This window comes from Mauremys mutica, chromosome 10 (assembly GCF_020497125.1).
Source record: "Mauremys mutica isolate MM-2020 ecotype Southern chromosome 10, ASM2049712v1, whole genome shotgun sequence".
In the NCBI taxonomy this organism is placed as follows: Eukaryota; Metazoa; Chordata; order Testudines; family Geoemydidae; genus Mauremys; species Mauremys mutica.
This window is the reverse complement of record NC_059081.1, coordinates 48,907,683-49,051,861: the sequence shown is the minus strand read 5'-3', so window position 1 is coordinate 49,051,861 and position 144,179 is coordinate 48,907,683. Positions and strand designations below refer to the sequence as shown.

General features: G+C 41.0%; 1 long non-coding RNA gene across 1 annotated transcript; it reads left to right on the top strand.

Annotated features, from left to right (window-relative positions):
- Nucleotides 1–62,172: 62,172 nt before the first annotated feature.
- On the top strand, nt 62,173–123,629 carry LOC123378830. The gene is made up of 4 exons (XR_006582752.1): nt 62,173–62,391; nt 65,571–65,679; nt 119,899–119,980; nt 123,106–123,629. It is a non-coding gene; the product is annotated as an uncharacterized LOC123378830 (long non-coding RNA).
- Nucleotides 123,630–144,179: the final 20,550 nt, after the last annotated feature.

The window sequence follows — 144,179 nt, the reverse complement described above, 5'->3', positions numbered from 1 at the left end:
TGGTGCAACTAAAAGAATATTGCTGAATCAGGATGCTGCTTGAGGAAGTTGAATATTTTATGTACATCCTCAATGCCATGGGACAAATTTGATGCAGATAATGTCTTTCTTTTGTTCGCTGGTGTAAGCATCTCCACTCTGAAATGCAAAGAGTGACAGAGGCCTTTAGGCACTAACAGGTGCCTGCTAAAATCAAATTAACATTGATTTGCTTGATAAATAATTATATATTGCAAAACCCTACAGCAATATTCAATACATATTAGATATTCCTGCTGTACCATGATGCATGTACATGAGGAACTCCCATTGAAGTCTTTTGGAGTTGTAGGCATTCATTTCCTTTATGAGGAGTAAAAGACTGTAAAATGTGTGTACTTGAATTGGACTGGCTCACCAAACACTAGCTTGTTTTCTGCTTTCAGAGGTTGTGTTAAAATGTTGACGCAACAGGTATCTAGTTCCTACTACTTGCTGCAACTCAATATGTTAAAAAAAATAGTGCCTATGAAACAGAAGTGAATTAGAGGTTAGTGGAGTCCTGGGCAAGAGCAAGTGCGGGCCCCACCCCTCCCTTTCCACCTTCAATCCCCCCCCCCAATCCCCAGCGCTCCTGCCGGGGAGCAGGCTCGGGGTGTGTGGGGCTTCCACAGGAGCGCTGGGTGGAAACAGCAGGTCAGGAGGCTGAGGTGCCCATTTTTCAGGGGGGGGAGGGGCAATTGGCCAGGGATCCTGTGCAGGGGCCCCGTTGGCCCAGTGGCTAATCTGCCACTGCTATGAAAGGTATGCCGCATGACAGCACTAGAGATTGAAGTGCCAAATTCATCAATGGAGTTGTCTATGTGGTGCGGCAAAGTGCACCAGAGTAGCGTGATTTGTAGAGTGTTCTAACATGTTGCTCTCTAACTTCCCTGTGTAGACTCTGTTGGTTTGTTCCAAAAAGTACCTAGTTTGTGTTAACGTAGTCCAGTCTGAAACGTTAACACAAAGTAGATACCTTTTAAGAGAATGCCACCAGTGTCTGTCTGTGACAGTTAGAGTGCAACATGTTGGAACACTCTACAAATCACATTCTTCTGGCAGACTTTGCTGGCACTGCGTAGACAAGCCCAATATAACAGATCCAACACAGCCAATGGCCCTAAAAGCAGCCCCTCTCCCTGCACAAATGTGCTTCAACTCTAAGCTGCAAGGAACATTTCTAAAGTCCACATGAGAGGGCACTCTATATGCCCATTCAGCTTTGTTTCTCTCTGCTCAGACAGCCAGCAAGGAGGAATATCCAATTGATTCCACCCACACTGATGGTTTCTGTGATGTGCACACACATTTCTAGTGTTTGTGTCTAGACTGAGAGCATCCAGCCTACCTCACAGAGGCTATCGAACACTCATCTGTGATTATTATAGCATTTAGCCGCTACTGACCTAGGCTGAAGCTGAATTAATGACGTAGAGATAAAAGGCTTTTTATCCTATTATCCATGTGTTGATCTATCAGTGATTTAGTTTTCTTTAATCTCTGATCTTTTATTTATTTTAATAAAGAAAATATATTAGGTCTGATGTCTAGTACATCAAGGTAGTTCCATTCACTTTGTGCTTGTTTATAATTGTTAAAACCATTATATATTTTCTTGTTTTATCAGCTCTCTTTAAGCTAAAAGTCTCATCTTACCAGCCGGGTGCTGTAGGCTATGACTCTTTATAAAATACAGAACTGCACTTACCTGCATTTCAGTGCTATGTAGTTACACTGCACAATGCACATCCGTGGTTAGGCATGGAACTTCTAGGATGTATAAACTGTATCATGTAAAATCAGACCTTTTTGAGGTAGCAGGAGGGCTGGTTTCATTGATGAAATATGCTTTCTATGAGCATTCCCCATGCTCAAGTATATAGGTGGCACATCAAAAATGATAACATAATTTTGTGAAAAAACCATTGCGCTAGTCACTTCATATGGATCTGTACAAAGCATTGAGAACAGATTTTGGGAACAATCCTTTTTGTGGCAGAAAGTTGGAAAACATTGTTGGTAGGTCCTATCAGTCTCTAAAGATGTGAGTCAGGAAGTTATGGACTAACATGGTCAGAAAAAAGGATTCTTTTTAAATTTTTTGGCTGAGACCCGAGCTGGCAGGAGCTGGCTGCCAAAACCCCAGAACAGCGGCGGGCTGGAGGCAGAAGCTTGGTCCTGCTGGCAGCCAAGCTCCCACCTCCCCAGCTTCTTCCCCCAGCGTGCTGCTTTTCTGCCCCTCCTCCTCTCCTTCCCTGCGCCGATTAGCTGATGGCCCTTGCGAGGGGGAGGGGGAGAAGCAGAGCCGCAGCGTGCTCGCTGCTCCAGGGAGGAGGCAGAGAAGAGGTGGATGGGGCCTTGGGGAAAGGGGTGGGGATGGGGCATATCCCCTCCAGCCCCCTGCCGTGAGCCACGAGCCAAGCACCCCAGCCCTCTGCCCTGACCCCTGAACCCTTCCACACACCCAGCCCTCTGCCCTGACCCCTGCATCCCCCACAACTCCAGCCCTGACTTCTGCACCCTCCACACATACCCAGCCATCCCACACCCTGACTCCTGCACCCCCTCACACACCTCCAGCCTCTGTTCTGACTCCTGCACCCCCACAAATACCCAGCCCCCCCCACACACCCCATGCCCTGACTCTTACACCCCCTCCACATTCCCACCCCCACCCTGAGCACCAAACGGGAGCTCCTGCACCCCCACTCCAAATTCCCACCTGCACCCCTCACAACAAATGGGAGCTGTCCCAGGTAAGCACTCCACACCCAAACTTCCTGCCCCAATCCTGAGCCCCCTCCCTCATTCTAGCTCCTGGCCAGACCCTGCACTCCACCCCCCAGCCTACTCCTTCACCCCCAACACTGTGCTCAGTGCACTCCCTCCCTCAGCTCAGTGCAGAGAGAGGAAGAGAATGGGCCAGAACCAGGGAGAAGGTAGGTACCCACTCTGTGTGGGCAGGGCTGGGACCCCAGACCGGCAGCGGGCTGAGCCAGGCCAGGAGCCTGGCTGGCAGGAGTCGGCGGACAGAACCCCAGATTGGCAGTGGGCTGAGACACTCAGCTCACTGCTGGTCAGGGGTTCCGGCTGCTGGCCCCACTCAGCCAGCTGCCAGTCTGGGGTCCCAGTTCCGGCCTCTTGCCAACCGGGGTCCCACAGGCCCCGCTCAGCCCACTGCTGAACTAGGTGAACGGACCCCAGGCCGGCAGCGGGCTGAGTGGGCCGGTAGCATAAGATCAGCATTTTAATTTAATTTTAAATGAAGCTTCTTAAACATTTTGAAAACCTTGTTTACTTTACATACAATAATAATACGTATAGAGAGAAACCGTCTAAAAAAACGTTAAAATGTATTACCAGCACACGAAACTTTAACTTAAAGTGAATAAGTGAAGACTCGGCACACCACTTCCGAAAGGTTGCCGACACCTGGGTTAGGTTTTCCAAACTTTTTTATTATTTTGCTTGTTCTCCTCTGGACTCTCTCCAATTTGTCCATATGTTTCCCAAAGTTTGGTGTCCAGAATCGACACAGTTACTCCAGCTGAGGCCTCACCAGTATGGAATAGGATGAGACAATTAATTCACATGTCGTACATACAACACTCCCATTAATACACCCCAGAATGATATTAGCCTGTTTTGCAACAGCATCACATTGTGGTGCATATTCAATTTGTGATCCAGTATAACTCCCTTTTAATAGTACTGATTAGCCAGTTATTCCCCATGTTGTAGTTGTGCATTTGATTTTTTTCCTTTGAACTACTTTGTACTTGTCTTTACTGAATTTCATCTCGTTGATTTCAGACCAATTCTCCACTTTGGTTAAGGTCATTTTGAATTCTAATCTTTCCCTCCAAAATGCTGGCCCCCTTCCAGCACAGTGTCATCTGAAAACTTTATAAGCACACTCTCCACTCCACTATCCAATAATATTGAAAATATTGAAGAATACTGGACCTTGGACAGACCCTGAAGGACTGCACAAGATATGTCTTCCCAGTTGACAGTGAACCATTGATAACTATTCTTTGAATACAGTTTTTCAAAGATCAGAGGGGTAGCCGTGTTAGTCTGGTTCTGTAAAAGCAGCAAAGAATCCTGTGGCACCTTATAGACTAACAGACGTTTTGCAGCATGAGCTTTCGTGGGTGAATACCCACTTCTTCGGATGCAAGTGGTGGAAATTTCCTGGGGCAGGTATATATAAGCAAGCAAGAAGCAAGCTAGAGATAACGAGGTTAGATCAATCAGGGAGGATGAGGCCCTGTTCTAGCAGTTGAAGTGTGAAAACCAAGGGAGGAGAAACTGGTTCTGTAATTGGCAAGCCATTCACAGTCTTTGTTTAGTACTGAGCTGATGGTGTCAAATTTGCAGATGAACTGGAGCTCAGCAGTTTCTCTTTGAAGTCTGGTCCTAAAGTTTTTTTGCTGTAGGATGGCCACCTTAAGATCTGCTATTGTGTGGCCAGGTTTGTTGCATGGATTGGTTCCTGAGCTAGAGTTACTATGGTGCGGTGTGCAGTTGCTGGTGAGAATATGCTTCAGGTTGGCAGGTTGTCTGTGGGCGAGGACTGGTCTGCCACCCAAGGCCTGTGAAAGTGTGGGATCATTGTCCAGGATGGGTTGTAGATCCCTGATGATGCGTTGTAGGGGTTTTAGCTGGGGACTGTATGTGATGGCCAGTGGAGTCCTGTTGGTTTCTTTCTTGGGTTTGTCTTCCAGTAGGAGGCTTCTGGGTACACGTCTGGCTCTGTTGATCTGTTTCCTTATTTCCTTGTGTGGGTACTGTAGTCTTGAGAATGCTTGGTGGAGATTTTCTAGGTGTTGGTCTCTGGCTGCAGGGTTAGAGCAGATACGGTTGTACCTCAGTGCTTGGCTGTAGACAATGGATCTTGTGGTGTGTCCGGGATGGAAGCTGGAGGCATGAAGGTAGGCATAGCGGTCGGTAGGTTTTCGGTATAGGGTGGTGTTGATGTGACCATCACTTATTTGCACCGTGGTGTCTAGGAAGTGGACCTCCTGTGTAGATTGGTCCAGGCTGAGGTTGATGGAGGGGTGGAAGCTGTTGAAATCGTGGTGGAATTTTTCCAGAGTCTCCTTCCCATGGGTCCATACGGAATTCCACCACGATTTCAACAGCTTCCACCCCTCCATCAACCTCAGCCTACCCACCTCTGTCATTAGAGAACCATATAACTCTTTGCAAGAATAGAGTTGAAACTCTCTGCTGTGTCCTGTGGAGGCCAAGAATTAATTAATAAAGGTTTGAAGGGATCTTAATGTATGTTAGCTAATTAGCAGAAGTTAAGATGTGACCTGTATTCTATACGATATCTGGTACAGAGTGAATTGTGTGAAGAGTCGTTACGACCTTGTGAATTGCAGTCTTGTTTTCTGTTCTAGTATTGCAGACAAATAAGATAACGAATAGGCTTATGTATAAACAAATGCAAATGTTTACTTCTACTGTCTCCAGGTTTGCTAGCCACTGTCTGTTAAGAGAGATCTGTCTGTTGAGAGAGATCCGCCCAGGACAAGGGGCAACCCAGTTCCTGACACTCTCTCCCTCTTGTGTTCACTAGAGTATTTAATAAAGTATTTTGATTTTGCTGCACCCAAACAAAAAGCGAGAACTGAGTTTTTCTTCAACAGTCCTAACCATATTGCAGAATGAGTAATTACGTTCTTCAGCCTATCCAATATTTTCCTTGTAGTTCAAACTGGGTAAAGTATTAACCAGGTGCTAAACCCCAGAGGTGTCTGTATTAGTGTTAGCAAGTTACAGCTAGAACCTTAGGCATGAGTTTACCTCAGGGTTATTATATAATTTTGATTTTTATCACCTGCTAGCTTCCCCACTCTAACCATGCCCATACCTCCTTCTCATCACTGTTTGGCTCTGCTGGTGGTGTAGATCAGTTACTACAGCTGGCCTTGTTTTCTTTGCTTTGCCTGACACATGGGAATTGACCAGATGGGCATTTGTACAGTGCCAAAAGAGGAAGCTACCAGAAGACCATTTAAGTGGTCACCATTAAAAAATCAGCATTTGCTGACAGCACATAGTGATATCCTAGAGTAGGACAGTTTCCCTGCACTTAGAATAGGACTGATCCATGGTAATAACTGGCAAATGTTTACTTTTAATTAGCAATACTGTATGTGTTAAACAGACTTCTTTCCTAATTGATGCTTAGCTTTCTGTCTCTAGCAGAATAGGAAATACTGATGGCTGAAAGGAGTGAAATTAAAACACAGATTGGTAGAGTGTGTGTCTCATACCACTTCATAGATCATTTGCATAGATAAAATGTGAGCTTTTCAAAAAAGGGAACGTTTACAGATGTCAAATTTGATTGAAGTCAAGGCTGTTTTTCTGTTCTCACTGATTTAAATGAGAATGGAATCAGAGCTTTGTTTTCCTACTGCGTGTAAAATTCCATCAATGTTACACAAATAATGGGTCAGATTCTCATCTGGTATAAGCCATATGGCTGCACTGACTTCAGTGAAGTTGAGTGCCTGGCCCATATGTGATAGATGAACTGATTCCAACGTGTGATTTTGAAAATCAGCTTGTACATTTTGCAAAGTTTATAAAATCTTAGCAATCCTTCCATATGGAAAGAGAAATGTATATGTAAGTCATTATCATAGACATTGTCTCTTAACAGCAGACAGTTGTGTGTCACAGAAAACAAATAACTTGTTAGGTCAGTGCAATGTGTGCAACAAATTAGAGATGATGAAATTCTTGTTTGGTTGAGAACTGTCCCCCGTGAAAGAAAAATAACTTTTTTTTTCCATCTGAAGGTAATTTTGATATCTATTTGTTTTTGATTACTTCCTGTCTCATAATACTGATATCACACACTCAGAAAACACCCATTAACTATGATTCATGCTACAGTAACTGAAGTTAAATCATGTCTGCCCTCCGAATTTTACCTTCACTCTGCCTCCAACAACTTATTATCGCTTGCACTTCGATCTAAGAACAACAGTCTAAACTCACAGTTAAATTCCCTTGTTTTCATATCCCTGGTGATTGGTGACTGAATCTCAATAGACTATAAATTCTGACAATTGTCTTGTATAACAAGAAAAATAACTCAAAGAATAGAGTGTTCTAAGATGATGAGTAAATTATTTTCTATTTATAATGTTTATAATGGATTTGTAAACATACTTGACAAATGTCAACACTGGCAAGTCTCAATACCTGAAATTGCTCCTTTCAGCTTCAGAATCCTTACCTCCAGCCACAACTGTTGCCTGCTGTTCACCCTTCAGTACTGATCAATATAGCTGAGCGAAATTTGGAATTTCCATGAGAGAGCCTTCCCTCTTATTCCATGAATATTTTCTTTGCTAAGGAACCTTTTGTAAGGGACCTAGTCAAAGACTTTTTGGAATTACCTTTTCATGCCCATCTCTATTAATAAACATTGCTGTTGATATCAGGGTAATCTAATTTTTTCCTAGATATTTTATTATAAAACCTTTTTCCAGAAAAATACCTACACACCTATTTAACTTTAAGCATATGGCTAGTTCCATTAAACCCCATTTGCTAGTTAAGGCTGAAATGAGGTATTTTGGGATATGAAACCTGTTTAAGGTGCTTTGTTAAAGTTATGTTTTAAGGTTATTTTGATAATTTTTCTATCTCAGATTTTTTGTTTCAGAGCTGTGAATTTTTGTCTAGCGTATTCAAGTGGGATTGTAGTAGAGCGACTGCCCCCACTCCCTGAGAGTGTGGGCTGCAGCAGGCCAGTGCACCTGCACAGACAGGCAGCCAATTAGAGAATGGCTCCCAATAAGCCTATCGGGGCCCAGATTGGAGACAGCCAATCAGGGCCAGGGTCAGCCCTATAAAAGGCTGCTCAGGGAGAGGAGAGTCAGTCTGTCCCAGACCTTTGACAGGGGAATGTCTGTGTCCAGAGCAGGGAGACTAGTACTGTTGACAGCGCAGTGCTGGCTGGGCTCAGGGAGCAGAAGGGAGCTCTAGCCCGCAGGCTCTGAAGGGAAGGACCTAGCCGGTGCAAGGGGCCATAGGGGAAGCAGCCCAGGGAAGTGGACAGATGAAGAGAGAGAAGGAGGACAGCGAGGCTGCCACCAGAGGGTCCCTGGGCCAGGACCCATAGTAAGAGGTGGGCCTGGGTCCCCCCCTTGCAATAAACCCCTCCATTGGCTGTGGGGAGTGGCCATCATAGACTGCGCCAGATCCCTGACAGGAGGGAGTAGACTTTGGGGGCATAGTTGGACATGGTGGCTGGGCGCAGAGAGACTGCTGATCAACAACCCCCGGAAGGGGGTGTGGATGGACCAAGGGGCACTGCCAGAGGGCAGTGGTCCTGAAGAGGATGCCACGAGCTGGGGAGCGATGTGGACTCAGACGCCAACCAAGGGCGAGACAAAGGGGGGGACACCACCAGGAGGGGGTGCTCAACTGGACTGAGCTAATTCCCGGAGACAATCAGTAGGAGGCACTGCGGTGGTGAGTCACAACCTTGTCACAGGGATATATTCTGGATCTTAATAATATTTTGTTATATAGTTTTAGATATCCTGAATTTTTAATGGGGTTAATTTTCCAGTAGGATGCAAGTCTTTGGGACTCCACAGCTCAACATTTTCTGAAGGAACTAACAAATCTATCTAGTGTTTGTTGGGAAGAATAGAGAGAGGCCAATATGGCCCCAGCAGGAGCTCTTTAAAGGCCTAAAAATTGAGAGAATCCTATAAATAGTGGAAACATGGACAAAATCCTAAGGATGAATACAAAAGAATAGTACAAGCATGTAGTGACAAAATCAGAAAGGCTAAGGCAGAAAATGAGTTACACATATTGAGGGACATAGAAGGTAATAATAAGAGGTTCCAGAAATGCATTAGGAGCAAGAGAAAGGTGAAGAAAAGTGAAGGTCCACTACTTTACAGGGTAGGAGAGCTAATAACAGGTGACATCAAGAAGGCTCAGGTGTTTAATGCTTATTTTGCTTCAGCCTTCACTAAAAATAGGTTGGTTGTGATTAGATACTTAATACAAGGAACAGAACAAGGAAAGAACAGGTTAAAGAATATTTAGATAAATTACATATGTTCAAGTCATCAGTACCTGATTAAATTAATTGTAGGGTACTTAAGGAATCTAGCTGAAGCAATTCCAAACTGTTAGCAATTATCTCTGAGAAATCATGGAGGATGGGTGAGGTCCCTGTAGCCTATAAGTATTTCCTAGGTAAGGCATAGGCATAAGTTAAGGCAGTAAAGTAATCCTACATGCCTCAGTCTTAGCTAAATAAGATATTAGGCCCCAGTTAACTAGGAGACCCCCTAGATCATAAGATATCATGAGACAGAATGCTGTAATGACTAAACTGCTGACAGATAACCACAAGATGCTAGTTTATACCAGCTTGGGATATTTTAAGTTAGGAATGTCAGCAGATACTTGACCAAAAGTGTCCCATGATTACTAATTGACATGCATGCTAATAAACTTGAGGTAAATGGATTAGAAACTTATGCAAGAAGGGTACCCCAACATTACTAGGGTGGGGAAGTATAAATAAGGAAAAGAGGATGAAACACTGAATATATATTAGGCATAGTGGTGTCAGCATAATACATTATACAAGTTGTGTCTTGGCTTGTGTGACTAACATTTTTGGGTCCTTTTTCAAGGGATGGTGAGAGTATATGGATGCTCAGACTTTGTTAGGAAAAATCTTCTATATTTGTCATAGTTTTATTAAGTGTTAGTGTTACAACCATGCACATTGGGGTTCCCAACTGAACAGTAATTTTAATAATACTGGGTCTGATCTTGGAAGAAGAAATCTAGGTGTGTTAAGAATTCTCCTTTAAGTAATCTATATAATTAATACACAATCAATAGATCAGGCAACATCCCACAGAACTGGAGAAGGGCAAATAGTATCAATTGTAAAAAAGGGAACAAAAAGGACCTGCAGAATTATAGACCAGTTAGCCTAACTTATAGCTGACAAGCTGGGAGTGAGGGATAGATCAGTAGTTTGAGCATTGGCCTGCTAAACCTAGGGTTGTGAGTTCAATCTTTGATGGGGCCACTTAGGGATCTGGGGCAAAATCAGCACTTGGCCCTGCTAGTAAAAGCAGGAGGCTGGCCTCAATGACCTTTCAGGGTCCCTTCCAGTTCTATGAGATAGGTATACCTCCATATTTTTTTTTATATTCTTATTTGATACTGGAATAAATTATTAAAAGTCAATTTGTAAGCACCTAGATGAAGATGATAGAGTAGTAAGTAATAGCCAGTACGGATTTGTCAAGAACAAGTCATGCCAAGCGCAAGCGACCTAATTTTCTTCTTTACCAGGGTTACTGGCCTAGTGCATGGGGGAAAGCTGAAGAATTGGAGAGAATCTAAAGGAGAGCTACAAAAGAAAGAGGTCAAGTTTTATAAAGTTTTAAGATGCATAAATGTTGTAAAAAATGGGTATGTTTAGTCTGAAGAAAAGCAGACCGGAGGGGGGAGCGGATGGTAGTACCTGATAACAGTCTTCAAATATGTTAAGAGCTGTTACAAAAAAGAACAGTGATCAATTGTTCTCCATGTCCACTAAGGTAGGACAAGTTTTTAATTTGCATCAAGGAACATTTAGGTTAGATAGTTAGAATATTTTTCCTAATATAAGGATAGGTAAGCACTGGACAAGGCTTCTGAGGGATATTGTGGAATTCTTGTGATTGGATGTTTTTAAGAACAGGTTAGACAAGCAGCTGTTTTAGCTGATGTATATCTGGTCTAGGTATACTTTGTCCTGCCCCAGCACAGGGACTGGACTAGATGACCTTAAGAGGTCCCTTCCAGCCCTATATTTCTATGATTCTATTAATATTGCTGTTTCTAGTCCTTTTAGGATGTCTTTTTGGGGGAAGAGATCTTTGTTGTTTATACAGCGGATTTTTTCATGCTCTTGCTGGGGAGGGGAGTGGAGTGTTAAGTGATGATCTGATGCTTGAGTAGCTGACCACCTCACCATCTTATGCTACTATGTATCTAGATAATTGTGCAATGCTAATTATGAAATACCTTCCAAATTCCCACAGGTGATTAGTTTATGCTTTGAAGCATGGCGTTAAATTACCCTTTTATTGTCTTAGGTGGCATGACAGTTTTAGCTAGTAGTGCTTTATTTTTCCTCCCTGAATAAGTGAACTTAATGTCACTTCAGTTCAGTTGTTCAGAAACCTGCTTTGTTTTTCCGCACTGAAGAGTCTTGGTATCCATAATAAAGTTGTGTGATACCTTTATTATGAAATATGTACCAAGTTCTCACAGTTACATGTCTGGTTACAGGTGGAGCAGGGTGAAAAACTGATTTTTATGTTCAGTGGCAGTTCCTTACTTTTTTTTTTTTAAATCGGTTCAGATTGAACTGAAGCTAAAAATTCAGAAATCTTTTGGCAAATTGAAAAACTCCATTTTGGGTCTAACAAAACATGTTGTTTGACCCAAACCATTTTGTGTCTGGTGTTTTTAAAGGGCTAGATTAACAAAAGAGGAGGAGCGGCAGAAAGAGGTGGTAGTGATGTGTCCAGTTCTGGGTGTCCCATTTCAGGAAAGATGTGGACAAATTGGAGAAAGTCCAGAGAAGAGCAACAAAAATGATTCAAGAAGACATGACCTACGAGGGAAGATTGGAAAAAAATTGGTTTGTTTAGTCTGGAGAAGAGAAGACTGAGTGGGGACATAAATTTTCGAGGAGGAGGGAGGAAAAATGTTTTCTTTTACTTCTGAGAATAGGGCAAGAAGCAATGGGCTTAAATTACAACAAGGATGGTTTAGTGTGGACATTAGGAAAAACTTCCTAACTGTCAGGATGGTTGAGCACTAGAATAAATTGCATAGGGAGGTTGTGGAATCTCCATCGCTGGAGATTTTTAAGAGCAGGTTAGAGAAACACTTCTCAAGGATGGTCTAGATAATACTTAGTCCTGCCTTGAGTTGAGAAGACTGCACGAAGAAGTCTTGAGGTCCCTTCCAGTCCTATTATTCTAAATCTATAACTTTTAGGGAACTTGTGTGTGAAATGTGGGAGACTTGAGTTTACTTTGGAAAAGGTATTTCAATTTGGGTCTTCCAATCCTCAGGGGAGTGCTTAAGCCACTTGGTTATGGAGAAATTTGGGGTTGCTCTTTCTCCATCTTGCCACATTGTAATAAAATGCCTGATTAGTCCTTGGGCAGGAGAAAGTTAGTAAGAATACTCTCAAGCCTGGTGCTTAGGGCATTCATTTGCAAGTGGAGGAGACCTTAGTTCAAGCCCCTGCTCCAATGATTTATTATGTATACACACTAGATCAGCTTCAATAGGCTAGACTGAGCATTCCACATCAGAATATCCCAGAGCCCAGTGATTAGGGCTCCCTCCTGGGAGGTTAAGAGACTCAAGTTCAAATCCCTTCTCCCCATTAGCAGGGAGGAAATTGAATCTGAGTATCCAGGAGAGTGATCTAACCACTAGGCTAAAAGTTATAAGGTAGCTCCTCTAAATATTAAACGGTTGGCAACACCACCTCCTCCACTAGCTGTTTTCTGACTCTAGCTCCCCTCCCCTTTTATTTTTTGGCTGAAACTATTTAGTGAATTTGTGACAAATTTGTAAATAGTTTTGAGTTGACCAAAACTGCCTCTTTTGGCAAATAAACTATTTGTCAAAAAAAAAAGTTGCTCAGTTCAAGGTACAAGCTCAAAATGCAGTCCAGATTTTCTGTCTTTGCAATGGTTTGTGATCCTTTTGGTTGACCTTTAGTGCCATCCAAAGTGAATCCTGGACAGTTTCTCTAGATCAATTAAAACATGAGTTTTCAACACAAAACCAAACAGTTTAACACTGAGTTTGTTTTAGTAAAACTTAAAATTCAAAATAAAACTCTCAAAATTCTAAATAAAATGTAGCTCAAATCCAAATACATTTTATATGAATCTCTGCTAGCTGAAGGCACTAGCATTAGCCATCCAATCAATAAAAACATTATCAAGAGATAATATAAGGAACATTTATGGTCCATTAAGTAATGGTGATGTATCCCAGTATAAGATGGAAAGCAATTTGACTTACCAGTTCCTGCTGACCTTAAAATATAAATGAATTTAAATAAGTAGCAATAAATGCTAATGAAGGAAAGGAAAACAAAGCAAGCAACCAAACAAACAACACACTGAAATTGATGTCAGAAAATGTTTCAGGTAATACTTGAATATTTTAAGGAATAATGTTGGGTTTGCAGCTTAGATGCAAAAACCAAACAAAATCTTGAAAACTTTTTGAAGTTTGATATGCAAGCAAGTCAGCTATTTAAAAATGTTTGCCAGGTTTTGGGGGGTTTGAAGGACTGAGATAAATGAGATCCCCAGAAACCATTCTGCATTGTTGATCACTGCATAGTGCAGAATCTTAGAATTAACAAAGCAGCGGGAGAGATCCTCCTGGACTAGCACATAGAGCAACTTTCTTTTTCTAAAGAAACACGGATGGCCTTGGTGGTATTCCTCCTTCACCATCCTCATTCATTCTTTATTTTTTCTGCATTGCTGAATTTATTCATTCTTTACTTTTTGATTTAGGGTCATAAAATATGGATTGCATGAATACATCACATGAATAACAATCAGATTAACATTGCACAAACCAATATTAAACTTTGACCTTCAGCTTTACCGCATTCAGGCGCACAGTACACAACTCATGATTTTTTTTCCCAGTCATATTAGCTTTTCAAAATTATACAGACTTACTTTCCATTTCAAATGATAGGCGTGGTGCACTTTGAAACATTTCTGTGGTCTGTGGACTTTGATACACTGGAAAGACTATACACCTGCATATAATTTAAGCCTAAATCATGCAAAGTAATCCTTATGTCCATGTGAAGTTCCACTGAAATTACTGGGAATTCACACAGGCATGAGGGGTGAAATTCTGATCTCATTGAATTCAACGGGAATTTTACTGAGTAGGTCTCAGTTTTCATTCAAGTTCTGCCTGTCCATTGTAGGATCAGAGCATTTAGATGGACCAACAGCATGAAGGAAAGATAATGATGCTGACTGTTTTTTGGTAGGATAAGTACAATGAAATGTGAAGTATAATTCATCTAAATGACTAATCTACAGTATTCACATCATTTCCAATCAGTTTTATTTCACCTTGAGTTAAAAGTACGAGAGTCAACTGGTATTTGTTAATCCTTTGGATGATTCATCAAGACAAGTTTCAGTGTATGTAATATGCTGTTTAACAGGAATTTACATCAATAGTAGTATCTCTCCAGCTCTTAAATAACAGGCATTTTGTAGTTAGGAGGGGGATATAGCTGATGTGTAGTAAAATAATTCAACTATTGATCTCCAAGCCCTTTACTATGGACAGTAAGTACCAATCCCTTCATTACAGATGGAGAATATAAGACACAGATAGGTGAGTTGCCTATTAGAACTGGAAATAGAATGGATTCTCTAGACTTCAAGTCCATTGCCCTACAGCTTGGACCATGCTGCCTAATTTAGATTTAAAAATGGATCTTTTTAAATAGGGGTGGAAGGGATAGCTCAGTGGTTTGAGCATTGGCCTGCTAAACCCAGGGTTGTGAGTTCAATCCTTGAGGGGGCCACTTAGGGATCTGGGGCAAAAATTGGTCCTGCTAGTGAAGGCAGGGGGCTGGACTTGATGACCTTTCAAGGTCCCTTCCAGTTCTAGGAGATTGGTATATCTCCAATTATTACCTATCTTAATCAAAACTCCTGCATCTGAACATCCCTGAACTTTGGATCCAGACACAAAGCTCACGGCTGGCTTCTTTATGTATAATGAACCAATGCAAAATTTGAAGCTATGTACCAGTCGGTCTTTGAGAAAATTTGAATCTGGATTTCATCTTTTGGGCTGGGGCCTAGCTTTATTTATGTAGTTATTGCAGCCATGAAAGTGCTACAGTACATGGAAATACATTAATGAAATATTTACCAACCATGAAACTTAGGCGAGAAGGTTTTTATTGACTTTGCTTCTGTAAGCATTATTTAGGGAAGGGGTAAAAATGCGCTGACTCTGAATGTCAATTCAGATGCGTGACATTAGCAAAGTGAGTTAACAGTATGAATGTAATGAGGTAAAATAACTCTAACATTAATTAGCATTGAAAAGCTGATCATAGAATCATAGAATCATAGAATTCAAGATCAGAAGGGACCATTATGATCATCTAGTCTGACCTCCTGCAAGATGCAGGCCACATTAGCCGATCTACCCACTCTTTTAGCAAGCGACCCCTGCCCCATGCTTCGGAGGAAGGCGAAAAACCTCCAGGGACACTGCCAATCTGCCCTGGAGGAAAATTCCTTCCCGACCCCAAATATGGCGGTCAGCTGAACCCCGAGCATGCGGGCAAGACTCTCCAGCCATACCCTCTGAAAGAGGTTAAGAATATCATATTATTGACCCAATTTGACCCAATTAAGTACCAGTTTGGCACTTAATTGACCTATTGACTAAGCCCGTTATCCTATTATACCATCTCCTCCATAAACTTATCTAGCTTAATCTTAAAGTCATGGAGGTCCTTCGCCCCTACTGTTTCCCTCGGTAGGCTGTTCCAGTATTGCACTCCCCTGATGGTTAGAAACCTTCGTCTAATTTCAAGCCTAAATTTCCTGACTGACAATTTATATCCGTTTGTCCTCGTGTCTACATTAGCACTGAGCTGAAATAATTCCTCTCCTTCCCTGGTATTTATCCCTCTGATATATTTAAAGAGTGCAATCATATCTCCCCTTATCCTTCTTTTGGTTAAGGAAAACAAACCGAGCTCCTCAAGTCTCCTGTCATACGACAGGCCTTCCATTCCTCGGATCATTCTAGTGGCCCTTCTTTGTACCCGTTCCAGTTTTAACTCATCCTTCTTAAACATGGGAGACCAAAACTGCACACAATACTCCAAATGAGGTCTCACCAACGCCTTATATAACGGGACTAGCACTTCCTTATCCCTACTAGAAATACCCCGCCTAATGCAACCCAAGACCGCATTAGCTTTTTTAACGGCCACATCACATTGCCTACTCATAGTCATCCTACGATCAACCAGGACTCCCAGGTCCTTCTCCTCCTCCGTTACTTCCAACTGGTGCGTCCCTAGCTTATAACTAAAATTCTTGTTAGTCATCCCTAAATGCATAACCTTACACTTCTCACTATTGAATTTCATCCTGTTACTAATACTCCAGTTTACAAGGTCATCCAAATCTCCCTGGAGGATATCCCGATCCTTCTCTGAATTGGCAATACCTCCCAACTTGGTGTCGTCCGCAAACTTTATCAGCCCACTCCTACTCTTGGTTCCCAGGTCAGCAATAAATAGATTGAATAAAATAGGACCCAAAACCGAACCTTGAGGAACTCCACTGGTAACCCCCCTCCAACCCGACAGTTCCCCTTTCAGTACTACCCTCTGCAGTCTCCCCTTTAACCAACTCCTTATCCACCTCTGGATTTTCATTTCGATCCCCATCTTTTCCAATTTAACCAATAATTCCTCATGCGGTACCGTATCAAACGCCTTACTGAAATCCAGATATATTAGATCCACCGCATTTCCCTTGTCTAAAAAAATCTGTTACTTTCTCAAAGAAGGAGATCAGATTGGTTTGGCACGATCTACCTTTCGTAAATCCATGCTGTAATCTATCCCAGTTGTCATCGGCCTCCTGCTCCTTAACCACTCTCTCTTTCAAAATTTTTTCCATTACTTTGCATACTACAGATGTTAAACTAACAGGCCTGTAGTTACCCGGGTCACTTTTTTTCCCCTTCTTGAATATAGGAACTACATTAGCTAATCTCCAGTCCAACGGTACAATCCCCGAATTTAGAGATTTATTAAAAATCATCGCTAACGGGCTAGCAATATCACTCGCCAATTCCCTTAATATTCTAGGATGAAGATTATCCGGGCCCCCCGATTTACTTCCGTTAAGCTATTCAAGTTTAGCCTCCACCTCAGGTACCGTAATGTCTACCCCCATATCTCCATTCCCATCGGTCCCTCTATCACTATTCCTTAGCCCTTCATTAGCCTCATTAAAGACCGTGGCAAAATAATCATTCAGATATTGTGCCATTCCAAGATTATCCCTAATCTCCACTCCGTTTAAAGTTTTAAGCGGTCCCACTTCTTCCTTCTTGGTTTTCTTCCTATTTATATGGCTAAAAAACCTTTTGCTATTGGTTTTAATCCCCTTCGCTAGGTCCATCTCCACCCGTCGCTTTGCCTTTCTCACTGCATCCCTACACCCTCTGACCTCAATAAGGTAGGTTTCTTTGCTGATCCCTCCCATTTTCCACTCCCGGTACGCTTTCTGTTTTTTCTTAATGACCCCTCTAAGACGCTTGGTCATCCAGCTCGGTCTAAAACTGCTACCTACGAGCCGTTTTCCCTTTCTCGGGATACATGCCTCTGACATCTCCTGCAATTTCAACCTGAAGTAACCCCAGGCGTCATCTACCTTTAGATTCCTAAATATGTTGGTCCAGTCCACTTCCCTAACTAGTCGTCTTAATTTAGTAAAGTTAGCCCTTTTGAAATCGTAAACCCTAGTCTCAGATGCAATATTGATTATCCTCTCATTAATTTTGAAACGAATTAGCTCGTGATCACTCGAGCCAAGGTTGTCCCCTACAACTATTTCCTCAACAAGGTCCTCATTACTCACCAAAATCAGATCTAAAATGGCATCCCCCCTCGTCGGTTCAGCAACCACTTGATGGAGGAATTCATCAGCTATCACGTCTAGGAAAAGCTGAGCCCTATTGTTATTACTAGCATTTGTTTCCCAATCTATATCTGGGAAGTTAAAGTCTCCCATGATCAAGCAGTTCCTATTAGTGTTTACCTCCTTAAAAACATTAAAGAGCTCTCTATCCGTCTCCAAGCTAGATCCTGGCGGTCTATAGCACACCCCAATCACTATCCCGGGTGAGGCTCTGGTAGTTTTCTTCCCTAATGTGACCATTGCCCACACAGACTGATGTGCCATCGAGTTATCTGGCTATAATGAAGATGTCAGTGGAAAGGTAAATGCTAAATATGTAGTTCCCAAGATAATTTGGTTGGCTTTCAATTCAGGTTGAATGCGAAAACACAAATTCAGTTTGTAACAAAATAAACAATTGACAAGCTTTTTCCTGAAGCTTTCTGTTTTTCTTACCAGACTACCTTCTTCAAACATACCTTTCAGAAAAGAATAATTATGATTTGATAGAAGTAATGAATGAGATGCTAAATTTTGCACCTCTGCATCACAAATTCAAATAAATTCCTTAGTGACAGCTCAATGTAACATAACAGTGGTCTGGTGGCCTATGTGAAATGTGTTGCTTACAGATGTGAAGTTCACATAAACCACCGTCACAGCTTGGCACCATTTCACACTCATATTTTCAGTATTAGTGAGGTGTCCGGGGTTTGAATGGAAATAGACTCTCATCCCTAGTGGTCAGTACTGAGGCACATTGGCAGGATGGTGTCAGGTGGAGAAACTTGCTCTGCTACTTTTTGCTGTACAGGTTGTGCGAGTAAACAGAAGACTTGAGTTTCCAGGGCTGTCAGTCTGGTACCACCTATTAACACCACATGTAGCTGGGAAAATGTTGTAATAGATGCCCATAGATAACCTTTAAATATGGTGTAATACCCTCACAATTGGAGCAGCTCCTTTACCAGCATGTAAGCAAGAGAATGGTTCCTTATCAGCATATTCATCTGCAAAGGAGAAAAATAATTACTAGATTTAGTTTCTTTCTCAAATAATCTTCTGTTTTTAAATCTTGTGCACTAGTTTACTGCTGTCAGTGATCCTTAGTCATCTTATAATCTGTTGGTAGCATCAGTTTAGAGTCTCCTACACTTATTCATGCTGAATAGTAAATACCTTATGTGACAGGTATGACAATATCCTGGACAACCCTTACTGAATTAAGTAAAACCCTATTGAATTAAGTTTGACATCTTTGAAGTTCAGAATATTGAAAATGCAAATGTTTATGTACTATTGTGGGACTGTATGGGATTTCTTTAGCAGGAAGATAGGATTAATGCATTCTTTGGGCGATATTAATAACTTCAAAGGACATTTTGGGACAATGTGTGTGAAGTGAATTTCATAGGAGATGCTTAGGGATGAGAGGAATTCAAATGATCCACTTGTAATCCATCATTTTGAAGATGCAGCCTGGGAAGAGAAACCTATTGTGTACTGATTACTTTCTCCTGAAGACCCTCATTCAAAGACCTCCAAATTGCCTAAAGAAGGGACCATGTGTGCTAGTTCTCATCTAAGGCTGTTATGAACTTGTGACCAAAAGAGAGACTCCTTTAGGGGTTTGAAGGAGACAGCTGGGTAAACTTATTAGCATGCTTGCAGGTTCTATTATTTTGAACCACTTAAGGGAAATACAGATGTAATGCCCTGAGCTGTGGCACGTTTACTCCTTCAGTATTCCCACTGGAAGGAATAGGACTACAAGTGGAATAAGGCACTATTCAATATGAGTGAAGGTGGCAAAATCTGACCTACTGTCACTCTTTGGCTGTACAGGCTCTGAGCCTGCATAACAATTTTCATCACTGCCATTTGGGTGCATCATTTACTTGGCATTTTTCATTGTAAAAGCTATTTTCCCACGGGCATTTGCTAGTTCTCATAATCACCACATTCTACTTGGCAGCCGCCATCTATTTGTCTGGGGTGGGATCTGCTAGCTTTGACACTAATTTTCAGGCCCTTATAAAGTATGTCAAGCTGGGCACCCAACATTTGAGACACCTCATATCACTACTTTTGAAACTCGTGACTTCATTTCTTTCATTTTACCATTTTCTTTGAGGGAGACAAAATAGGCAGTCTAGCAACTTTAGACTAAAAAGTTAAGTTTTGTGTTGCAATATATATTTGTAATTTTGTAAATATCACATCAGAAAATATGTTCTGTCGGCAATTCCATCCATTATCAAGTCATTTAAGGACTTAAAAAAAATTCAATCACGGAGTCACTAACACATTTTCTGGCAATAAATGAGCTAAGTGGACACTTGGCACTTTCACTAATCTCTTTAGTCACTTTGGAAAAGCACTGTCAAATTTTTCAATAGCAATTCAGTATTGAACTGCTGCCATTTTGCATGTATTATAACATTTACTAAACAAATAAATAAAGTCCACTGCTATTACATCCCTTAGCAAGAGATCCAAAATTAAGGCCAACAATTAATTGCACTTTACTGATAGAGAACCTTGTTTTGTTTTGTTTTTTGCTTCTGATGCGGCATTAGTATCATGGCCATAAATGACAAATACTTGTTAATGGAGTGGTCCTGTTAGTAGTCTCCCTGAAATTCTCTGAGTACAGAACTATCCACATGCGTAAGGGCAGCAGGATGGGGACCTTAGCAGGAAGATATAGTGTGACCAGATGTCCCAATTTTATAGGGACAGTCCTGATAATTGGGGCTTTTTCTTATATAGGTGCCTATTTACCCCCCTCCCCCGTCCTGATTTTTCACACTTGCTATCTGGTCACCCTAGGAAGATACCAAAATGGTAGAGCTGAATTTACTGCATTGATTAATGTGTCTTCAGAACTATTATACAGGATGCATGGACTTACTCTTTGCTATGTTTTTATCTTTCTAGCTAATTCTGTGTTTATCACCTGATATCCAAGCATCTTTGGGTTGTTCCTGAGCCAAAAGTATAAAAAGAGCTAGTGTTGACTACTGATAGAAATTGAATGATCTTTCCCTTTCAGAACTGACCTTTTCTTTTTTCTGTTTTATCATTGGGCACACATTTATGTTCATCTGTATGCATAAATTTCACATAATTCACAAGCTAATTGAGTGAGTTGTTGCAAATTCTGTGACAACATACATACCTTGAATTGCAGTGATTGTAATGAGTTTCTGGTACTTGTGATATCTCATTCTGGGACATCTTCTGAACACCAAGAATTTCTGGGAGAATATTTTACAGGGAGGAAGGGAAATGGGTTCTAATGAGGCTAGCAAAAAATTATTTCTGTATTAAAGGAGTAAGTATAGGTCAACTTTTAATGCAGCTGGATCAGGCCTTAAAGTCCTGTGTGCAATGTATCTAGTGGGAATATTCAGTATTTAAATCTCTGCTTAATTTACTTTATTTTCTTGCTTTGCAATTAAGCTATTGTATAAACCTAGAAATGAGCCAGTTCTCAGATAACATCCACATAGCTGGTATCCAGCTAGTTAAACATAACTTCAACCAGAATACTGAGCTTTCAGAGAATTCTGACATCTCCACCTACCTACCTTTACCAAATATCATGATCAGATGTACTGCATCTTTAAGGCTATTAGACTTGTTAATGTTTGTTCCATTTGTATGACTTAAGTTCAGCCACTGAGGATCAGCTGCACAGGATATGTACAGGCTTGTATTCCACACACCCCAAAATGACTCTGTTAGAGGAATGTAGAGGACATGGCATTTAACATATGTGGACTTATAGACTGAGTTTAGGACACATGGATACAGAGACCAGAATTAAGCATTAATTAGCAAGGAATTAATATTAAATGTAGGAAATATCTTGATCTGGATTTGCAGTCATCAGTATAACCCGGGGTGGGCAAATTTTTGGCCCGAGGGCCACATCTGGAAATTGTATGGCAGGCCATGAATGCTCATGAAATTGGGGTTGGGATGTGGGAGGGGGTGTGGGCTCTGTGGTGGGGCCAGAAATGAGGAGTTCAGGGTCTGGGAGGGGGCTCTGGGCTGGGACAGTGGGTTGGGGTGCAGGGGGGGGAGGTAAGGGCTCCAGCTGGGGGTGCAGGCTCTGTGGTGGAGCTGGGGGTCCAGGAGGGTGTTCTGGGCTGGGACTGAGGGGTTAGGAGGGGGATGAGGGCTGGGGTAGGGGGTTGGGGTGCAGAAGGGGGTCAGGGGTGCAGGATCCGGGTGGCACTTGCCTCAAGCAGCTCCTTGAAGCAGTGGCATGTCCCTGCCTCCAGCTCCTACGTGGAGGCACAGCCAGGCAGTTCTGCACACTGCCCTGTATGCAGGTGCCACCGCTGCAGCTCCCACTGGCTGTGGTTCCCGGCCAATGGGAGCTGGGTGGATGGTGCTTGGGGTGGGGGCACTGCATGGAGCACCCTGGCTTCCCATATGCATAGAAGGGGAACATGCTGCTGCTTCCGGGAGCTGTGCGGATCCATGGCACATGAGGATTGGGGCAAGCCCCTGACCCTGCTCCCTGTCTGGAGTGCCAGAGCAGGGAAAGCCCCCAACCCCGCTCACTGATGGGAGCTCGAGGGCTGGATTAAAACACCTGAAGGGCCGGATACAGCCCCCGGGCCGTAGTTTGCCCACCCCTGGTATAACCAGACACTTCAATTATGAGGTCTTTATGTTTTAGCGTGTTTAAATCATCTGGGTAACATATGTACCAATTTTCTTTTAAAATGTGTAGTGAATCCACATTCACATGGATCTGATGAATGTGGAGACTTGTCAGTATGATGCTTGGTTATTACTGAGATGTCAGAATCATTTTGACTCTGATGAATGGCTTTCAAAGCAATTGTCACTTTAAGCAATAGAACAATATTGTGAGCCAGATGTATGCAGCTGATTATTATGCTTCAATTGTTAATTAATTTTCATATGATTGACTATTTCAATAATTAAAATTAAATTAGCTTTGGGGAATTAATTATGATGGGGCTGACTACAAGGAATTTATCAATTAATAAAATGAATCATGACCTCTTTTTGTTTGAAAGTGATGTGCTTTGCCTTTTTCTCTTTGCAAAATAGACTTCTCCATCGTTCACAAGTTACGTACTGCATTCCGTTGTCATATCTACATTAGCTACAAGCCAACCTCAGAAGCATTGCAGTTTGGATGTAGTTTGAATGAATCGCCTCGGTTTTCATAACCATATGAGCTTCCAAAATAATCTGAACCTGAGTCTATAAAATCAGGGCCCAGGCCTTCAAGGTGCTGATCACCTCCTGGGAATGCCACCAGCTCTCTTTAAGTCACATGTAGTTAAGCCACCTCAGACCTGACCAAGAGGTAATAACTACCCTGTAAGACTGAGCTCTCAGGCTGGACATCTAACAAGATGATGGTATTTCCAGCTTTTCTATTTCAGATTTGCATCTCTTACATTATTGTGAAAGAAAAGCTAATCCCCAAAACTTCACTGATATTTAAAATGTGCTGCCAGAACTTGTACTCAGTTCAAATATAGCTGTGAAAATAGAAGTACGTGCCTAAAAGCACATTCCCCAGTGACCTCGCTTTCTGATTTACGTAAATGTATGTGAAAAGTTGTGCAGTTGACAAGATAAGCTTCTATTTTCATCCAGAAATGTTTTAAAAGTTAACTGAACCACTCAACAAAGATGGCTGAGCTATGAATAATAGCAGTAATGCTAACCACCAAATGGGGATAGTAAGTTCTAACGTATAACTCAACTGAGACTTGTGGCTCACTATAGACTTTGTGTTTCTTGTATTAAAATTAAACAATCAGCTCTGTACAATACTGAAGGAATGAGCTTCACTTAGGAGGGAGAGAATGGTTAAAACAGTACCTCAGTATCAATGCAGTGGGGTGGGTCAAGCTCTAGGAAGGAGACTTCTTTTCATCTAGGCTCAGGTACAATGACAGAGTTCTAGCTGACCTACCTAATACACAAATGTAATTAAACAGACTGGACTTTATATTTATCAGTTGAATCTGTCCTACCTACAAGCAATATATTGAGGAGTTTCCTGTTATTTGCATTATTACAATCGCCTTCTTAGTCATTTTTTTTAAAGCAAACTTGATAGCGAAGGTCAACTCTTAAGGGTTTCTTTATTAGCATAGTTTTCTTCTTGGACTGCTGCTCACTAGAGCTATACACTGAGATTTATGATAAAGGTCCTGTGCTTACCTTGAAACTTTCATCAGGCAAGGTAATTGTAATTGTTACGTCTGTGTCGTGGTCTGGTCACCATCTTGTATAATTTAGGGTTGGGACATTCATCCATTTAATGCGTCCAATACATTTCAGCTAAAGTATCCCTTTTAGCTGTGTTTTAGAGCCAGAATTAGAACATAGTGGCAGTGGAAATGTTTGTCCTATAAATTAAAAAGATAAAAAATCCCATAAAGGAAAATATAAACTCCATGGAGAAGTGTAGAGGATGTTGTCACAAATATATATGCTAATCAAGCTGTTTCTGAAAGCCACAGACAGCAACGGCTGTCCTACAGTGTCAGTTCGTTCAATACTTAATGAATTCCTAGCTCGTAGGCGGTCATAAGTTCTTCTCTGAGTTCAAATGTCTATGACTCATCAGCAGGGTAAGTATCATAATTGGGACTATGAAGAGTAGCTAGAAGACTTAATCTATTTCCAAATACAACTTTCCACTTGAATGATGTCGCTCTTTAAGGCACCCATAATCAATGTGGAAGAGGTTTATTAAAAGGACAAAAACCATTATTCCGTTATAAGAAGTCAAAGAGAATCTGTAGCTGCTTTTGTCTGTGCAAGACAGTTGCAAGAACTGTCCGTGGAAAATCCCAGCTCCAGTTCTCACTGAGGTCATTCCCTTGAGACCCATTTTTTCCTGATGGGTTGAATGTGTAACAAGGAGTTTAAGCAACTTGCCTAAGATCGTAGAATGAGTCACATTGGCTTGCTCAGGCTTAAAACTTACCTTTCTCCAGGAGCCCGTGTTTTTGTTTTGTTTTTTGTTTTCCCACCGAGACAACGCTGCACAAATCCAGAACATAAAGCAGCTGAAGTTTACTGAATACATATGCAAGAAGTCTAACTACTAATTGAAAATCTAATTTTTAAAAAATAGCAGAAATCGAACACTGGACATTGAACCTTCTCCACTGGAATGAATAGGGCTTGGTTTTCCGCTCTGGGGTCTATGTATGCATCTTTGCTGCTATTTTGTATACACACTACTGTATGCACGTGCACAAGTCTTTGGTTATATATCACAGGGCTAACTACACAGTGATTGAACTGTGTGTATGCAAAATGTGTATTTGCATGAATATTCAGGACAGCGTATGTAAAACGGCTGTATATATATACCTGGACCATAGCATAGAAAATCATGTGTAATACACCTCTACCCCAATATAACGCGACCCGATATAGCACAAATTCAGATATAATGCGGTAAAGCAGTGCTCCGGGGGGCGGGGCTGCGCACTCCGGCGGATTAAAACAAGTTTGATATAATGCGGTTTCACCTATAACGCGGTAAGATTTTTTTTTTTGGCTCCCGAGGACTGCGTTATATCAAGGTAGAGGTGTATTTTAAACACCATCTTTGTAGTATAAGGCAGACAAATGTTTTATAGTGACTTGTTAAAAATTCTATGTATGGAATCATAATTACTACCTGATATGTTGGAACTCTGCTGTAACATCTGTAAGAGAGACATGGTGGATGAAGTAATATCTTTTATTGGACCAACTTCTACTGGTGATAGACACCAGCTTTCAAGACACACACAGCTGCTCTTGACATCTGGGAAAGGTACTCCCTGCTCACAGCAAAATGCAAAGTGGAACAAATTCCTTAGCATAAATAGTTAACACATATTATATGGAACTGTGAAGGGTTGGATCACAGAACCCCCCCTTGGGAGCTGCCACCCGATGTGCCAAGACTACCTCTGCTCCTGCTTTCCCTGCCCGCTCAGGATCCCAGCACCCTGTCTTGCTGAGCCAGACACGCCCACCTGCTCCAGCAAAGACCCAGAGTCTGAATTACTTGCCCCAAAGCTGCAGGTTTCACTGAAAACAGCTCACAGAAGTGTTCCTGTCTTTAACACTCGGATGCCCAACTCCCAGTAGGGTCTAAACCCAAATAAATCCATTTTACCCTGTATAAAGCTTATGCACGGTAAACTCATAAATTGTTCGCCCTCTATAATACTGATAGAGAGATAAGCATAGCTGTTTGCTCCCCCAGGTATTAATACATATTCTGGGCCAATTAATAAGTAAATAGTGATTTTATTAAATACAGAAAGTAGGATTTAAGTGGTTCCATGTAGTAACAGACAGAACAAAGTTAAGTTACCAAGCAAAATAAAATAAAACATGCAAATCTATGTCTAATCAAACTGAATACAGATAAGATCCTCACCGGTTCCAGAATGCTCCCTTTTACAGGCTAATCTCTTTCCGGCCTGGGTCCAGCAATCACTCACACCCCTTGCAGTGACTGCCCTTTGTTCCAGTTTCTTCCAAGTATCCTGAGGGGTGGAGAGGCTCTTTCTTTAGCCAGCTGAAGACAAAATGGAAGGGTTTCCCACTGGCTTAAATAGACTTTCTCCTGTGGGTGGAGACCCCCTCCTCTCTCCTATGCAAAGTCCAGCTCCAAGATGGTGTTCTGGAGTCATCTGGGCAAGTCACATGTCCATGCATGATTCACAGTATCTTACCAGGTAGCAGCCAGGGGTCACATGCTACCTTGAATGTCCTCAAGTAGACTTCTTATGTGGATTGGAGCATTCCAAGATTCATTGTCCTTTAAGTGTTTCTTGATCAGGTACTTAACTTCAACATTCCTTTTCTCCAGAAACTAACCAAATGCTCTACTAAGGTTATTTAGCAATCAAGCCAGTACACAGCCAATATTAACTTTGAATACAAAAATGATACATGCATGCAGATAGGATTAATAGATTCAGTAGAGCATTACCTTTATATAGATATGTTACATAGCATATGTAGCATAGATAGGTTCAGTAGGTCATATTCCAGCTATGTCATATTCCCATAAAGCATTTCGGGATACAGAGTCACAGGGACCATTCAAGATAGCATGGCCTGTTAAAGACCTCTGCAGTCAGAGGACAAAAAAGAGGAGGGTTAATGGGTTACAGATTGTCGTACTAAACCTTAAAGCCAGTGTCTCTGTTCAGTCCATGATTTTTAGTGTCTAGCAGAATAATGAATTTAAGCTCCCAGGCTCATCTTTTGGACGTGTGCAGGTTTCCTTTGAATATGAGGGACTGATAAGTCAACTATAGAGTCATTGCTTTGTGAAGTGTTCACCCACTGGTGATAGGGTGATTTTTTTTGTCTTTTTTTATAATTTTCTCACACCTGAAGAAGAGGTCTGTGTTGTTTGAAAGCTTGTGTCTCTCACCAACAGAAGTTGGTCCAATAAAAGATACTACCTCACCCACGTTGTCTCTAATATCATGCAACTGACACAGCTACAACTACACTGCATATAACATCTGCAAGAAATTTAAGCTTTGTTTTTATTTGTTTGCTTGCTTTTTTTTAACTCACGCATATTTATTTTACAGGTAAATAATATCTAAAGATGCAGGGTCTTCTATATCAATTTTTTCAGGTTTTGGTTTTGGTTGAACCCACGATAAAGGGACAGCCACAAAATGTACATGTAGTTCCAGGTTCAATTTTTTTCTGGAGTTCTTCAGGGATAATTGGAACTGGGTTTGTGAACTGGGTCCCTCTCCAGTGTTAACTGTCTAGAAACTATGTATTATGTATGTCACAGCAACACCGTAAGTGCCATTGTAGTTAAAGGTTTAAGAACTGTGTTAAGAGAAACCCCTATTTCATGGGTTTATAACCCATGTAAAAATTGACCCTTCACATCAGTTTAGCATCTAGTCCAGAATATTATACGTGTGTGTGTGTGTGTGTGTGTGTTTTTCCCCTTTAACAAGCATTGGTTAGCTTATTTTTATGTACAGAGTAATTAATAACAGTTTTAAAGATTGTTAGCACATGTTTTTGATGCATTTTTGTGTCATAGAAAGTAAAATGATCAGGCTTTACTATTTATTGTTGTGCCATATTTGGTTTGTCTTCTCTTAAGGCTGCAATAGATCATGGTTTGGGTGTTTTTTAAGGTATTTTTGGTTTTGTTTTTTTTGTTTTAAAATTATATTTGTCTCAAAGAACCAGCCTTGTTAGAGGTTGCTTTCCCTGGTTGTTTTAATAGCAGAAATTCAGTGGCTGAGAGACAAAGTTAGTATGAGCAGTGTTTGGCTTCTTCGGCTAAACTAGGAATAAATGAGATTTTACCTTTAGATATTAAAGTCCCACCTCAGGGAATCAGCTAATTAGACTTAATTAGGTCAGTTTGGAGAAGTTGATGAGTATAAATGATTTAGTCTTCATACTGGTCGGGGCGGGGGGAGGGGGGAAGGATGATCCTGCAAACACTCGCTGAAATTCGGTGAAGAAGGAAACGTGTTGGGGGAAGAGGGGAAGTGAATGCTATAAGAAGAATAGGCCTGGTACTGCAACAGGAAGGGAGCTTGCCAGCATATTCCCAAGGCAGTACTCCATATGTCTTTGACAACGAGGTGGGTTTCAAAGCCTTTCTTGGGTGAGAGGGCCTGGCCAAAAATCCTGCTAACTTATCAAAAGAGTAAATTATCTCCCTAACCCAAACACTAAGAAGAATTTCAGCTGAAACTCAGAGCTTCTTGCCCTCTCCACTCAGTATTTCCCATAAGGTGGGTGAGTAATACCTTTTATTGGACCAACTTGTATTGGGGAGACAGAAAGAGAGACGTGTTTGAGCCACACAGAGCTGAAGAAGAGCTCTGTGTGGCTCAAAAACATCTCTCTCTCACCCACCAACATAAGTTGGTCCAATAAAAGATATTACCTCACCCACCTTGTCTCTCTAATATCCTGAGACTGACATACCTACAACTACACTACACACTGGTGTTTCCCATGCCAGCTAGCATGTATCTCAATGTCAAAAGAAACCATTTTTGAGGAGGTAGGGGGTTGAGAATAGAAGGACTAGGGGGTGTGATTGTTGGCAAGTCACTTAATATCTCTGTGCCTCCATTCCTCAATTAGGGCTGGTAATACTTCCTCCTTCACACTTTGTCTAGTTAGATTGCAAGGGTTTGGGGGAAAAGGCTGTCTCTTACTATCTGTTTGGTATATAGTAATTGGTACCCTCATTTCAGCTGGGACCCCTAGGTGATATAAGTAATGATGATGGATTAACATTTAAATGAAGAGTCTGATCCAAAGCCCACTCAAATCAGAGGAAAGACTCCCATTGACTCCACGAGGCTTTGGATCAGGCCCAAACTGGGAAACCTAAAGTCTCCAATGATCTTGAATCTGCCCAGTTATTAGGTACATTTGCTTACTCTTTTTAAAACTGGCTGTTTGTTTTAAGACTGCGTGGAGTAGTAAATATTTATCTTGGAATAGAGGTCTTCATCCAAATGATCCTTGTTTTATTTGAAAAATTGCCCTGTTTCTTTCAGCCCAAAGACTGCGGTAAATTTCTGATAAGCACAGGGAAGAAATGGTCAGTTCTAAATATTTATCAATCCCCTTGACCTTTACAACCTCTTTGTTGTTCACGCTTTATTTGAGTTTTGAAGTGAATATAAATGGTTCTCCTTGGAGCTGTGTAATGTAACTTTGGTAGCCTGTATATTACTGGAGCCTAAGTTTATCATCTCTGCTTTGAACTTGTCTTCCTCTATCCTGGCTATTAAACTGAGCCAGTTACAGTGCTACCAATGTTTTTGGAAACAGTGAATTGGTTTGATCTTCTGATGCTCTTATATTATCCCAATTTAAAGTACTGTATAAAGTAGCAGACTGGACAGCACTTCAAAGCATCCTAGGCTATAAAGGCAAATCTCCTTCTTTTAAGCAAAACAGCAATGTTTGCATATTTTCAAACATGGGAATTTAGGAGGAGAGAGTTGTTTTTTTGTTTTGTTTTTTTTTGTCCTCAATAACAACCTGGAGTAATTGCTCTTCAGAATCGATTTATAGAAAGATTTTACCTTTTCTATCCTTCAAAACATGGAAGAAACGTTGAGCTTCACACAACTAAATCTTGGCTTAGGTACCAATGGAACCCTTGTGTACATTCAAATCCTGAGTATTTTGTTCAGCATATTAATATTTTCAATCCAGGCTGTTTTTTGAGAAGGCACAACCGATGTATTTTATTCATCATGTTAAAAATATTTGTAACCCTTTCTTCAATACCCCCTTGAACATGAAATCTCTGTCTTGTCTTGATTTTTGTCCCCTGCATTGCATTTCCATATAAACTGATTTATTGTAGATTGGAGTTCAGGACTTAAAAAATAAAACCCTCCCCCTAAAAGTCCCTAATCCTGCAAACACTTAAGTACCTGGATAACTTCACTCATTTGAGTAGCCCTCTGGATTATAAAAGCACATTTTCAGAAAAGCTGAGAACCCAGAATTCCCATTGACTTCAATTGGAGTAATGTGTAGAGCTGATCAGGAAACTAGTTTGTCGTATTTTCTGCCAAGAATCATTTCAACAAAAATTTTAAAATGTAGATTTAAAAAAAAATCTACTAAATGTTTTTGAAAACTGAAAATATTTTGGCAGCTGAAATATTTTCAAAATGCATCTGGCTTGGCAACCAAAATAGTTCAGTTGGTTGGGCAAACACTTTTTGATTATACTGAAAGTTTTCATCCAGTTGGTGCAATTTTTCTGGGGGTTTGTTTGGTTGTTTGTTTTTGGCAGGGGGGAGGAGTTGGTATCTTTTTAAATCTAGTTTAGGGCTTTCTGGGGTTTTTTATTTTATCAAAAACCACAAAATAACTGAAAATGAACATTTCCTGTTGGAATTTCAGTTTTGACTAAAAAAACCATTTTTGTCAAATACCATCTTGAATGGAAAAAATTTGATCAGCTCTAGTCATGTCTGCTTGGTACTTCTTAAAGTCATTTCCCAAGAGTTTATTGGACTGGGACCATTATTTGATCCAAAACCCACTGAGACCAATGAAAATATCCCTTTGTGCTTCAAGATCCTAATGGTGAAATGGTATATCAGATAAAGTTTTGAGCTTCTCAACCTTAAGTGTGCCTTTAAACAAAACTATTATCTTTCTGTGCCTTATAAAATAAACTATTATTATTTGCTAGTACTTTGTCTAAAGTACCTTCAATATTGATTGATTCCACTCACTTATCACTAATAAAGCTTTAACCATAAATGAAGCTAATTCACATGCTGACTGGAGCCTTATTAAGATTGTGACTAGCGGAGTGGGAGCCCTCAGTAATTTGGGCCCCTGCCTCACACCAGCTGTATAAAATACTTGACCAAATAGGCATTATTTTTGTTAGACAATCTTTCATTCATCTTCTCAGTCCTGTGTTTACAGCTATGACTCTAGGGGGAAAGTTATTTACAAAAAATTCAATATGCCCCATGCCCCGACCCATAGCAGGAGCACTGGCTGGTCGGAGGGGGGAAAGCCCCCGGGGTACAAGGGTGCCCATTTTTTCCAGGACCCCTAGGCATAGGCCCTGTTGGCCCAGTGGCTAACCTGCCACTGCTTCCAGGTCTTGCAAACCTTTTCATGTTTATTTTAGTTCCTTTAAGGTATTGTCAAAGGCAAATTGATTATGTTCTTCTTCACCATCAGATTAATACAATAAATATCTTGGTGTGAACTTCTTACAGCCTTAATAAATACAGTGAAATGAAGACTTCAGTTTAAAAAGTGATTTTTTTTTTATACGCAGAAGCAGCAAGCAGTAGATGAATTAGCCCATACAGTGGTCTTGATAAAGGCCCAAAGCTCTTACACTGAAACAGTAACTTACATTTTATTTTAGCTTATTAGTCACTGTCAACCCTATGAAAATATTCATGAATTTTAGCAACAGAAGCAGCTGAATATTTTAAGGTGAAAGTGTAGACAAGAATGAACTATGTATGGCCCCATTCCAGAAACCAAGGACTAAGCCCTACCTGTAAGCTTTGTGACTAAACTATGCTCAGCACCTATTTGGATCCAGGTTCCTTAGTTTGAATCTTATTACTAACAATAGGCTTTTAAACAAAAAATCTGCAAAGCTTTATGCAATGTATCCTTCCTCTGCAAATCATTCATAGCAGGACAAGGGAAAATGGCATTGAAAAGATCAAGATTGAATGGAAATATATTTGTTACATTATTTTTTAAACTTGTTCAATCTCTCTTTCTTTTTAAACAGGAATTTGTACCCAACAGCCACTTGACAAACTAACTTTCTGATGAAAATTTGAAATAGTGCTTCCTGTGTAGATGGCCGTTAGTGTCCACAGATTAAAGAGATGGCCTGGGTCATTGCCAACACCTCCCGTAAGGACAGTAGTTTTAACTTCTCTTAGGGTATGTCTATACTATGGGATTATTCCGATTTTACAGAAATCGATTTTTGGAAACAGATTGTATAAAGTCGAGTGCATGCGACCACACTAAGCACATTAACTTGGCAGTGTGCATCCATGTACCAAGGCTAGCATTGACTTCTGGAGCGTTGCACTGTGGGTAGCTATCCCATAGTTCCCACAGTCTCCCCCGCCCATTGGAATTCTGGGTTGAAATCCCAATGCCTGATGGGGCCAAAAATTTGTCACGAGTGGTTATGGGTAAATGGCGTCAGTCAATCCTCCCTCTGAAAGCAACGGCAGACAATCATTTCTTGCCCTTTTCCCTGGATTGCCCGGGCACACGCCATAGCACATACACAGCAGCATCCCCTTGCCTTTGCAAAGACGATTACCAGCCCTACTGTACTATCTGCTGCTTTGCAAGTTGGCAATGACGGTTACCAGTCATACTGTACCATCTGCTGCGTACCGTACCATCTGCTGCTGTCATGGGTGCTCCTGGCTGGCCTCGGTGAGGTCAGTTGGGGGTGCCTGGACAAAAATGGGAATGAGTCCCCAGCTCATTCTCTTCTTTAAGTTTTGTCTAATAGGGAGTCAGTCCTGCCTAGAATATCAGGCAAGTCTACTAAAGAACCAGAGAGGCAAATGGCCGCTCCAGGTCAGAGCCCCAGCCATCCTGCAGAAATGATGAGCTGCATGCCATTCTAGGGGGTGCCCCTGCAACAACCCCACCCGTTGCTTCCCTCCTCCTCCCCCACCCCTCCTGGGCTACTGTAGCAGTTATCCCCCCATTTGTGTGCTGAAGTAATAAAGAATGCATGAATAAGAAACAACACTGACTTTATTGCCTCTGCAAGCAGAGATCAAAGGGGGGAGGAGAGGGCGGTTGGCTTACAGCGAAGTAGAGTGAACCACCATTCTGCACTTGCTCAGCCTATAGCTGAAAATGGGAATCTGTGACAAGCACTAGGATAGAAGAACAGGCAGGACTGAATCTCCATTTGTGTGTGGGCCTTTGGTTGACACTGGTAAAATACAAAATGTCCCAGGATATGTATGTTGGGGGACAGTTCTAAACGGCAGCTTAATTTTTTTTATTTGCAGCAAAATGTAGAGGTCTAAGTATCTGATTGTGAGCCCTGGTAGCAAGGGGTAGGCGCGACCGCGCGGTGCTGCTGACTGGGAGAGCAGCCTGAGGCAGAAGCCTCCAGCTGCCATGATATTCCAGGCAGGATGGAATCTCCACTAGACAAAACTTAAAAGAAGAAAATGACCTGGAATCATTCCCATTTTTGCCCAGGCGCCCTCGGCCAACCTCACTGAAGCCAGCCAGGAGCACCCACAGGACGATGATGACTGATATCAGTCCTACTGTACTGTCTGCCGTCGGCAAGGCAAGACAAGGGGATGCTGCTGTGTTGCGCTGCAGCACCACGTCTGCCAGCAGCATCCAGTAGACATACGGTGACATTGAAAAAAGGTGATAAATGATTTTTTCCCCTTTGCTTTCACAGAGGGAGGGGGAAGGGGGGCTGACGACATATTCCCTGAACCACCCATGACAATGTTTTTGACCCTTCAGGAGCTCAGCCAAGAATTCAAATGGTTTTTGGAGAGTGCGGGAACTGTGGGATAGCTACAGTCGTCAGTCGCCCCTCCCTCCATGAGTGTCCATTTGATTATTTGGCTTTCTGGTATGCTTGTCTCAGCTCCTTAAGGTTCACGCAGCACTGTGTTGAGCCCCTGTTGTGGCCTCTGTCCATCATGACCTTGGAGATTTTTTTTCAAATGTTTTGGCATTTCGTCTTTTGGAACGGAGTTCTGATAGAACAGATTCATCTCCCCATACAGAGATCAGATTCAGTATCTCCCGTACGGTCCATGCTGGAGCTCTTTTTTGATTCTGGGACTGCATGGTCACCTGTGCTGATAGTGCTCCATGCTGGGCAAACAGGAAATAAAATTCAAAAGTTCGCGGGGCTTTTCCTGTCTACCTGGCCCGTGCATCCGAGTTCAGATTGCTGTCCAGAGCAGTCACAATGGTGCACTGTGGGATAGCTCCTGGAGGCCAATACCGTCTAATTGCGGCCACACTAATCCTAATTTTAAATGGCAATGTCGATTTCAGCGCTACTCCCCTCATCGGGGAGGAGTACAGAAATCGATTTTAAGAGCCCTTTATATCGAAGTAAAGAGCTTCGTTGTGTGGACGGGTGCATGGGTTAATTCGATTTAACGCTGCTAAATTCGAGATAAACTCGTAGTGTAGACCAGGCCTTAAAGAAGCATTGATGTGGCCTCCCTTGAAGAAGCCATCACTTGACAATGTGACTAGCTGTAATCTATACCTAACCTTCTTTTTCAGTTAAGATTATTGAAATCTTGTGGTTAGCCAACTTTCACATTAGCTAGATGCCTCAATTGAGGCCTCCTAGATCTCAGGAGAGCATATTTCTGATTCGTTCTTAGAAATGCAAATAAGCAGATAAATGCATTTTCTTAAATTACCATGAAACTTTTTTTCACGATAGCAGACATCCAGGATCTACTTCAGTTAAAAATTGAAATGAACTCTACTCAAAGTTTTGCAAGTTTTTCCTCCAAAGATTAATGGCCAATGAATCAGGCATGAAAAGTAGCAATTTTATTCTTAATAATTTAAAATAAAAAAGTGCAAACATTTTATCTGAAGCAGCTGTACTATCTAACTTTATCATGTCACTTTATCAATGTCACTCATATAATAGCACCATAGCAGCAAAGATGGCATAAATTTCACGGCAACTCTATCTTAATTTTTAAAGTTTATTACATTCAACAGATGCATGCCTTTCTTTCTAAACATAGGCAGCACAGAAGATGAGATCAAACAATTTGTACTGGACCATGAAATGCATATTTTAAAATTAAAGAACATGAGATTATTTTCCTCCATAACCACCTTTTCCATGTAACTCGTATTTCTCAATTCAATATACTCAAAATCTTCCTCCATTTCCTACTGGAGAGAGAGGCATTTAAATTAAGTAATGAACCTGGTTTCAAACTCTATCTTCAGTTGTAATTATTGAACTCATTACATATCATTCAGCTTGGACAGTTAAATATTCATTCCTTGTAGTTTCTTATAGTGAAGCTTGTTGTTTTATCTAGTTCTGACTCCAGATGCTGTGCCTTTCATATGCATGCAGCATTGATTTCTTACCTCGTTTCATAGCAAAATAGACCATAAGTGTCAGAAGGAACCAACCGTAGCTTCAAAATGTTTCACCACTTTGAACTACAGCTCTGTGAATCAAAGACTATGTGCAAACCTTTTCTTCTCTGCCAAGAACTGCCTCTGCAGGTGCTTACTGTGCTGCCATGAGTCCTAGAGCCATCTAGAAAGTTGTGTGCACTCCCCATTACTGATCCAAATGTTCACAGACTCTAGCCACCTCAGTTCTTTCCCATGGACTAGACAGTGAGTCTCAGAATCTTCTCCTCCCAAGCCTGTGTAAGAATTGGAATTTTGTTAGCAAATAGTTATTTTTAGCATAAGCATAATGTGTAGGCAGGATTTTAAAGTATTGTTACTGGTCTGTTAGAGATGTAGAATGATTAGATAGTTTAGCACAGGATCTGCACCATCTCACAGCTTCTCAGTGCATTGATAATGATGTGAAGTCTGGTTGCCCAACAATATATGTCATGATAGAATAAGAGTGAAATCCTTGTTCCATTGAAGTCAGTGGCATAACTCCCTTTGATTTCATTGCAGCCAGGATTTCACTCAAAGTATCTGGCAGACCAACTCACCGAATGCTTAAAGTGCCCCAGGATAGGGGCTGCTTAGTGTTTAATGGGGTTATATGGCTGGGCCTTCTTTGAGTGGGAGCATCTTCTTGAGGGCCCAACCAAATATGACCATTTTAAGATTTTGGTTTATGCTTTTCCCTCATACTAAAGCACTACAAATCCCTGAAGGTGTTGTCTTTCCCTGGATCACATCCAAAATGCCTCAGAAAATCTAAAGAGCCAATCCCAAGGAGCTACATGTGTTTCCATATCAGTGAAAATAAACAAATTCCTCATTTTAAAAAAAATATGTACAGCCGTGAGACTGAGGCAAAGTCAGTACTCTGCTGGGATAACACAAGGAGCAGAGTGACTGACCTCACTGGGCCATTTTAAACTTGAAAGCAAAATGCATATGCACAGAAAGAGCTTTATTTGTATAGTCGGAATAACTGACAGAGGCATCTGATTAGCAGGCAAAGTTTTTGAGTGTTCAGTTCTGCAATAAAACAGTGTGAGTCAGGATTCATTGTTAATCAATCTTCCCTCTTTCAGGTCAGGGAAATCATTACATTAATCCAAAGGGTAAAATGGGATACAATTTGAAACAGGGGCTATTATGAGGTATTGGACATTTTTTGCTCATCAATAGTGGAGAACCATGAGATTTTGAAGTAGGCAAGCCAACCTGATATGTCCCTTCTGCAGGAGCGTCCCCAGAAAATTTTTGTTACTTTTTATGATAGCTGTTGCCATGTAATTCATGTAATGCTTTGACACCCATATACTTTTTGATTTAACTCACATAACAGGAAGGTCTAACTTAATGATCAGAAAAATCTGAGAGGTACACACTAAAAAGCCACACCTTAATCACCTTCATAGAAGGAACAAGAGATGGATTAAAAAGAGAAAACAAAGAAACATGATATGAGAGAGAAAGGAATGCAAGAAAAGAAAATGAGGATCTTGAGATAGAAAGATGAAGGTAAGTTCACCTGTAATTGTCAATGAAAAGCACTGCAGCTTAGGAAGTGAGTTTTAAATATTGACTAATGTATACTATTAAAGCTTGTTAGAAAATGGATTTTTTTCCTTGTGGTATATGTTGACAAAACAAAGTTAGTTTATATGAATTTCCTCTGGGGAAAAATTGATCCACCCCCTTTTTTTAATTGAAAAACTGAAAAACAAAAGTTGTAAAGATTCTTTTTTTAATTGAAAAGGTAATTTTTTTCTACAACAACCTCTTACTAAGTGAAAACACACTTTTTCCTCTGAATATTTCTACAGAATATTTTTTTCAGCCAGCCATATATTGTGATAATATTACTGTGCTAAACTTTAAATCAAGGCACTTCATTCTTCAGCAAACAAAAAGCATGCCTTTATACAGAAGGCAATAGCCCTTTCCAGAAAACAACTCTGAATTAGCTGCTTTCAACTGCAGTGCAATGAATTGAAATTCAATAATTAATCAAGTACAAAATAATCATCTTCCCTATTTTAGTTTGTCAGGATAACCTTAAAGGTCCATGAAGGACATCAATAATGTAATTTCTTTTCAAGTAAGAAAACAATTGCTTCAATCCCAAAACCTCTTTTCACTTGAGAAATATAGCATTGATCAGTCACCTCTGCAGCATTAGACATCTAAAATGATTATATCCTTTTAAACTTACAAAACAAATGTAAAGTTTAGCTGGATATAATCTGAATTTTGGATGACTGGTAGATTATTTATTACTCCTACTACTCCCTATCTGGTTTGCGTTTTCTTCCAAGCTTTTTATTTTTGTTGGCAGAACAAATATCTACTCTTTCTTAAATGAAAGATTGAAGAAAAAGAGAAAAGTCAAAACTGAGGAAAAACAAGCAACTTTAAATATATCATGCTGTTGAACATGAGTCATTTATTTCTTTCACTCAAGTTGACTTTAGATTTTTTTTTTAAACTGCCATTATGTCTACTACACAGAGGTAAATCTCTTAAGTGGTTTCAATGATTTCTTATCAGCACCATTTCTGCTATTCATCTGACTGCTATTCAGAGAATCTAAGAGCAGCCAGTAAAGTAATTCAGGATCTTAAGTGATCCTGCATACTTCTGTCTCTCTGTGTATCCTTTTATAAGTATAACTCCGTTATCATTAATGGGCATTATTCATGTAAGCCCCCCATGTACAGTCATAAGGTTACATCTCTAAATTAAGGAGATATAATTTGATTAAGCCTTAAACTTATCTTACGTATTACATGTACATCCACTCAGTTTCACTCCAAGTGCAGTTTAAGAGAGCTTACATCATATCATATTCTGTATATATCTTCTGCAAAAAAAATGAAGTTTTAAACAACATATGAAAACTGCATAACATCCTTTAATACAGTCAAGTGATATAACATTTGGCTTCTAAATTTTCTGCATTTTCCCCTTCCCCACTTTTCAATCAGTCTTTAGTATACAGGACATTCTATTTTTGTTTGCCACATGGAGTCATAGTTCTCTGTTCCTAACTGTGCAGTTGGTTGCTGTGGAAATGGTTATGAAACTGGATGACCCAGTGCAGAAGTAAGGTCCATGATATCTTTCCTCTGTAGGTCATTGTTAGAAACCTAGACAAGGCTGGTAACAACTGAAAATTCTTACCATCTAAAGTTTTTTGTTTCCTTTTTCCTAAAAGGCAGTATATCTGTCGTACGTTGGCAGAAGCCTAGCTTCAACTCCTGGTGCACACCACACAACTTACAAAAACCTATCCCACATGGTACCCTTATTGGTAATTTTGGCAAATAGGCAGGGACTTAATGGGCATGGAGACTGAACTTCTGTGAAAAATAGATGGCCTTGTGTTCATTTAAATCTTGGCTGAGACTCCCAGCGAAGGTCTGCGACATGTATCCTTCCCCGCATTTGTTCTGTGGAGACCTGTGAGAATATGGGGACTCTCATGCTGTCACTTAATATATTATACCTATTGTGGGTATAAGGGGCCTGAGTCTGACCTCACACTGATGTAACTGCTTTACAGTGCAGTTACTCTTGACATGCCTGTTGTGTATTTGGTTGTCATGGTTTTTGTTGCTATGGCAACTGAGTTAGATTATTAAGGGTTAGCTCAGCCTGTTTCAACCGGCTGAGTGAGCTCTCTGTCTCTGTAAATAAAATGGAGGTTTTGGTTAGCTGTCTGCTCTCTGGCCTCAAGTGATTGCTTCCTACACCGGCTGCCCCAAGGATATAACACTGGCGACGAGGGTGAGACTCCGGTGCTGCTCCAGTAACAGAAGGAAGTAGAAGTTAAGGTAAAGAACAAACAAACAAAAAAAGCTGCTTGTTTGCACTGACTGTGAAAGTGAAACTAAAATCATGGCTACTCTGACCAGGCCCCTGGAGCCTTTTGATGAGAATACAGAGCAGTGGCATGTGTATACTGAGCGTTTTGAGCTTTTTGGTATTGCAAATGACATTACAGAAGCGAAGAAGGTGCCAATATTCTTAACTGTTGTAGGGGCTAAAACCTACTCTCTGCTACACAGCTTACTACACCCTGTTAAGCCTGAGACTAAATCTTACAGTGACATTGTGGAAATCCTGGGGTCTCATTTCTCCCCAAAACCACTGGTAATTGCTGAAAGATATAGGTTCCACAAAAGAGACCAAAAGGAAGATGAAACAGTTGTACAATTTGTAGCCATTCTAAAAAAGCTAGCAGAACACTGTGAATTTAAAGAAATGTTAAATGATGCCCTGCGTGACAGGTTAGTGTGTGGCCTGTACAGTGAAGCTATACGGAAGCACCTACTGACAGAGGCTCAGCTTACCTTACAGAAGGCTGTTGATATTGCTGTCTCCATGGAACTGGCTACAAGGGAGGCACAATACATCGGTGAAAAGTGTCACAAGAACCGACCCACAAAACTGTGCAGAGTCAAGAATGTTACCGCTGTGGTAAGCCAGGACACCAGGCATCAGAATGCTGGTGTAAGGACCTGGTGTGTCGACACTGTGGCAAAAAGGGACACATTGAGTATGCCTGTAAACAAAAGAAGAAGAGGCCTTTGGTCTGGCCGACAAAAAGAGGAACCTTGCATACTCTAGAGCAGACCCAGGATGATCAAGGAGACACCTCATCACAAGAGGAAGTGCCACTGCATGTTTTGTCTTTGGCAGCCGGCTCACATGACTACTGGGTAACCCCCTTATTGAAGGGCAAACCTATACGCATGGAACTAGACACCGGTGCAGCTGTCTCGCTGGTTCCTGAGACTGTGTATAAGGAAAAGCTACAGCATCTTCCGCTTAAGGCAACAAAAACTGTTCTGAAGACGTATACAGGTGAAGCTGTGCCCATGTTGGGCACTATTGATGTTAAGGTGGAGCTCAATGGACAGGCGGCTAAATTGCCACTGTTTGTGGTGAGAGGTAACTACCCAGCCTTAATGGGTAGGTCTTGGCTTGGGAAGATTCAGCTGAACTGGGCAGAAGTGCACCGGATGACTAAAGAAGAAACCAGTCTAACCCCTATACTAAGGAAACATGCTGCTGTTTTTGGAGATGATTTGGGAAGTATGAAGGGAATCACTGTGACATTGAACATTAAACCTGACAGTCCACCAAAATATCTGAAAGCCCGAACTGTGCCATATGCCATCAGGCCAAAAGTTGAAGCAGACCTGGAGCGCCTGGTCACCAATGGAGTCCTAATACAGTTACCCATAGCTCATGGGCCACTCCTATCGTTCCAATCATGAAGAAAGATGGCTCTCTCCGGATTTGCGGTGATTTTAAAGTCACTGTCAACCCAGTGTTGTGTGCAGAGCAATACCCGCTTCCCCGCATCAATGACCTCTTCGCAGGCCTGGCTGGGGGACAAAAGTTCAGTAAGATTGATCTGAGTCAAGCATATTTACAGATGCACGTCGATGGAAAGTCCCAAGAGCTGTTGACTATTGTGACTCATAAGGGGCTTTATCGATACTGTCGCCTACCCTTCGGAATAACATCTGCTCCCGCCCTGTTCCAGAGGGCTATGGACCAGATCTTGTGTGGCTTGTCAGGAGTTCAGTGCTATCTGGATGATATCCTGGTCACTGGAAGAAATGAAGAGGATCACTTAAAGAATTTAGAGGCTACCCTACAAAGACTGGAAGAGTATGGCCTACGAGTTCGCAAAGACAAGTGTGAATTCTTCAAGCCCTATGTTGAATATTTGGGACACATCATTGATTCTGCAGGTCTTCATAAGGCCCCTGCAAAAGTTAAAGCTATTGTGGAGGCTCCCCCACCTCGAAATGTAAGCCAGCTGCGCTCGTTTCTAGGACTCCTGAACTATTATGGAAAGTTCATCTCACAGTTAGCCACACTGCTAAAACCACTTCATGAGCTCCTTGGGCAGAACAAGGCCTGGAAGTGGACTGAAGCCTGTGATGTTGCGTTTAACAAAGCTAAGGATGCATTGCTAAATTCTGAAGTTCTAACGCACTTTGATCCATCCTTACCCCTGCAATTGGCCTGCGATGCTTCCCCTTATGGAGTGGGAGCAGTCGTGTCACATATTATGCCTTCAGGAGAAGAGAGACCTATTGCTTTTGCTTCACGCACTCTAAGCAAAGCAGAAACTAACTACGCCCAAATCGAACGTGAGGCATTAGGAATTGTTTTTGGAATTCGGAAATTTCATCAGTACCTGTTTGGGCGAAAATTTACTCTTCTCACAGACCATCGACCTCTGACATCAATTTTTGGACCCTACACAGGCATTCCCCCCATTAGCTGCTAGTCGTATGCAACGTTGGGCATTGTTACTTTCAGCACACACATATGAAATCAAATATCGGAAATCTACTCTGCACGGCAATGCAGATGGCCTCTCAAGGTTGCCTTTGCCGGTCAAACACCAAGATAGTGCCCAAAAGGAAATCTTCTACTTTGAACAGGTAGAGAATACACCCATCACTGCTACTCAGATAAAGAAGGCAACTCACGTTGACCCAGTATTGTCCCACGTTATGGACCTGGTGATGCATGGAAAATCTCGACAAACCTCTCCGGTCTCATCCGACCTTGTTCCCTACATGTCCAAGCGGACGGAGTTATCGGTCCAATCTGGTTGTTTGTTGTGGGGGAGACGTGTCATTATTCCACCACCACTGAGATCACAGATGTTAGAACAGCTACATTCCGGTCACTGTGGAATAGTGCGCATGAAGGAAATTGCACGAAGCTATTTTTGGTGGCCTGGACTGGACAGCGCTATTGAAGAGAAGGCAAAAGCTTGTATGTCATGTCAGGGTGTGAGGAATGCACCCCAGGGGGCACCCCTACACCCATGGGACTGGCCTGAAAACCCGTGGCAACGTATTCACGTTGACTTTGCTGGCCCCCTTGAAGGAAGCATGTTCTTGGTGGCAATAGATGCCCATTCTAAATGGCCAGAAGTCTCTATAATGCAATCCACTTCTGCAGAGAGTACTATCCAAAAACTACGAGGACTCTTTAGTCGTTTTGGTCTGCCAGAACAACTTGTGAGCGACAACGGACCGCAGTTCGTTTCTCAGGAGTTTCAAAATTTTATGAAGGCAAATGGGATACACCACATCACGTCAGCACCATATCATCCGTCCACCAATGGATTAGCTGAAAGATTTGTGCAGACAATGAAAAACGCTTTGAAATCAGCAAGGGGACAACTCTCCATTCAAAAGCGTCTGGATACCTTTTTACTTTCCTACAGAAACACACCTCATGCTACGACCCACGCATCTCCGGCCTTTCTAATGATGGGACGACAGCTGCGCACTTGCTTTGATCTGCTGAAACCTTCTGAACCCCGACAAATTTGCAACATCAGCAGCAATATCAAGTCATCAGACGGGCACCCAGAGCAAAAGACCGAACCTTTAGCCCGGGACAGCCAGTTTTGGCTCGGAATTATACTTCCAGAGCTAAATGGGTTCCGGCCACAGTCATCACTCAAACAGGACCTGTTTCCTACACAGTCCGGACTGCAGAGAATCTTACCTGGTGGCGACATGTAGATCAGCTGTTGCCAAGTCATGCCAGTCCTCAGGACCCATCTGCAGTTGAGGGGTCTGACTTCACCTCTTCTGGTGAGGGATCGAATCACGAGTCACCTGTTTCTGACTGTTCTCCTCCATTATTGCCGGCGGCTGAGATACCCCTTTGCCCAGCACGAGCTGATATCACCTCCTCACCTGTTCGTGCTGCGGACCCTGAGCCCCTAGTGCTTTCGGGTGCAATAACACCAGAAGTTCGCCGTAATCCACCTAGAGACAGAAGGCCTCCTCATCGGCTGGATCTTTAGCTAGGGCGAACCCATGGTTATGGGGCAAAATAATCCCCAGGGTTTAGCCGGGAATGGAGGCAGTCTACCCTCCTTCTCTAGTCTAGTGTGTGTTTTATTTAGGGGATGTTCTTATTAGGGGGGGAGGAATATGTTGTGTATTTGGTTGTCATGGTTTTTGTTGCTATGGCAACTGAGTTAGATTATTATGGGTTAGCTCAGCCGGTTTCAACCGGCTGAGTGAGCTCTCTGTCTCTGTAAATAAAATGGAGGTTTTGGTTAGCTGTCTGCTCTCTGGCCTCAAGTGATTGCTTCCTACCCCGGCTGCCCCAAGGATATAACAATGCCCTTGTTTAAGGGGTTGAGAATCATCCCTAAAGGACTCCCACTGAGACAAGATCAATAGTAATACCGACCCAGAGAAGCAGAAGCCCTCTCATGTCTGATCTGACAAAGGATCTCAGTTTGAGTCTTGGCTGCAATGAACATGCTGCAATGGCTTCAATGAACATGCATACGCACAAGCACGCAGAGGAGTAACTAGTTAAATGTGGCTTTGACTGGCCTCTGTTTGGCAGTTGTAAGATTGTCAATCTTGTATGTTATCCCTGCACAAAATTCACTTCTAATATTTTTTGAAGATGGCTAGGATGCCACCAGCAGCTGATAAACTAGAAAGGAATAAAGATTTGTTTTTTGTTTAACAACTGTAATACCAGACAAAGAACAGACAAATATATGGCCTACTAAAGAAGCAGATTTATTTCCTAACACACTCTTAATTTCAAAGATTTCCTCAAGACAGAAACAGATCTTTGAAAATTGGGTCACAGGCCATGGGAATATATTGTTTGCTGCTGCAATAAAAGAAAGAAGGCTCCTACTGCATTATAGAATGCATAATTAGCACATAGTCTTTGGGCTTGTTTCTCCTCTCACATGTGTGCAAATCCGGAGTCACTGAAGTCAATGGAGTAAGCAATGTGAACAACTGGAGCGAGAGGAGAATACGACCCTTTCTGTCTAAGATAGTTGTAAGGACTTTGACTCTTATTGGAAAGACCTTGATACATGTTTGTGTTTGTTTCAATATAAGTCCTTACCACCAAACTGTCCCCAAAGGTTCTTTATTCACAAAAAATTCCTCTGAAGTAGGATTTTTACAAGGTTCATTTAGCTGCAAATCTTAGTTGAGCAGTCAGAGCTGTTTGAAAGGTCAGCAACAGCTATAATAAAAACGCTTGATTTCCAATCTGGCTTGCTTGCCTTAACACATAGAGAATCAGCTGGAATATCTCAAAACAAGGCTGTGAAGCTGAGTAATGTTTAGTAATGTTTTTTTACAAAATTATCAGACTTTGGTTTTCTTAAACTTAGGAAAAGTGCCAAAAACCAGCTTATGTGTTTTCAGTGTTCATAACTTTGGCTTAGAAAGAATCCCTTTCTAACAGAACAAGTAAATTTGGGATTCTTTAGACATATGTAGATAGAATTGTATGTTCTTTGCTTTCTTTAAGTCAAAATTTAGAAGAATTCCTGGATAAAATTCCTTTTGCGATTCTTTTGCTTTAGTTTCTTATATAATGTACTGTATCTAATTATCTGTTCATTCATATTGTATCATCTTTGCATTCCTGCAAAGACAATTCCATGGGATCTTTATTTTTAAGCTTTTTATGCTGGCATTGTATTGAAATGGGCACCAGAAAGATTATGAAACAATGTATTTCGTGTAAAAAGATGAATTATCTGTAGGCATAGTTGTGACCCATGTTGCATACCAGAGCAGGGCAATAAGAAATCAAAGACAATTAGCTTACTTGCCTATATGAGCTACTTGTATTACTGGTCACAGCCCAATTGGGGCGGGGGGGGCGGGACAGCTGTTGTGGGGCCACTTCTCCTGGTGGACAAGAATGGCAGGGCCAGGGGTGGATAGATCCTTCTCTCTGTTCTTCCCCAAAAGTTCAAGCCTGGGCATCTGAGCCTGTGGGAGTTGTGGGGATAGAGAGAGTCGTTTGCACCAGATATAGAGCAGACACAGGATATTTCTCCTTTGGAGCAAGGGGGAGGTAGGAACTTGTGCTACCCCAGAAGCAGTCACTATTTCTCTTACTTATCGCTCGTGGCCATCAATAACAACACTGAATGTTAAAAGCCTTACCTCAGTGGAACTACTTGTATAATAAGGTACTATTTAGCATAACAAAAGGCAGTAGAATCAGGCCTATATATTCCTTGATTGTGGCTGGAGGGCATATCCTTCTGGTGATTCAAAGGAATGAGTTCTTCCATTTTAAATGGTTTTGACATTTTAAATAGTGTGTGTGTGTGCGCGCGTGTGTGCGGGGGGGGGTGGTTCTACTCAGTCAGGGTGACTCCACTGTGAAACAGTACAGACAGGGATGACTTATTTAGCACATAGGAATCAAGATATGATCTGAGAAATCCGGCTATAGCTTTATCTGCAGCTGGTGTTGTGCGCACACACCATATTCATTACATAAAAGTGCTTTCCGTTACTATAGGCAACATTGTCTTCCCTGGGGTCCCTTAGAGGTTTGTGAGTACAATCCACTGACTATACCTAGTGCTAAAGCAACTAAGCTATTTTGCAGTCTTTTGGCATGGTTTGAAGCTCTCCATTTCACTGTGAGCAAAGATGGCAGATTCTGGCATTAAGCCAGACAGGACATATATTATTCCACCTCCCTGAAGGAGCAGGGTCTATAATCCTGTACAGAGCTGCCCTGGGGCTCCGCCACCTTTTTGTTTTCTTTTTCCAGTTGTCTGCTGTTACCTGCGTGTAGGAACAAACCAAGAGCCTTGGAATTGTTGGAAGTAATGGCCTCATGCAGTGTGAAGAGACATTGCAGAAGGTACTCCAGTGAGGCTTGCTGGATAGGCCCTTGCTCAGAAATGGAGAACTTTCCACTGATTCATTATTTAGGGTGGCATAGATTGACTTTCACATAGGCTTGCAGGTGATATAGAGAAGGCTACTTCTGTTCCTTAACTCTCTTATCAATACTGTTCTGTCTTTCTGCGCTCTTACCTCTTGTCGTTTCCCCGCCTTATATTTCTCCCTTCCATCTTTCCATCTAACCTGTGTTTAACCTTTCCCTGCCATGGCTACTAGAACGCTGGTTCTCGCTGAGATGAATTAGCTCTCCTGATGCCAGCAGTTGCTTGCAAAAGGTCAAATTCTGCCTCTTACACCTTTGTGAAGTGAGTGAGGTTGTACAAGGGGTAACTGAGGGTAGAATTTAACTGAAAGATTTAAAGGTGATTCTACCTTGATGCAGTTTAGGACTAATTAAAATTGGGAGTGGAAGATGTTTCACTCACAGCTAGAGACAAGACCAGGAAACCATCTTAAAAACAAAAAATATTGCACATAAATCTTAATATATACAATTGGACCAGTTTCCAGTAATCACTGGAAACCAGGCAGATTTGTCTGAAGTACAACAGTATGGTCTAGCAGATAAGGCACTGGACTGGGAGTCAGAACACGTCAGTTCCACTCCTGGCTTTCCCTCTGACATGCCATGTGACCCTGGACAAGTCACTTCACCTCTCTGTATCTTTATTTCCCCTTCCACTGTTTTTCAGTCTTGTCTATTGAGGGTGCAAACTCTTTGGGCAGGGACTTTCTCTTACTATATTTGTGCAGTGCCTAGCATAATGGGGTCCTGATCTCAGATGGGGACTCTGTGTGCCTAAAATAGTTGCATATTTTGTGTTTATTTCTGCATATAAAATGGTTCTTACTCTGTTCATATTTCCTTGTAATTTAGTTACGTTTCTTCTTCAAAGCATCCCAGCATAAGAATAAACCATGATTATGGCTTGCCAATTACAGAACCAGTTTCTCCTCCCTTGGTTTTCACACCTCAGCTGCTGGAACAGGGCCCCATCCTCCCTGATTGATCTAACCTCGTTATCTCTAGCTTGCTTCTTGCTTGCTTATATATACACACCTGTCCCTGGAAATTTCCACTGCTTGCATCCGAAGAAGTGGGTATTCACCCACGAAAGCTCATGCTGCAAAACTTCTGTTAGTCTATAAGGTGCCACAGGATTCTTTGCTGCTTCTACAGAACCAGACTAACACGGCTACCCCTCTGATACATGATAGTCTTGATTGCATTGGCCTTTTCTAGGCTTTCTTCTATTTGAAGTGGCGTATTTGTGGACTAAGGCAGGTGTTTGCTTTTGGGAAAGAAACAAAGGAGAAACGTTATCCATAAAGTTTCATTGGTTTGAAAGACAAAATATCTGCTACACTCTGAACCTGCTTCAGTACTAATGTAACTGTAGGGAGATCTCTTCTTCCTCCACATCAGGGCTGCTCTTATCAGTACACGTCAAAAAGATTTGTAGCGTTTGGGTGACCAAAAGAAAATTGAGCGATTAAAAGCATGTTAGAGGGAAAAGTCTGAGAAAACCAAGAACTTCTTGATCTTAAAAATCTAATACATTGGACCTCAGGAAAAGACTAATTAGGGAATCAGAACAAATATTCATTTTTTTTCAAGATATGTTTGGTAGCCATGAGGCCTCCAGTCCTACAAGCTGTTCCCTGTAGACTCTGCATGGACTGGCCCACATTGAGCAGCTTGTAGGACTTAGGGCTAGGTTTGCATGTGAGGGCAATTCCATGCTATAAAGGGAAGATTTAGGGCCTGATCCTTACTTTACTCACAGGAGCAGTCTCATTAATTTAAATAAGAATGCTTTAGTTCTGGTGAAATTAGAGTAAAATTTGAGCTTGTAACAGAAATCTAGTTAGGACTGTCGCTCTGGAGACACTATAGTTTCTCTATAATGGTGTGGCCAAACTTACTGACCTTCCAAGCCGCATACAAAATGTTCAGAAGGTTGAGAACTGGGTGCACCTGCTGGTGTTTGGGGCTTCAGCCCTGCAGAGCAGTGGTGTAGCTAAGGTCTTCTGCCCTACAGGGAGGGGGGTCTTGGGGCTTCAACTCCACAGGAGGCACCTGCTCGGACTTGGGACTCCTGCTGAAGCACCCAGCCCCAGCAGATGTGCCCCTGCGGGGATGAAGTCCCTAGACCGCCCTCTCCGCTGGACAGAAGCGCCTAGCCCTACCATCCCGCCACAGGGCAGAAGCCACGAACTCCCCTCCCACCTGTCTGGAAGGTGGAGAATGGGTGGGGGGCATGATAGGCTGCATGAGCCACACTTTAACTGTAAAACCACCACAGTTTGGCCACCCTATAATTATGGTGGTCTTTCTTCTTCAGAAAACTTCATTTTTTAAAGTTTCAGATATAGGTATTTATAAATATTATTTATGAATTTCAGTATACTTACTATGGTTCCCTTGTGTTATATATCCCCTAAGCACATATTAGGCCATCTGATTATAGATCTGAGCTTTTCCATGAGCACTACAACTGTGGCATTTATTTAGTCTAGAGGAACCCAAGAGTACTGTATGCAAGTTGTAGTCGGATGTAGGACATGTATTTTTTTCTTTAGTATTGAGCTATGCTAAATAACTACTATATTACATAAATTTAACCTTGTACTGATTATACTGTATGTCAAAGGTGATGTCTTTTTATACGGACAGAGAATAGGTAGTAGTTAAGGAATGTCTGCTTTAGTATTCCAAAAATGATTTCATTTGCACTCTTCATATTTTAGTTTCCAGGACGCTCATGATATGAGTTTGCAATGGAGCAGACATAAGGACATTAATGTAAACCATTTCTAAAGCTAAATTTGTTTACTTCAGTCCCTTCAAATCACCTCTTACCTTGGCCAAATAGTTATGGTTGATTCATTTCTGTCACAAAGGCCTATGCATTCACCCCTTCATTGGTAAAGCTGGTCTCAAACTTCAGTGACCCTCTGTTTCCATGATCTTTGCTTTCCTGGAATGGAAAGATCCTGCATAGAGGATCATCCACAGTCTGAATCTTTGATCTCAACGTGTTTTCCAAGATCTAACATTCATGAAAAAGACTTCATTTACACAGACATTGAACCTCACATTTAAAGTGAGTGTTTATTCACATGATGGCAGAACCAAGGTGCCAGTTAAGGTGACCAGATATCCCGATTTTATAGGGACGGTCCCAATTTTTGGGTCTTTTTCTTACATAGGCTTCTATTACCCCCCCCCCCCCGTCTCGATTTTTCACACTTGCTGTCTGGTCACCCTAGTGCCGGTTAGAGTAAATTTGAAATATGAACATTTATAGCTCCAGCAAAGATTTTGCCATACAGCAAAAGTGCTTGGGGAGGAAAAGAATCTCAGCAACCGGTCTCCACTGACCCTACTTTATAAGACAGTCTCATAGGGCCAATTCCTGTCAGAGAGGAAAGTGCTACTTAAGTCAGTGTAAACTGCACCACTTTCAAACCCTGAAACACGTCGATTTCAAACTGAAGCTACAAAATATCATTATTATTGACCGATCTCCTCTCATCAATTTACCTAAAAGAAGTACTTCAGTAGAGCAGTAGTAAAAGCCCCCACCATCACCAAGACCTTATAGAGCACTGAGTTCCAGGCTGAAATAGTGCTGTAGGGAAACGAAACCTAATCAGCTCATAGTAAAACAATCTGATTAGCAAAGAATAAATCATTGGTTATAATAACCTTCAAAACAAACCTTGTCTTCTGGGATTCTCCTTCCAGTGTTGTAGTTTTCCATGCAACTGTATGGAATCCATCCCGTTATTCGAAGTGCCTGTATAATGTTGTCCTCCCCCTTCTGGGGTATGAAGTGTGATCTCCTAAATTAGTTGCCCCAATAATTCTCTCCCAATCTGCCCCTTCTTTTGATACTCTCTCTGTCTCGGGCAATTTTCCTCCTCCTTTTAGTCTCTAAACTTTTTCAGTATGTGATCTATTTCCATGGCCTTAAAAATCCTCCTCACCCCCCCTCCTAAGATCCCCTTCAATCTGGCATTGTTCTTTCTTGCTCCTCTGAAACCAAAGATGCTGATGACTTTTTACCAGACAAATCTAAAGGTCTCTCTTCTTTCCTTGTTCACTTAGAAATTTCTGCTGCCTTGAATGCAGTTATGGTTTGGCAAGGACCTGGGGAGGACGTAATATTTGTCTTGAGTACTGCAACCTCTTGTTCATGGACAACATCTACTCTTTGCCTTACAGTTCATTGAAAATGTCACTACCAAGATAACTTCCCTCCTCCCCAGCTCAGATAACAGCTCTGTTCTTCAATTTCTATATTGGCATCCTCTTTTTTTTTTCTGCACCTATTAAGCTAGCTGACAGGTTCATAGCATACCATACTAGTCTGAGCACTGTTTCTCCAGCAGCTGTGAAGTGCAAACAAGGTTCAGTTGCAAAGCAGTTTGATTTTTTTTTCTTTTTAGTGCTGGCTATCCATTTAAAATATGGACCTTAATTCCAATAAATAATATTTGTATTAAGGATAGTTATTTTGAAAATTGAAGTTAAGCAATTTCCAACACTATTGGACTAGTCAGTTTTTTCTCAGTGTTTCAGAAAAGTTACCCCAATCACTACCCAGGTGATAACCTGCTCTTGCTTATATTTGCAGCAAATCTGAAATGTTTTCTGTCATGAAAGATGACACATTTGACCGATTAACTTGCTATATCTACTAGCATCCCTAAGCAAAGTTGGAGCATTTAAAAATTCGCTGAATTTTGATATGGCTAATTCCCCTTATGCAAAGTTGGCAAAGATTATAGCTTTTTATAAAACAGGTAAAAACCTCTTATAAACTACTTCTAATCCTGTCACTCATTTATTGACTAGGACATTTATATACTCTTGGCATGTATACCACCAAAATGAAGTAATTTTGAATGTAAGTGGTGGAATATTACCTGTGAGTCCAGGGTTATGCAATCATAATGAAGTTTCCTATTAACACTTAAATATGCGAACACTGGAAACATTGCCCTGGTAGGTAGATAGTCAGTCATATCTGAAGGTACTCGGCAGCTTACTGTCTTTGAAAAAAACTATTTACAATCCATCATGCCTATTCTGTGGTCACTGAAAATCTTTACAAATATCTTAATATGACTATAGCAAGTGCTCTTAAAAAGTTTCTACCAGTTATTTATTATCACAGATGAATACACAGGACTCAATACTGTACCTACTCAGGTTCCTTTGTGAACTCCTGTGGCTTAAAAAGAAGCCCAAAGCAGATAGATCTCAATCCCCCAACATGCAGGAGTTCCTAGCTGGCATCAAGCCAGAAGAACAATTTCCTACACCAGTAACTTGTGGCTCCTGACATAAGGGTCATGATAGGAATAGGAGGAGGCATGACTGAAACTCTGCTGAGTTCTGGCATTTCCTGAATTGCACCGTAGGTTGGTAATTGAAACCATTGCACCAGCAATTCCTATTCACAGTCCACTGCATCTGTGGAGGATCACACTGTGGTTAGCCTTGCTCAAAGCAAGTCTAAGGGTACGTCTTCACTACCCGCCATATCGGCAGGTAGCAATCGATTTCTTGGAGTTCGATATATTGCGTCTCATCTAGACGCGATATATCGAACTCCGAACGCGCTCCCGTCGACTCCGGAACTCCACCACCGTGAACGGCGGTGGCGGAGTCGATGGGGGAGCCGCGGACGTCGATCCCGTGCCGTGAGGACGGGTAAGTAATTCGAACTAAGGTACTTCGACATAGCGTAGCTGAAGTTGCGTACCTTAGATCGACCCCCCCCCCAGTGTAGACCAGGCCTAACAGTTCTGTGATCACCTCTGTACTGCTGAAAGCATTTTTTTACATGGGTACATGGGCTATTTTGTAGGTGTAAAGGGACCATACTGATTAAGATGCTAGATGTCTCAAGTGTAGGCAATGCCTGAGCTAAGATTTATAGACCTTTTAGGAGGAATGTATCTGAAGGGAATGGAAAGTGAGAAAGGGTCATTGCAGTGTTGTGGAGCGAGGGGTTTTGACATCAGGGCTGAATGTAAGGAGGCATTGATATGAGTAGAAGAACATGAAGGGGCAATTAGTTGTGGGGTTTGGGCAGAGGAAAGGGGAAAATAGAGGACCTAGAAGTAGCTAGAATAGAGAGGGAGTCAGGAATCAGATTTTGCAGAGGCCTTGAACTAATTATTAATGATTTTTTTTGTATAGCACTTTAAAGATGTAAAGCATTATGTAATTGCTATGATTTATCAATGAATAGAGCTCCTTTTAGAAATTGCTGAGTGCATTTTTAAATGCAGAATGTTGGCAAAATTTGCTTAGTCAATCAAACCACCTTTGAATCTATATAACTTTTGCCCAGGGCTGCCAAGGGGGGGAGGGGAAGTGGGGCAATTTGCCCCGGGCCCCACAGAGGCCCCCATGAGAATATAGTATTCTATAGTATTGCAACTTTTTTTTATGGAAGGGGCCCCCGATATTGCTTTGCCCCAGGCCCCCGAATCCTCTGGGTGGCCCTGCTTTTGCCACATGATTTTCATCATGTATTTAACAGTTTACTGCATATAAAAGACTCCTAATTTCTTTGCAAATGGGACCCTGAGGAATGCAAGACAAAGAACAAGATTCTTTAATGTTTTACTGAGTTGTTATGGGACTTTACTGAATCTTCTTCAACAGTTAGCCGGACAGTTAGCCCTAGCGATCATTCACCATTTGGTCTGTTCCTGCGCAACCGCAAAGGCTTGATGTCTGAGAGTCCAACATCGGAACAGACTTGATGAACCCATGTAATAGGGTGGCTGCCCAATTTAGCATGTTGCATAACTTTAAGCATCAATGGGCCTACTCATTAGCTTAGAGTTAGAAAGGTGCTTAAGTAATTTGCTTAATCAGGGCCCACGTTTGTACAGTATTTTTTCTTCTTTTTCCTTTCTACGTATTTCATAAATATTCAATCGGTCCTGTAATACGGCAAAAAAGTAGACAGTTTGAAGAGAGGTGCCTGTCACAGTGTCACAACTTTATAATAACTCTCTGACAGTGCTTCTATATCGTGATGCCAACTTTTCTCAACCTAGCGCTAAAAATTTCCCAAATCTGGTTTAAAAAAAAAAATCCCAGATAAGGTTTTTTACAGTGCTTCTATATCCTGGGAAATTTCCCCAAACCTGGGAATTTGTGAGTAAAATGTTTCAACTTGGGAAATCGGGAATTTTCATTCAAAACATTTTACTCAGATTTGGGGAAATTTCCCAGGATATAGAAGCACTGACTCGCTGCATGGTGAGCTTTCATTTTTTGTAGACAGTTTTAACAAATAATGATGGGCGGGGGGAGGATTCTGTGACCAATGGCTTTCAGCTCCATGAGGAAACTACCTTATATTGTAGAATCATTGGCCCAGATTTCCTCCAGTGCTCTGTCCTCCTTTTTTGGTGCTATAAAACCTCCCTAAATGGGTAGGAGGGACTCCAAAGCAATGTAGAGCTGGTGTAGGCCTCTCTCCAGATTTGCATTTCCTCCCTCCAGTCACGCCAAATAGAGCTACAGATCTGGGCCATTAAGAGTTTATTTGAGGTTGGTGTGTGATATTTGTCATTGACAGTTCCATAACTTTTGACTAGTGTATAAATCTTGATTAGCAAATTGATAAAGATGTATTATAGTGCAGCCATGTCCATTACTGGCTCCACCTCTGGTGGCCCCTCTGACAGCTTGGGCATTTCCTCTGGTAGGATTGCAACTGGGTGGCTTCCAGCCACTAATGATAGTATGGCCAGGATAGGATAGAGTTGCACTGTAAACACATACATATGAGTGTTTAAATTCTACAGCCACGTAACGCCACTCACTGTAAGTGCTTCAGGGCAGAGGTTATCTTTCTGTTGTGTTAGAACAGTGCCTTGAAAAATGAGACTGGAGCATCTCGGTGTTACCACAGTACAAAAAATAAATAGTACCATAATAATAGCTCAGTTGACATGAGAAGACGCATCAAGCTCATTGTCTGATACATAATATAGTCTGTATGAATGATTGATTTTTATGAATTACTCATCAAGGAAAACCTTTGTCAAATGAATATATCTAATGTAGAGTGACAGAATATTCATTTCAAAGGTTCATTTTTTCACTTGATTAGAAATTTATGGTTAGTACAGCTGACTGATACATTATTTTATGTGTGAATGTCCTGTAAAAGCATAAAAATCAGCATTTTCCAAAGCCACCTGAATGATAAAAAGAATTACATTGTGCATTTTATTTCCCAGTTGAACTTTACATTTTAAATGGAATTAGGCCCAGTCTTGAAACCATTGAACTCAACGGGAGATTTGCCACTGACTCCAGTGACAGCAGGGCTGGACCTATCATGTTATTGAGTATTTACCAATTAACAGTGTCTTTTATAATCAGACTGTATATTCAAGATAAATGAAGTTTAACCAGATAATGGGCAATACATGGTTTAGATCAGAAGTTATATAAAGACTCTGAGTGAAATCCTGGCCCCACTGACATCAATAGCAAAACTCTTATTGACTACAATGGGATCAGGATTTCACCCTATGTGATGCTATGGTATAAAGCCTGTATCATCAGGTGGATGGGGTGACTGCATTATTCACTATTATTTTGAGTAATTGGTAAGCAAAAATGTCTGAGACGCCCTTTTTAATGGACAAGATAATTTTTCCCCTTCACTAATGACACAAATGCTAAAGACAAGGTAGGTGAGGTAATATCGTTTATTAGACCAACTTCTGTTGGTGAAAGAGACAAGCTTTTGATCTACACAGAGCTTAAGACTTTCAGAACAAAAGCCATTGCCTTTGGACTGAGAGACCAAGCGTGGAAACCTCTGCCTCAGAGGATAGTGTTTGAGAAAGCTGTGAAAGATTCGAAAGAGGGGCTTAGAATGGATGTTAGAATGTAACCTGAACTACAGCTTTCTCTCCAATAAAAGCTATAACAAACTGTCTGGAAGTACATGGGCAGTCCCTCTTGCCTATTGAAATCACTGAGATTCTGCAGGTGCCCATCTGTTTGTATTCAAACTCAGGATCAGAGCTTGTCTTGAGAAACAACAACCACCTTTTTAAAAAAGTGGCTACTTTCAAGGCTCACAAAAAAGATGTGAAAAGTAAGCAACTTAAACCAGCCTTTGTCTTAACTGTAATACGTTTGTCTTGTGCTGATGCCGCATAAAAGATCAGTAAATCTTATTTCTCAGACTTCGCTACAAGCATGGCCCATTGTACTAACAAAAAGTGTATGAATAAACTTGCTTTGTACACACGTTTTCCTCATCACTCAGAAGAAAAAGTGATTACTCCTACAACTAGCAAGCCTTTATTCTCAGTTGCAGCAAATTAAAATATATTCTGTGCTGCTGATCTGCTTGAGTTCTCTTGGTGGTTTTTGTAAAATGAATCTCTCCCATTTGACAAAAGTAAAGTCTGCTTAATGCATTTGGAAACGATTATGAAGTGAAACTTGTTTCCTACATGAAATAATGAGAATCTTCCCTAAGTGGGTTCAGATTGGAGCTGTGTTAAGACTGGCAGCTACAGATTTGTATGGATCTTTTTTCCATTTTGGATCTAAGGTGCTTTCACCTCATTGAGATTCAGTGGGAGCTGTGAAATCTGGAAAACTCATCTGAAACACCTAAATTATGCCTGGTTTCCACCAAACCTATAAAATTGGGAGCTCCCCCACTTCCTTCAGGATCATTTCTCCCACAGGCCCAAGTTTCTGATTTATCTTTGACTACCCCTCTCCCCGCAGCCCCTAGACAGTGGTTGGCTAACCAAATTGAGCCCTATGATTCCATGTCTAGCCAACAATCTCAGCCTTATTAAACACAGAGAAAATGTATCCACTTCTCAGTTACAATAAAAGGGTAGAAATGTCTCCCCATTTGGCATAGAGTCAATATAAGGAATGTACACAAGCTCTGCTTCCAGCCCCAGCATAAAACGCCTGTCTGACGTAAGAACTAGGTAGATGGAGAGGACAGGGCTATTCTCTACTTACCAGGCCCCATAGAGAATCATGGGAAGCAGAGCATATATTAGAGTAGCCTTGAGACTGCTCTGAATTACAGCTGGGCTCGGCCTTTTGTTTCCTGTGTTGTATTGAAAACTGTAAAAACTACAAGCCATCACTTTAAAACCTAAGGAGTTTACTAAGGAAGCACACAATCCAGAGTCAGTGTGCAGAAAGTCAGCGTAAAGTTGGGGACGGGGGGTGAGTTTTGACTCTCTGTTTTAGGGAGCAGCCTGCTTTCTGTCTCTATTTTGTGGTTCGTGTGTGTTATTCTGAATACTAAGAAATAAAGTAGTATTATGGTGCAATCTTCAGTGGGAGTCTTTTATGTTTCCATTGAAATTCTCTGTGTGTATGCTCTGACCAGAACCCTTCCCTCATGCCATTCCTGCCCCAAGTGCAGGAATATGATATGCAAAAATGTGACCAATCACAGTGTTCACACATTATGATCGGTTCAGCTTATGCGCAAAGCTCTCTGATTGTGAGATCAGAGAATTTGCTTGAACAGAGTCAGAATGGTAATGGCAAACTATCACATCAAGAATGAGAGACAGATTTTAAAAAAAATCAAATATAAATTCAATGGGCAGTGGTACACATTTCCAAAGAAAAAGCAATATCAGACTCCCATTTTCGTACAGGTGGGGTGAGAGTTAAGGTAGTTTTGACTATTTAACTGTGATGTTCTATACTTTCAAATATAGGTACTAGTTTCTTTATCCCCAAGGCACTCACTTCTCATCCCCCTCTTAGTTCAACTCCTGCTGCTTTCACCTCTTTCATCTTATCCCCGTATTTTTGTTTTGTTTTTAATTTTTTTTGAGAGAGAGAAACTAATTAGATTCCCAGCACTTCCCGGTCTAGTGTTTCAGTTGCCTAGAGCTCACAATGTATCACAAAGTCTGACATATTAAGAGATTATATAGGAAAAACATTGAAATGAACATGATTACATGAAATATTTCATATAAAATAGGACCGTGTTTTCTCCAAAAACTTCCCCATTTGTAAAACCAAACTCAACTTCTTTCTGAGGTTTCGAAATACTCAGCTAAATGTTTTTACCTCCTTCACTTCACCCTCCTCTGCCCTGCTACATGTCCTCCCCATTTCCAACTAGGCCTGGAAGTGCACCAAAAATGTCACTAGATTTGTTTTTTCTTGGGAGATTTCTAGCCCAGTTTGGCAGACTCAAGAAGTTTGAATAAAAATCTGTACTTCTGAATGTTTATCTGAACCAAACGCTAATTCTGAGCCTTTTAAATATTCTCATTACTAGGAAAAACGCTCCTAAAACAAAACCTTATAAGCATCTGAAATTTGAGATCAGGGTTAATGAAACCATAATGTAAATTGGCTCCGTTTCAAATGATTTTAATAAAACTCACATGACTGAGTTCGGTGAACAAGTTAGACTCTTTTGTTTGTAAAAACAAGCCTGTTTTCCCTGTTACAATGCATTTGCAGTTCCTAATCCCTCTGACCATGTATGGAAAATATTTATGAATGTTGGATGTAGATTTCTGTGCAACATTGTTCTGAAGAATTGTATGAATCTGTAAGCTATATAACATCATTGGTTATAAAGATGGTTCATTCTTAGAATCTCTTTTTGGGTGTCCTTTTCTATGGTGCAGATAACACCTCTTTTGTCTTCTCAATAAACTGTCACCGATGCAGGATGTGTTTTAATCTTCCTATAAGATTTTTTTCTCAAAGGCTCTATGTATTTCATTCATTCATATATAATATTTCTCCCCTTAAGCTATAGCTCTCACTCTGTGTGTGTGTGTGTGTGTGTGTGTGTGTGTACATAAAACAATAAATAAATTATGGAGATTAATAAAATAAAACACAGAGAGGTGAGCCTCAGTATTTTACATTTCTTTTGTTCACAGGAATCGGTGTGTTTTATAGTTCTTTGGATTTGGAGAAAGTTACGAATCTTAAATGATACATTTCTCCCCTTAAGCAATACCACATGGTCAGATTTTAAGCAGAACTCCCCACTGGTTTCAAGAAGTTGTACTTTAAAACTAATAGCACACTACGGCCCCTTGTTTTGAAAATTCTGGAGGTGAATCTAAATCTAAATTCTGGAGGTGAAAATTAAATATAGAGTCGTGCACTTAGAATAGACATACTTTGCTGAAAAACATCCCATGAAATTTCTAGAATCAGATGAAACTAGGTTATTTACAATCAAACTTGAGGCCTGCTATACTCCCAGTAAAGTCAAAAGTAGTTTTGTCATATAATTCATTGGGTAAGTGGGGGCAGGCTCTCCCGGAAGTGTTCCAATTTTTCATCTGCCATCAGAAGCTAAGGGTGCGTCCAGACTACCCGCCGAATCGGCGGGTAACGATTGATTTTGCAGGGATCGATATATCGCGTCTCATCTAGACGCGATATATCGATCCCCGAACGCGCTCCTGTCGACTCCGGAACTCCACCGGAGCGAGTGGCGGTAGCGGAGTCGACGGAGGAGCCGCGGACATCGATCCCGAGCGGTGAGGACGGGAGGTAAGTCGGGATAAGATACTTCGACTTCAGCTATGGTATTCCCGTAGCTGAAGTTGCGTATCTTACCTCGACACTGCCCCCCAGTGTGGACCAGGCCTAAGAGGTTACTTTTCAACTGCCCTCATTCTGCTACATGTAACTGAGGTTGAGCAGCTTCCTCTGTTTGTAGCAAAATGTTCTCAGAAGGCACAAAACTGCAGAAAGCTACTGCAACAATGGGAAAGGCAAGTTACAATGTACAGTACATCCATTCCAGGAGGAAAAGTGGTTTTAATAATGTGCATGGATATAGCAGATGCTTCTCTGTGTCTAACGCCCATGCTGGGGTAGGGGGCAGAGATATATACATTGTACTTCCTTTGAAAACTAACTACTTCCCTCCTCTTTCACTTTACCTTATAACTATGTTAATCTGGTTAGCTAGATCCTGTTCACAGATGTGTGCTCTAGTTATTTAAGAAGTCATTTGTGATCTCAAATTAGAAGCCACTAACAAGGAAATGATGGCTGGTCTCACAATAGCTTTGGTAAAAATTTCTTGAGACAACTGTCAAGTTCCAGTTTCCATGTCCTTTTTTTTAATCATCTTCCTCACAGATACAATATTAATTCCACCAGCTTCTGGAGCAGACAAGTCCTGCTGTTGAGGAAAGGTCTCAGAACAATGAAATAGATTCCTAGTCTGACTGAAGGGTTGATCTCATTGAGATGAGAGCAATGTGACAACAGCCTTTTCAGCAGGACATATCTAGTTTAGACTTTTGAGATCTGGGTTGCAATAGTGCAGTCCTATCTTTAGCCCTGACAACAGCCTTTTCAGCTGTGTCGCTGGTAGGCAGCTGGGGAAAGGTCCTGCACTCACCTGCCCGGCAGGAAGTGGAGCGCCATGACTGGGAGCTGGCAGAGTGGAGTGGGCTGGGGCCGGGCTGCTCCGCTTCTGCTGCCGCTGGTGAGTGTGGGTGGGGATCCTTTCCCCCAAGCCCCCTCCCCCAAGTGACATGGCTGGGGTCAGGGCGAGGAAAGCAGAACGGGCTGTTCCTGGCCCCGCACTAATCCCCTGGGCCACTCTGGGACTGCGGGGCCCCCAAAAGTGCCCTCCCACAGCTCTTGCCCCCTCAGATCCTGGGGTGAGCCCCTGACCACCCCTGAGACCCTCTGCCCCTTATCGAACCCCTCGGCCCCGGTCTGGCCCAACACCCTTAACACGGTGCTCAGAGCAGCATGTCAGAGCTTTACCGCGTTGTATGCGAACCCGCGTTCTATCAGGTCACGTTATATCAGGATAGAGGTGTATGAATATAAGAACAGCCATAGATGGTAAAAACAATGGTCCATCTAGCCCAGTATCCTGTCTTCCAACAGTGACCAATGGCAGGTGCTTCTGAGGGAATGAACAGAACAGGAAGTCACTGAATGATCCCCTGTCATCCAGTCCCAGCTTCTGGCAGTCAGAGGCTAAGGACACCCAGGGTTGCATCCCTGACCATCTTGACTAATAGCCATTGATATACCTGCCATCAATGAACTTATCTAATTCTTTTCTGAACCCCATTACAACATCCCCTAGCAATGAGTTCCACAAATTGACTGTACATTGTGTGAACTTCCTTTTATTTGTTTTAAACCTGCTACATATTAATTTCATTGGGTGACCCCATGTTCTTCTGCTATGCAAAGGAGTGAATAACACTTTCTTATTAACTTTCTCCACACTAGTCATGACTTTATAGATCTCTATAGAATCACCTCTTAGTCATCCCTTTTCCAATATGAAAAGTCCGAGTCTTTTTAATCTCTCCTCATAAGGAAGCTTTTCCATACCCCTAATAATTTTTGTTGCCCTTCTCTGTACCATTTACAATTCTAATATATCCTTTTTTGAAATGGGGTGACCAGAACTGAATGCAGTATTCAAGGTGTGGGTGTATCATGGATTTATATATTTTCTGTCTTATTATTTATTATTTATCCCTTGTCCAATGGTTCCTAACATTCTGTTTGCTTTTCTGACTGCTGCTGCATATTGAACAGTTGTTTTCAGAGAACTAACCACAATGCCTCCAAGATCTCTCTCTGGAGTGGTAACAGCTAGTTAGATCCTATCATTTTGTATGTATAGTTAGGATTATTGTTTCTAATGTGTCTTGCTTTGGGCAACAAAATGGCAGATGAAATTCAAAGTTGATAAATGCAGTCACCCAGTTTTGTGAGATCCCTTTGTAACTCTTTGCAGTCAGCTTTGGATTTAACTATTTTGAGAAATTTTGTATCATCTGAAAATTTTGCCACCTTACTGTTTTACCCCTTTTTTCCAGATCATTTATGAATATGATAAACTGTACTGCTCCCAGTACAGATTCCTGCGGGACACCTCTATTTACCTTTCTCCATTCTGAAAACTGACCATTTATTCCTAGTCTTTGTTTCCTATCTTTCAACCAGTTACAGATCCATGAGAGGACCTTCCTTCTTATCCCATGACTGCTTACTTTGTTAAGAGCCTTTGGTGAGAGACCTTGTCAAAGGCTTTCTGAAAGTCCAGATACACTATATCCCCTGAATCCCCTTGTCCACATATTTGTTGACCACCACTCAAAGAATTCTAATAGATTGGTAAGGCACGATTTCCCTTTACAAAAGTCATGTTGACACGTTCCCCCACAATTTGTGTTAATTACCCACCCCATGAAATATCTCCTTAGGCTATCACCAGTGGCTTTCCTGAGAAGCCAAGGTGTGATGCTGTATGCTTGAAATATGACAATGTATTTAATTAATATTACCACTGTTAGACAATTGTGACAAACTTGTACAAAATATATCATGTAAGGTATCAACAGAAAAGTTAAATATTTGCTAAAATAGTTATCTTGTTTCAATCCATGTATCATCACTATATCTGAAGTTATGAATATTGACTATGTAATCTATGTCTTACATGTATTGTTCCTGGGGTAACTTCCACAAGATTATTTACATCTGTTCTGGCCACACATTGTGAATGACTATTCAAGTTTTATGTCCCATTAAGGAACAGTTCACTCTAATCATGGGGCCAAAGAAGAAGCCTGTCCCACCTGATGAGCCTTCCTGTGGATGCCCCAGCCAAAATATGGGTAATGGCTGCCCCTGTGAGTCAGCAAGCCATGTAAGGGCATGTGACTTGCTCATGTGACCCTGGACTCCATCTTGTTTTCCACAAACTGTGCTGTGAGCTCTGTTTTGTGTCAGTACAATTCCAAGCACATGGTAGAGGATATAAAAAAAACCTTGAAACATCTCCATGTTGCTTCTTTCCTGCTTGGATTCTCTGGACTGTGGATTAACAACAAAGGGACCATATTTGAACTATGGACTGAGGACCATTGGAGTCCATTCCAATCTTTTGGAAGTTACCAGAGACTTTACAAGCCAGCAGTCTATAACATCACTGCTACAATCCTGGTATAAGAACATTGCCATTATTGTATGTACATGATCTATTAACCATTTTAACTCTCTTCTTCTTTTCTCTTTTAAATAAACCTTTAGATTTTTAGTTAGTAAAGCAGCGTGAGTTATACAATGACCTGGCTATGTGGCTAATCTCTTGAGATCAGAAGATCCCTTTATTTGATTAAATTGGTTTTCAGTAACCACTCACCATAAAGTCTAGTGTCTGGGTGGTGAAATAAGTGCTAGAATGTGTAAGGAGATTGCATTTTTAACTTCTTGTTAACAAGTGTGGTGACACAGAAATTTAATTTTGTCACTGGCTTGATATATCTTATGATCGAATAACTACCAGTGTGGGGTGAGTCTGCCATATTTCTCAGAAGTTTGTCCTGAATCTGGCATCTTTAGCTTCAACACACTAAGGCGCAGTGACACAAGGTAACAACCCTGGCTTTGTTGGCTATGTACCAAACATTGGCAGCAAAGGCTCTCTGAGAATTTAAAATCTGGTATATGGTTAGATGATTTTCTGAGTGATTTAGGCTCTTGAGATGGGATTTGTTACTAGCTTTTGTTAAAAATATAAGACCACATCTTAGCTTCTTAATATATTAAAGTGGAAATTGACATTGATATATGGTATCAGACATTAAAATGGATAGTAGTATTGTAAAATGTAGGAAGGTGCGGAGTATATTCTTGCCAACACTCAAACTCATTTTTTAAATTCTAACATGTTTAACTTTTAAAAGAAGGAGCTAAAGATAATTCAACAATAAGTATTCCACAGCCTCAAATCTTGCCATTCTTGTGTTGAAAAGTAACTATCAACTCTTTGCAGGAGTGAAATCTAATATTGACCTAAAGATGAAACATTCTGTTTGGTTTTAAAAAATGTGCAATTAACACAGACTGCAAAAGTCAGAGCTATTGCACAGCATAACAACTATCTCTTCTGTAGGGATCCACAGAGAAATAGTCAGTACAGTACTTTTTCTTGATTGCCTGAGAGATTTTTGAGGGTGTTTAATAAATTAAAGAACAGAGCTTTATTGACTATGGTGCTCAAGAACAGCATCTTAAAAGGGCAAATCTATAAAACATAGCTTTGTTTGAAAATAACATTGGGTTCCTACTGACTTAAGTATATTGTACCTTTACAGTAACATTTTTTGTACTGTCCTATTTGTTATAACTCTTTGCAAAGAAATCTAAAAAAGATTTCCAGACAGGCTTTCTTGCTTAGTGGCTTTATACATCCCAGGGTGTTTTTCTGAGGATCAAATTGTATACCCTCGAGTTCAATTAGATAAATGTTCTGTCCTTAACATTTAAATCTGAACACTGTGCGAAAACAAATATTGGTTACTGTGTGTATAGGCATAGGGCCTTACAGATAAAACCTTAAATATTTGAGGCTAAAATCTGGCACAGAAAATTGCAAGGGTGAAGTTAGATAAACCAGTTAATCCAAAATCTGTTTTGTTCTTCAAGGACCCAGTCCAGTAATTCACTTAAGCATATGCTTAGTTTTAAGCATGTTGACAATCCCATTGATTTTTCAGCTTGCTGCACCCAAGCCTAATTTATCCTTTTGAATCCTTCTACCACTCTCATCTTCATGCTTTCTCCCATTCTATCCATTATGCCCATCTTGTTTTTGTAATATAATCACTCCCTCTTCATTCAAATCCCTTTCTCAAAACACAATCCTTCCATTAAGCTTTCAGTAATGGTCAGTTGAACAAGGACATTTTATTTTTAAAAAGGAAAAACTGCATCATTTTGAGTTTGGAATTTATCAGGGTCTATATGTGTTTGAGTTTAAGCCCTGTGTGGCTAAGATTGTGCATCCTCTCTATGCTGTATGTCTCTGAGGCTATTAGTACAATTAATCAGTAATTATAAAGCTGTGTAGCCCATACCTTAATGTTACTTGAACATAGGTTTCATAAACTGACTTTAGAATAAGTTAAATTTTACAAGTCAACTTTTGTCCATATGTTTTGTAGGGAGAAAAATGACCCATATGTTGTAAGATTGTAGTCATAATACACATCTGTTCAATATGTTTCAGTTAAAGTGCCCCAAGTGGCACAGAGATCTGATCCATATCTATCTTTTTAAACAAAGTACATCTTCTGAGTGTTGCAAACACTGGAAAACAGGATATTCCACAGGACCAGAGCTGCAGAGGCAAAGACACAGGAAATTCCCTAGGCTCCATTTTCCTATTACCTTCCATTTTAGAGGATATATTTAGCTAAGCAGGATATTTATATTGTAATAACTATACTACATCAGGCAGAACTAGCCACAGTTCCTGCAATGGAAGTAAAATACAAATGCCACTAAAACATATAAGATGAAGGAAGTTGGAAAAGGACAGGGAAATGTTTAAATAAAAGTGAAATAAGTATGTACAGTTGAAATGTGGATTTAGCCCAAAGAAGCATTTTCCAAATGTTTTAGCAGTGTAGTTATTAAACAGGAAGAACACAAAGACAGGAGCACAATACTAGCCAGACATACACTGATTCGTGTTGTGCTTGTCAGAACTAATCAAATTAGTATGAACAGCCTGCTTGGATCTGATTATGTTCTGAATCATGAATTTGCCCTGTTCAAATAATGTGATGTTTTCTAGGCCCAACAGAAGCTAAATTAAGGACTTTGTTTGAGGGGAATAAAACCCACAAGAGAACTTATGAACCAAGCCGCTATTTTTAATTGGATGTGTCTGAAACAGAATAACAGTGACAGACTATCACTGAATAATTACAGCTTAGGATACCGGAGTGTAAGAATAGAGTTCATGAAAACAAATCATGCTTGTTTGCCTTAAAGGTGACTTGTCAAAATGTATTGTAGCACCAGGGGTCTCTAAGGGGATCAGGTGAGACCACACTGCCTAAATTAACTTTAATGTAGCCAGAGTCCACACACAGCATTGCCTGCCTCCCCTAGAACTATAAACAGGCTACTCTACTGCTGCAAAATATACTTTTGTTTCAATTTTTCCATTTCCCCCAGCATCTCTTTCAAACCCAGCTCAGCTAATGAGGGACAATATATCTGTGCCTTTAAAACAAAAAACAAAAACAAACAAACAAAAAAAGGCTAATTATGATGTGTGTGTGTGTATTGGTTAATTTGTTTATTTTCTTGGTTTGGTATTTTTGTTTTATCTTTTTATGTTTTTTCTTTTAGAAACCCCATATCTTGTTTTCTGTGGTTTTGCTGAGGTAGTACTTTGAAGACTGAAAAACCAGCAGATTTATTTCACCACAAGAAACAAGGACTCGAAGCACCTGAGCAAGTAAGAAGGAAAAGATTTTTATTCAGATCTTTAAAATTTTATGGGCCTGTGTCCCTGTTCTGGCTGATAGGCAGCTCATACTGCAAAAGAATGTGCACTTCCTGGAATTCTGACCACCAGGAAAAATAGTGCATGTGTGGCTGTAACTTCTGCAGCTGTGATTGTCAGTGGGAAAAAAGTATGTCATGTCTTGCTGACCTCCCTCCTCAGCCCATGTATGAGAAGAATCTACACAGTGGTACATAGAACATAGTTATGCATTTACAAATATGTCTCCATATGTACTATAGCAAAAGCACTAATTATATGAGAATTTCTCTTGCCTGTAAAGCAGTATGTATAGCATATACATGGAAGTGGGGCTCTACTTTCTGAGGGCTCAATCCTGAAAACACGTAAGGACGTGAGTAGCTTTGAATAGTTAATTGGAATCACATGAGTAGGTGTTTGCCAATCTGGCCCAAAGCCTTAATATACCCTTTGACTCCAATGCTCATTTGTGGCCTTTACTTAATTATTACAATATCCTACAATGAAAGTGAAGTTTAATAGGGTAGCAGGATTCATGTTAGCTGATGTTGAAACCCTTTAAGGAGACAGGAGGATAATTACTGCTAATGCAGTGTGGGAGTTATGGTTCATCAAACTTCACCCTTAACATATGGGAGGTGATGGTAGCCCTTTGAGAAGAGGAGGCTATGGGTCTGGGACACAGTCAAAGGAAACCAAACTTAGGGGCACCCAACCTAGGGAGAAGGTTTAGGCTGGGGAAGGTACCTAGATAGAAGGGTCAGGCTAGAGCTTGTATAATGTCATTTTTCAATTAACCTTTTGTTAATAACATTAAAATCAAGGAGTTGGTGACTTTTGACTATTTATGATGAATGAGTAGTTTGTGAGAGCTGGGTGGGATTCCATCCAGTTACTGGGTTATACTTGTCACAATTGAAGAAAAAAGACATTTTTTTCCTGTGGGACTTAAGCACCTCAGATATTGCTGCACTTATCATAAAACACCTGCAGAGTAGGGAAGTAGTATTGTCCCAATTTTATAGATAAAGAATTGAGGCACAGAGGTCAAGTGACTTGTCCAATCTCACAAAGGAAGTTTGGGGTGAAGGTGGGAACTAAACTCTGTTCTTCTGATTCCTATTCAAGTGTTATAACCACAGGACCAGGCTTGTCTAATGCTGAACAAGGTCCTTTTCTGTCATGATTCTCCATCCATGGTGGTTTTCTGGATTGTATGGCACACTTCTAAAGATTATAACATAAAGGTGTGCATTTTACCATGAATGATGTTGATGTTTCTTAGAATGGCCCTGTGAATAAATATGGTGGAAACCACCACATGAAATGTAACTTAAATCTTATTGCTTACTAGAATGTATCCTTTCCCAAATTTCTTCAGTGTGACTTTTCTACAGAGAAGTTTTACAGCAGAGATGCTTAAATTAGAGTGAATTCCAACTGCCAGGAATTTGATCATAAAAGGATGATGTATGTTCATGCTGATGCCATCGGTGATGAGATGTCATTTCAAAGGGATGAAAAAGCTCTTTCTTTTGAGGAAATCCCAAGAACCTCTGATAAATGAATATTTAAACAGAACCCTTGCCCTAAGCAAGGCTATCAAGTGTGAAATGAAAATTAGAAAGTCATTGGACATTGATTTGAATTAGCTCACAATGACCTGGTTTATGCTTTTGGCCTCTAGAAAAATTATTAGGACATAAAGATAGTCTTCTGGGAAGGACATTTGACTCTTAATGAGTGAGTCATCAAAACATGAGTAATAAAGGTCTTTGGTTATAAACATTTAGTCTCTGGGAAATGATCACTGTGTTAAGATGGCCTGTACAGTACTCACTGGCATGGAAAAGGGGCAAAGAGAGTCTGAAGAAGCTCTCTTATCTCAAGTAGGTGGTAGAGTTCATTACTTGGAAAGCTTGTATGGTTTGTGTAAGCCCAACACTTTTGCTATAAACAGAAGAGGGTTATAAAAGAGTTCACAGTGTCCTTCATGTACTACATCATAGATAAATTTAAGTTTCCTTGCCACTATACAAACTACCTGATGGACCAGATCATAGCAGAAATACCCATCCGTATCACAGCAAGGAAACATGGTAATATTCCACCCACAGAGTTTCTTCATTCTATGGTCACAAGGAGTAGATTTTTGCTCTCTCAGGAGAAGCAACCCATAGTCAAGCCTACAAACCACATGGATTCCCAGAGGTTTTCCAAATTTACAAAGTAATCTGTGCTGAGATCCTGTGCTTCCAGGATGCGAGTTACAGACACCTCTTGCAAAGTAGTAATGAAGCAACCTGACCAGTCTCCTTGTTTGTGCACAGTTATGCTGCTTCCCCATTGATAGTCCATTTCTCTTCCAAAAATTGAGACCTTTTTAACTACCAAAAATATGCTAGTGAACAGGAGCAGTAGGGACTACAGCTGGGTAATAAAGGCTCTGGGCTCCTTGCAGCTATGCTCCCGAGCTTCAGTGAAATACTCTGCCAGGAAATACCCAATTAGTGCCTGCATTTGGGACCCACTGTATGGAGGAAGCTATGCAGAAAAGTTCATATAATCTCTGTGTTAATTTTCCTATGGCTGTTCCACTGCATGCCTGGCAGGGTACACTATGCATGTCCCCTCTTCCTATCTCCTCTCCTGCTGTGGATCCATGCAGCCAGTAGAAAGCCCTTCATGTTATCTAGGAGAACTGCTGACTCGCAGGTAGCCACTTCCTCCCTCTTTTCAAGGAGAAGGGGAGAGCTGTATGCAGAGGATGCCATCCACACACAGATACTTAAGATGGAATTTTGAAAAGCAGTCAGCATTGGCCTAACTCTCCCATTGGTGTCAATAGAAGTTTCGCTATTGACTTTGGGATGGGTGTTTGGGCAGTACTGAGTCCTTTTGAAAATCCCACCTCCAGGGGACAGCCTGGTCTTATGTACCTTGTCCTGAAAACTAGATCTGGTCCAAACCCTTTCCATGATTTTTTTTCCATTGAAAAATGACCTTTTTTTCTAACTGGATAGTCATGAAAAATGATTCACCTTTTCCCTGACACTTTAATATTTTTAAAGTCATTGTCAAGAATGTTATCAAAACCATGTTTGAAGTACTTTATCAGCATATTATTTTAGCCTGGAAACAGAGCCTCAGCTGGGTGAATCATTCTCCATTCTCACCAGCTGAGGATCTGCCCTCAGGTTTTTGGTTAACAACAACAAAGGATTAGAAAATGTAATGAAAAATCAGAACCATTTGGAACCCCAGGAAATAGAACCAACTTTTAAAAATTTGGAATCATTTCTTTGTTTCTGACAACTCTGCTTCAAACTCATATTCACATGAATAATCCTTGGGGTTTTCTTAAGGATGGGGGGGGGAACCCTGAATCTAATAGCACCATAATTCCAGAGGCAAGTTTTCTAATTTGTGTTCCCATTTTCCTATAATGCCATCTTTTTTTAAATTACAATTGGCACTGGAGCATAGCCTTCACCTTTTGGTACAGACAAATGGTTTCAAGGAAAGAGGGTAAAGCATGAGAGAGAAGTGATATGTTCTGTTAAGCCTGTAATAATAGTTGAAGGGTTAATAGCATTACCAGTTGGGTTTATAACCTTTTATTTGAGAATATAATTATCTTGTTCTATGCATTCTTTAAACATTTGCATGAAGCCAACTTTGATATGAGTCAAGTATCAAAATTTTAGAATCTCATGGGCTGTCCCTTATGGAATAATCCTATGCAATTTAATAGAGGATATGGATTTTTTTAAAGAAATACCATATGATTCTACAGCAAAGACATAATTCACTATTAAATTCTACTGGGTGGTTTAAAATAAAAAAAGATCTATACAAAAGGTCATTGTTTTCTATTAAATTCTGTAAAAAGTTTCATTAAGGGCTTGAAGAACAAGTATTATATCTGACCTTGTCTATAAAGGGATGTTTTCTAGAGTTTTAATTTAAAAGCCAGGTCTACACTACTAACTTACATTGGTATAACTACATTGCTCAGGGGTGTGAAAAAATATACACCGTTAGTGGCATAGTTATACCAAACTGACCCCTGGTGTAAACAGCACAAACTGTCCCCCTCTCACAGAAGTGGATTAACTACATTGATGGGAGAAATTCTCCCATCCGTGTAGTAGCATCTTTGCTAAAGATTCACTGCAGCTTTTTAAGTGTAGACCTGCCCAAACAGCCTGGCTCCTGCCCCCTATCTTCCCTCTCCCACTTCCCGCCCCCCTCAAATCCCCTGACCCATCCAACCCCCCCAACTCTCCTTGTGCCCTGACCGCCCCCTCCCAGAACCCCCCCCAACACTCCTTGTGCCCTGACCGCCCCCTCCCAGAACCCCCCCATCCCTAACCACCACCCCCAGGACCTCACTCCTGATCCAACCCCCCCCACTCCCTGTCCCCTGACTGCCCCAACCCCTATCAACACCCCCATCCCTGGACAGGCCCCTGGAACGCCTATGCCTATCCAACCCCACCCTGTTCCCCGTCCCCTGACCGCTCCCCTCCAAAACCTCTGTCCCCTGTGACCCTATGCCCCTTATCCAACCCCCCCACTCTCCACCCCCTTACCAGGCCACTCAGAGCATCAGGAGCTCGCAGCCTGCACTGGCGAGGTGAGGCTGCGGGGGGGAGGAGACCGCAGGGGAGGGACCGGGGACGAGCCTCCCTGGCCAGGAGCTCAGGGGCTGGGCAGGACAGTCCCACAGGCCGGATGTGGCCCACAGGCCGTAGTTTGCCCATCTCTGATATGGAGACATCCAAAGCTGAGAAAGCTATCCAGCTACAGAAGACTGCTGTCACACCACCGGGGGAGGAGGATATGGCTCTGCCACAGGGAGGACACTGGTTGCTGGTTACTTCTGGCAGCAGGCAGCGCTCCATCTCTACTCCCAACCCAGCCACCCTGGTGATGGAAAACCATTATGCTGCCCTGGCAACAAGCAATGAGCAATCACCCCCCAAATGTGGAAGAGGAAAAGCCATGTACCCCCAAAGGGCCTGTAACCGAGACGTTATGGAGGGATATCTGTGTACTAATGCGAGAAGTATAGGGAATAAGTAGGAAGAACTCAAAATGCTAATAAACAAACACAACTATGACATAGTTGATATCACAGACTCTTGGTGGGATAATATGCATGACTGGAATATTGGTATAGAAGGGTACAGCTTGCTCAGGAAGGACAGTCAGGGAAAAAAGGGAGGAGGTATTGTCTTATGTAGTAAAAATGTATACACTTTGACTGAGGTTGACATGGAAATAGGGGACATACTTGTTGAAAGTCTCTGAGTAAGGATAAAAGGGATAAAAAACAAGGGTGATGTCATGGTAGGGGTCTACTACAGACCATTTAACCCAGAAGAAGAGGTGGATGAGGCTTTTTTTAAACAACTAACAAAATCATCCAAAGCACAGGACTTGGTGGTGATGGGAGACTTCAACTATTCATAGATCTGTTAGGAAAATAACACAGCAGGGCACAGATTATCCAACAAGTTCTTGGAATGTATTGGAGACATTTATTTTTTCAGAAAAGCTACTAGGGGAGAAGCTGTTCTAGATTTGATTTTGACAAATAAGGAGGAACTGGTTCAGAATTTGAAAGTGGAAGGCAGCTTGGGTGAAAGTGATCATGACATGGTAAAGTTTATGATTCTAAAGAGTGATAAGAGGGAGAAAAGCAAAATAAAGACAATGGATTTCAAGAAGGCAGACTTTAGCAAACTCAGGGAGTTGGTAGATAAGATCCCATGGGAAGAAAGTCTAAGGGGAAAAACAATTGAAGACAGTTGGCAGTTTTTCAAAGATACATTATTAAGGGCACAAGAGCAAACTAACCCACTGTGTAGGAAAGATAGTAAGTATAGCAAGAGACCACCTTGGCTTAACCAGGAGGTCTTCAATGACCTAAAAATAGGAAAAAAAGAGTCCTACAAAAAGTGGAAACTAGGTCAAATTACAAAGGATGAATATGAATAAATAGCACAAGTATATAGGGACAAAATTAGAAAGGCCAAAGCACAAAACAAAATCAAACTAGCTAGAGGCATAAAGGGTAACAAGAAAACATTCTACAAATACATTAGAAGCAAGAGGAAGAGCAAGGACAGGGAAGGCCCATTACTCAATGAGGGGGAAAACAATAACAGAAAATGTGGAAATGGCAGAGGTGCTTAATGACTTCTTTGTTTTGGTTTTCATTAAGAAGGTTGGTGGTGATTGGACATCTAACATTGTGAATGCCAGTGAAAATGAGGTAGGACCAGAGGCTAAAATAGGAAAAGAACAAGTTAAAAATTACTTAGACAAATTAGATATCTTCAAGTCTCCAGGGCCTGATGAAATGCATCCTAGAATCCTCCAGAAGCTGTCTGAGGAGATATCTGAGCCATTAGTGATTATCTTTGGAAAGTCATAGAAGACCAGAGAGATTTCAGAAGACTAGAAGGGCAAATATAGTGCCATCTATAAAAAGGGAAATAAGGACAACCCGAGGAATTACAAACAAGTCAGCTTAATTTCTATACCCAGAAAGGTGATGTAGCAAATAATTGAGCAATTAATTTGTAAACATCTAGAAGATAATAGGGTGATAAGTAACAGCATGGATTTGTCAAGATCAGGGGTTCTCGAACTGGGGTCAGGACCCCTCGGGGGCTGTGAGGTTATTACGTGGGGGGGTCATGAGCTGTCAGCCTCAACCCCAAACCCTGCTTTGCCTCCAGCATTTATAATGGTGTTAAATGTATTAAATGTTTTTAATGTATGGGGGGGAGGAGAGGTCACACTCAAAGGCTTGCTATGTGAAAGGGGTCACCAGTACAAAAGTTTGAAAACCACTGGTCAAGATCTAATCATATCAAACCAACCTGATAGCTTTCTTTGACAGGGTAAAAATCCTTGTGGATGGGGGAAAGCAGTAGATGTGGTATATCTTGACTTTAGTAAAGTTTTGATACTGTCTCGCATGACCTTCTCATACACAAAATAGATACAACCTATATGGAGCTACTATATAAGGTAGGTGCATAACTGGTTGGAAAACCAGTCCCGGAAAATAATTATCAGTGGTTCACAGTCATGCTGGAAGGGCATAACAAGTGGGGTCCCACAGGGATCCGTTCTAGGCCTGGTTCTGTTCAATATCTTCATCAATAATTTAGATAATGGCATAGAGAGTACACTTATAAAGTTAGCAGATGATACCAAGCTGGGAGGGGTTGCAAGTGCTTTGGAGGACAGGATTAAAATTCAAAATGATCTGGACAAATTGGAGAAATGGTCTGAAGTTGGGGGGAGGGATAGCTCAGTGGTTTGAGCACTGGCCTGCTAAACCTAGGGTTTTGAGTTCAATCCTTGAGGGGGCCATTTGGGGAACTGGGGTAAAAAGCTGGGGATTGGTCCTGCTTTGAGCAGGGGGTTGGACTAAATGACCTCCTAAGGTCCCTTCCAACCCTAATATTCTATGATTCTAAACAGGGTGAAATTCAATAAGGAAAAATGCAAAGTACTCCAATTAGAAAGGAACAATCAGTTGCACACATATACAATGGGAAATGATTGCCTAGGAAGGAGAACTGCGGAAAGGGATCTGGGGGTCATAGTGGATCACAAGCTAAATATGAGTCAACAATATAACACTGTTGTAAAAAAAAGTAAACATCATTCTAGGATGTATTAGCAGGAGTGTTGTAAGCAAGACATAAGTAATTCTTCAGCTCTACTCCATGCTGATTAGGCTAATTGGAGAAATTCCAGAAAGAGCAACAAAAATGATTAAAGGTCTAGAAAACATGACCTATGAGAGAAGATTGAAAAAATTGGGTTAGTTTAGTCTGGAGAAGAGAAGACAGAGAGGGGACATGATAACAGTTTAAAGTACATAAAAGGTTGTTACAAGGAGGAGGGAGAAAAATTGTTCTTCTTAATCTCTGAGGATAGGAAAAGAAGCAATGGGCTTACATTGTGGCAAGGGAGGTTTAGGTTGGACATTAGGAAAAACTTCCTAACTGTCAGGATGGTTAAACACTGAAATAAATTGCCTAGGGAGTTTGTGGAATCTCCATCATTGGAGATTTTTAAGAGCAGGTTAGACAAACACCTGTCAGGGATGGTCTAGATAATATGTAGTCCTGCCATGAATGCAGGGGATTATACTAGATGACCTTTCGAGGTCCCTTCCAGTCCTATGATTCTATGGTTAATACAGTGTTAAAGGACACATTTTCAGGCTGGTGCATGTGGGATCAGAAATAAAGTTTCACTTGACAATAGCCGCAGTGGGTGTACACTGAAAATCTGGTACATATCTGTAAGTACAAAGAAATTCAGAGTTATGACTTGCACACAATTCTCAAACAGCTCCTCTGAATGAATGATTCAATTATAAACATATATATCATTATTATTGCGGCATTGTATATGTTATGTGAAATCACCTACTCCTGTGATGGTCATGCCCTTAATGTTACTTTAAGTAATCTTTTGGTTTTTTAGTTGTACCATAACAAAGTCTGAAAAGACAGTGAAATGATGAGGATCAGTGTGGTTGAGTGCCCATTTTTGTGGGTCTTGTGTAGATGGGCAGAGGGCAAGTTGCAGAATGCCACCTTTTAGCCCATTGGAGAGGGAAAATGGATTGTTTATAAATAAGAGTGCAATAGTGAAAACTCTTACCCATGAGGGTAATGCAGATTTACACCATTATACTAAAGGGCCTTGTTTGGTTCACATCCTACTGATCTCTGGGTTTAGGCTCTGTTTGGATAGGCAAAAAAATGTTTTGTAAATCACGTTAGCCTGTGCTAGTGTTAACCCAGCTAACAGGTCTGAAGGTGTTTGCTATATGTGTTTTAGCCTAGTAGGGAGCACTTCAAGAGTGCTAGGTCTGTGTTTTAACAGGATTTTTCAGTCATGCTACATTAGCTCAGCTGAGCTAATATGACTGAAATACACACCCTTTGTGCTGGTCAAGACAGGGCCTCCCTGGTTTTTGAGGTATAGGAGATTAGTGAAAACACAAGTTTTTATTCTTTGTATTTAGTACATGATTCAACAAATTCCAGTTCTGTGGAGCCAAAAGTTTATGCAATCATTTTTTTATTGCAACCTTTCATTCTTACCTAAATCTGAGCCCCCCTTGAGATGTATAGAGTTGAGCCCTCTTTTAAGGTACAGTATATTTTGGTGTTTCAATTCTTTTCTGCTTGCAAGGCTAGACAGCATAGCTTTGTTTTTTATGAATAAACATGGGGAGGTGGGTGCGCCTGCAAGATGCTTGCTAAAGTACCTTCCAAGTGTCTTCTGGCTCACAGTAGCAAGTCAACTGTATAATTGGGCTGAACAGGTGCAGAAAACTGCAGGGACATGAGGAAACAGGTAGAAGGCATACAAATGTTGTAGGCATTTTGCCTAAAGGACACAAATCTGAACTAATAAACAATTCTAGAGAGACTCTGATAAGTTAAAATTTGCAGTACTTTATTTTAATAAAAAATTAAGCCTAGTTTATTTTTCACCGCTTATGCTGTTTCTTTAAGTTTGCATTTTTCTCATCCTTGGCATGACAATAGAGTAGCAAGTTTCACTTCTGTTTGTTAGTCAATTTCTAGTTAATTTCAGTTTGTTTCACCTCTTTTCCTTTGTATTTTACAAAATGATGGAAACCTTTTTCATTAGGTCTTTAGGTTTTGAGAAATTTTATTTTTTACAATATCTAAATTTAAGACAAAATTTTATCTTCATGATGCCCCTTTAATTACAGTCATTTCTGAAAGAAATATTCACAACAATATTTCCATAAAAGAACTGGAACTTGGGAAAAGGCATGCTGAAGCTTAGATTTCTGGGACTGTTTAAATATGACATTTCATTATCATTCATTGTAAGGGGTTTATGACTATTAAAGAAATTAGGACCCTCCTGAAGGCATTCATATACATATTTTATTCCTCTATTACAGCCTCATTAAGCACACTAACAGTAACATTTAAAAATACATTAGTTCAATGATCAAAAATGACATTTAAGAACCCACAAACAAAAGAGAAAAAAATTACTCTACTTAACCAAACTTCTCAGCAAATGCCTGAATAAATGCTGTAGAGACGTTGTGAAATAAGATTTGTGGGTTTATTGAGCGGAGGCATCAATGACCACATTCCAGAGAGCCTTCCACTGACAAGACCTTCTCCTGATCCCAATGTCTACTACGGATTGTTAGCTTGAGCATCCCAGGTGATCTTAGCTCCTAGGAGACAGGTGGTGTCTAATGTACACAGGACCAAATCATAAAAGGCATTTTGATTAAACTTTCTTTAGAAAGGTTTCTGAAGGAAGGAAGTGTACCCAGAATAACTAACAAGCTACTGGCTAAGGAACCCACCTCAGCTAGTTGAGGCCTAGGTTCAAGTGCCCATTCTGGCTAACTTGTGACTCCCACACCACTTTTCTGGTGTGGGTGGGCCTTTCTCACTGGTTATTTAAGGAATTTTTCAAAGAGTCTTACTTTCATTCTGCATCAGAACAAAATCGATTTTCATAATTGCCAGGGTATTTTTTAAAGCAGGATTGTTGTTTTCTAGCCAGACCTTGTTCTTTATTAGCATGAAACATCTGTAAGATATCAATCCTGCAAGAGGATCTGTGCATGGTTGTGTCTGCATGAATTAGCTTGCCGGATTGAAGCAGGCAGCTGTGTTCTCTACTTGGTGACAGAGTGAATCCAATGTTTGAGTGACAGATTCAATGGTAACTATTGAGAGAATCTCATCCAGTAGGAAAGGTCACAAACTACTTGGCAAGCAAAGATTTCCAGAACATTATTGGTCATTGCTGATGATCAGACAATCAATAGGACTACTACATTGTGAATCATGGTAACAAAAAATGGTTGTCCCTCTTTGACTACAAGTGCACATATAATCTTAGTTCACCAGCATCATCTTTGGGTATGTCTAAACTACGGGATTAGACCGATTTTACAGAAACCGTTTTTTAAAAACAGATTGTATAAAGTCGAGTGCACGCGGCCACACTAAGCACATTAATTCGGCGGTGTGCATCCATGTACCGAGGCTAGCGTCAATTTCCAGAGCGTTGCACTGTGGATAGCTATCCCGTAGCTATCCCATAGTTCCTGCAGTCTCCCCCGCCCATTGGAATTCTGGGTTGAGATCCCAATGCAAAAACAGTGTCACGGGTGATTCTGGGTAAATGTCGTCACTCAATCCTTCCTCCGTGAAAGCAACGGCAGACAATCATTTCGTGCCCTTTTTCCCTGGATTGCCCTGGCAGACGCCATAGCATGGCAACCATGGAGCCCATTTTGCCTTTTGTCACTGTCTCCGTATGTGTACTGGATGATGCTGACAGACGCGGTACTGCAGTGCTACACAGCAGCATTCATTTGCCTTTGCAAGGTAGCAGAGACAGTTACCATCCCTTTTGCACTGTCTGCCATTGTAAATTGGCAATGACGGTTATCAATCCTTTTGTACTGTCTGCTGCTGTCATGTGTGCTCCCGGCTGGCCTCACTGAGGTCGGCCGGGGGCGCATGGACAAAAATGGGAATGACTCCCTGGGTCATTCCCTTCTTTATGTTTTGTCTAAAAATAGAGTCAGTCCTGCCTAGAATATGGGGCAACTGTACTAGAGAACCTGAGAGCACAGCTGCTCCGGGTCAGAGCCCCAGAGATCCCGCAGAAATGATGAGCTGCATGCCATTCTAGGGGGTGCCCCTGCAACAACCCCACCCATTGCTTCCCTCCTCCCCCAACCCTCCTGGGCTACCGTGGCAGTGTCCCCCCATTTGTGTGATGAAGTAATAAAGAATGCAGGAATAAGAAACACTGACTTTTTAGCGAGATAAAATGAGGGGGAGGCAGCCTCCAGCTGCTATGATAGTCCAGGCAGGACATTAAAGGGTGTGGGGGAGAGGAGCGCAGCCTCCCGCTGCTATGATAGTCCAGGGAGTACAAAATCTTCTTTAGACATGAAACGGGGGGGGGAGGGGGCTGATGGAGCTCAGCATCCAGCTGCTATGAGGAGCTCAGCCTCCAGCTGCTATGATGAGGACGGTTACCAAGCGTTTTGTACCGTCTGCCGGGAATGACTGGGAGTCATTCCCATTTTTACCCAGGCGCCCCCGGCTGACCTCACCAAGGCCAGCCAGGAGCACTCACAGGCTGATGATGACGATGGATACCAGTCATTTTGCACCATCTGCCACCGGGAAGGGGATGCTGGTATTCAGTGCTGCAGCACCCTGTCTACCAGCAGCATGCAGTAGACATAGGGTGACATTGAAAAAAGGCAAGAAACGATTTTTTTCCCTTTTCTTTCGGGGGGGGGAAGGGTGTAAATTGACAACGTATATCCTGAAACACCCGGGAAAATGTTTTTGACCCTTCAGGCATTGGGAGCTCAGCCAAGAATGCAAATGCTTTTCGGAGACTGTGGGGACTGTGGGATAGCTGTAGTCCTCAGTACCCCCTCCCTCCCTCCATGAGCGTCCATTTGATTCTTTGGATTTCCGTTACGCTTGTCACGCAGTACTGTGCTGAGTCCCTGCTGTGGCCTCTGTCTATCATAGCCTGGAGATTTTTTCAAATGCTTTGTCATTTCGTCTTCTGTAACGGAGCTCTAATAGGACAGATTTGTCTCCCCATACAGCGATCAGATCCAGTATCTCCCCTACGGTCCATGCTGGAGCTCTTTTTGGATTTGGGACTGCATCGCCACCCGTGCTGATCAGAGCTCCACGCTGGGCAAACAGGAAATGAAATTCAAAAGTTCGTGGGGCTTTTCCTGTCTACCTGGCCAGTGCATCCGAGTTCAGATTGCTTTCCAGAGTGGTCACAATGGTGCACTGTGGGATACCGCCCAGAGGCCAATACCATCGAATTGCGGCCACACTAACCCTAATCCGACATGGCAATACCGATTTCAGCGCTACTCCCCTCGTCAAGGATGAGTATAGAAATCGGTTTAAAGAGCCCTTTATATTGATATAAAGGGCTTCGTTGTGTGGATGGATGCAGGGTTAATTTGGTTTAACGCTGCTAAATTCGACTTAAATGTGTAGTGTAGACCAGGCCTTTGTCTTCTCTGGACTGAGTCTCCACCATCTAGCTCCCATCCAAGCACCAAGCTCAGACACTGGAAAAGCAGCCTATCTTAACAGGATGATTACTTAAAAAATATAAGAATGGCATTTTTGGTTCTGACCAACGGTCCATCTAGTCCAGTTTCTTGTCTTCTTACAATGGCTAATGTCAGATGCTTCAAAGGGAATGAATAGAGCAAGGCAATCATCAAGTGATCCATCTCCTATTGTCCAGTCCCAGCATCTGGCAGCCAGAGACTTAAGGGGACACCCAGACCATGGAGTTGCATTCTTAGCCATGTTGGCTAATAGCCATTGATGGATCTATCCTCCATGTACATATCTAATTCTTTTTTGAACCCAGATAAAATTTTGGCCTTCACAACATCTCCTGGCAACGAGTTCCCCAGGTTGGCTGTGTGTTGTATGAAGAACTTTCTTTTATTTGTATTAAATCTTCCCCCTGGTTCTTGTGTTATGTAAAGGGCTAAATAACACTTTTACCTTCTCCACACCATTTATGATTTTATAGACCTTGATCATATCCCTACTTAATCATCTCTTTTCCAAGCTGAACAGTCCTAGTCTTCATCACTCCTCATATGGAAACATTTCCATGCCCTTAATCATCTTTGTTGCCCCTTTCTGTACCTTTTCCATTTCTAATATATCTTTTATAACTTTGACACAGAAGAGACATACAAGGTGCTAAATGACATTTTTAAGGCAATTATTGGTCAAAAGAAATTCTCATTTTAATAGGCATTTCACAAATGAACGCTAATACATCAGGTATTTTCTTATAAGCACTCTATTGTACAATTTAATAAAAACTATGATTGCAAATGTATTTAAAAATTCATTAAATGGTGCTCAGGGTACTGGCTGAGTTACACAGAGATTTTACTTGGCAACCACAGATAAAGTGATACACCTTTTAGAAGATTTAAAATGAAACCCACTTCAGCTGTTTTATCATTGATTAAACAAAGTGATGATGCAATAATTTATGCCAGGTGGTCACGGCCAAAAGTCATCTAGCAGTGTTCCAGTCAACGAAGTGTGCAGTTCAGCACTTTGTTGTACTGCTGAGTCAAAACTGTGAGTAAGAGGCACACAAGTGCTCTCATTTTTGTGTATGTGTGGAATTTATCTTTTTTCCATTGCTATTTTCTATGGAGAAATAACTAATATATACACCTTGAGTCTCTGATTTTATTTCTTTTTTTGTTGTTGCAAATAGGCTTATTTTTTATAACCCAATATTGCGGATGTGTCTAATGTGTGCAATTTTAGCTACATGCCAGTACTGCTTTTAATTAAAGGTGTGTTGGAATTTCCATTTGAAGAAATATCAGAGGGGTAGCCGTGTTAGTCTGGATCTGTAAAAGCAGCAAAGAGTCCTGTGGCACCTTCTAGACTAACAGACGTTTTGGAGCATGAGCTTTCGTGGGTGAATAGAGTGCATTCGACGAAGGGGGTTTTCACCCATGAAAGCTCATGCTCCAAAACGTCTGTTAGTCTAGAAGGTGCCACAGGACTCTTTGCTACTTTTACATTTGAAGAAACTATTTTTGAGTTTCATTAGGAAAAAATTTACCCTGGACTCAAATATAACAGATTTTTGATGTGTCTAAAAAAATATACTAAAAAAGGTTCATTGTTAGTGACTAGAGGAGAAGGATGTTCTTGTGGACACTTCAGGACTGAAAGTCAGGAGATCTAGTTCTATTCTAAACTCTCTCATAAACTACTTGTGTGAGATTTGCTGAACTGGGACCAGAAAAAAGCCAAAGACTTAAGCTCATGCTTAAAATTAGACATGCTCTTAAACCCCACTAAAATCAATGGGATTTAAGCACATGGTTAAGTTTAACATGTGCTGGAGTGATTTGTTGAATCAGGACAGTTTACTGACTTGGGGCCTTAGTTGATAAAATCAGCTGTGAAAAATTTTCATTGGGAAAAATACACAGAACCAGATCCTAAACTGGTGCATAACTCTGCTTAAATCAGTGAAGCTTTGACAGTTAACACTAGCTGAGGATCTGGCCCATCCTCTGAGTTCTGTGCAGTTTATAAAAGTAAGACAAAACTAACATTTTGAATCCAGCAACCTTGAAATTTTCTCTTTAAACTTTCTTTCTAAAATATTGTGACCAGTCACTGGAAAGATGGACTAATGTGAGTTATGCTTCAGTTTTCTGGGATTATTTTTTCTTCTTCTCAGCTTGAGCTGTACTGAATGCCCTAACACAATCAAAACATGAACTCTTGCTAAACATTTTTGGCTTGTGCCACATATAACTCCAGGAGTCTTTTAAGTAACTTAACAATCAAGCTTTAAAGGGGCTATTTCTGATAATCTATTAAATATACACAATTGAGAGGACTTTCTGAAAACACTTTATAGAAATAAACCCTTTCTTCTTCAGAAATCTTTCCTGAATGTCTTCCTTTTTTCTTTTGCAATCTTGAAAGCCAGTTTTTAAAATCTTATTAAGTCTATACAATATTTTATAATGAACAATTTTATAGCTGTTTTGTGAGTTTATTTGCACATATAATAGATAAATGTAGAAATTGCTAGTTTTTATGGGCCTAATCCTCATCATTTTAAAACCAACAACAAAATCCCTGCTGACTTCAGTGTTGCAGAATCAGTACTTAGATGCAAAGGGATAGAAAAAAAATATTAATATTCATTATACTTTCTTGAGATTTTTCCCCTTTCTTAATATGTTTTTGAACATTTTTGGTAAGGTAGAACTCCTCCAGTTTTGACTTGGCATGCAGTGACAGCAAATGAGCATATAAAATTACTGCAACGTGCTGTGCCATAGCTTGACACAAATGATTGAAATAAATTAAGACACCAGGCCAGATCTCCAGCGAGTGTACATTGGCCTATCTCCGGTGAAGTCAATAAAGCTACAACAATATGCAGAAGCTGAGGATCTGGCTCACGGTTTTTACATGTTAACATTGAACTCAGTTGCTCAGATCCTGGCAAGCTCCCATTGACTTCAGTGGGGCCAGGACTTCACTCTGGAAAGCTAAACTGCTAGTGCTTTCATACTTCACACATGAAGAGAAAACTTTCTGAGTGGATCTATACAATCAATGGGAGAATCCCAGAAATATCACACAGAGTCCCCTGAATCACTAGGTTAAATGAAACTGTGTAGCAAATAAATATAGAACCAAGGATGTCAGGCCACTAAAGCTTTGACAGATGTTGATCTACATATTCTAATTAGCAAGCAGCTTGAATTAGCTCACATGGAAAATCTGCATTTACCTCTGGCCTTACCCTGTTAAGCTTATGTCTGACTTTTAAAAAATATTGTTATAATTTGCCATTGTGAATCCTTCCCAAAATTTCATATTTGATAACAGCAGATTGTTTCATACTTATTGGGTGTGGCAAGATGAATTCAGGTGAAATATTGGTGCTCCTGCAAAGGCAAAGAAAAAAGTGTTTTGCATGGGAGAAAGTGTTTTTCTTCATCTTATTGCTCAGAAAATAAATTGGGATAATCTACTCTAAAACCCCCACTACTATATTAGTCAGCAAAGTGCCTGGCCTTGTCACTGCTAGATAAAATATTATCATACATATTGCAATTTTGCTTTCACAAGTAGGAGTGAACATGTTTCACTTGGGTTGTAAAAATGCTCTTTCTATAGGAATGAAATAGAATAAAAATCTAAAGTCCTAAAACAAGGCTGTAGTTTGCTTGCTTTTGAGTTCAACAGTTCCTCAAGTAGCCATATGTACAGTAGAAAATAAATCTCTGTGCTAAAGAGAAGAGGAAAGATTTTGCTACCAAGAAATCTGTGGTATCTGGCTATATTGGAGCTGTTTAATTTAATAATAAAAGAATTATGAACCACTACTATTTCATGAATAAAAGTGCTAATTTCTGCTCATTCTAGTTCATAGAGTCATTTTATTTTTAGTCACAACTGTTCAGACAGCTCCAAAGTATTTGGAAAATATTTGCAGTGGCTGGGATGATTTCTTCAATTTTTTTTTACCAGAAAGTGCATTATTCACTATTTTTTATTTTTCTATTTAAAATATTCAGTCATCCAATCAGGAAGCAGAAACAATACAATGTGATTAGGATCAGAAGCAAATACATAAAGTGAACTATGGTTTGATAACCTACTATCTGAAAATTTGTTCTCACAAACTATTCAGGGTGTTATGAACAACAAATACAGCTGATCAGTTCGGAAATGATTAACTTTCCATCAAAGGAACTATCATGGTGTCATAATCAGATAGTTAAGGGTTAAAGTCTCTTTTACCTGTAAAGGGTTAACAAGCTCAGTAACCTGACGGACACCTGACCAGAGGACCAATCAAGGGACAAGATAATTTCAAATCTCTGTGGAGGGAAGTTTTTGTCTGTGTTCTTTGTTTGGGTTGCCGTTCTCTCTTTGGATCTAAGAGGGGCCAGATGTAATTCCAGGCTCTCCAGGTTTCCTTAAGTATTCTCTTCTATTCAGTATAGTGAGTATTAGAAAGGCGGATTAGTCTTCTAATTAATTTCTGTATTTGCAAATGTGTGTTTGCTGAAACCCTATTTTATTTTATTTTTTGGTTGCTGTATTTGTCCTGATGCTAGCTCTCTAGTTTCATAAGTTATACCCTGTAAACATTTCCATCCTGATTTTACAGAGATATTTTTACTTTTCTTTCTTTAATTAAAAGATATTTTCTTTTAGAACCTGATTGATTTCTTCCCTTGTTTGGAATCTCAGGGGAAGGAAGGGGGGAAGGTGAGTCCCTCTTTGTTTTGATTCAAGGGGTTTGAATCAAGGTGATCTCTCCCGACGGCTAAGGGAGGGGGAGGTGGGGGAATGGGCTATTTCTCTTTGTGTTAAGATCCAAGGAGTTGGATCTGTGTTCCCCAGGGAAAGTTTTGGGGGAACAGGGAGTGTGCTAGACACTGGAATTTCTAGCTGGTGGCAGCATAACCAGATCTAAACTAGGATTTAAGTTTAGAGGAGTCCATGCAGGTCCCCATCTTGTGGACACTAAAGTTCAAAGTGGGGAATAAACCTATGACACATGGTAATGAATAGTTTGACTAGTTGTAGTCTGGACACTCTTCATATTGTCAGAACAGGACTAATTTTCAAACTTGGGCAATTAGAAATAGCTTAAATCCATACTGATGCTCCTAAATATCTATTTTAATCACTAAACTCAAAAGTGAGTTTCCTAAATATCTGTTTAAGTACCTAAAACTAGGTCATTATATTTGAAAATTGGGCCCAAAAATGTGCAGTAAGTAAACTACATAAATCAGAATTTGAATTGCATTGTGATTAAATTCTGATTTGGCCTCACACCTTCCAGTACTGCCTTTGCAATTAGATAAGGTTACCACAGCACTCATATTACCAAAACAGTTCTGTACTTAGTCCTGTGAATAACTCTGAAGCAGCACCTTTTCATTACCTCAACCAAATGGACAAGTTTTTGAAGAACTGTTGCAGTAGTTTATCAATTATTATAAGTTAGGGCTGTATTAAAATCCACTCCTGTTCTGGTCTTAAAAATGAATATGAAAAGTTGCCCCAAGCAGATTTAATAGATCTAGAGTGCTCACTAGCTTCCTTACAGATGAATTTTCAATATGTAATTTAGGTGTGACCTTGTGATAGAGCAATATAAAAACAAGAGAGATTTCAAATGTATGTCCCCTGTGCATTAGTGACCTGGCCTCTGCTTGTGAATTAACAACTGTGTGTCTTGTGTCAAATGTTTTTCTAACACCTGAGGAGTTGAGAGTGCCTCTACGTTACAAAGGTTAATTGAGGAACATGCATTAGTTTGTTTACTTGCATGGTAGCTCTAGGACAGACTAGGAAGGTGAGACTGGCTCCTCCTGTGTACAAGGAGGGTTTGAGGAGTCTTCCTACTTCATTGTGCCCCTCTTGTGGGGCTGGGCACAGGCACAGTCTTCGCATTTCCCTGAACATAGATGATGTAAACTTAGTGCCATCGCCTGTATTAGACTGTCCAACATAAAAGCATAGTTGTGACAATGTTACAGGTGCTCTTTAATAATTCCAGATGCTGTCTCTGGATCTGTCACTTGTGTGGTGGTCTGTACCATAAATGATGACGGGTATTTCACCCTAGGGCCTGATTGAGTAGCAGATCCTAACCCCTCTCTAATAATTGTCTAAGAGCTTACCCTTACACGTGGTTAAGAGGTGATGGCAGAGTGAGTAGCCTTAATGGCTCTCACCCACTCTCATGATTAGATCGAAGCCTTGTGACACATGAGGAAACCCAGTGTTTCCACATCCGATTGTCTAATGCCACATTTCTTGCTCCATCACAGTCTTGTTCCATGACAGCAGCATCCTTCTCAATAGTTTTCATATGTGTCATCTGTTGTCCTCCTCTTTTCCATCTTCCACCAGGTGGGTAACCATTCAAGGGCTTGTCTAGGAACACATTTTTGACATCTGTACAACATGTCCAAATCACTTCAGCCTTCTTTTTTGAATCATTGTCTACACAGTCTTTTGACCAGTCCTGTGTTACACATCAGTGTTGGTTACTTTTATGCCATCAGCAGACACCAAGTATTCTCCTCAAACATCTCTGATGGAATTAAGTTTCCTGTTCTTGTGAGGATCTTATTTTTTCCAGTTATTTACCAGTATTGAAAAAGTTCCACTTACTTTCCAGATTCTTGCTTTCACCACCTTATGGAGTTGTCCATGAATGATGATTGTGCTTCTATGACATTCAAAATTCTTAATCGTGCTGCACTCATTGCTATCAGTCACATATATACTATCATTATTGACTCCTCTTTCAACTATCATGACTCATTTTCTTTTGGCTGGTTCTTAATCCTACTTTGGCAGACTCACATTTGACATTGGTAGTGATTGGTAGGGACGGGAGGGCTCTGGGGCGGGGCTGGGGATGAGGGGTTTGGAGTGAAGGCTGCCCCAAGGCTGCGGTGGGAAGAGAGGATTCCCTCCCAGCCCTCTCTCACCACAGCAGCCCGGGACCCGGGGAGAAGCACCTCTCTCCAGCAGCAGCAGCTCCAGGGCTGGGGGGGAGAAGCGCCTCTCCCCCCGCGCGCCTGCGCAGCCCTTGATAGTCTGCTGTGTGGCCACGTGGCCACGCAGCTTAGACGGAATTTAGACTGTGAAGGAAAGTAGCCTTAATCCCACACAAAAGAAGGGAAATCTTCCTCTGTATTTTTAAAAGTAAACAATCCCACTCCGTTGTTATTCATTTGTGCTACAAACAGGCCAGACAACCTAGCGCCCTGTAATACTCTGTTTTCCCTAGTAAAGCACACTTTAACTTAACCAGTCACAAGCACTGGTTTCTACACTACATTTCCCACAAACCCAAGATCAAAGTTCACAATTTTTCTCAGCTATAAGAAGCCTCATTCTCTAGGTATTCCAGACTTTACAGGGGAAACTAAGGGATGCTATTTAGGACCTCTCCATCTCTCTGGATATATTGCATCACTATGATGCTCAGGATTTACAAACAATAATACTTTACACACCAATTCTTGTTGTGTTATAACATTAATTGTATTTATTTTCTCCACCACAGAAGGACATAGCATTCTTCTTCAGCTGAAAAAAATCCTCTAAGCCAGTGGTTCCCAAACTTGTTCTGCCGCTTGTGCAGGGAAAGCCCCTGAGGGGCCGGTTTGTTTACCTGCTGCGTCTGCAGGTTCGGCTGGTCGCGGCTCCCAGTGACTGTGGTTTGCTGCTCCAGGTCAATGGGAGCTGCTGGAAGCGGCATGGGCCAAGGGATGTGCTGGCCATCGCTTCCAGCAGCCCCCATTGGCCTGGAGCAGTGAACCGCAGCCAGTGGAAGCCGTGACCAGCCGAACCTGCGGACGTGGCAGGTAAACAAAGCGGCCCAGCCTGCCAGGGGCTTTCCCTGCACAAGCAGCAGAACAAGTTTGGGAACCACTGCTCAAAAGACAAAGAACTTTTCCAACATCCCTTTGATTCCCCTGGCCCAAAAGCAACAGCTGAATATTTCAGTATTACACTAGGGTACACCAAAAATCCAAAGAAAATGTTGTCAGGTCAGTTACAAAAAGCCAGACAAGGCATTTGTACACGCACATTCAAACTTATGTTTGAAGTGACCTGAATTTCCTGTCACATGTTTTTTTTTACCCCTGGATCTAGGTAGTGATCTGCTTAAAGGTCTTGATCCTGCTTCCATTCAAGTCAGTTGATAAACATCCATTGACATAAATGGTGTAGAAAGAAATCCACAGAAACCATTTGGAATGAAATTACATTAGCCAGTGGCTTAGACTCTCCTATGCCTGTCAACTATGTAAGTACAAAGTGTTTCCATATTTTCTTTGTGCTGTTTCTCATATAACTAAGTGGGAAATTTGAATATGTGCCACTGTGGTGCAACATTTTCAATACACTTCAAAGTGCATCTGTCTTCTAGATCTGTTATTCTAAGGCTGTTGTATTTTATCTCTCAATATGCTTGAGTAATATAATGCAGAGAGGACTCAAATTTTGAGTGAAACTCCATAATAGTAGTTGCATGGGTGTGTGTCTCTGCTGCACAATGCAAAACCTGTATTTTCGACAATGATTCTGATTATGATTCTGATAGTGGCACCAACTGGACATAGTGTGTTAATCACATTGTGATTATATTAATCCAGCCAGCATCAGAACATTACTAGGAGGACATCGACATAACTCAGTCATGACAGGACAAATATTCAATTCTGCTTGCCTGTTCATGAGCAAGTATTTATAGTAGTTTCAAAGAAATATTTATGAAGCCTTCTAAAAATGATACTCATTACTGAATAATGCCACTAGGCACTTGTAGTATATTCACAACATATGGTAATTCCTGTATTCACTGGCATATTTGTAATTCCTCTGGGGGGGCAATGTTGGACTTTGAATGTAAATGGGGGGAGCTGTCTTTGAGCAGTTTTTATTGTCCTTATGTGCTTGCTGCTCTTTAAGTGAGAGCCTGTCTCACTTAAAGAGTGAAGGAATTTGTGTCCTCCTAGACTCCCTCCCCCATGCCCCTGCCCCTCCATTTAGAAACCTTATCTACAAGACTCTGAGCAAAATGGGAGGGGTGAATTTGAAACCCTACAATATTATATTGCTAACCTGATCACAATCCATATATTTTCATGTCTGGAAGTCCTATTGAAAGTCAATGAATATGGTTCTGATCTCACTTATATTACTGTAATTCCGTTGACTTCTACTACTGATTTACAGTGTTGTACATAAAATTAGAATCTGGTACAATGCAGTATCTGATAACATTTACTGTATGTCAGGACAGACAAATGGCCTCAGATAAAATAAAACAAAAATTTTAAACTTAAAGGTCAGAAGTCTCTTTAGAGGTTTGAAAATATTTGGTCAACTTTGGTTCTTCAGCAGTGGCAGCAGCAGCACTATGACAGAGAAACTATTTACATGTTATTTCCAGTCTAGCTGAAACTGGATACGATCAGAAACGTAATGAAAATTTATAATCTTGGGAGACACCCAAACCAGAGAGATTTGGATATTCTTTGGGGACTTTGTATGTCTTCTAAAGTACATGGAGTGTTCAGATCTTTTGAGGTTCACCCAGCATACATTACCTAATCTGCTAAATGATGTCACACTGGAGATAAGGGGTGATGCTACCACAAAGCACTCAGTGATGAATTTGATTTACTTTGCCTTTGGACGGTGCTGGACAATAAATGGCTGCCATCAGCTTTATACTCTTCAACCCTCTCCTCTATGGTAATTCTGTATAGCCCATTTGAAAAAAAATAGGATGTTCTGTGTGATTTTAGGAATAATGTTTTTATTAACATACTTTAACAAGAGTTTGTTTCATTTGTGTGTTTTGGACTGCTTTTCATGCAAGCTTCTTAACTCTGATGAAGATAGGCTTTTCTTTGAACCAAGTGATCCATTGATGTCAACTTGAGGGATACAGAAGATTTCACCCACTTAAATGGAGTATATTAAAAGAAGAATATTTTAATTATTAAATACTTTTTTCACTATTATAAATGGTACCTCTTGGCAGTGTGCATCAAAATAGTCAATAGGCCCCAAAAGTCTTGAGCCCAAGTCTGGGAGTCATCACACTCCAATCTTTCACCTGGCAACTAACAGCTGAGACTGAGGTCCACAATGCCCAAAAGGAGCACAAGCCCCACCCCTATGCTCTGATAGGGAGAATTCAAAGGCTCCTGACTGGGTCACAGACCCTATTTATTTAAGCTAGAGGCGAGGATAGGAAATAGAGTTGGGTTCCACCGTACCATGGACTGCTTACCTGCTGTCTTCTGATTGTGATCTCCAGGTAATCTGACTTAGCCTGACTGTTGGTACCTGGTTCCTGTCCTCTGATTCTGTTGCCTAATCCTGATCTCCTGGTATCCTGACATGGTCTGATTCCATAACTGATTCCTGATAACTGCCTTCTGGTTTGTCTCTTGAGTCTGATCTCCTGGCATTCCAGTTTGGCCTGATTCCTTGTAATTGGCTCCTGATTCCTAATAACTGGGCCAGACTGTCTATGCCCTGAGCCTGACGCCAGTCCACGCCTGTTTCTATTATTAAAACACACCACCTGGTTGTGTTGTATTATATTGGTTATCAGGACAATCCTTCAAAGTGCTGAGCACTCCTCCTGTGAGTTGATGGGTTCTCTTCACTACCACTGGCTTTAGGGAGAATTGAGGGCACTCAGCATTCTTATCCATGCTCAGCATCTTGTAGGATCAAACCTTGTCTGAGCATTAGGCAAATCACACTGAATTTTCCCTCAGGAAAAGTGATCATGGACGTTTATTATTTTTTGACAAATTTAATTCATGTGCATAAGGAATGACATGAACTTTGAAAAGAGAAAAATAAAAACAAAACCTCCACGTTTACCTTGGCAGTGTTTGATTATCCTAGTATATGTTGTTTATTATTTGTATTACCATTGGGCCTCAGAGCACTAGTTGTGGTCCAGGATCCTACTGTGCTAGGTGCTGTACAAACACAGAACAAAGAGACACCTAATGGTCTCCTCCCTTGTGCATCCAGGAGATGATCTCAAAAGAGTTGAAAATAGGGTACAAAATTCAGGAAAGGGGGAGCTATTCTGTATTTCCCCCCATTCTCTTAGAAGCCTCTGTGCAAGAAGAGCAGGCACTTGGAATAGTGGAATCAGATCCTTGGCATAAATCCCAGTACAGTTAGTGCTGGTTGGATAAGAACTAATCCTGAAAGGGGGTTTACAACAGGCAGTCAACTGGGAGAGAGAACAGTAGAGGGCCCAGAATGCTACAAACAGGCTGTCAGAGTATGTTTGAAGGGGTTAGCTTTCATTGCAGATGTCCTATAAGAAGAAATTGGGATTGCTGGGCTCATGAGCCTGTTCAAAATTAGAGAATGAGGCCTCCAAATTTTAGGGAGATTAAAGACAGAGAAGCTTCATAGCTGTGCAGTGCTAATTAAAATCTCTGAATTTCCTGGCAAAGCTGATGTCTTAAAACCTATAAATAAATTTAAAAATTCACCGGTAATGAGATCACTGTGTTATCACTTCCTAGTAAGCATTAAGGAATAGCACATAAATACTCAAACACACACTTGTGTTCCAGTTAAATTGCTATCATACATCACATTTTCATTAATGACTCTACATTTATTTAATTTTGAAAAGTTGTGGTCACAAATCACATAATCCAGCTTTATAGTAGCACATCACATTTTTAAAAATAAAAAGGCTCATACACAAGTATATAAAATACAAACTTAGATTAACACTTTGTTGTCAGATTTCCTTTTACAAAACAAGTTGTGTATGTAGTGTTTACTGCCCTGGTATAAATATATATGAAAATAGTTCACCTGTTGAATTCACTGGTTTGATTTCTATAATTACAACAATAGCATATGCTCTCATCTGTGCTAACCGGAGTTAATGCAATGGCCTCCATGCAGATACCATAATTGGTCACTTTTTCATTTAGAAAACTATGGTTAATATTGAACAGGGGACAGTCAATAACAAGATCTCATGCCCTGAGGTCTGTGTTCCTCTCAATATATATGCAACTCCTAATAAAGACCCACTGACACTTCACTAAGATAATTGAAAAGGATACTTTTAGAGAAGTCTGCTTCCATATAATTTTTTGTATTATTTACTTCCCATTTTTTTATGAGGGCATTTGAGCAAAGCCAATTTCTTTCAGAATTCAGCTAGTATTCTTGCCTTACTACTGTTTAGGGGCCAGTTGTTTGTTTTTTAAGTAGGAGCATGCATGCTAGGTGTGTGTATTTGTTTGCATATATTTACACTCAAACTGGTGCATACAAAAACCTGGTGAGTGTGCAAATCAAACATTTGCCCCTATTCTTAGTCCTGCCTCGGTGCAGGAGACTGGACTAGATGACCAGTCGAGGTCCCTTCCCAGTCCCACATTTCTATGATTGTGATTCAAAATGCCATCGGCAGTCACAATGAATGTCTGTGTACATCACTTTGTCTCATAAAATATATAGGTATGTCTGTGAGTGTGCCTCACTTTGAAAATCTGACCTGTGTAGGCCAGTACTATTGTAACTTCATAATATATTGTTATAGAGATTCTTAAGCAAACTTGAAATAATCAACAGGAGCAAAGTGTAAGCAATAGAGATTGCAAATCAAAAGCAAAGTTTTTATTAAAGGAAAAAGTAAGAAAGCAAGAAATGGAAAATGTGAAATCCATAGAATTGTCTAAATCCAATCTTCCACAAATGATCAGTGAATATATACACAAAGAAGAGAAGGCATCAAAGTTTAACAGAAGTGGTTTTGCTTTTTTCTACAAACCTTTTTACAGTCGATCAAATTTATGGTGAATTTTGATCTTTTTTAAAATTTGTGACAAATGTGTTTTTTTTAATTAACTTCACCTCTAAAAACTGGGCTAATAAATGAAGAATATAATCATCATACTTAATTTATTTGACAAATATTGCAGTATTTTAAAACGCTCTGGCATGTGTATATTCTGAGCCAAATTCTGATATCATTACATATGCTTTAGCACTATTCTCCATAAGTGGTCCCATTGACCTCAGTGCAATCACTTATGGAGTAAAGATTCAACAGGAGTAAGTGTCAGAATCTGGCCTTTTTATTATTATTCAACCACCTCTTATTCAAGTAAAGCTCATATTGGACCAGACTGTAAACTCTTAATTCATACTGACAAACAATTAGTCCCAATAGCAATCCCATTGGCTTCAGTGCTATGGCTTGTTTGAGAAAATCTCACCAATTGAGAAAAGGATTCTCAATCTGTCCCACTGATTCCAATGTCCAAGTGAAGAGTGCACAAATGGAGATGTTAGTGGAGTGGATTTATATAGAAAGTATCCAGTGTCCTGGCACAAAATCACACAAAGTTAAGATGGAACACAAGCATAATTTTAAGCAGGCACTAAACTGCTTTGCTGACTATGGATGGATTTAAGTACATACACTGATTAACTGGCCACAGTATCCAAGATATTTCCTATAGCTGTATATGTGCACCGACAATCAAATTGTTTATTTTCTTACTGACATCTTCTCTGAATAAAAAAATTAAATCTCTCTGGACTGTAAAGACCGAAGTAGATGTCTGTTTAGGTCAATGATTGCTTTTGAGGGTTATGGAACAAGACCTTGATTCAAATTTCAAATACTGCTCCCTTCACAAAGACATAGTTTCCTGAGGTATTCCCACATTTCACAGCATGCCTGTTAATCATAATGAACCTTGGAATACAGGGGATTTAAGGGTGAAATAATCTGATTTTTATTTATGAAATGTATGTGGTAACTGTCTGGCTCACAGACTTTGCATGTGAATATAAAAAAACGCTTGCTTTTATATAACAGTTTGAATATGGCTCAGGTCAAAAGCATATAAAAGTCTTTGCTACCTGATAGCTCTTCAGAGGTGTGACTGGTTAGGTGAGCTATGTCACATGTTGAATCAATACCCTGGGGTCTTGAATTATAAATGTATGAGGGCTGTCTACAGGTTTTACAAAACAGTTTTTCCCCCCCCAATAACTAGAGTATAAATGACTAGCTCACCAGGCAATTATATCAGCAAAACAACAGAAGGATGTTTCTGTACAAATACATTTAAAAGGAAGAATGTTTGTATAAAATCCATGTGATTTGATAAAAAAAATTAACTTGGACCTCTAATCACCTCACCCTCTGATCCATCTTACTGGGACTTGTTTGATTAGGGAAAAAAGCAACTAATATAACCTATTGACTTATGTGACCTAAAATACGAATGTGAAGCCAGCCTAAAGTCTAAATGTCCCTCCTCTCCCTTTCCCACCAAGTGGGGCTACTGTTAGGACTGGCAGTGGAGAAGACAGCCTAGAACGAAGGGAGAAAGACAATGCAATCTAAGAATGCAGGGGTAGGCTCCTCCTCCTCCATAGGCTTCCAGCAAAAAGGGAGCTGGTTGTCCCTGCACTCCCCCTCTCATTAGTTTAAACCTCCTCCCAGGTTTATGGGGTCTTGCTGAGGATCTAGTCCTATAATTCCTGGCCATATTAAATAGAGTCAGTTGTGATTTATTAAGGCCAACCTGCTTGTTACTGGGAAGTGACCTTTTAGATCCTGGTAGCCAGACACCCAAAATGTACTTTATAAAGTTTTTTTTAATAAAGTATCACTTTTTTGTATCTTTTTGCATGAAGACAGTATCTTCTTGTCAATCAAACACTGTGCTGATTATGAACAAATTATCTCTAATTTTTCTGCTCATCAGCCCCTGGCAAAAAAGCAATTCAACCACTCTATCAATTTCCCAAAGAATTAAATTCTGAATACGTTAGGGTTACTTTAGCTTAATGAGTTTGAATGTTTATGGTATTAAAATTTAGTATAGTGACAGAGTTTAAAGTGGTAACATAGGGCACCTAAATTATTAAGCATTTCTAATATCTGGGATTAGAATCACAACAGTTATATCTTATACAGCCTTGTCCACCAAACACCATTAAAAATCATAGGTCTTCATTTAATTAAAGACTGCATATTAACCTCTTTGCACAAAGGGGTTGAATAAACAGTCTTATTTCTGGCACTTAACATTTCCATGGTTGAATTTGCAACCTTATTAAAAAAATCTTAACATATTTTTGTGTGCAATATCCTAGTTTATTATAAAAAGGAAAAAGTACAACTTCTGTCATGTACAGCTGTATGGGTCATCAGCCTGCTTGAAACCAAGATCTCCAGCACTGCTGTTCAGACCTCTTCCACTGGTGCTACAGCATTTTGTGACATTATCTGGCAGTAGCAGAATGCTGTTATCCTCTGTGGACTAGCCACTCGAGGAGGATGCATAATACCCACTATTTCAGTGCAACTTATGCAGAAGTAAGCCACATTTTATGAACAGCATACCCAAGCACACAGATTGGCCAAATTCTTTCAGAGAGACAGTGCAACTATATTGGGACTGCTGTGTGGAGAGACAGGGTAAGTTCCTCTGCTGGAATAAAGTAGTATATCTTTCAGAATATTGACCCCGGGCTGTGACAGAATTAAACTTGTGTAACCTCTTAGGCTATGTCTACATGTAAACGGTGGTGTGTAGAATATATATGCTGCACACACCCCTAGTACAGGTATAAATAGCGCTGTAGGCAGTGAGGCATTGCATAGGTGAGCAAATACAAGCCAGAACCTGAAGGCATGTACCCTACACCTACCCTCATGTCTCCCCCATCTACACTGCAATTTTTAGCAGTGTACTGGTGTGATGCCTCCGCTCCACCAGAGCCTTTCACTGTCACTTTTAGCTGCACAATCCAATGTGGATGCAGCCTGTTTTTTCACTCTGGTATGTGGCTTCATCAACTACACACTTCTGCCAGTGCAGACAAGATCTTAGTTATTCCTTCTGTAAAATTGGGAGGGAAAGTTAAAACGTACTTCCCTTCTTGGGTAGGAATATAGGGCCCTGTTTAATAAAAAGAATTTTGAGCTGCACAGAATTATTAACAGTCAAATTTAGTGGCTTGATTTTTCAGAGGTGCTGAATACTCACAGCTCCCAGTGGGAGTTGCAGGTGGGTCAGCACCCCTGAAATCAGGTTACTAGGAGCCTAATTCTGCGGTTGTTAAATTTGGCCTATGAATTTAATTTTTGTTTTAAAAAAATATTTTTTTTTACAACTTAGTGAATGAGAAGTTCCAAGTGTAATCATGAAGCTGGACTACTAACACAAAGGGGTATAGCTCTTCTAATACATACAATTGATTGTAAAGTTACTTTTTACATCTTAACTTTCTGCATAAGAGTACTAATCTGATATCATTAAATTTCCCTAATGAACTGGAATGTATCTCTCATTGAAATAAGAACCAATTTATATTCAGTTAGTTTGCAAGTAAATTACAGGGCTTTTCTATTGCCTTGACAAAGTTCTCATTACCCCAGAAAGCTTCCAGTAGAATAGAGACCTCTCTCTTTTTTTTTTTTTTAAAGTACTCTTTTTGCAATAGACTAATTCGGTGTTCTCAACCTATTTACCATTGTGGGCTGCATACTCAGCTCTCTGTGTTATGTGGGCTGCATCTATACATACATTATATATAATCTGCTACCTGTATGGCCCTGAGGATGTCACATGGGCTGCAACTGTCTGCTGATTGGGCTGCAGGTTGAGAACCACTGGACTAATTGTTAGTCAGTCAGTCACTCAGCCTTATGTCTTAGTTCTATTTTCAAAAGACATCACATAAAGTGTATATTTTCTAATAACTGATTAGTGAATTGAAAACTCTCTAACCTGCATCTTTACTCTGTTAAGGAGCACACAATTGTCCAGATAAAGTCATAAGAACACAAGAATGGCCATACTAGGTCAGACCAAAGATCCATCTAGCTCAGTGTCCTGTCTTCCGACAGTGGACAATGCCAGGTGCCCAAGAGGGAATGAACAGAACAGGAAATCATCAAGTGATCCATCCCATCACCCATTCCCAGCTTCTGACAATTAAATAGTCATCTCCTGACAATTAAACAGTGACTGTATATTTACATGTTTTTTCTTGTGCCTATTTTAAATTCAGAAGTTTCAAACTGTCTTAATTAGTGTGAGGAGATGGGGGGAATCACTTCAGAGAAGGTTTGTTTGAAGGTTGCTAAAAATATAATACTTAAACAACTATATTTTATAAAAGGTTAATAAAACAGATTAATCCTTTATTTTATAATATGATCAAATGTATTACAACTGTTAACAGAAGCAGCAAATAACCTTGTTTTGGTTGTACAGAAGCTACTAAAATCTTTCTTTTGGGGCCATTTCTTTATATCACCTTTCCTTTGATTATATATAGACAATATTAACACTCAGTTTTTTTTCTTTTGTTTAGCTATTATTGTTTATTCTACAGTTATTTTGGAATCATAGGTGTGACTGAAAATGTAAGACTCTCAAATAGATATGGTGGCATTTCAACAGAAGGACAAGAGACATATTTTTTGTCCCCATTCATGTCTCTTACCTTATTTAATCATCATTTGTTTCTCTAGCCTCTCTCATTGGCTTGCACTCCATGGCCACACTGAATTGAATGGTGTTCTGTCTTCCCAAAACCTTTGAGGGTTTATTATTTGGAACACTATAAATACTCCCCCTAGCTAGGAGTGCTAGCAAAAAGAAAGGGAGGCTAGCAATGGGGAGTCCTTTCTTGGAGCTCTGGTAATCAAAAATAGGGTAAACAAATGAGAAATGATAGGCCCCCAAAAGCACATATTCCCATACTTTGCACAACCACACTCTGTCGACAGTCTCCATTTTATGTGGCCTTCAATAGTATAAGACATATCACCAAACAGTCTAAAACAACCTTAAGACACAATGTAAGTAATATCTAATTGGAATGCCCAATGTGAGAGACTTTGGGCCTGAATTTTTCAGGGTGCTGAGTATCCATGGCTCCCACTGACTTCAGGTAGAATGGTGTGCTCATCTCTTCTGAAAACCAGGAACTAGCTGTTTGAGGTTGGCCTGGGCAACCAAAATCAGCAACTACTTTTGAGAGGCATGGCCATGGCTTGTTATAGATCCAGTTCTATGGTCTAGGCAAAACTCTCAGTGAAATTGCACTACATAATTAGGCCCTATCCCTCCTTTCCTTTTCTCCATATCCCTTTCACCTCCATATCTGCATATACAATTTCTCTTAGTAATTTTTACCATTTCTGTAGAATTCCTAATACCTTGTTCTCTTGGAAGCTGTTTTTGAACTAGGGACTGTTGCCAGGTAGGGTGAAGTGATTCCTGTATTTATAAAGGGCTAAATTTTACTTTCCATACTCATGCCACTATTGATTTCAGTGAGACACTCTGGGAGAGTGAGGCAAGCAGGATTTGAGCCAAAGCTTGTAAAGCACTTTGTTTGTACATCCTCTGGCTGAAGGTTCTCAGTGAAGCCAGGAGACAGAGGGCTGCAACAAATTTGCATGAATGTTTACATTTATTGACATTAATTTTGTGGCAGTTTGCATTCACTACATGATATATTTAAGAATAAGTTAAAATGTATTCATAAAAGTAAATAGCATATATTTTGCCAGCTGTAAAGCTGAATGTTTGCTGGATTTTTCTACCCCTTTTCCATTTCTTGATTCTCTTTTCTATCTGTCCCACAGCTATTCTCTCTTTTATTAAATTTTCTCTCCTTGTTTTCCTCAAGATTTTCTTTTTTGCCTTGTACATCATGCAAGAATATTAATGATCAGTGAGTTATTAGTTTTCAAATGATACGTCACAAGATTATTACAATAGTGTGTCGGATGTGAATAGAAAGGTGCTTAGTGGCACACCCCTCTCTTATTAGTCTCAGTACTATCACTCTAAGATAAAGGTCTGAAGATGTACCTCCACACCAATGACTTTGTTCTATTATCCAGCTTGCCTATTGACAATCCCCTCCCTGATCCCAGCTCCTTCCCTATACTCCACAGATATACACACTAGGGAATAAACTTCATTTCTCAGCTATGGCTAGCTTGAGTGGAGAGCTGCTGCTGGGGGCCAAGCTGGGGACAGATGAGAAAAAGATAGCTCCAACTTCATATTTCAATTCAAATAGCTCACCAAATAGCATTCTTGCAAATGGGCAACTTGCCAGCACATTAGCCAGCCGATCAGCAGCTTTCACGTCTTTGAATGAGAATGCAAATGCATATTATAGTAATTCAATATTAAAGTGGGGACTCTGGACCAATGTTGCAAATTTGTAATGTGCAAACAAGATCACAGATTGTAAGTCATTTCAAGCCCTTTTATCATGTATCAAATTCATTCTTCACCCCTCAAAATGAACTGGTTCATGTTTCTTTATTCGTAAGTAAACAATAGAGTGTCTAGTTATTGCTTATGTACAAGTGATAATAACTACTGGTATATATGGAACTTCCCTAAGATGATCAGTAAACTAGAGAGAGACCCCAACAGCTTCACTAAACCTTCCCAACCCGCATCCCCAAGAGTGACAGAGCAGGAAATCAAAACAGAACTGTCTAGGTTAGCTGATATTTGGATTAGGCCTCTATGCATCCTAGAATAGCTGGAAAATGAATGAAACTAGAGATGAGCCCCAGCATAAGTAGTATGGGTCTGATTCAGTGACCAATTAATTAAGTGGGAGTCTTCCTGTTGATTTCAGGGAGCTTTAGATCAGGCCCTAATTGTGTTCATCTCTCTGTTTCACTTTCTAAGCAAGAGATTTTTTTCTTGATCTTGAAACAGTACTTTACATTTAACTCTCAATTTCTTGAATGCTAATGGTTTAAGCTGGATGTTTCATATTGCTTTGGGACAAAATAGCTTTCTTGTATTTATCAGATAATGGTAGAGTACGGTCCTGCTTAATGTGCAATGTTATTGGGAGATAAGTTTAATACCCGTGCGCTATCATTCTTTAGTATCCATTTATGTAAACCATCAAGATGATGATGTAAGCTCTTATTCCTGGTAAAAGGGACAAATAAATGAATCAGTTTTCATTACTCATTACACTGGTAATTCCTGAGTAATCATTTGCATAATGACTTTAAATGACCTGGTGAGGGAGTGGTACCTCCCACCCTCATGAGGTCAGTGTGTTGCAGTGGGATTCCCTGCTGACCCAGTGGCAGACCACTTTGCTGCTATTAGGGTCCAGGGTGCTGGAGGGGGGGTACTGGCCCCATGACATAGGCAAATATTGTTAATACTCATTTTACATGCCTGAATGCTCATACTATATTCATTCTATCAATGTATAATTTCCAGGGTTTGGGGGAGGCCACTAGGTTGCACTGTACCTGAGAGAACAGAGGCAAGGCCAAGTCAGGATTCCTGTTGGTATCAAATCCTCCCCTTTTCCCCAGCCTGGCTTTCTATATAAGACATCAACCCTGTAGCCTTGTCTTGCTTCTTCATCTCAGACAGATAAGTAGGACTGGGCAAGTAGGAGCAGGAGAAATTCCTGGCAAAAAGCCTCGAAGAACTTGTTACGTTAGGTATAGATGAATGAGATGCAGAGAAAGGAGGCTAGCAAGGTGCCTGAGGGTTCATTTTAGAAGAGATGGAAATTTGCAGATTGGCCCTTGTGTTGGAGATGCATGGGGGCTTCAGGTACCCAGAATGAGTACAATCAGTAAGTCAGAATAATTTACTGATTATGAACATATTAATCCTCAAATTCCTAAGAGTTAAGGTTCCCATGCTTGAAAATTGTGTCTGTGGTCTGATTTGAAAGTGTATAGACATTTAGAAAATGATCATGATCATCTCAGAAAATAATATTTTAGAGATGGACAAACTTTTAGAATGATTTATCACTAGTTAAGAACATCGGAGGTCTGAGTTATTAAGAATTTGAATCTGATTTCCAGGTATTGTGTGTACATTGTGGGTAAATCAGAAGTGACAGGTCATTTGTTTTGGAGCTATGAGTGGTTAGGGATGTTTTTGACTAGCTTTGGGGGGATTAATAGAGGAATGATTTAGGTATTAACTGTTTTCATGTTCATAATAAAGGTTGCATGGCTGACAAGTGCATTATAGTGTTTGCATGATCCACTATAGACTAATTAGAAGTCAGCATGTTTAAAGCCCAATAAAAAGACTTTCAAAAATCATAAAAAGCAGCGCTCATACACATTCAAGTTAGATAAAAATACATTAAATATCTGTGTACTATGCCTTTTCCAGATACACAACTGCTGTAGCTGGCACAGCGATTTTTTTTTTCTTAATGGCCAACAGGAGTTGAGGTTCCATAGGAAATATGAGGCAAAATGGTCCACTTAAGATGAACTCCATTAAGTTATAAAGCTTGAGAACACCTGGCTGAGAACTTCAAATATTAGGACTTAAGCACCCTAGTGTAATGTACCCCTTATTCTGGAGGTTACTGATTAAATGAGTATCATCACATAGTTGAAATTGTCTTGAGCTGAGTGGTGTTCTGAGGGTAGTAGTACTGGGGTAGAGCCATGTGTAGACTTTAGTGGATTATTTTATTTGATTTAATACTTACCTATGAATTTCTAGGCTCTCCGATTTAGAAGGCCAATTCTCTAATGGTCTGAAGAGGCAAAATTCCATTCAGGTTCACGGAGTTCTGTCTGTGTGTGTCAGCAGAGAATTTGCCTGGGAGTATTTTGCCTGGTGTTTTGTTTGATACTTTTATCTATAATGTTTTAAGTAAAGTTAGTATGTCTGGTAAGCTTAGTGCCAACTTAACTATTTTTGGTTTGGTTTTGCCTGGTAAGATATTATGTACCTTTCTTTCTGGATAGCAATTACTGTTTAAGGCAAAATCTGAGGTCAGTGAGGTTACACAAAAGCTATGTAAAACCCCTTAATCATTGTCTTCTGAACTAAAAGTTCACGTCTCAAGAGTGGCTGAGCTGTTCAGTTTTAATAGATGAACACCAATAATGTACTTACCTCTAGGTTACTAAACTATATTCTGTGCTGCTCTTCATACACAAATTCATCAACTACAGAGATTTCTAAGAGCAGCGCAGATCAACTCTCTCTCCCACTGCTCAACTCACTTGTCAGCTAAAGACAGACAAACGCTAAGTTGTATTGGAAGATAATAAGACCATTTGACTTACACCCAGTGGGGATCAAAAGTCAATTGTTTTTAGCTGTTACAACTATGGCCAGTAAAAAAAAGAAATCAGGCATTTACAAATCACTTTTTTATTACACACCAGAAGTAAATAGCCTTGCCACCCTAGAGATAGTGTTTTGTTGAAGAACAACTGATTAAAGAGTTTTGTGTAGCTTTCAGGTGGTAACTATATTTTGATTTTTTGCATATTAGTTATTTTGATTTTTACAAGGCATTACTTCATGGAACACTGGGATAGCAACGTAAGGGTGGGACATATTAAAGTTCAGTAAGAGTGAAATGTGGTTGTGTTCAGTATGTAATGACAGAACAAAAATGTAAACCCAAAGGAGGGGTAGAAATTAAGATGGGCCATGGGGATATTACTAGGAGCAATGAGATAAAACAGAACAAAGGAAACATTTAAGCTGAATATCAGGAACATTTTCCTAACACTGAGATCTGTTAAATTGCAGAAAAGTCTCCACAGAGAAGCAACTGCAGCTTGACTTAAATTGAATTGGCCAAAGCTCTTGAGAAAATACTGTAGTGTAGATTTGAAGATCCAAGATTTTTTTTTTTTAAAACAACTCTAATATCTGGGGGGGAGGGGGGAGGGGAAGGAAAAGAATAACCCCACAACAGTCTCAGTTTTCAAACTGCAGGTCTGCAATGATAGGAACACATCAGGTTACCTGCAAGATTTTGCATTTATGCACACAAATTGGGTGGCTGTGCTCCCCATATGCATATGCAAAATACACAATTTCCACACACAGATGTAGGTTTTGCAAGTAACACAATGAATGTTTTATTTTTCTAAATGTGGATTTGAATTGCCAAGAGCACAGTCTGCTTCATCTCAATAATTACCTGTTTCGTACGTCATAAAGCCTGACTACAATCAAAAATACAATGGGAATATGAGACTGGGCAGAATTTGTCCTGACATAGCTTGGAAATTCTGTTTAGGAATAACTTGAAATGAATGACTAACTACTATATTAGATATGTTACAGTATTGCCTGTATTCACAAGCCTTCCCTTGAGATGTGCCCACAACTCCCATTAAGTTAATATGGACTTCGCACTATCCAGCATTCTTGCTGTTCTAATTTCTATGGTAGTATTTTCATAAAAAAATAAATACTAAACTAGTGAAGCAGGGGCTGCAGTAAAATCTTTTATAATGAAATCTTTCTAAATGGATTTTTTTATTGTACAGGAGGTGGGTTTTACTGAAGAAATAATTAAAAAGGCCATAAACTGCATGCTAGGTCCAAATGTTCCCTGTAAGAAAAATGAGCTGCATTCTTGTCCTAGTTAAGGTTCAAGAACATTATAGTTAATGAAAAAGTAATTTCAAGTAAAATTGCTAAAAATGTCAGGAAAAAAGCTAGCATGACATTAGTATCCTCAAGGGAAGAGAGCCCTCCAATATGAGTTGTTTTACTTTGGCTGAGTTACATTGACCCTAAGGGACAGTTTTCTTCTAATTGCACCTAATGAGCTGGTTAGAAAATCGGTTCCCTCACTTTCACATAAATTATCTCTTGTGGAAATAGAAATCTGAAGGGGAAATTATATAAACCAGCTCCTATTTTAAACTATCTGTTGTACATCTACTGAGATACCAGAAAAATAGCATTTTCATTTTGGAAAGGTTTACATTATATGAGAGGCCTGCTATTTTTACACTATACAGGTAACTAATGAATAATGCCTGGATGTGCACCAAGGATGGGGTGGAAGAAATGACATATAAATGCCCTGATATACCTAGATAGGAAAGATGGTTTATATGGCCCTGATACTACAGTATCTGAGTATTGCAGACATTCATGAATTTTACCTCAACATCCCTGTGAAGTTATGGGGTTTATTTTTACCTCTACCTTGCAAAAGTGATACTAAGACAAGCAACCATATCCTCAGCTGGTGCAAATTTGCTTTGCTCTATTGAAGCCAATGGCTCTACTTTGATTTGCATCAGCTGAGGCTCTGGCCCAGCAGGATTAAGGGCCAGATCCACACTAAAGACTCCCATTGATTTCAATGGGCTTTGAAGTAACCCTCATTGACTTTCCTGTAAGACTTTGGGTTACTTTTATCAGAGCCAGGAACTGAGCCCAGATATTTTTGGTCTTGCATTAGTATCTTAAACCCAAGACACCCTAGCGCCCTCCTTTGCATGGGCCACAAAGGTCAGGCACAATTACAGTCTTTGCTGTCAAGGGATGCGCAGCAACCCAAAGGATGTGGGGCAAAGCCCTAGTTCCCCCTGATCACCATGCCCTGGAGTAAAACTACAATATAGGCGAGGAGCAGGCTACACCCCAAAAGAGGTACAGGAGTGGATACTCTCCTACTGCCCTCCCGGTGAATTCAGACAGCAATCGTTTCTCCTGAGGTTCATGGGGCAGAGCAGTTTCTTGCCACCTCTTGCTACAGGCTGTGCCCAATAGACATGAACAACCCTTAGTGTGTTACATAAATTTAATTCACTGCTTTTGGGTGGGATCTCCATTTGAATCTGGGTCAATGTTAAGCTGAGCTCTTCTTTCCTTGAAATAAACAGCTCTACCTTTAGAATATTATTCTAATGTGACTGGAAGTATCCCTTCCAGGTCCAAGTTAATAGCCTTTTGTGAAAAGTATTTAACACAGTAAGCACAGAGACATGAGGAAATCTGGAGCAGCCTGATAACTGGCTACATTTATAAGACAGCAAGCCTGCTGTGACTTAGCAAAATTTGATTGGCACGTGGAGTCTAATCAGCACTATTTGTCTAATACTCTATGTTAAATTAGAGTGAAGCTGTAGTGTAGTGAGATGCAACATCCACTAAAATATCAAAATTTATGATAAGAGCCTTTATGGCAAAGGTCACTTTAATTCATGATAGGACACTTGCCTATCACTTCTTTAATTTTGATGGTTTTGAGTTGATTCAAACATTCAAATTACTTTTTATGTCTGCCCTGTTGATTGCTCGGATTCTTCAAGAAAATGGTGTGAGAATGATAAACCTCACCTGCAAAACAAACTCAGTTAATGGCAAAAAAATAAAATAAATATAAAATAAAATCAACTAAAGAGCACAGTGCACATTTTGAAAGTGAGGGAGAGTTTCATGCATATTACTAAACTCGATACTAATTCAATAAAAATGAACTAGATTATGATCTGAAGTTGCACTACTGTATCTGGGATTAAAATTATAGTAATTAATCATCATGCTTTATGGTATAAATTATGAAGAAATGCTTCCAAACATGAAATCAATGTAGTGTTGAGTCTGCAGACAGCTTGAATGTAACAGCCTGGTTGGACAAGTACTGCCCACCAACTCCACTTCCTACAGGGAAAGAGAGGCCCCTGAACACTACACAGGAAACCTCTGCACTCCTAGCTGATAGATCTGCCATTGTATATTTGCACAGTTCTGAATCCCCTGTGCAGAGAGTGTATAGTGACCCCCGCTGCTACCAATGCCATTAAGCTGTAATGGGCTTTGTGGGAAAGGCTACACACACAAGTGCTCTAAACCAGGCCACTTGACTAAGTTCTGTCTCTTCCTCAGAATTTACAAGCTCCTTTGTGTAAAGCTCATTTGTTTACTGAGAAACTTTGCTCAGTGGAGGGTCAGCATTTAATCCCCAAAGAGGTGTGAACTAACTCTTCCCATTCTCAATTGAGGTTAACTCTGAAACACAACGATGTGAGCTAAACGTCAAAATAGTTAATCATTTCACTGCTGATCATTTTAGCAGAATCATTCCACTCCAGACATTGTGGGAAGTGTTTAAATATACAGTGCCTCAATGATCTAACCCTGTTCAAATAATTTGTTATATCCCCTCCACAATTTTTTTCCGCTCATCTCAAAAATTGACTTGTAGTGATTTTACTCAAACATTACATGGACACTCAGAAACAGATTCGCCATTAGGTAGAAATCAAACTTGGAAAAATCTCACTCTCAAAGACAACTTGTTTTGGAAAATGCAGGGGCAGCTCCAGGCACCAGCACGCCAAACACGTGCCTGGGGCAGCAAGCCACAGGAGGCGCTCTGCCAGTCGCCGCGAGGGCGGCAGGCAGGTTGCCTTCGGTGGCATGCCTGCGGAGGGTCCGCTGGTCCCACAGCTTCGGCGGACCTCCCGCAGGCATGCCGCCGAATCTGCGGGATTGGGGACCTCCTGCAGGCAAGCCACCGAAGGCAGCCTGCCTGCCGTGCTTGGGGCGGCAAAATACCTAGAGCCACCCCTGGGAAAGTGAAACACAAGACATTATACAATAAGTTGGGTTTTTTAGCTTTTACTTTAGTGGCCACCAGGAACACACTACATTTTGTGTTTTGAAATATGCCGTTTTTCACCAATAACTTGTATCTTACCAAATTTATTACTGCAGTTACTGAATCTAGTAAATTTTAATACATTCTTCCATTATGCTAAATGGCTTTACATAAGAGCTCTATTATAATGAGAAACTCAGCTATTATTTTTTACATTAAATTGTCATATAATGCGTAGCTGGAAATTATTCTTTACTCTACATATAAAATATAGTGAGTGCAATAATGGATGTGTAGGGACAGTCATCAGCTTCCTTATGAACAACAATTAAAAAAAACCTTAACTAAAGAGTTCTAATTTTCTTGTCTGTTTCTGCAGAACTACTTTATTTTAATATTATATTGAAGAGGTCTGGATGAACAGATGTTGTTGAGTTGGACAGAATTTGAAAAGCACTGCATTAACAGGCTTGTTACTGTTGTACTGAGGTCTTGTACTGTTTCAAGCAGAGTTATTCGGTAATGTTCCCCAGAGCAGCATAAGCGGGCAGAACTCCACTGATTTAAACTAGTGGTGAGTGTTACACTGTACCCCAAAGCAACACCCTGAAACCCCCATATTAACCACTGCCATATAATGATACGTTTCATACAAGGTATGCCTTACAAGGTATCATTTTAAAAGTTTTGCTCTGTTGAACATTAATATGCTGTTGGATTGTATGTGTTATCATTGTATGGGAAGTTATGAAGTCCCCCCACTTTCTTTTGTAGAAGTGGCAGACTGGGCAATAAACTTACACTGGTCAGGCTTCTGACCAGGGCACAACTGTGCAGCCCTGGGGTCCTAGGCTGGGTGCTGGGGGAATTGGCTGGAGCCTCTCCATTGTTGGCTCATGAGTAGCTAGGAGAAGCATTCATGTAACTCAGCTGGGTGTGTCCCTGCCTGTGGATGTCTGTGTAAGTGCAGTACCTACCAGACGTTTGCAGCTTGTCACAACATCAGTGTGAGAGGGAGCACAGGTTGGTAAGACAGAGGGCTCAGGGGTACCCCAATTCTAGGTGCATCCCAGGAAATCCATGACAGTGAGATTGGGGCATGTCTTATTTGGCATCAGGAAGTAATCACATGTGGGGATACATGCTTCATCTCATAGCTTGCAAAGAGATGAACCACTGTTACTGGGGATGTCAGTGTCACCATGAATAATGATTCTGACCTCATAACACTGGAAATCTGGAGTTGGTCCTGATTTGCATGCTGTAACTGAGATTAGAATCTGGTTTTACAGCTAGGGAATGAGTCTGGCCCATCTGCTGCAGAATGAAAGTTTGCAAGAATTTTTTTCATTGATTAGGATATGTAGGTGAATGAATGGCATACACAGGGATGGATTTAAGCAGCAAACCTCAACTTATTATTTTAACAAAAGGAAGGGGTGTTGTATGCTCACCACCCCCACTCCCCTCACTCTCACATGCAAGGAATTTACCTGGGTCCATCATGTAACCAAAAAACTCTGACAACTTCACAATTTACATTTTTCATAGCCCTCCAACAAACTCACCTCATGTGCATGTCTGACCAAACCAGTCTTGTTTGCGGCCTCAATTCCACACTCCAATGAATCCTAATTCTCAAGTATATTCCAGTGCAAGTCCCAAGATAATTTTCACCAGGACAACTGCTGGGTGTAGATGGACCATCAGTGAGTGCAGAAGCAGCACCAACTGATCCCACAACACACCCCTTCCACCACACCATCAAAGGCAGATGGCTTCAGCCCTGAAACTCAGTTGTGATCCACCTGGCTGCCCACTTTTGGGCCTAAGCATAACAGAAAGTGTCCACAGATACAGACACTGCCCTTCCTAGGTCTTCTGCAATCACAACTTACATGGTTAATTCGACCTCTGGCATGCCCAGCAATCCATCTGTAGGGCAGCTAGCCCTGTGTATGAACAGAGTCCAGATGCTGGTTCTGGTTGGCTAAAAAGGGCTTTGATGGAACAAATATTGTTCATCTGCACATGATTTTGGCTCCCCCCCACCCTTTCCTGCTAGATCAGGTTTTGAATATCTCAATTTCAGTGGCATTGCTCTTTGCATACACTACTGTCCCCTGCTGCTTGTGGCACAAGCTCATGAGCCCTAAAAGCACACCACACACATACCCATGACAAAGTGGTGGTGGGGACAGGGAAGGGAGCATGAGAACCAATCAGCTTATCCATTTCCCCCACCCCACACCCATCCAGGCCAATAGGAAGTAGAGGACCTGAGGAGAAAGAGGAGCCCAGCTCTTGCCTTAACAAGCATGCGCTGTCCACCTCCCACTTCCCTGACAGGCACCATGTCTCATCATGACTGGTCCAACCAATAACTCCTCCCTTGGGAAGTATCAGAGGGGTAGCCGTGTTAGTCTGGTTCTGTAGAAGCAGCAAAGAATCCTGTGGCACCTTATAGACTAACAGAAGTTTTGCAGCATGAGCTTTCGTGGGTGAATACCCACTTCTTCGCCTTGGGAGTGTATGTGGGGGTGGGAGGGTGGACTATTTCCATAGACACTATTTTATTCATTTCAGAATTATTGAAATCAGCAACATTGGACTGTGCTCAGCTGTGAAGGAGGTGGACAATATAATCCACTCAAGACCAAAGTATGTCTTAAGAAAGCTTTGTAGTTCGTTTCTAGCAGTTACAGGATTTGAAGTTGCTCAGTATGACAAAGAAAAAAAACCTTCAAGGAAAAGATTTAATATACTTCTACCACACTAAGAGTCACAGAACCCCTTTCTCTTTCTAAGTGCCTATCAAATAAATGAATTTATGATTATATCCATTTATACTCCAGTCTATTTCTTTACAACTACTCCACATTTAATATGATTTTTTTTTAAAAATTAAGCACACATCACATGTATAGCTTACTCCTAACAAATAATAAGCCATCTAAGTTGCTTAGAAATGACAACTTCAGGCTTCACAGTCTTGCAAAATTCTCCCTGGCTGATTGAAGTTTGGTCAGCTGTAGAATTAGCTCTGCACCCGCCAACACTGAAGCATTAGGACATACACATGGCTCATCCCCTTGTGGCATTTTGCTGTGTTTATATATGGCAATCAAGCTATTTTTAAAAGTCCTTTAAATCCACTCCCTCAAAGCAGTTGTAGTCAGCGATACTACTACACACAAGTACTTTGCTGGATTGGGGACATTGTGGGGAAGAGAGCTGACCCAGTTTCCAACACTGTTATCACTGTCTTTCTGCACTGTACGCCACGTTTCATTGAGTGGAGGGAGATGTTCCTGTTTAGGGATCTCCTGTACCCAAAGATAGGAAAGAAATCAAGGTTTCTATGATATACCAAATAAAACTCAGATATTGTAGCCGACTACATGAGAGAATTCTTTATTTTTATTTCAAAGGTAGGTAAATTTATTTTCATTGCCACTGGGTATCTAAAAGGACATCTGGTGCACCCAAATGCCAATGCAATCTGCCATGGCTCTTAGCAGAGACACACGAGCTGTCTCCTCCTGGGATGGTGTGTGCTAAAGGGAAGCAAACTTATTTTCTAACTCATATTCTTTCCTATTCTGAATACAGCACACCAGTTTAGTACATCTAATAAGAGTTCACTTAACTAGCCCATGGCAATTCTTATGTGCCATTTAATACCTATTTTGTGCAGTTGAATAGGATGGCAAAAGCTTAGTAAAAGAAGATTGCAAAGAGGTTAATTTATTATGTGCACAGCTCTGAACATTTTTAATAAATGATAACTACCAGATCAGGAAAATACAAGAATTAAAGTGAATATATACTTTTTAGGCCGTGCTGATTGAATTTATTTTTCAGTTTCCCCCAGGAGTAGAATAGTTTTGTGTCCTCTTGCCTTCAGCTAGAAGGTAAACAGAATTTGAAAAAAGTCTTTGTACAAGACCATTTTCCCTAGCACATCTCCCTCTGTTTAAAGTGGTGGCATATGAATCCTTGTTAAAAGAGCAAAGGATCTAGGGAAAAACAGCTGAATGACAGGCCAAACCCAAGTTACTAGGTTTCAATTTTAGCACTACATCCTTGTGTCTGGTTTGTGGACATGCCAGTGTCATAACCTGCAAATAACTATCTGTCTGAAAGTCGTACACAAACCTGTACCCCAAACAGGTCAAAGGCACAAAACATACTTCAGAACCTTATAACACTGACCAGAAATGATCATGTTCTACAACCGGCATCAATGGGGCAAGGCACTCTCCTTACTCACGTTCTACCAGTGAAATCCCCATGTGGAGAAAAATAAACTACTAAAATGAATGCACTGCTCAGAATCCTTTTCATTATGAATTCCTTCCCTATCTATATTCCTCACTTTTATTTTACCCCAAAAATCTAAAACCAGAATCTCCTTACACAGATTATTGCTCCTTATCAAAACAGGTGGTTTTAGATTTACTAATTTTAAACTTTGCCATCAGGCAATAATTCTTAGCCAAGCAATGCAGTGACTCATTCCCTCATGCTGTAGAATCCTGGCTTGGCTCCAGCTGGAAGCAGAATTGGTTGCTCCCTTACCCTTTTTTCAATTGACTGCACTTGGATTACTACTAATTCCCTAAAGAACAATCACCAACTACTGTGGCAGCCAGAAATACTAAGGCCTGGTCTACACTGTGGGGGGTGTCAATCTAAGGTACGCAACTTCAGCTACATGAATAGCGTAGCTGAAGTCGAAGTACCTTAGCTCGAATTACTTACCCGTCCTCACGGCGTGGGATCGACTTCTGCGGCTCCCCCGTCGACTCCGCTACCGCCACTCACTCCGGTGGAGTTCCGGAGTCGACGGGAGCACGTTTGGGGTTCGATATATCGCGTCTAGATGAGACACGATATATCGAACTCTGAGAAATCGATTGCTACCTGCCGATCCGGCGGGTAGTGAAGACTTACCCTTAGTGTATGATGTCTACTAAATTCAAAAATATCCCCTTCTATATGCCAAGAGCTCTACCTGGAGTACCTCAAAACTCTGTATAGCAGACAAGCCCATCATTTAGCCAGACTGGATTAAGGAAGGGATTTTGACCATGAGTCAATTAATTGAAATGATACCTTCCTCCCTTTTATGATATTTGAAGAACATGCCATCTCCCATTTGTTTAGTCCTGACCCACCCGAGTTGCTTTATTTTTTCCAAATATTACACACGATGCCAAGACCAATGGCAACACTATAGGCACACTTGGCCAGCAAATTTGAATTAAACAGAGTGCCTAAAAAAGGAATGAAAGGAGGATCTAGACCAATTGTTCTGTGTTAACCAATGGAAGCAAATTTTAGCTAGCACTCTGAACTGTTCCTTGGACCTCTTAAGATTAATCCAGCAGAAAAATCATATAGCCACCTCTCTGACTGCTCAAAACAGGTGCCACTAAGTCAGACTAATGTTGGTCCAACATTAACCCATATGCTCTGGGAATGCTCCTACACCCATATATTTTGGGTAGAACTAAATTGCAGAGTTAATATTTTTTTTATAAAATAAAATTGTTGCAAACTAAACATCTATTTTCAAACCCAATTGATGTTAATTGGACTCTGAATAAAGCTAAAAAAAACTTTGGCTAAGCAGAGCACTAATAATTACTAGAAGACTAGTACTACAAAAATGGAAATCCAAAAATGACCAACAATTCAAGACTTCAGCATAGACGTCATAAACTTGACCACCCTAGGAAGAACTCTATATTGTAAAAGAAAAATGTCAGATATCGGATACTTTCCTGGAAGCATCTGAATTATCCTATTAAATGCATGAGCCCCCATCACTTCCCCTCCTTTCTACTCACTTCCTTTCCTTCCCATCTCTATCCCTCTCCTCTGAACTTAATCTTACTTAATATTTTTCTTTAACTAGTTGGATTTATTATAAACAAATTTTGTTTTTAAATTGTGTAATACAAGTAAGTCAATATATAGAATAAAAGGTTTCAAGTATAGCTAGAGGTAGGTAGCAAATGGTATATAATAAGGATTTTATGTATAGTTAATTTTGTTTTAAATTAACACAAGTTAATAGAAAAAAAGTCCCAGGCATTCTACTTCTGGGACATTTCTACATGATCCCTTAAACTTTGCTTTAAATATACATAATGAATGTTATCTTGTAAACCTTATTCACCAAATGTGTGCATTGACTTTCATGGGATCATTTTGCAAGAAATGTCTACAGGATCTGGTTTCTAGTTAAAGAGGTCCTGTTTACCTTACTGTCAGTATTTCCTACTGTATACTTTTTCAAAGAGCTGAATAATTTTATGCCAAATATACTGATTGCGGTTTATCAAATGTCATGCTTCAGGGTTTAAACTGATGTTTTGAAGGAATCAGGAAGGATTTTCCCACCATATACAGCATTACACAACTTCTTAGATGAATTTGGTTATGTTATTTTAATTTCTTTAGCTTTCTCTGAAGCATCTAGTTTGGGCCACGGCAAGACTGATGAATCAACTATTCGAACCATGATTGCAAATCTAGCAACATTATATGCACTGAAAAAGATACACATGAAATCCATATAACTAATGGTGCAACACTTTATATGATCACTAATGAAAAATAAGAAGCTGAAGCAATGCCTGTCTGCACACATTACTTTCCTCCATCCCATATTCAACTGCGGAATATGCCTTTTATAGCCTTAAACTGATGCTCCACAGGACAACCCCTCAATAGTGATAAAAGTGACCTGAAAGCTGAGAATCAGCGATGGTGTAAAATCTTCCAGTTGAAGTTTTCCATCAGAAAACACTGACTTGAATGAAATGTTCTCAGGAACATATACCTTCTAATAAAAAATGTTCGCAGGAAATTATTGAATTGTTTCATTTTCATAAGGTCAAAAGATTACAATATAACAAAAGTCTAAACAATAAAAAAAATAAATTTTCAGACTATTTCATTTCTGGAAAAATTCTGAGATTTTGACTTCATCCTGATTCTGGATGAAACCATATTTCAAAACCTTGGAATTTCTATCCCAGGGAAATTCCATTTTTCAACCTGCTCTACTGAGAGCTCGCTCTGGTATGCACGAAAGGGGTTGTGGCAGGGAAACAATGAGGTGAGGGGTGGCAGGACTGAAGTTGAGAGAACTTCACTAATCTCTGATAAACACAATCCTCTCCAGAGGACTTTTCTAGCTGATAAAACAGAGCAGTTCTGTGAATGCTCTAATTTGCATCAAGGATCTGTTCAAGCCCCAAGTTTCCCCCAGGTATGGCAGAAGTGGCAAAGGTGTTTTACAGCTACCTTTTCCTCCTCCACTAACTGCACTGAGCATAAGTTTAGCATCACTGAAGACTGCGCCCTAAGGGTCTAGTGCCAATAGAATTCCAAGCAAGGGAACACATCACTGCAAAACATCTGCAAGGAGTTAAAAAACAAAAACACAAAGCCAAAAAACCACAAGCTCAGCCTTGTTACAAGAGCTTCTCAGGGAAAGGAAGAACAAAGAACTAGCATTATGAGTCAATACAGAAGTCAATAGTACATGTGTACCTCTAGGGCAGGGGTCTCAAACATGCGGCCCGCGGAGCTCCCCAGGGGAGCTCCGCAGGGGCCCCCAAGAGAAAAGCGGAGGCTCCCGCCTCCGCCCCTCTCCTGGAGCCTCAGCGCATAGAGCGCCGAGTCTCCGTCCGAGCGCCTGAGCCCCGCCCCGATCCGAGCCGCGTGGGGAGGGGGCGGGGCTGGGAGCTCTGGGCTGAGCGCTGCGCTCGGCGTGGAGCTCCCAGCCCCACCCCCTCACCACGCGGCTCTGAGCGGGACCGCCGGAGACGCGCTCGGGTAAGGGGGGGGGGAAAGCGGGACCCGCCGGGGCCGGGGCCGGGCCCGGGCCGGGCCGGGGGGTGGGGGAGGGAAGCGGGACCCGCCGGGGCCGGGCCGGGGGAAGGGAAGCGGGACCCGCCGGGGCCGGGCCGGGGGGGGGGGGAAGGGAAGCGCTCAGGGCTGGGGCAGAGGATTAGGGTGCGGGGGGATGAGGGGTTCATGATGTGGGGGCGCTCAGGGCTGGGGCAGAGGATTAGGGTGTGGGGGGATGAGGGATCTGGCTGGGGTTGAGGATTAGGGTGCAGGGTCCTAGTGCCTGCCCTCCGCCAGTACTGGCAAGGCAGGCTTCCCTTACCCTGAGCCTCTCCAACCCCAAACCCTCAGCCCCAGCCAGAGCCCTCATTCCCCCCGCACCCTAATCCTCAGCCCCAGCCCTGAGCACCCCCACATCATGAACTCCTCATCCCCCTGCACCCTAATCCTCAGCCCCAGGCAGAGCCCTCATCCCCCCACACCCTAATCCTCTGCCCCAGCCCTGAGCGCCCCCACATCATGAACCCCTCATCCCCCCGCACCCTAATCCTCTGCCCCAGCCCTGAGCGCCCCCACATCATGAACCCCTCATCCACAGCCCTCACCCCACACTCCAAACCTCTTCCCTAGCCCTGAGCCCCCTCGCATCATGAACCCCTCATCCACAGCCCTCACCCCACAGCCCAACCCTCTTCCCTAGCCCTGAGCCCCCTCACATCATGAACCCCTCATCCACAGCCCTCACCCCACAGCCCAACCCTCTTCCCTAGCCCTGAGCCCCCTCGCATCATGAACCCCTCATCCACAGCCCTCACCCCACAGCCCAACCCTCTTCCCTAGCCCTGAGCCCCCTCCTGCATCATGTACCCCTTGCCCTCAGCCCCACAGCCCTCACCCCTGCACTCCCTCCTATCCCCAAACTCCGTCCCAAAGCCTGCACCCCCACCCCCTGCCGCAGCCTGGAGCCTGCATCGAGCACAGAGCCTGCATCCAGACCCCCTCCCCCACCCAAACTCCCTCCCAAAGCCTTAGGCAGTAAATCTAAGTGCGTGTTTTGTCCTTTGAGTGAGGTGCATTACTGAGTGTATATATTTATTAAAACTGCACGCGCTTAGGGGAGGAGGTGGAGAAGAGACAGGGCAGGGGCGGGGCCAGGGGCAGCAAGGGGGCGTGTCAGTGATGCAGCCCTCGGGCCAATGCACTAGTCCTCATGCGGCCCTCGGGGTCATTTGAGTTTGAGACCCCTGCTCTAGGGAGTTACTATAATACATTAGGTGGGGCTTTTTATTTTTTTTAAAATGACTAGGATTTATGTTGTGTAACCAGAAACAAACAGTGACTCTTAAATGATTCTGTGCAAGTTAAAATAAATATTTTTAAAGGAATCTGGAAAGAACATTCTTTACTATTACCCTGTTCAGGGTGCAAAAATGTCTGCATTAGTCAAATTGCAAGATTGATTTCTGGCACCAGGGAACACAAGGTTATAAGAGTTGTAGGAATCATATTCCTGTAATGAAACATGTATAACTAACATCAACAGAACTGCAAGGAAAGTGTCTAGTCCAGCTTTCACTACAGAGTATCAGACTCTGTAATGAGATATTCATGGACTCTTTTTACAACTTGAAAGTTCATATATTATGCACAGTACAAGTGAAGAATGCTGTTGACAGACCATGAACACCAAATTGTAGCATTGCAAATGAAGAGCATGCATATGTTACTCAGTCACAGAATTATTTTTGGCACAGTCAGGCAGGCTAGCAGTTGTTGCTTGGGAGAGGTCCAGAACAACAGGGTACAGACCCTGGAGGAAGTTAAGTAATTGTCCCAATTATCAAAAACTCAGAGGAATACTTTGTGCAAGGAGATTTTTGTTTCATGAATTGCTTTGAAGATTAGAAATATGAAAACAGGGTCAACCTTGCAATTTGCAGGGATCCAAGCAGAGATGGGGTATGTAGGGAATCGGTGGACTGGCAAGAAAATAGCAAACCTGAGTAGTAGTCTCAAGAAATTGCTTGCATTTCAACCATCTGTTATGTACGGGTGTGAATTCATTACCCGCAATTGATCCTCCCTCATAGGCCACCATGGTTCACTGAGCTTCTGTTTTACAATTTTTATCCTTCCCATTTCATTAGCCACAGGTTAAGAATCATGATCTTCTGTCATTTGAGTGAAAAATTTCTTTGGCTCTAGTACATTCTTCACAAAACCTTGGCCAGAGAACCTCTGCACAATTGCAGATTTCAATGTTTCCTGCTGCACAGAGCTGTTGTTGAGTAGACTGAGTATCTGGAACAACCTTTACAGCTTCATAGAAATACAGCCAAAGGCAAAACAATACCAGCGTCAGTAACTGTCAGGCAAGAGTGCTGAAAGTGTGTGTGCCTGCACTCTGTTTGTCCCTGCTCCAGGATAGAGCAGTGCCCCAGGGCTCCCTCCCTGGTGACAATATCTTCACCCTCTTGGGCTTTCTGGCTGTAGCTCTCCAGCTGGAGCACTGTGGTTCAGTTCACTCTCTGCCTCAATGTCCAGGCCACTTTCCCCTAGTGGCTAATGGGGGGTGGGAGGTGGGATCCAGGCCCATCCCCTATTCCAGGTCCCAGCCCAGGGACCCTGTAAATAGTAGCCATCCGCTATGCCCCTTGAACTATGTCACATGGCTTCTCTAATTCCCAGAGCCACTTCCCCGTGGCCCCCTGCCATCTTTTCCCTTACCTCTGGGCCTTGTCCTAATGGAGTCCCAGCAACCACCTGAGGAGTCCTTCTCACTCTCCCTGCCTTCTGGTAGCACTCCCCGCTCTGAGGTTCTGCAGCTCTATCAGTCATCCGCACCCCTCCAGCACCATCAGGGAACTGTACTCCCTCTGGTCCTGAAGCTCTTCTTATACTAGTCTGTTGGGCCCTGATTGGCTGTGTCCCACACAGCCACTCTAGGCAGCTTGGAGGACCTTTCTGGGGGGCAGCGTGTGGCAGGGGCATGAGGCCTCCAGCAGGGGGCCTGAGAGGGTCTGGTATACCCCATCACAGGAATCCATTACTGATGGATGCCCAAATAGCAGCAGTGGCCAGAAATATCTTTTGACTTCAGCTGGTCAGAAGACTACTTTCTCTCTCTCTTTCTCAATTATAGATTTAGGCACAAATAGGCATGCTTCTCTCATATTAAGACTGACTTACTGCTGTACTCTGGGTGAAATTTGGGGCCCACTGAAAGCAATGGCAAAACTTCCACTGACCTAGGGTCAGACTTTCTCTTACTATACCTTGACCTGAGCTAGAAGACCACTGAAAAACTACAGGTGGTTTAGCGACATGTCTACTAAGTGTTGTAACTAATGAAGGAAAATAATTCTTTGGCCTGTGTAAGGAAGGTCAGACTGATCTGAGTTGTCTTTTCTGGATTTACAATCTAGGAATGCCACACTACATTGGCTACCCCTCCAATTCCCAATGCTGTTTAAGGACCTAGCAATAATCTTCAAACGCCTGTACAGACTAAAATCCAGTCATCTCAAAGACATAAGATATCCTAGAGAGAGCTGTGGAGAGAGCTTTCTTCACAACAGCTGCATTCTCTAAGTCTGAATCAACACGTGGCAACAGGTTCAGCTTAAACTTAGTTTGTCTGATTTATCAGTCATATTAAAGTAGTGCTGTATTGTGATATAAACAAAAGGCCTCCCAAAAGGAAATGTATATCAGTCAACACCTGTTAACTTCTGTAAGTAGGCTTGCCACCAGGCAGGCATGCCACCTGAACAGAATTGTTAGAACTCATGGTGCCAATAGTGCTCACAGTCAATGAATATTTTGCATAGAAAGTGTTTATGAAAGGCACCAAACTGACAGCGCTACAAAATTCAGGGGGATTTTCATCTTCCATCAATGAATGTGTATGTAAAATTTGGGGCAGCATATGTCAGCCTGCACAAAATGCTATTTATGCTTCCTCATTGAACATTTGGCTCTAAATATTGTTGTATTCACAGACCAAGCTCAGCACATACTTTGCCAGCTTAAGGTTTTTCAAACTCTGCCACCAAAAGTGTCCAAGTCTGTTAGAAGGTCTGGCCATCTCTAGGTGTCAGAGGAAAATTCAATCTCCATTCTCACTGCATGGAGAAATCACATCCCTCAAAGCCAGAGAAAATAAGTTTGATGTGGGGAAGAACTACCTGGGGGGTTGGGAATGAATCTTTCCCCTCTAGGTGGAGTAAGCACATGGAGAAGCCTTGCACCACCCAGCAGCTGCTAACAGTGGTAGTAATGGCTGTGGCTTGCTGTGTTCTCAGGTATGGGTCATTCAGTTTGTGGATGGAATCCACAGTTGATATCCCATCCCCAACTTGACTTCATAATATCCCTCCTCATTGCTACAGCGAGAAGTGCCTCAGCAGAATTCCAAGGCACACAGGCAGAGGCAGGTGTAGGGTTTGTGGGGCCCCTGGGCCACAGCAAGTGGGGGCCCCTCTCCACTCCTTCTGCCTGCAGTCCCTGCTGGTGCTCTTGCTGGGGAAATGGGGTTGGGTTTGGGGGCTTGCCCTGCTCTGCACAGCCGGTACTCCTGCTGGGGAGCAGGACTGGGACAGAGAGGTGCCCATTTTTCCAGGGCCTCCCAATTGTCCAGGGCCCCTAGGCACAGGCCATTGGCCCAATAGCTAATCCACCACTGCACACAGGTGCCAAATGGAGCTGGACCACAAATGGAACAAATTTATCGTCAATTTGTTTTGCCTAAAATGTGTGCCTTTTTTCAACCAGCTCTACTGTCAGTGTCCCCCCTGCAGAGCTTGTGTGCAAATTGCCATCCCATTTAGTGGGATCTTGAAAGTTATACTGCTTATTGGGTTTTCTGGAGGGGAACAGTTGGCCTCATAGTGGTTTTTTTGTTTGTTTCTCTGCTAAAACTTCCCTAAAGGCTGTGGAAATTATGGGTTAGATTCACATTTTGATCACCCTGAAACAAATCTGCAACCAAACCATCTGAACGCAATCAGGGTCACAGAAAGGAGAGGAGGAGAGGTTTTGATCACCTGAATGGTATCACCCACAACTTCCCTGTCCTTGACCCTGTGGATTCCTTTCTGTGCAGTTTGGGAAGGGGCAGCATAGGGTCAGTAAAGGGATGACTAGGGGGGGGGTCATTAAAATGGTTTCTTCCAAAATCCTGCAGAAGAGCCAGTGGGAAGTAAATGCATTCACCCTCTTGCAGCCCCTCCATGCTATGGAAGCCTATACAATATTAAAAAGGTCCAATGGCACCATGCTATCAAGGAGACCCACAGGGTCTGTAACCAGCACAGAGTCTCAATACTGTGGGCACTGGCTTCCTATGGATCCCAGAGGAGTTTGGAACAGAACTGCTGCCCCTCACCCTGATGGTAGGATTCAAGGAAAAATCTGCAAGGGACTTCTTGTAGAATTTTCCAACTTTCAGACCCAAGGGACATTTCCAAGAAAAGGGGTGATTTGAGCCCTGATGAGCAATTAAGATGATTGTTATTCACTATTTAAAATATACACATTGTTACATTCTGACCTTCGATTCACATCAATAAATCCCAAAATCTCAAAGGGACTTATATTTATATGAGCAAGCAGGATGTGTTCCATGATTAACAGCAACTGCTTATTGTGCCAAATCTTAAAAGAAATTCAGCATTATTGTTTATTCCTGCATCCACTCCCCAGGATCCAAGTTAAACTACTCATTTCTGCAATAGCCAATAAAAAGGTACAACAGAAACTGCCATTAAATTCTTGTAATGGTTTATTTCACTAACATTGTTAATTATTAATTTCTAATTAACAAATTCAGTGTAATAAAAAAGAAACACATCTTTTGTAACCGAGGGTGAAATTCACCTCCCTCTTTAAAGAGACAAATCAAACAGGAAGCCGTGGCCAGCACATCCCTCGGCCCGCACCGCTTCCCGCCGCCCCCATTGGTCTGGGATGGCGAACCGCGGGCAGTGGGAGCCGCAATTGGCCTAACCTGCCAACGTGGCAGGTAAACAAACTGGCCCAGCCCACCAGAGCGCTTACCCTGGCGAGCCGCATGCCAGAGGTTGCCAACCCCTGCCATAGTCTGTCCTACATTCCTTGTGCACCCACTGAAGTCAATGGTATATTGGGGCATACAAGAAATTGGGGACTGTGCCCTTATTTCTTTTGGGACTTATTCTGAAATCACTCCATATGAAACCCACAGGACTCCTGGGTCCTTTATTTGTATTTGTTCTAATTTTCCTCACTGTGCTCCTCATAAAATAGCATATCCAGGCACTGTAGACTATATTTTGCTACACTTAGGCTTTCAAAATCCTTTCTTAAAAGTATTCCAAGTTCTAAAGAACAAAGTCTGCCCTCATATACGCATGAACAGCTTTCACTGAAATAATGGAAGCTAATGGCAGAATAGGAGAGAGAGTGTGTGTGAGAGAGACATTCCAGAGTGTAAAAATACAGTGTTCCCAAAGTTCTGTAATTTATAACATTGTACCAGGTATAATGAAACCTATCTGAATTGATTCACAAATAAATATGCTCATTGATTTAAAATACATCCTCCTTTTCATTTTGGAATATTGGGTTGGTATTCCAATGGGTTTTGTAGATAAATCATAATCTTTCCATATGACATTTTTAATAGAGAGAAGATTGGAAGTGTGAACTGGGTACAATGAAAAATAAGACGGTGTTATCCATCAAACTTCAAGTTAGAAATTGGGAAGGTTAGTATATAAAGTACTTGAGATTCATCTTTATGACCTTAGGTGAACTTCAGCATAAGCCTTTTTTACTACAACTTTGAGAGCTCAGAAAAATCCTCCAGGCAAAGTACCTTATAAAAATAAATCCCACTGTCCCAACCTTCCTTTCTAATGGACTGCAGCATGTTGCCTTCTTGTATTTGTTCCCTTTCTACTGCCTCTGAATTTTCTGAAAATTACTGGAGTCTCCCAGGCAGTTCAGATAGCTGCAAGCCATAGGAGAGTTTAATTAAACGTCTATTGTACTGAATCAGAAATGGGCACATGTGTGACAAGATTTTAAAATATATAGCTCTCACTGTACTACCTGTGTCTCCTGACACTGAATCCCATGATTATGTTTTTTCTTTTGTATAAACGGAATTTTAGTGCCTGTGAAAAATCACTAAAGGACCAGATACTGGCAGATACCATTCAGTACGAAGTCTACCCTATGACTAGTCCCACTGAAATCAATGGGAACAGTTGGCAAGTAAGGTATTACTCAGCAATCATGGGGAAGGATTTCAAGATCTGGTCCTGAACTAACAGAACTGGAAACTGAAGTCTTTTGTTGATGCACAAAAGAGTTACTGGACAGCAATGGTCCAATGCTCTCTTTACTGTCCATCAGCCATGTTATGAAAGGATCTATTCTAGAGCTGAGGGGATAGTTCAATCTTTTTGGGCAGTCAATCTTTCTATAGAAAAATATAGAAATACTGCTAATTAGGAGGCAATTTATGGGTTGTGGACCTTGTTTACTGGAAACTGTGTGGCAAAGAGGGCAGAATTATTATTACATTGTAGGTTGTGATACAGCATGGCCAGAGGGCAGCAGGAGAGTGTTACAAGGGATCCTTATTCCCTGTAAGGGGAAGAAAGTTTGTTATAGATTAACTAGAGCACCTGAAGCCAATTAGAGCACCTGCAGTCAGTCACATGATAAAAAACCCCCTGCTTCAATCAGATGGTGTGGGAGTTGGAGCAGAAGGTTTGGTGTTGGAGCAGAGAACAGTTTGAAGGGAAGCAGAGGACAGTTTGGAGAAGTGCTGTGGTGGGCTAAGAAATCCAAGACCCTAGGTAAGGGGCACCTACCTTGTGCAGAGGGAGGGCAGGAAGCCCCCCACAAGCTGAAGGGCAGGAGAGGGAAGTAGCCCAGGGGAAGGAACTGCCAGTTCAAGTGGTTCACCACTATCCTCAGGGCCCCTGGGGTGGGACCTGGAGTAGAGGGCGGGCCCAGGTCCCTCCCTCTCCACTCCCCTCCTCAAAGGCACTAGTGGGGCAATTAATATTCTAATTCAGGGGCAAGAAATGGTGCCCTGAAACCCCTCCCCCCCAAAGAAGAGAGAGCATGAGACCCATCATAATAGTGCTGGCAATTTGCCACATGGTACAAATATGGCCAGTTTTTCAGATGATGTAAATGAGCACATCTACATTGCCATCAATGGAGCTATGATGATTTTTATCAGTTGAAGATTTAGCTACTAAAATAAAATCCCTGCTCAGAGGATATTACAATCTAATATATATAGATAATACTATGGACAAAACTATCATGAAGGCTCTGTGTCTATCTAGTGCGGTAACAAGAGAGGGAGAAAGGTGATGAAAGAACTTTGTTTTGATTTTGCATGCTAATTTTGGATTACAGTCCTTTGAGGTGTCATATCACCTTAACTTCTGGAGTATCTTTGTGCTTTTGGGGCAGAAGGCTTAGGTGGGGTTTTTGTTCATTTAATAATCCTGCCACATGGGGCAAGTGTCGGTTCTCCAGCTCCTCCCACCCTGGCTCCCTTCCCCAAAATCTCAGGAGAACTGTGTGATCATCACTCTAGGGTTATCTGCAGCCTCACGGGGAGTGTGTCCTGCTTTTGCTACTGTGCATCTCAGTTGGATTTTCTGGCCAAATTTGCTTCCTCTTCACATCACATAGCAGAGGGGGTTAGATGACCCATCACACTCTTCTTTCTCCAGCACAGAATTCTGCCCTGATCCTTGTTTTCACTTGAGTTCATGGGAATTTATTCACTAAAAAGAAATTGCACTCCAGTGATTCTTCCAACTGGCTGCTGCTTTTGTCAGTTTCAGCTGACTACTGCAGCATAGTGGTAGGGTGCTAGGAAGGATGTTAGCACCAGGCTCTGTCACACTCAGATGAAGCAATCAGATAAATTCAGTATGCAGGAGCAAGTCAGGCCAGACACAAGCTTAATACATGAACAGTGTACGCAGAAGATAGAGCTTGTATGCTTGGGGGAGTTTGTTCAGAAGTGTTCAAATCTCAGACAAACATCTCACAGGAACTTTCATATTATGCACCATTGAGGTAATCTTGGGAACAAGTTTAACCATGTAGCTAGAGGGACTTCCCATCGTGAACAGGAAACCCCAGGCTGATGAGCAGTCCACCAATTTGGCAGGAAAACCAGCACAATAGGGCCCAATCCTGTTTGGGATTCTATAGCAGTGTAAATAAATATATAAAAATAATGCAAGCAAAGCCACAGGTTTAAAATCTCATCCCACAGATGTTATGCCCCAGTCAGTGTTTTAGGGATACACAGCAATAGGTGTGGGAGGCCATTATTTTTTTAAGTGAAGTGCTCCTTATCTGAATGTTCAGTGACCCTCACCCTAGTCTTATCATTGCCTTTCCCATCTGCAAACAGCTATCCACCAGCTGAGCTGAAAGAGGTAGCTGGCAGGAACCAAAGGCCCTATCCAAAGCCTATTAAGCCAAAGGAAAGACTCCTATTGACTTTTTTTTGGCACAGGCCCCAGCAAAGGGCCACTGAGCAGTTGAGACAAGCCTTCCTGCTGGCAGAGAGCAATGAGGAGAAAGAGTCATGTGGAGTATTGGGGTTGGACTAGGGCAGGCAAGTTGGAAGGAATGATGGGAAAGGGACAAATGCGACAAAGGGAGCCATAGGAGAACCAATGGCAACAGACCAGAGGAAGTGAAGCAACCCTCTCGCCCCATTGCCCTTTTTTCCCCTCCCAAGGTACAAAAAACAAACCAAAAAGACCCCCATCAGATTCAGGTAGTTGTCCCTGACTTATTTGGAGAACTAACCAAGGCAACATCTTTATCATGTTTGTAGGTACCAGAATGCTTCATCCAGAACTGAAATGAATCTCTGAGGTGGTTGACAACTCTTTAATAGCCATATACAGCATAATAGCCTAATACAGAAGCTTAAGACAGGAAATGAAGAATGCTTTGTCCAAATGCAATCACAGGGCATATTTAGCCAGGCAGAATGCATAGTAATTCATGCTGGAGTTTGGCCAGGCCGCTGGAAGAAGTACCCCTGCTTTGGTGAAGAGTGCTTTGGGATCTTTCATGACTGTGAGTAGAAAAAGTGTTGGGATTAGATTTGCATCTACTACTCACGCGCTGTTTATTTTTATTTCGGTTCCCCTTTATGGTCTTTTACAGCACTCAGGGAAGTTTTTCACACCCAGAATATCCTTGCTGCTGATGTTGTGTTTTCCTTCAGGTTCAGCTACTTAGAATGTTGATGTTTTAATAGTCTCACCCTCTGCTCAATGCATATGATAAAAAAGATGTATTTAGAAGTCAGAGTTAGCTATGTATAAACTGATTATCTGTATATAAACCTACCTGTGCATCAAATTCCCATGATTACTGCATTAAGATTACTGTAAACGTAAAATCCCAACATTGTAATAAATGTGTTAGTTTCTGAGTTATTATGACTTACTATTTATATTCTGGTAGCATCCAGACTCTCTAACTGAGATAGGGACCAGTGTCTGCTTCAAAAAGCTTGCAGTCTGAATAGGCAAGACAAACAAATGGTGGGAGAAAAGACGTATTATCCTCATTTTATAGATGGGAAAACAGAGGCACAGAGCTAAAGCGACTTGCCCTAGGTGGTAGAGTTGGGAATACAATGCCCTTTTCTCAACTCCGTCACCAATGCTCCACTCACTAGACCATTCTACCTTTGAATTGAGTAGGGGTTTTATTTTGTTTTTAGAAAAGATCAAAACATTCTTTCAGCATAATTGATACTTTGAACACACACACACAGTCTTGCAGCCCTTTACTAATAAATAGTTGGTTAAAAATGATACCGTCTTTCCTAGAGACAGTTAAACCAACTGAAACGTGTTATACTTGAAATATAATGGTGATAGACACTAATACATTCAAGAATTGATACAAAGCTCACTGAAAACAAAGAAAGAACTCCTATGTTTAAATTTTTGCCAAGACTGTTGTTTATGAAAGAAGTCACTGAAACTGGAGGTATTATTTTAAAATGATCTTAAAATAGGAAAAAAGATTTTTATTTAACTTTTACTGCCTGCAGTGCTAAACTGTCAAAAGCATTGCTATTTCCCCCAGTAATTACTATACAGGCTAAGTAATTATACTCTTCCCATAGCACCAACCTTTCACACGTTAGGTGACAGAGAAGAGCAAAGAATATAGCAATAGCATTACGAAGTGCTTTGAGTATGGATTTGTGTAATATTCTGTATATTTGCTCATTGTGATACCTTCGGGGTACATGTCTATTAATTTGGTAATGTTTTTGTCAGCATTTCAGTTCTTAAGAAATTAATGATGCAGTATCAAGGGAAGACACTGAAACTCTTAACACTAAAGGAAATGCACTTTGTATGCACTGTCCTGGAGAGAGTGTAGGTATCTGTATAACACAATGTCATGACACTTTATTATACAGAGTTCTTGCTAGTTAAAGTTGCTAGTTCTAGTGATCACAGTCAAATTTGTTGCCATCATGTAATACAAAGGGATATGTCAAGGAGGGCGGGGGCGGAGGGTGGGAGGGGAGAACAGTCCCATTAAATGAGGAATCAGAGACAGTAAGATGAAAGGAAGAAAATAATTCACATAACTATCCTTTTTGTTGTTTTGATGTTACAGTGAGTTCTGAATTGCTGCTCCTTTCTGTGACCCAAGTTTGTTTCTTTGTTCTTTCATGGAATGGAAGTAATCTTTATGCCATTACTTTTGCAAAACTAATACAGATTTCTGTGTGTTTTATTCAAGTAACCACATCAAGCAGCTTCCAGTTCCAAATGCATTGAAGAAGCATTAGTGATGATCACTTTGATCTTTGATTAATCTTTTAACATAGCATTAGGTACTGTGAGATCTTTGGTAATGCGGCGGGACTAGCAGCCACGGATAAAGCATAAAATAGCTCATACTATTTCTTTAGCTCAACTGCCAGCATGCTTATGTGATAAGTAAGCCTTGAAATACAGTACCTGTGGAGTAATTGCAACAGGTATGATAATTTATCGAGATGAATGGTCTGTAATGCTGAATGATTCTGCAGACATTACTATGAGCAGATATGGGGCTTTGTGAGTGAAGAGTGTAGTTGTGTGGGCTGAGGGTACGAAAGGGAAACAGAAACTCTGTGATAGGAAAAAAGGAGAGCTGGGCAAATTTATTTCTGACTAATTGTTTTTCACTCGAGTAAAAATGTTTCATTTCAACTGATTTGTTTTGTAAAAGCTGAAACATTACAATTCCATTCAGCACCACTTTTAGAAGTTGTAGAAACCAGCTCCACAGCTGCTTCGAGCATATCTTCTTCCAGAGATTAGTGGAGGGCAAAACAACAGTGGGTTTGGAATGAGTATTGGTAATGTCACTGGTGGTCCTGATGTGAGGAGGTAAGAATGGAGAATCATCAGCACCACTAAGAAGTTAGAGCATCCTCAGCAATAAAACAAGAGTGCCGATTTTTTTTTTTTTACTATAGTAAAAATATTCTGGTGATGACTTGAAGTAGCTGGCTGTTAGAGATGGATTCATAGATTCATAGATTCTAGGACTGGAAGGGACCTCGAGAGTCCAGTCCCCTGCCCTCATGGTGGGACCAAATGCTGTCTAGACAAGCCCTGATAGACATTTATTTAACCTACTCTCAAATATCTCCAGAGATGGAGATTCCACAACCTCCCTAGTCAGTTTATTCCAGGGTTTAACCATCCTGACAGTTAGGAACTTTTTCCTAATGTCCAACCTAAACCTCCCTTGCTGCAGTTTAAGCCCATTGCTTCTTGTTCCATCCTTAGAGGCTACGGTGAACAAGTTTTCCCCCTCCTCCTTATTACACCCTTTTAGATACCTGAAAACTGCTATCATGTCCCCTCTCAGTCTTCTCTTTTCCAAACTAAACAAACCCAATTCTTTCAGCCTGCCTTCATAGGTCATGTTCTCTAGACCTTTAATCATGCTTGTTGCTCTTCTCTGGACCCTCTCCAGTTTCTCCACATCTTTCTTGAAATGCAGTGCCCAGAACTGAACACAGTCCTCCAGTTGAGGCCTAACCAGCGCAGAGTAGAGCGGAAGAATGACTTCTCGTGTCTTGCTCACAACACACCTGTTAATGCATCCCAGAATCATGTTTGCTTTTTTGGCAATAGCATCACACTGTTGACTCATATTTAGCTTGTGGTCCACTATAACCCCTAGATCCCTTTCTGCCGTACTCCTTCCTAGACAGTCTCTTCCCATTCTGTATGTGTGAAACTGATTGTTCCTTCCTAAGTGAAGCACTTTGCATTTGTCTTTATTAAACTTCATCCTGTTTACCTTAGACCATTTCTCCAATGTGTCCAGATCATTTTGAATTATGACCCTATCCTCCAAAGCAGTTGCAATCCCTCCTAGTTTGGTATTGTCTGCAAACTTAATAAGCGCACTTTCTATGCCAGTATCTAAGTCATTGATGAAGATATTGAACACAGCCGGTCCCAAAACAGACCCCTGCAGAACCCCACTTGTTATACCTTTCCAGCAGGATTGGGAACCATTAGTAACTACTCTCTGAGTATGGTTATCCAGCCAGTTATGCACCCACCTTATAGTATATATAAGTTGTATATGCCTAGTTTATTGATAAGAATATCATGCGAGACCATATAAAATGCCTTATTAATCATCTCTACTGGTTCAGTGGCTGAGTTTGGATAATCAGCCAGAAACCTGGGTGCTTGTCATGTACTTTTTCCAGGCTGACTGAAAATTTCATAAAAAGTCTGTTCTCACAGAATTCTGGCATTTCTGCCGCTGGTCTGTGTTTTGAATTTTGAGTCAGTTCTTAATATTTCAACTAGTAAATCTCATCTTATTTATCTCCATGTGACAGAGTGCTGAGAATCAGCAGCTGAACCCACACTCTGGTCACTGTTTAACCCAGGGAGGCCTGATTAAGAAGAGGAGTTCCTGATTACCAGACCTGATTGGGGCTGAGTAGCTGATGAGTTAATTAGCCCATTAACAAGAAGAATGGATAAAAGACCACAGGAAGGAAGTAGGGAGGGGTAGGGTTTAGTAGGCCTTGACAAGAGGGAGTTCTTTGGGAGAAGACACCATTCTTTCCCTACCATTAGAGAAGGGGCAGTAAAATTGGTGGCCATTGTAAATACTGTGACTGCGGTAATATGTTGAAGGTAGTGGAGTGAAACACTGTGAATAAACTGCATGGTGGTATCTATGGGAGAGAAGGTCTCCAAGCAGTCAATGTGAGGCAAAGAACACAGGAACAGTGAGTGCCCCCAGCACATCCCATTACAATAGAACACTAAAGCATTCCTTTAACAAATGTTAATTATGAGTAGCAATTAAAAACAATCATGTGTTGATTTTTTTTTATACTGAACACAGTTAAAGCAGAGTCTGGTTTTGGGTTTGTTTGGGGTTTTTTTTTGTTTGGTTTGGTACCAGCAATTTTCTGAATAAGACTTTATTTTATTTTCCTGTCCTAGAGTATCTTTTGTTGTTGTTTGGCTGACATGACCAAAGGGTTGACTGAAGTGTCTGAACATCAACATTGGGAATAAAAAGCTCCATTGGCAAAATGACTTGCTGTGTACTGGGATAGTATACACCTGATCTTCAAATACATTCTGACAGTGATAAGCAGAGTTACAGCAAGAGTTGCATATCGTCTATATCCTTTTAGGGTTGTTGTTTTTTTTTAAAAAACCACCTGGTTGATTTCTGACTGTCAGAAAGAGAATAGTGATTCGTTAGTGCTATATTAATTTGAAGAGCTCCTGGAGGGAAAAGAGATGGGGGTAGATTGTGTCTGAGTTACTTCTATAGTTTGAGCTGCTGATTTTATGATTATGTCTTGGTTCTTATGCCTGGGAAGAGAGGGGAAAGGATTGAACTGTGAGTGGAAGACCTTAGACCTTTTTACTCTCATTTCTATCTCCTGGATCAGTCCTGGCCAATGTAATCAAGGAACCCATGAGGTAACTTGCCCTGGAAGGAAGTTAAATATTAAAAATACACACAGACCTTTATGCAGTGAGAAACCACAAGTTTAATGTTAATGAAACTGGAGTGTTGACATCTCAGCTACTTTGTTGTGTAGCTCACCCTCCCACACCTCCAACCCACAAATGTTTCTGAAGCTGCGTGACCCACAATACCTATCCAGAATTCAATTAGGATATTCATTTTTTCCATGACAAGTCATCACAGTGACCCAGCTTAAACTTTGCCTTCTCCCCTACAAAATGGAAAACTTTTACTATGCTTCTATATCTCATGAATCCTTGATATCCTTTGATCCTAAACACATAAATAGTTTTCTCATCCTAAATCTCTTTGTAGTGCCATATGGATGGATGTTGTTATGTGACTGGTGTAAGAGCTAGGATACATCAGATATGAAGCAGGCATTTCATATTCGCCAGAAGTGGTTCATAGCTGCTCTGAATAAGCTAACACAAGAGAGGATGACTCACTTTTTTAATCTACTTGTACTGGAAAGAAATCATTATCTCTTTCACAGATCAAACTTGAGGCCAGCTCTGTGGTTCATCTCAAAGTCACTGAGTTTCAATTTCTTACTTTTTAACTTGACCACAGTTTAAAATCACACCAGCTATGTGTGTGTTTGTGAAACTACTTCAATTCAGAGCACCTCATACTTTAAATCTATGCTCTTTTAAAAAGAAGATTCAGGGTTTGTTTTGTTTTTAAATTATAACTAAAAGTAGCCCTGTGTTATATACCAGGGATACAAGACCACTGTCTATTTGTATCATGAGCCAGGGTGCCACAAATGGAAGTCTATATAATTTTTCCCCCTTTGTCTCCCGGAGTTGCGCCTTTTTATTGTTCTCTCACTATGGTCTTCACTTTCTACTTAACTACACATGCAATTATGGCAAAACCCTCTTGATTTTGAATAGTTCAAATGAGATTTGGATAAATATCTAAAGTTTTTGTGTCCTTATTTACTCTACCAACTTTTTAACATCTGAGATTAATCATGATGTCTTGTGACAGGAAAGAAATTTCCAAGGTTATGAAAAATTGGGTAAAATTTCTTTATCCCACTTCTAATGTCTTAGGTACAGTCCATGCCCAGAGAATTTATAATCTAACTTCTGGCAAGATTGGAAAATGTATCTATCTGAGGTACTTATAACCTCCGTAGCTCTAGTATCTGAGTACCTCACCATCTTTAATGTGAGGTAGGGAAGTACTATTTTCATATGGGAAACCGAGGCACAGAGAGACTAAGTGACTTGGCCTAGGTCTCTCAGTAAGTCTATGGAGGTATCCTGAGTCCCAGGCTAGCATTTTCTGCATTGAACAATCCTTTCTCTCTCAAGAGGAAGGAAAGAACAAGTTTTCTTTTTTTTTTTTTGTTTTAAATGGACTAGTAAGAAGAATTGTGTGAGTTTTTCCATTGACATGAACTGGCCTAAAGAGATGCTTCAGTTGCCTTCTTGTGCAACTGAAGCAAATGAAAATTCCAGAGTTCCCTGTGGATGTTGTTTTCATGCAGCTTTACATGAGTTGCGAGTTAAAGTAGGTACCCACATGCACTGCCATGCAATGCTGGAATAGATTGCTAATATATTTGCTTTCTACCTATTGATGTAAATCCTGTTTGCAAGTGGCATGATTTCTGGTATAATGATTGTATCTTTTGTAAAGCACAGAGATGAAGCATAAGATGAATATTATTAGCACAATCTATACAAAGCATGGGTATATGCTATATAGCCTAACAGTTTGAGCATAGCTATTTTCTCCTAGCTTAGTTAACTTGCTTGCTCATAGCCACGCTAAGTGAAGCAAAAAGCTATCAGCAACCAATAATTACTTTCAGTAATGTTCCCAACTGAATTTTCCCTCGAGTATTTTTTCCTACCAGTAAAGCCAAATGTACAACTCTTTTAGTAGATGCTTTATGCTTATTACAGAACAGTAATTAGGACATTTGGAGTAATACAGTAGCTATGCTACATAAGTTGCTGAAAAGGCAGACTGCAGTGGACTGTCAGTTTAAGGTTTTAATTCAAGACCTAAAAATATCTCCCATGTCCACTGGAGTCCTGACAAATGACATGAAGATGGGTTTTTGCCATAAGACAAGTTGCTTTATCAGCTGTTTTGAGTCATGATTGTTGCCCATGGTCTTACAAGAAGAAAAAAAGAAATATCATCACTGGTGACCAGCTAGCAGCACAGAAAGGGATGGGTAAACTGCTGTGTTTAGACCGGATGATTGACTGTTTGCAATGTGGCAAACAACATTACCATGTCAGCTTCACCCCTTGCTCATGTATATGTTAATTTTATCATGAATGAATAGTCACCACAAGAGACTAAGAACCTGCCTAAAAGCCGGTCTTTTCCTCTTCAATATATGAACATTGTCGGTTTCATGTCTTATAGAGCAGTGGTCTCCAAAGTGGGGTGTGCAAGAGGATCCTTTGGGGTGCGTGGCAGGAGCAGCACCACTGGAGTAGCACCACTTTGGCAGTTCAGGCGGCTTTTTTTTTTTTTTTTTTTGCTTGGAGCTGCAAAAATGGTAGAGCCAGCCCTGCGGCGCAGCACAGGGTATGTGCTCAAAATTTTTTAACTGATAGGGGTATGCAATCAAAAAAGTTTGGAGACCACTGTTATAGAGGACTGTCTGGGTTAGATGGTACTTTATTCACAGGGACATATACACAATATGTGTTTCACAACAGAGGTTGGTCACTTGGAGCATTGGAGGCATATGTGATTAGACAAACTTTGCTAATGCACCACGCTTCTCTGTCACATCCCAGGCTAAACAGTTTAAAAAAACCCAACAATTTCTGAATAAGATTTGGGGAACAAAGTAAATAAATTATTATCAAAGAACTAGTACTTTGAAAAAATGACTATTGAGGATGTGGATGGTTTAGGAGGTTGGTCAAAGGACATTGAACCATTTATCCTAGGCCTCTGAATGGAGCATGATTAGCGATTTAACAGCTGCTGGAATCTTGTGTGAAATGAATTGATAGTCTCAGTCCAGATCCTAGGGGGCTGATGTCGGTATCACAAAATCCCATCCTCCTCTCTCATTTAAATTGTGTTGGCACCTTTGGGACCAAGACATGAATTTACCCTAGATATGCCCCTCTCGATCCGGTCTGAGGTATGTGCATAGGACATAATAAAGAAACACTGTTGCTACTCGTGCTTTACCTGCTCTGTGGGTAGAGAGCATTTACTCTCCAAGGCCGTCAAGCCAATATTCTAAAACCATCCATTTCAATGCTATTTTAAAATAAAGAAAATGCACTTTCTTCACTCTCCAAAGCTACTGTAGATTGTGTTTTATTGTCAGTGTCCACCTCAAAATCAGACAGTCCTGTAGCTATGGCTTATATTCAGCAACTCTCTAGATATTGTGGTAACTTATATTTCCAACAGCTGGTAGCGATGAAAATACCTTGCTGGAAGAATATAAAGAGCTAAGTGTTATGTGTGGTGGTTTGTTGTATTTTTTTTCTTAGATGAAATCAGTCCGAGTAGTCATAGTAAATAACCTGGCCAGCTAAGTATGAGCTCAGTATTATTGGGGAGTTCTATAAGGAGTAGGAAGCTACATAACCTCTAATCAATACAAATCTTTGAAGAGATGACCCTAAAGCTTATTGGGACCAAGGAATGGATAAATATGTAGCAAAAGACTAACATGTACTGTGTGTGTTCCTGGGTGTTGTTATGTTGGTATTATTAATATTATACTAGCAGCTCAATAACCTTTATGTTTTGGCACCAGTTTGGGTCCCTCAGCAGCTTCCTTTGGCTTTATTTCATTACTTGATCTACAGAGAAATTAACAGGAAGAGACATTTCCTCAGTACAAAGCAGCGAAGATTGTCAGCCTTTGGGGTAATAGCTGGTGCAGTTTGAGCTTGTTTTTTTAACAAGATGTCACTGTTGTGAGCCCTGCTTTCTAATGAAAATGGAACAACTGTTGCCCAGGTTCTGGCTCAAAACACTGGAAACTAATATGTCTAATCTTAATGCCTCTTACAGCATGCAAGGATTGATTATGCAGCACTCAGGTTGTGACAGCTACTGGCTCTTTGGGGGCAGAAGTGAGCATGTTAAGAAGATATGAAGGAAAACTAGCCCAGGAAGAAAGGAACTGTTAATGTCTCAGCTGTTCTTACAGAATTTGTTGTTAACACCCCCTATGTGTTTTTATGAACTCTATAGGATACACACTAATCTCTGCAAAAACCTCAGGATAATACACTCCTACTAGACAGTAGTCTGCTGTTGGCTCTATAAACAGAGGACCAATGAGAAAATCTTTAAATTTTGCCACTAGCTAACTGAGCTCCGGTGCTGGCTGCCCTTTACACTTTTCTCCTGGCAAAGTCAGCGATGCCTCAAGGTCTCACAAATGCTGCCAGGGAAAGACATACAGTGAATAACATTAGCTGAAAAAATGAATTGAACTCTCAAGGCTAGACTATGCACTCTGCATTGCCAAGTATAACCTTTCTATTGCTGTACTTATATTTTGCTGTAATATTTGATTGGGAGTGTCTGATAAGATTTGACAAATCTTATACCACATTCTTGTAACAGACTTTCTGAATTCCAGTGGTAACATGAATGAGAGAGTCACAAATAGCTTGACGTGGAAATCAGTTTTATAAAGTGTGGGAGGCTGTTTTGCTTACATCTCTAGAATATGCCTGTAACTAAATTCTAGTTATAAATGTATTTCCTTATTGGGGGATTTGTATTGCTTCAAACTGAGACAGTATTATTGATCAAGATCTCGGTTGGAGCTGAAGGTGTGTAGCAAATGAAAAAGACAAATGGGGAACTCATTACGAACTTGAGGGTTTTTTCTGATCTACTAAAACAGCTGTTTTGCCCAGCTGTAGAGTGTATTCTACTTACAACATTTTTTGGGGGGTTATTCATAGAATCTTGGGTTTGGAAGGGACCCCAGAAGGTCATTTAGTCCAACCCATTGCTCCAAGCAGGACCAATCCCCAGACCCATAAATGGCCCGCTCAAGGATTGAACTCACAATCCTGCGTTTAACAGGGTAATGCACAAACCACTGAGCTATCCCTCCCCTTAATTATCAATCCCCTGTGTACAGCATCTCAAGGATTTGAACTGAGGACCCCCTCTGGTCCTGTAGGTATGAGCTATGCTACTAAGCCAGGTGGCTGCCAATAATCAGTTATTCAGACAGCACATGCCCAGCAGCCTATAGTTCACATCTGACCCACACTTCTCTGGCCAAGTGAACTCACTTGACCAGAGATGGAATCAAGTGAACAGGCTTCCTGGCTAAACCCATTCTCTCTCCTTCTTGCAACCCAGTTAGGACAGCTTGGAGCCTTATCACAGCTCCTCAGGTTACCTTTGCTTTTGGGCATAGAGATCTATAGGACTAGAAACAGCCAGGACAAAACAAGGTTTCTAGAAATCACTGGTCTAGATTGAGGAGGTGGGACAGAGAGCTCATATCTGTTGGCTAAAAGACAGAAGATTGCCAGTGGGATAAAGCAGGAGGTGAAATGCGATACCGCAGAAAAAGGGAGAGCTCCTGCATGTTGAGATGCAATCAGTACTACCACACTCCCTTTAAATAGGTGCTGAGGCTCCGGAAACTGGAGATGAATCAGGGAGAGGGTTGGTACAGTAACACCAAGCAATAGGACCAGGGGCGGCTCTACAAATTTGGCCGCCCCAAGCAGTCATGCCCGGGAGGTGCCCCCGAGCCGCGGGAGCAGCGGACCTCCCGCGGGCATGACTGCGGAGGGTCCGCTGGTCGCGCGGCTCGGCTGGACCTCCCGCAGCTGCGGGCGGTTGGCTGGTCCGGCGGCTCCGGTTGAGCTGCCGCAGGCATGCCTGCGGGAGGTCCAGCCGAGCCGCGGGACCAGCGAACCGTCCGCAGTCATGCCTGCGGGAGGTCCACTGGAGCCGCCGGCTGAGCGTCCCCTCCGCAGTCATGCCTGCGGCAGGTCCGCTGCTCCCGGGGCTCCGGTAGACCTCCCGCAGGCATGACTGCGGCAGGTCCGCCGGCCCAGCCTGCCGCCCCCCCGGGAAAGGGCCGCCCCAGGCGGGTGCTTGCCCCGCTGGGCTCTGGAGCCGGCCCTGAATAGGACATATTTTTGGAAGGAGCAATGGTCTAAAAGCAGATGAGGCCTACAAGGACTCTAGAATGCAGTGTACAAGGCATGTCTTATCAGAGTCAGAGGCTGAGAAACACACGTGCCTGTTGAGCCTACAGAATAATTCTTCACGTTCAGATCTGTGAGCCTATTGACACTCTTACCCCAAAGTGAAAACGGTGATAGATTAGAACTACATGTCTACATTACAGGGACTGTAGTGGCATAGCTATGGCATCATAGCTATTCTACCATAACCCTGTAATGTAGATGCAGCCTACAGCGACAAAGGGGGGGTTTCCGTCACTATAGGAACTAGCTATAAGAAGTAGCTAGGTCAAAGGAAGTGTTCTTCCATCAATCTAGCTGCATCTATATTGGATTTGAGCTCATTATAGCTGTAGTGCTCAGGGACGAAACTAAATTTTAAGTGTATGCCAGGCCTAAGTGCCCCAATTCCAGGCCTGAGAAATCCTGAGGGAAGATTAACCTTGTAACCTCTTATTGGATTGTACTTGGAATCCTGAAGTTCAATGTCTGCGCTTCCAAGTCAGCTGTAATTCCTATGAAATTAAGATGTTTGTACTATCTTATTTCTGCCAGGTTTACCATTCTTCTACTAGACATGTAAATGCATTATAGGGAACCCAACAGGTGCCAAAAATCTCAAGTAGGTACCGACTTAGATGCCTTCAGGAGTTACCTTGAACTAGTGGTACATCTGACATGATACCAAGCACCCAAGAGAGCACGTCCGGGTCTTCGGCAGGAATTCAGCGGTGGGTCCCTCATTCCTTCTCTTTGAGCTGCCACCAAAGTGCCACTGAAGAGGAGGAGAGGGAGTGAAGGACCCTCCGACGAATTGCCGCCGAAGAGAGCTGCTGCCAAAGTGCCACTGCTCAAGCCAGCCCTGATCACATGACATAATCTTTAAATAAAGATTAATCTTTAATTCCTGGAGACTCCAGGCCAATCCTAGAGGGTTACTGCCTTAGGCTTGCAGGACTAAAATTAGCAGTGTAGATGTTAGGGATTGGGCTGGAACCGAGACTCTGAAATCTGATGAGTGGGGATGTCTAGGAGCCATGTCAAAGCCCAAAAGTCTACACTGCTATTTTCAGCCCTTCAGTGTGAGCCGGAGTCAGTTGACCCAGACACTAGGGTGACCAGACAGCAGGTGTGAAAATTTGGGACGGGGGTGAGGGTAATAAGAGCCTATGTAAGAGAGAGACCCCAAAATTGGGACTGTCCCTATAAAATTGGGACATCTGGTCACCCTACCAGACATTGAAAATTGGTGTTTCACGATTTATTTAGTTTTTTTGTGGTTTTGCTGTGTAGATGTACCCTTAGGTATTTAGGCTTCTAACTCCTATTGAATTTCAATGAGACATAAGCTCTGAAATGCCTGTGGGACTTAGGATCTCAAGTCATTTAAGTGCTTTTGATCATTTTCCCCTTGAAGACTGAAGTTATGGGCATAAATAAATTAATAAATATCAGCACTGCAAACAGCTCCTTTTTGCTGCTCCAGTGGTACAAAGGGGCTATAAACTCAGCTTCACCAACCTCCTGAGGATTCCCCCTGGGTCAAGGAATCCTTGGGTAGGGTAATGCTAGCAGAGGCCCTAGTTGGCAAGTGATGAAAAAGCAGTATTTTCTGAGAGCTGCTCCTATCTGATGATCCCCACCTACCAGAATGGCCCCTTAAGGCCATAGGCAGCCAGATCCAATTTAGAGCACCCTTGAAGCTACTCGCTGTTGCACTGAGGCCAAAATGGCCCTCAGCAAGCTCCACGATGAGGACAATGCAAAGTCTCCTTTGCCTCTCCAACATGAGCATATGATGTTATATTTTTAAACACATTTGTAGTGAAGCATCAATAAGGAAAATGTATTAATGATGATAACCTCTGTTAGTGATGATTTAACTCACATTTTTACATAAGTTTTCAAAGGACTTGGAGGGAAAATATTTCCTTGCCAATAAACATTGCTGTCCATGGTTAGACTGGGTATTATAATGAACTGTTGTCCTTGGTTATTGCTATAGCATATCCTAATTGCCCTCTTCCTTAGCTTTTTCCTCACAGCTTGTTTTGGTAATCAGATGGTCTATGACAGAAGTGGGAAAGAGGGTTATTAGAAAGCTGATGACAAATAATGGTCAGATTATAAGTGTAACAAAGTATTTTAAAATCTTGCACCATGACCATGAAGGAGGTGAAGAAAAGATGGTTGGCCTCCACTTCAGCATCCACAAACTCTTGATCAAGAAAATTTCTGTGAAGTTAACAACCTGGTCAAACTGGGCATGTGTGCAGCACTGACAAAAATGAGTGTTTTCACTTGGAGTTCTCAGATTATTTTGCAAAAAACACTTTGATTCAAATCAAGTTCTCTACTTGTGTGTGGCAAAATCCATTCTTGAGGGCATGAATGCAGTGTGTTTATTGCTTGTATTTTACTTGCTGACACTCCAGAGTCACTGAAAAAGGTGCATGAACCTGTGAATTAGATCCATGTCCATTCTACTGTGGAAGCCATTGGGATGGCAATAGGGTTACTTTTGTGGTAGATCATCAGTACTTCTTTCAGAAGGCAGAAGGTGCCAGTTTTTCATAAAGAAGCAATCATTAAATTCATGCAGAAGAGACCATCTCTGGCCTCAGACAACCTGTCCCCCAATCTTGAATGTCCAAATCTGTGGGAAGATTATTGAGAAAGTTATGGCAAAAGAACACCATCATAATTCTGAATTCTTCAGTTCTCTGATCCAAATTAGGTTGATTGTAGGCCTTAATATAGCCTTGAAACTATACTGGAGGCAGTGGCTGAAGATTTTCCAGTTGATGGATCAAGATATTTGGCCTGAGTCTGGTCTTGCTTTATACAAAGTCCTCTCACTGATTCTCTTCCCCCTCTATTGCTCCAGTGTAAGTGGGAGGAGAATCAGGCCTCAGGTGTCTGCACTGGTTCTTTAAGATGTATCAACTGCCTTCAACAACACTGATCATGCAGTAATGCTGACATGTTTGAGGACCCTAACAGGGGACCATGGAGTCATTTGATTGATGCCACTTTTTTCTTTTCAGTAGATATATTTTAAAGTGTAAGTAACACATTGAGAACTCTGGACACAGGTGGAAGGAAAATTACTGGTAAGTAATTAATAATAAACAATAATAAATCATGCTAAATAACAAAATATACAAAGAACAAATATAGTATCAGTTATGTCGGGGGTTTTTTTGTTTCTTTCTAACCCAATGCTTAAACATGCAAAAACTTTCATCAACATCAGTGAGACTTTTGCCGGAGGATGGACTTTAGGATTTGATCTTCAGTGTTTTTAAGTAGTGTAAACTCATAGGTAACAAGAAAGAGGCATTCTTGTATGCATTTATTCAGGTTTTATGTGTTGAAACTCATGTCGTGAACATGCAGAAGATGGCTATTTCAGTCCAACAGTAGTATATGGCAGCTGGACCCACTTCTGTCTAGCAGCAATATGATCCATAGTTCTTTAAATTTACAGCTTTGCTGGGACTGATATACCGAATCAGGGTTCAGAAAGCACTGAATAAATGCGTTGTTCTGCTGAGCTTGTGTGTCACTTCTCAAATGTTATCTTAATGTCTTCCTATACACATCTAAGGAAAAGTTTCATGTTTATCCTATGCCTTTATATTCTAAAAATAATAATGTAATGGTGGCTGTTAGATTAGATCTAGGGGAGGAGAGCAGAGAAGTGATAATTTATTGTTCTAGCCAATAAAACAAGTATTATCTTAATAGGCAATAAAAAGGAGTGAGGACTGCACTATGAGTAGCGATTTATGTGAACAATTAAGGAGTGGCAAGCTATCAAAATGGCTTTCAAACAATTGATATTAATCGTTCAAAGTTATAGAAGCTGGTCAAAATTGTGGATTTCTTTATTATTTCGTAGTCCTTATTTAGTAGCCTACTCAGTTACTAAACATTCAGAGGTTAAAAAACTTGGACTTTCACTGCAAACCGAGCTAGTGAATTTTAAAGTGATCAGCTTCTAAGTTGAGCTGTAGTCTTTTCTTTTCTTTTTTTTTCTTTTTCTTTTAATATAGAGCTCTTGATATTTTAACAGACAGATTGGGGGTGTTTTCTGTGAAACCTGTCAATTTCTATTGCTTATTAAGATTCTTATTGTTGCACTCTTAAGTATTGAATGTTCCAATTAATTTGTGTATTTATCAGCTCCTGAAACCTAACAGTGCCAGCTGCTGAGCACCTCCTGTGTGATCTTGAGTGCCCTGAAGTCCATAGAAGAGGGAGGTACTGGGCACTTCACAGGACTAGGTCCTTAGTGGTCCCTACAAGGATCTGTGCTACACCACCATATCTATTTGAAACATTTTAATTAGCCTTCTTACAGTCATTTGGCACCTTCAATGTTTTCCAAACTAGATATCTAAATATTTGTTTTATTATATTTTAATCCCATTTGTATTAGGAAATGTGTTTCAAATCTGCACTGTGATTATTATAATGACAACATTTTGGTCTTTTTCTCTTCTATCAAGTTCACGTCTGTGTGTACTGATGGCAGGATTATGGTCATAGTTAAGAGTTCAGTGCAAACTTCCTAATTCATGAGTCTTTATAGCAATAAAGATAGCAATAATCATATTTCAAATCTTATCAGCCTGGAATGCATTGTCAGTAAAATACAAATTCTAGTGTTACAGAAAATGGAGAATAAATTATTCTAAATTTGCATGTAACATTTAGAGGTTTTTTACATACACATGCACATAAGGAGAATATTATAAAAGCCATGTTCAGGCTTTGAAATAAATATGGTTCCTGGGGAATAATAAATTCAAGTTACAAAATGATCAGCTTTCTAATAGTAACAACAACCACTGTTGTATTCAGAAGGAGGAAATTCAAATGAATAACTTAAAATGCAAATGTTAAATTCTAGAATATAGACTGTGCAAAGAAAATAATAGCCATATAGTCATAGATGAATCAATGACATTTTGGCTGTAGTCTATCCTCCACAGATTTGTTTCAAAGTGTTCTTGGGATTTGGGGTCATAAAGATCCCTGAGCTCAGAGTATAAAACTGTGAAGACTAAAGCTGTGCAAAACTAAATCTCAGATAATTAATAACAAAACCAAGCACTAGAAAAACCAAAATAAAACAAAAACAAATACAGATAATGACAACACATCCAAAAGTTTTCCCATAACTAGGTTTTTGCATTCCTTCCTTATAATATATCTATTAAATCTTTCCTTCACCAGATCATGCATCAAACTGATCTACAGTTTGTAATCCCATCATGCCTTGCTCACAAAGAAGTACTTGTACAACACTCCTGTCCATAGTAAATTCAGTTTTTTTCTCTCTGCAAAATCACTCAAAGGTAATAGAACACAAGTACCTTGGGTCCACATTGTATATACAAATAAAGAATAACCTAGTCTCTGAAATCCTTTAAAGGGCAATATTCTACTAACCTAGGGGGAGCCTGCCTTTCCTCATAGATATGAACCCCAATACTCCGCATTTTTATGTTGGAATGCCACCATGTGCAGTGCTATAAATATAAACTATTGTAACACTGAAAAACCTGCACTGCTTAAAATAGGTGCTGCACTCAATTATTCTTAGTGTTTTTCAAAGAGTGGTTATAATCTTAAAGCCAGTCAATTTTATTCTTCTTCTTTTGTGTTAGGTCAGTTAAAGGAGCATCCGTTTTAACAAAATTAGAAATGAACTGCTCATAATATCTAACTCATCTTACAGGAATCGTATCTCTTGGGTTGTTGGTTTTGGGTTTTTTTTCCCAATTTATTCATTTTTTTCCTTTGGAATGCTTCCATAAAACATTTAACCTTTTGAAATATCTGATTTTGTTGACACCTTTCCTAAAAGTGTCTTGTGTCCCGAAAAGCTAAAGCATATTTCTTGGAATCAATCATTATTCTTGCTTAAACAACTGCTATTACTAGGTTCCCATAGTTCAGATGTTCTTTCCAACCAGTGCTATGCATGTTAGTGTGAGATGTTACATTATACCATACACATGGTAATACTAATAGGGAACATACTCCTTAACCATGTTTGTAATATCCAGTAAGATAGCAGATGCTACACATAGTCTCAAAGCAGGAAATTTAATAGGGAAAAAAGCCATGAGGATTATTTTAACCGATGGCCATCACAAACTCTGTAGAGTTCCACTTCAGCTGATGTAAGCCCCAGAGTTAGAAGGCTTAAAGGAGAAACACGAAAAGAAAGCTCTAACAGGCTTAACTGGTTTAAATTATAATTTTGCCCCTGTGCAATTCTGTACATGTTTTATGTTGTATTGTATGGAGTTAGTGTTCTGTTTTTGGAAATGTTATTAAATGGTTCATGCAAACATCTATGAAAGCAGAGGAGAAAGCAGAGCGAAAAGTATAGCTGAGGAGAGTGGCTGACAGATAGAAGATTCTGACTGGGAAGTAAGACCAAATTCAACAAAAAGGAGTGCTGCCTCACTCTGTTGGAGAAACCACGGCCTCTGTCCAATGGTCATGCTTTGATCTGGGTTTTCTATCAAGATATTCCAGACCCCATCTGGAGCTCATTTGGTGGACCTAGCACCAGCTAAGCTGATGGAGCTGTCTTTGCAGAGCAAGACATGATTGTAGAAGTGTCTTCTGTGAACAAGGACCTGGTGGCAGCAAGTCAGAGTGGGACATAGTACTATATTCTTCAGGGGATGAGCAGGCTGGCTGAGGAGGGCCACTCCTAGATCCCTCTTGACCGTGCCTGAGTCTGAGTGAGTGGAGTGAGTTTGTTTGTTTTTCTGATTAATAGTTCTGGGCTTTGCTTCAGTGTGCTGGGCAACTATAACTGGGACAGTGGGGTCAGCCATATCCTTCATACACTATTTGGGTTTTTCACACATACAATGCATTTATGCTTGTTAGCTTGTTTGTCAGAAACAACCTTAAATATGCTTGGAGTAGAGGGGTGTTAAAAGTTAAGTTTCTAAAAACAGGGTGTGGGTAAGTTGTTAGATTGGCTTGAGCCTTCATTCATTCATTCGTTCATATTAAATAGAACCCCTAGACAGTACTGAACCTGGATTTCACATCTGCCGCTGCCACCTGGCAGAGTTGTACAATAATATATATAGATCAAAAACTATTATTATTATTAATGGAGATATCCCATCTCCTAGAACTGGAAGGGACCTTGAAAGGTCATCAAGTCCAGCCCCCTGCCTTCACTAGCAGGATCAAGTACTGATTTTGCCCCATATCCCTAAGTGGCTCCCTGAAGGATTAAACTCACAACCCTGGGTTTAGCAGGCCAATGCTCAAACCACTGAGCTATCAAAACATTTTCAAAATTAACACTTATGTCAGTGCAACCCTGTGTGTTCTAAAACTACTGAAACAATTAGTTCTGTGAATTCCATTCTCAGAGTGCGTGTGTAACTGACCTCAGCAAATCATAATTTCGAGTGCAACAGTAAACTGTGTTTCATTGTGTCATTGGAAGTATATTTGTCATAGTTAGTTTGTCCTTATTGCAGGTTCAGGATCACACTGTTCTGATGCACTGAAAATTGATTTTTTCAGTCATGTGAGATGATCTTAGCTCTGGAAGCTTTCTAAACTTCAGGAGAAAACAACACTCTCTCATCCAGCCAAACTGAGCCATATAAGGTGTCCTTCAAAATGCTGCTTAATCACTTTCTATCAAATTCTTGTGTCCTTTTCAGATGAAATATTCTTGACAAAGGACAACTTCTTGCCAGAGATGCTGATCACCCATTCATGTCATTTGGCGTTATGGATGCACAGCACCTTTGAAAATCAGGAGCATAAAGGTGACAGAGAATGACCTCCCATCATTTTCAGGTGCCCTATCACTGAACTCCCCCTTATCCACAGCCACGGTGCCACTAAGTACAATCCAGCCAATGTTTTTGCATTTGAGATTGAAGGGTTTTTGCTAGTTGAGTTCTCAGCATTCTTGGCTGTCCATAGTGGTGTGAGGAGTTCGCCCTTGGGTTGATGAGCATCCTTGGGGAGAGAATTTTATAATCTGCTTGCTTTGCATTGTATTAGCATCTTCAGTCTTATTGTATCATTTCCTATTTTTCTTTTTTTACTGCTGTCTTGTCAGTTTAAACGAAGACATTCCGGATAGCCTGCCTCCCTCCTGTTGTTTACTCTTCAGGCTTTCTGTTTATTGGTCTCTTTACACTGTAAGCATAGCTCTCATTCATTTCTATGCGTTGTTCAGGTATACTGGATTCCTATGGAAGCTCCAATCTCGTATGCCCAGCTCGGCTGAAGGCCTGAGAAGATGGCATCCTTGTATCAGAGGCAAGTGAGTGGTATTCCTTTGTAGGAGACATGACATGACAAGTATGTTAGGAAGAAAAATGTGCCATATAGTATACTGGGAGTGTGGCAAGCTAACAGTGCTCTACCAGTAACACAGCTGTATGATCAACATTTTGCTATCGTGTTGGAAAGGCAGTACTTTACCTACACAACTGCTGCTGTCTAGGAGATGTTATATGTATGAATAGGTCATAAATCTCTGACAGAAAATAACATTGCTCTGTGAACAGCAACGCTATACATCACTTGGCCTGTCAAGGGTGCAGGAACAGGCATCAGTTTGAAATGCTGAAACAGCTGCATCTGGTGGGCAGAAGGAAACTAATAGAGTATATAGCAAAAGGTAGGTGATCTATAAAGCTAAATAAATAACAAACAAATACATAATTGCAAATGACTTCATTTTTGCTCTTGGTTTGTCTTTCTGACCCATTGCATAATGTAACAAGTGGTCAGTCATATAATAGTATTCAGGGACCCTTGACAGCTAGCTGTTTGTTCTCTGGAACACCAATTTTTAAGATGCTTTGTTATAATAGCCAATCGCAAATCTGTTGTAAATGCTGCCATGTACACTTTCATTATCAAGATTATAACTAGCTTATTATAATCAACATATTTAATGTAATGTATGCAATGTTGTAGCCATGTTGGTCCCAGAATATCAGAGAAAGGTGGGTGAGGTAATATCTTTTATTGGACCGACTTCTGCTGGCAAGAGAGACAAGCTTTTCCAATAAGAGATTACCTCACCCACCTTATCTCTGTTAGCTATAAAGTGCCTGATCTGCACTGGTCACTGCAACATATCATTTGGCTGAAGAGGGAGTTACATTACATACTTCATCAACACAAAGAAAGAAGGCAAGGCAGATGCAGTATTGTACTCAGCCCTGTATTAGTGTTCCTCTTGAAAACTGTTGCATCTCTTTTCTCTCCCTGCAGAAAGAAACTATTTTAGGGATAATAAAGAGCTCCCTGATGTCTTTTTAATGAACTGAGCTCTTTAAAAAGTTGTTGGAAGGTTTGTATTAATTAGTTTTTACTACTCTGGGAAAGGCTAACTGTCTGAGTCATAGCAGATCTATTACAGTAGCCCAATTAAACTTTATCAATGGTAGAACTTCAAACACACATACTATTTCAGACATTGTCTGCTTGCATTGAAGTTACTATTATGATGCAAAACAAAGACTTTTTCAGGAAAACTCATCCAAAAGCATCACACTTATCATAGGGTCTGAAGCATCATGTACTACTAATCATTTTGACTATTAGGCATCCCCTTTTTAACAGCTATTTACAAATATACGTCAAG